This window comes from Pelodiscus sinensis, chromosome 2 (assembly GCF_049634645.1).
Source record: "Pelodiscus sinensis isolate JC-2024 chromosome 2, ASM4963464v1, whole genome shotgun sequence".
In the NCBI taxonomy this organism is placed as follows: domain Eukaryota; kingdom Metazoa; phylum Chordata; order Testudines; family Trionychidae; genus Pelodiscus; species Pelodiscus sinensis.
In genome coordinates, this window is record NC_134712.1 from 74,402,220 (window position 1) to 74,546,398 (window position 144,179).

The 144,179-nt window shown below is 39.9% G+C and overlaps 1 long non-coding RNA gene across 1 annotated transcript; it reads left to right on the top strand.

Moving 5' to 3' along the window:
* Window positions 1–6,688: 6,688 nt before the first annotated feature.
* LOC142826729 (uncharacterized) lies at window positions 6,689–70,104 on the top strand. The gene is made up of 3 exons (XR_012900943.1): window positions 6,689–6,806; window positions 27,971–28,042; window positions 69,750–70,104. It is a non-coding gene; the product is annotated as an uncharacterized LOC142826729 (long non-coding RNA).
* Window positions 70,105–144,179: the final 74,075 nt, after the last annotated feature.

The following is a 144,179-nucleotide window of genomic DNA, read 5'->3' on the forward strand; positions in this document are numbered from 1 at the left end:
GAAGATTCTAAAACCTTCTTGGGCAATTTATTCCAGTGTTAACAACCCTGACAATTAGGAAGTTTTTTCTAATGTCCAACCTAAACCACTCTCGCTGCAATTTAAGACCATTGCTCTTGTCATTAGAAGTTAAGGAGAATAATTTTTCTCCCTTTTCCCCGTAATACCCTTGAGGGTACGTCTACACTAGCCCCCTAGATCGATCTACGGAGGCTAATGAGGGTAACCGGAATTGCAAATCAAGCCTGGGATTTAAATATCCCATGCTTGATTTGCATGTTCCCGGCCGATCGCCATTTTAGAAATTGACTAGCCCGAAGTAACTGCCCGCGTCTACACGTAGCAGTGAAACCGGCTTCCGATTTAAAGCCCCTAATTCAAATTAGATGGTAAACCTCATTGCAAGAGGAATACCACCTTATTCGATTTAGGGCTTTAAATCGGAAGCCCATTTCACTGCCGCGTGTAGATGCGGGCAGTTACTTCGGGCTAGTCAATTTCTAAAATGGCGACTGGCCAGGAATATGCAAATCAAGTGCTGGATATTTAAATCCCGGGCTTGATTTGCAATTCCGGTCACCCTCATTAGCCTCCCTAGATTGATCTAGGGGGCTAGTGTAGACGTACCCTTAGTGTCTACACCTGATTTTCTAACAGTACCGGCTTACTTTTCAAGAATTCTAGTTTATTTAATGTAGCTTTGATAACTTTCCATAAGGAATGGCCCGATCTACCATTTCATTATTCCCCTAATGTGTCCTTAGTTGGTGGGTTTTAGATCAATCTGCCATCTGCTTAACCCTAATTGGCTCAGGGTTACATATGGATTTTTCAGCAAACTGAAAATTCCAAAACAAAAAACAAAACCAAAAAACAAATGTGAAAAACTGTTGGAGGTCACACAGCATTTTTTAAAAATTTTCAAATAAGTAAAAAAAAAAAAAAGTGTTGTGAAAACAATTTGTATAGAGGGGTGCTTACAGCCATTGAACCAAGCTGAAAACACTGTATATAATAGAAACCACTTCAGCACTCCTGGTTCCAGCACCAATGGGGACACAATAAATGAAACATTTAGTTACAATTTCAGGCACTTCAGTGTTTTTTACATTTTTAACTAATCGTAAGGGAAACTACAAATCTAAATAATCTTGAATTTAAAAAAAATGTAAATTTGATGTTATGTGTGGATTTTTGTAGGGCTTTTGTGTTGATTTGTTTTATTTTTAACCAAAAAAATTAGTTAATTTAACACAAATTCACAATATTTCAATATTTCTATCTGTATTTACCACCATACCCCCCCAAAAAAGTTATGGTTAAAAAAAAAACACTGAACGGGATCAATGGTGGCACTTTTGGGGGAGATTACCATATTTTTATGAGCTGATCTAAAAGCCATCTGTGTGACTTTTGAATTAGGGCCTTATTTCACTCACACAATTATATTCCCAGATATCTGAATATGAAATACTACTTTTCTCTAAATACAGTTGCTGATGTTCTAATATACACCCATCAGACAATATCAATAATCATGATCAAGTATTTACATAATATTTCACGGCACTAGCATGGGGTATGCATCACCTACACATTTTTGGAATTTAGTTTTCAACAGTGGTTGAGCAATTAAAAATATGTAATTAGGAATTCACTATTTTGTTAATTTGTTAGCACAACTAAAAATAAATTGTACAGAACACTGGAATTTATTAAGTAATTGTGGTTTGTACAGGACACAAACTCATAACTCCATCTGAATTTCACTTCAGTGGGATTTGGACATTTGTCTCCTTTTAAGCTTCTATAAAACGTCCACCTATTTATTTATCATACTGTGTGGTGGGGTTTTATTCATTCAGTACTGTTTCCATGATTGGGGAGAAGGGGAATCAGGCAAAATGATACACATTTTTACTAGGTTCAGCTAGCTTTAGAATGTTGGGGAATATAGCAAAGAAGAACTTGCATGATCTTATCAATTTAAAGTGCATATCTTTTCCCACAAAAGAAAAAAAAAGATTACGCTGTGACCACTGCCAAAGAATGGAAAAGCCATGACGTAGGAGAAGAATGATTATCACATATATGATAGTGGAGCAGAAAGATTATCAGGCACGAATAAGTGGTGGAACTTTAGGATTGACAAATATCCCAACTGACTGCATCAGAAACTCCTGTGTCAAATACAACCCTGGGGAAAAATCACTGGTGCATATCAAGGTTACAATAGCAGTGAATTTGGCCCTCTCTCATAAGATCATTTCCATTGACCTTAAAGCACCTAATCAGCTGGCAACCACAACTGTACTCCCCTTTGATTAAGAAACTTCCAGTTCAAATTTTCCCCTGTATCTTAATTCCGTTGTGATAACCCGATGTTGAGTTTATGTCTACTCAGCTGTTGCAGAAGCGACAATGATCATTTAAAGTCATGTTTGGCTATGGAAACTTTGAGGTTGGCCAATAGTACAGCCATGGGAAGGAACTGAATAAAACGGAATGTTTTGATTCTTAAATCACATATGCAATGACATAATTAAAAAAGGGACTATTATGTTATTATTATGTTAACAGAAAGGAGGATAATTCCATAGATCAACGGCCTTTAAAAAAAAACCATTGACAGTAAGAATGGCTCCTTTTGAGCATTTCCATCTGGTCCTTCTACTCCTTTTCCAATTATTATAGTTCTCTTCTATTTAATGATTAAATCCCCTTTTCTTTACCTAAGGAAGAAAGTCCTGTGTTTGCTCATTCAATCATGGTCTCATACCATTCTCTATATTCCTTTTAAATACACCTGTGTGAAATTGATGAACATTTTAAAACTGAGTTTTGTGCCTATTTCACTTACTTATTTAATGTAATGTTGAGCTCATTACATTGTGCGTTGCTGAATTATTTTAGGCTTCAGATTATTTTGCTTATGAAACATAAATCAGCTTTGAAAACCCCATTCCCTAAATTGAAAATTTATGATTCTGCAATTTGGCACATTTTGAATATCACCTGGCAGGAATTTTCACAGGTGGAAAAAAGACAGGGAGTTATACAGCTCCATAGTCTGTCACACACATATAAATATCATGGAGTGGTTCCCTGTGTATACCTTAAAGTGTTTAACTACAGGCCATGTTTGCCCAAGTTCTCCTTTGCCACTACCATTTTATTTATAGTGAGTCACTAGCTTTCCATTTGCTTTGGGGGAGGAGTACAATTGTAGCAGTAGACAGTCCTGACTGCTTCCACCTTCCTTCAGGCTCCCTACTCTTCCTTTCAGTTTGCCTATTTGGGCCTACCTGTTGTGGTTACTTCCACCCAATTAGCACCTCCAAGGTCTTCCTACCTAGTTAATTGGGCTTTACACTAGCTGAGCTCTGATGGAAAGATAGGAAGTTGGAAAATGGGTTGGGATTTGAGTGACGGGGTGCCTAGTTAGCACTTGAGTCAGCATACCCTGTTATGGTGTAACACACACTACAGAGGATAAAGATGAAAGCAGCCAGAGATATGATTCTACCTAAACAAATGTTGCAGAAATCTTTATAATTTCCTGTATTCCTGACACCCAACCACCTATTGTCTCACCAATACAGCGAGCCAAGCAGAGGTCTTGAGGGGTATGTCTTCCCAGCCACCTCCTAGCCCATGTAGTGCAGTCAAGCCAGCTGCTCACTAAAAATCATGTGGATGTGGCAGCATGGGAGGTGGGGTGGCTTATGCTAGCCATTCAAATACAAATCTGCCTGACCCGCTGGGGCCAACTTGGATGGCTAGGTTGTGCCATCCTCTGTGACATACTGAATTGTTTAGCATGCTAGCTCCAGCAGAGCCAGCACACAGTCTACCCAGGGAGGAAGACACGTTCCCAGCATGTTCAAGGTGCCAGTTGGTGTTACAGTTCCCAGAGCTTGCTGGTGGTGAGGTTATTGTTTTTGCTTATTAAAATTATGGGTTGGCAGCCGATAAGGTACCCTGTTTTTTGCCCACATCCTATAGTGTGAAAAAATAATTAGCTGTGCCCTGTATCTTCAATGATAACACAATTGTAAAATGCACACCCCTCCCCTCATGGCTGTGATGTTTATAAAATCCAGAATCACTCAGCTAGTTTGTAGTGACCACTGTGGCTCATGCTTAGCAGTATCACTTCATCATTTTTGTGTTGTACCTATCTGTGTGGTCTATCCATCTGTTATTGCATGTAAAATGCTTACATTGTAAAGCTCTTTGGAGCAGGGACCCTCTCTTTGTTACATGTTTTTATCACAAATTGCACAATGGAGCCCCGGTCTCTTGACACTACTGCAATATGGGTAAATAACATTCACATCACAGCATTAAAACAGTCACACGACACAATAGAATAATGGGGGGTCCTCATGGAGGCCAGGTATTGGTTGCTTATCTGAAGGATCAGCAGACTTCTGTCTCCCCCAGAGTCTCCCCACTTCTTCTTTGTGTTGCCTTTTTGTGCAAACCTCTCTCTGGTGTCTTTGATTAATGAACATTCTCCCCACCTGTTTTGAGGGGCTTCCAGGCAAAGCCACTACCACCCTTTCCATCAAAATACTAATGTATAGTACTGACTCTTTCCTTTTCTCCTAGACTTTTCTTCCCTCCTGGTGGCTAACAGCTGCAGTTTCACTGGTGATTACCAACTTCATGAAGCTTTAGCTGCCACCTATATTGATTGGAGGAATGGTCCTACTCATTTCCCTTGGATTGCTTATGTAAGCAAAATTATGCATGTGCAGCCATCTCCTACCTGGGTATCTCTTAACTTTTCTTTACCTGGTGTATTATTTTCCTTCCACAATACTAACATTATTTATTTCACCTCAAAAACATTTGGTGTCTCACTCATTCACTTTTAGGGTTTTTGAAACTCCTAGGAAATTGAGTCTCTCCCCTTCTCTAACTTGAGTCTCTAACTTTTCATTCTCTTTGCAAATTTTATTTTCGAGATATTTGTCTTTGTTTTCAGCCCGTTATTACATTGAACACTGTAAGAAATCACAGCTTTGCCAAAGAAAGGACTTCAAAAGCACATCAGAATATGAACCATAAACTATAAACAAAGAGTCATGTTTCTCAGGGCACAGTGTACTATCTCTTTGTTACTCCCAGCAAGAGGAAGATGTCAACTACCTAACACCATCAGGCTTCCGGCCACTCAAAAACTCTCCTCTGATCTGTTCCAGCCCCAACTTTGCCTTTCAGGTTAACAGGTGCATCGCATTTGCTAAGTCCCTTGTGAGAGCCAACCTGGCTGCTCATAGAAATGATCCTCTGCATCAAAAGTGCAGTATACATCAATTTACCATATGGTTACTTTAAACCACCTCTCCTGTAAACCATACATCGCTTGTGAGCACTTAAAATAATCCTTCCTTTTTTTTACTGTAAGAAAAATTATCATTTTAATTAGAAGGGAGAAAAAATGATGGGAGCTGGTTAAAAACACAGCAAAATCATTGAACACATACCTAGGTCTTTTTTTAACCAATAAGTACCATTCCTCTCTAACAGAATTGACTTTTTCTCCCTCTCTGAACTTCTCTCCCCCAAAGTTCAGTCCATTGTAGGGCTTGCTGGTGTCACAAGAACAACAATCCGAATGTTCATGAAAACCTCCCTCTTGCTTAAGGGGTTTCCTGAGTGTCTGGATCTAGACTTACACTGAAACAGTTGTTTGTTTTTATTCATACCTGGGGTGGGCTCCTGCCCATTATAATGTTCCTTCCCCATAGCCAGAGGCTTGTTTGCAATTGCCTTGGCTGGTTTTCTCTTGAATATGCGGGGACATGGCAAAGATTGACAATAGAACCCTGCATAACCTTGCCACCTGATTAGGGAGAGTAACAATTCCCTCTTGCTTGAACAAATCATCATCAAGATGCATTATCTCCTTGTGACTAATGTCTGCGCCAAGTCCATAAGACGTACTTTCAATATAAATAAATCATTCCTTAACTGTTATCCACATACATCTCACAGTGATTATGAATCTTGACAAGATGTTAGAGATTTCTGTAGGAATCCCTTGTGCTACCTTTTGTGGATGAATATCCTATAAGATGTGTATTTGGTGTAGGGGGTTTGTCAGGCCTGAGGTGTGAGTTGTTTGCAGAGAACAGGGGGCCCTTTAGCAAAGAGCCTCCACCCACATGGACATATAGACTTTTCATTTCAATTTTATAATACCCTCTTTGTCGAGAGATTCAAGTGTGACACATTTTGAGGGAAGAAGATGGTGACCTTCTTCTCTATACATCTGATTTACCCTCTTTTCCTCCCGAAGATTAAAAATAATGCAGCATACTTCTCCCATTCATGTATACCTATCACATTTAAACTTTGAAATACTCTGCTACCACTAGGATTTGCAAATGAAACGGAATAATGGAAACTCCTCTATTTTTGTCAGGTTCCATTATTTTAAATCCATTAATGGATTAGAAAAGCACTGAGACAGTCTGCAATATACATCTTATCCAGCTGTGTGTGCACAATCATATTGTCAGTCAGAATTTTACCACATGTAATATCAAGATTAATTGTGGACAAGAGCTTTTTTACCAGTGATAATTTCTTTTGTAACAGCTATTGTTAACACATTTCTATTATTGTATTATGATGTCAAATAACTACAGCATGTCACAAACTGGTTTTCAAAGGGCTGACAAATTGCTATCTTGTGGACAATATCAGAAACTATGTGGCCTGAAGAGATTGCTTTTGTAGAAGCACTGGAATAGATGACTTCAGTACAGTCTGCTCTACTTTCTGTTGATTATGTGAGTAATGAGGATATTGTGGATGAAGTGAACTGTGAATGGCAGGACTGACGTTTAACCAGTGTTTTGATACCATGCCTATCACACAGAGCATATAAAACAAAACATGCAATAGTAGCTTGTGAGTTTTTCAAGGGATTTAGAAATCCAAATTGAGAAATTAGCTCCAGACAAGCACAGCAAAAGTTTATGAAATAAGAGTTGGGATGAAAACATCTCATAAATTATTCTGGAGGGTAAAATACCATTATTTTAATGTCATTTTCTCGACCTGAATAATTTAAGGCTTTACTGAAATAAAAATAGAGGCAAGTCTGTTATGGTTGCCTTAATTCTAAGGAGTTTAGAAATCATAACATAAATGTGATATAATTCCACATTTTGAGCCTACTCTCCTTCCTGTTTACAAGGAATCATTAGTCAAATTCTGACCTATTCTCCTGTTCCAACAGAAAGAGTAGAAGTTATGAAGTCCTGCTGGAAAGATCATTTATAGAACCACAATGCTTCATAGTTTCCTTTTTTCAGTTGAGCTTAAGCTTGGTCAAGCCTATTCAAACATCTTGGGCTACCTTTTGCAACCCCTTTCTCCTCTCCAAGCAATGCAAAACAACTCTGAGCTGTTGGGACAAGTTACTGGGGCTTCCCTATGCACAAAGAGTAGATACATTCAACAGAAAAGAGGGCTAGTCAACTTTGGAAGCCCCAGGAGTCACAATGATACACACAGCACATGCCAAGGGCCACAACTTAAGTGTTGAGAAGCAAATAGCTTCTTTCACACTGACGGGCATGAATACAAAGATTAAGACAAGACTACACACCACACAGGCCCTATATAAGTCAGTTCTGCTGATATTAATAAAATGCAATATTTACCCGATTTCCACCCATATGACAGCACTTTTAATGAGCAATGACAGTCCAGGAAATTAACTTCTAAAATGCATATCAACAGAAGACCATTATATTGGCTACTTTTTTGTTTCAGCTCCCACCCACGGGTCACATGTTGAGTCCTGCATAAACCCAAACTGCACCGCAGGTCGCTAACAAACAGGCCGCAGCCTGCATGCAGCACACAGTCTGCGTGTTGAGTAGCTCTGACCTAAAAGAACTAAAATCACAAGTGTAAAAATCAAGCCCAGTGCATATGTGTGCAGGGGTGCGTGGGAGGGCTTTAACTCAACCATTGAACATTACTGCAGAAGGAGAACTGTCATATATACTTCTATTATCATTGTCAGAGTACACCAAATCTTAAACTTTGAGTAGTGTGTCATATGTACCATGTTTTAAGTGCAATTACTTTAGCAACTAGGCCTTTGTCCTGATGGTCTAATAACCACTCAGACAGTGATTCTTTACTGGGTCTGCCAGGAAAGGAAAAGTTGACAAATACCCTGTAAACTTGATCCAGGAACTGATCTGAGGCTAGCCATGCAGCTTTTTACACTAGGCTCCTGGGCCCTGGTAGAGCTCTATTCCAGGACGCTTGGGGGATCTCTATTTTCTAGGGCAGAGCATGGCAGGGCCTTGAAGCCTCCAGCTGGGGGGGGGGGGGGTCACTGGGCCAAGTCCACTCCATCATACTTCTATTGTTACTTTAGCTTTGTTATAGCAACAGCTCAGCTAGCTTGCTGAGGTGTATCTACACATGCTGCACTCATACTTCTAACTGAAATGTAGATATAACAAACATAGTCTCCAGTTCTCAAAGAGACTGTAATGAGTACATACATGCCGTATTTCTCTTCGACCAAGAAATATTCTTCTTTTCCAATTTTTGCTACTAGAGCTGATCATAACTCATCAGAAATTGTCAAAGAGAATTACCCAAGATCTTTCACTTATAATGGCCACTGTGGTGATGAGCTCACATAATTCATTGGCTTCCAAACAAAATTCAGGAAGGCAAACTCATACCTGAACATGTACCTACCAAAAAGTGTTTTGTGAATTTTAGGCATCTGCACCTGCAAACCAATTGTACTGTCACATTTCTACTTACATAATAGCAAAGAGGTTCACAAATAAGGCCCTGATTTCTAAAGAGTTGTCTTCTGCCCAAAATGTATTTATTAAATTTGTGACCTACACTGTGTGTTCTTGCACACACTCGAGAGTACCCGCTATGTGTTTAAAGTGATTGAGCACACACAAAGTTTACTGGAACAGGCCTCACTCGACAAATGAAACTCTCTAAGTACTAGACCTCTGAAGAAGATAGAAAATCCAAAGAATTTTGGCATTTTGAAATTTGGCTTTGTTTCAAAAACAGAATGAAACCTAAGCAGTTTGCAATTGTCCAAAAAGGAACATTCAGTAACTTTTCCCCAGATTTATAATAATGTTTCATTTTTATTTTTACTTCTCAATATTGTATAATATATTCAAAATACAAAATGGAAAAAATCATTTCAAAATAACAAAAAATTTTTTGAAGCATTTCATTTCAAATTTGCCAAAATGAGATGCACTGACATTGTCAGAACTCTTTTGCAATTTTCTCTCCTAAATTAAATTTTGGCAATACCTTCACCATTTCAACAAAACTACATTCTGTGATGGAAGATGATTCAGCTGAAATTTTTGACCATCTCTTCTACACCTTTGTTTCAATCTGCATCAAAGTGGCCCTGTTTATATTCCAGCCAGTAGAAAAGATGGCCCAATGAGCTGTATTGTAACTAACCTCAGCTGTGGGAAAGCTAGATTCAATTCCTATTCTATAACAAAAAACAAGTAATTAAGATTTTGGTCTATCTGGGCCTTGGTTTCCAATTTGTAAAATACAAATGACAGTCATGTTCTTCTTCCCAGGGTATAAATTCTTCAAAGATTGTGAGGAGCCCAGCTATTACAATTATAGAGGCTAGGGAAGTGCTTAAGATAGCTAGAGAGGGCTATATTTCTTTTGGTTTAAAAATCCACATACATAACAACAACAACAACAAAAGGTGGTTTGAATTAAAAATATTTTTTTTCAATTTCTTGCAAAAAACAACACCAAAAAGATATTTGAGTCAAAATAAGCATTTCAAACATGATTTTGAAACAATCTTTTAAAGTTAAACATTGATTCAAAACACAGTTTCAATAGATCTTACTATGAAAAAAATAACTTTAACATTTCCCCCTCAAAATCAGTTTTTTCATTCAAAACTATTCATTGAATGCAAACCAATTTCAAATTTTTGGTTCCCTAAAAGTTCATTTTGAGTGAACTTATTATATGCCAAAAAAGTTTCATTCAACTCTAATAAAAATCCTTCCTTGAGCTTTGAAGAGTATTAATGATTCAACTTTGTTTCCTTTTAATGAATTATCAGTTATAATAAAGATTTTTCAGGTCAAAGTATGGTTCTAGTTCCACCTATGAGATACTATTGTCTTTGGATCTAGCCTAAGATGATACATGTGCAGTGTTTTTCCCTACATTAAGTTTGTCAGGAACATGGTAAACAAATATTTTGTTAATGCATCCAAAGGAGAACATAGCTGTCTGTTATGTTGCCTCTGCAAAGCTAGCAAAAATAATGAGGGTTAGCCATGAAAATAAAGAGATATGACTGAACACAGGGAACAACGTTTGTTTCGTAAGAAGGTGGCAAGATGTATGAGGTCATATCTTGGATCAGTTTCTGTTGGTGAAAGTGACAAGTGTTTGATTCTCCACAAACTTGTCTTTATCCTGTGCCCCCAGTGATGTTAATTGTTTACTTCACTTTGAATGGTTGCAAATCAGAATGAAACCCTACATTTTTGAAATTGTCCTCAAAGGAAAATTCAGAAATGTTTTCTCCAGCTTGATCAAAATGGTTCATTTTTCTGTTTACTTTTTAATATTGTATAATATGTTCAAAAACAAAATAAAATAGAAAAAATTTAATTTCATGATGAAAAAAATGGAAACTTTTCATTCCAAATTTGAATGAACTCAGAACTCTTTTTGCAATTTTCTCTCCTAAATGAAATTTTGGCAATATCTTCACTATTTCAACAAAACTACATTTGCTGATTGGTTTCTAGCAACATGGTTAATTCCTTATGCTTTACCACCTGTTCCTTCTTCTACTTAGCTATGACACTAAATATCTTTTCCAGTACACCGTGGAGCTTGAATCCTTGTCTCTTTCACTAACAGAGGTTGGTACAATATAAATATTACCTCACCCACCCCATGTCTCTCATAACCAACAGGGCTACAATACTGCAAAAGAAGATGGTGTTTACATACCAGAGCTACATTTAAGCATGGAAATATGTATTTAAAGTGCTTTGTGATCTTGTGCTTCACTTTTAGTTCATGGCCTGTTCTCTGTAGACTTGTACTGAATCCTTGTGGCACCGTCACTTCACTTTAGAACCACACCACAATGGCGCCAGCATAATGTCCCCATGGATTTGCATTGAAAGTATTTTGCTATCACAGCCTCATATTGTAATGGCTTCATAATGGAGTCCCCTTAGAGTTATACTGAAATCATTTTGCCATCATTATCTCACTTCGTAAATGGCATCATAATGGAGTCTCCATTAAAGACTTGCATTAAAATCTTATTGAAATTATTACTACGATGTTAACTTCCCACCCAAGTGATGGGGAGGTAGCTTGGAAAATTACTGTGCATATTCACTTACTTTGGGAAGTGACCCTTAGTACTGCTAATATAATATATTTTGTTCATTCGTTGTACTCTTTCCACTCTAATTATAATGTTTACTGATCTCTAGTGTGTTTTAAACAGTATGTGCTTGTAGCCACTATTTTTGTTTGTTTGTATACTTTACTTTTTTTTAATGGAACACATACACAACATTTCTAGGACCTTCTAAATACAAAATGCCATTCTCAATTTTAAAAGCACAGGATTTCTATATTTGAATTTGCTTGGCAGAAAGCAAAGCTCTATGAAAGAAATCACAACATTTCTACTATACGTGTGAAAACTAGTTGAATCCATTCTGTAGAAAAAATAAAATACCATTTCATGTGAAACGATTAATGTAAATGGTTTCTTACCCATTTTATCGAAAAACACAGAGAGACCACCACCAAAACCCCAGCTTAGAACCTCAGTGTTAAGGGGTGCTTGACATTTAGATTCTGGTATGAATTTTGAAGTTCTATTCCATCTCTAAGTTAAGCATTTAAGATAGCAATGTCTTCAGATAAGGAAATATAATAGAATCTTATCCAGGAATCTTGAGACACATAGGCTGTGTCCAGACTCCATGCCTCCGTCGACGGAGGCATGTAGATTAGCCAGATCGGAAGAGGGAAATGAAGCCGCGATTAAAATAATCGCGGCTTCATTTAAATTTAAATGGCTGCCCCGATCTGCCGATCAGCTGTTTGTCGGCAGATCGGGAGAGTCTGGACACGATGCCCCGACAAAGAAGCCTTTCTTCATCGACACAGGTAAACCTGGTTTCACGAGGCTTACCTGTGTCGATGAAGAAAGGCTTCTTTGTCGGGGCATCGCGTCCAGACTCTCCCGATCTGCCGACAAACAGCTGATCGGCAGATCGGGGCAGCCATTTAAATTTAAATGAAGCCGCGATTATTTTAATCGCGGCTTCATTTCCCTCTTCCGATCTGGCTAATCTACATGCCTCCGTCGACGGAGGCATGGAGTCTGGACACAGCCTAAGGTACAGATCCTGCAACATCACATATTTGCTTGCAGTTGAATTTAGGCAGAAGTCACATGCTTAAACATATGTTCAAATGGTTAAAGGAACTGGGACCAAAGTATCCCTTTTCACAGTACATTATATACCCATTTGTGATGGTTCCACCGGGTACCACCTGGAACTTGACTATCAGCGACTCCCCTGACTCACCAGCCTGGGCTCCCTCTCACATTGTACTAATTAGACAAGCTAAAAATCCCTCCAGCTTTCACTCTCACCAGCATGCACATTCAGCTGCAGTCACATGCAGGCTGTCTAATTAACCCCTGGACAGGAAGGCTACATTAGGGTAATTCCTCAGGCATACACCCCCTTTGGAGTATAGGCCCTCAAATCATTCTATGTTGTGTTACACATGTACAGCCTAAATTCATAAAATTCACCCCATCCCTCAATGTGGACAGGAATATGCATCAAACTTTGACCCTCAGCTAAGATCCCATTCACTTCATTCCAACTTATTGGGTTAGGTAAAGCAAAAACAAGTTATTAACTACAAAAGATAGATTTTAAGTGATTATAAGTGATAGCAAATAGATCAAATTAGATTACCTTCCAAATAAACAAAAGCCACAAATTAAGTTTAATATACTAAATAGATTGGATGTGAATAGCAGATTCTCACCCTAAGTGAGGATACAAGCAGGCTGCTGATTCTTATGGGGAAAGTTGCACTTGGTTTACATTTTGGAATCCCCAGGTATTTCTTTTAAAGGCTAGAATTCCCTTTAGCATGGGTCTAGACTTCCCCAAGTTCAGTGTTTGTACCTTAGGTGTTTTGAGGAATCTTCTTGGGTGGGTTATAAGGAACCCAAGATGAAGTCACTCCTTACCTTATATACCCTTTGTTTCAAAGCTTGGTTCCCAGATCAGTCAGTGGAAAAATACTGACAACCCAAGATGGAGTCCAGCATCATGTGAACTGGTCACATGTCCTTGTAGAATCATAATAGCCATCACTCACAGGGTGTTTGAAGTATTTACAGGAAGACTCACCATATGGGAGATAAGCTTCTCATAAAGCCTATTTTTTCCCTGATGGAGCATTGCCCTAAAAGTTCCATTCTCCAACCACTATCTAGACTGAAAGCACCATAACTAGTGAGCATTACCCAGGTATAACTATATTTGAAATACAGGTATAGTCAACATTGATAACTTCAGATACAAAAATGATACACTCATATGAAAAGGATAATCTCATTTAACAATTCATAACTTTTCCAGTGGCACCTGACTTATCTTTCATATAAAGCATCATAAATGCTAAAATCATGTTGTAATAGTATCACTATGAAGAATGTAGGGTACAATATCCACATCATTTTCTATAGCTTCACTGCTGTTAGTCGTAGTGTAAGAGCTAGCATAAACTGTGGTAGATTCACAATTGCCAAGCATGAGGTTTCACTTTGTCATGACTCAGGCTAAATCTTATATACGCCAGGTATGGATATTACTTTCCATTCAAAATAAATTTAAAGATGCCATTTTAACCAAGTGACTGAAAGTATAGCAGTGGCAATCAAAACTCAGGCACATGGAAATGGTGAAAGGACAGTGAATCATGTGGCCCAAGGGATGTCAAATGCAGGTGTTACAGTTTTGATTACAGGAACTTGTGTATATGCCAGAGAGATACAAGACTAAAGGGAGGCAAGACACATTGGGAGTGATTGAGGACTTGCCTAGATGGTCATTTAGTGTGCAGCAAGTGAGGGTCTGAACATTTTTGTATAGTTCCTGTACATTCTACCCTGCTGCACATTAACTCTGGCTATGTGAACCCTGCTGCTTCACACTTAAAGTTCCATAGCGCAAAACTGTATGTCAAAATGCATCACAGTGCATTGAAGCTGGGTCCATGTGACCAATTTGTGTGTGGTAGTTCCCATCCAGTGCACTATAGATTTACTCCTGATTTGCCATGCAGCAACTGTCCTGTTAGAGAAGCTCTAAGGGCCAGCCTAGATAAACATGGTGTATGATCCTAGGAACAGATGACGAGGGGCCTCCAGAGTCTGGTGCCACCTAAAGAGGCTTGAGTTTGTAAAGAAAGTCTCCTTTTGTTTCTGGTTGCTCCTATATTTGGACAAGCAAGAGTTTGTATATTCTTCATGCATCAGACAAAATATCAGAGTACATTGTTAGTTTCTACCCCCGGCTGGAACAACTGCCGGCCTCCAAACTTTGCCTAGTTGCTCACACCAAAAAGGGTAACAATAGTTTGACAACAGTCATGTAGCTGTCCCAGTGCTGGAAAATGGGAATGATACTTTGAAGCATAGCTAAATCTGAGCAGTATTGTTGTATTTGTCAGGATGTACATTCTTGTATAAACAGAAATTAAAGGATGTCCCAGAGGATATGGTATTAGACCTGTTTGGGAGGATTAGTTGCTGCAAATTACTCCAGGGATAAATACTGCATTTAAATTATTTTGTGTCTTAGTAGCAGGAAGGAAAATGTTAGAAGTTTTCATGTCACTGGCTGCAAATTCATGGAATAACCTTACGACTACCAGGTGTAACAGGAGGGAGTCTCAATAATAATCAAAGTTGTTACAGAGGAGGGCAACTTGCCAGATATAAAGGTTTAAGTACCTGAATGTTCAAGTTTTGGTAACACTTTATTGTAGGTGGAAATTAATTAGTGCTAAATTGCAACAGAACTCCTAAAGGATTACATATTACAACCCACTGAATGCCAAGAGAATTCATAGTGATTAATGGTATTAAACTAAATACCAAAGCAAGGAAGAGACATTTTTATTGCCTGTCATAAAGGTTTTCACAGTTTCTTTCAACCTGGTATAAACTGTATTTTTAAAGTCTTTTATTTTAAAAAGGGCTGTTCTTCAGTGGTCTTAGGATGCAGATTTTATGGACTCTTTCTGAATCAGTCCCTCTGTCAGCCAACGGTCAGGGCAGTGTGTGTGTGTATGTTTCCGAGAAAAGGTTTAACGTCCGTGCCTTTACTGGTAGGACCGGGGTCCCATCGCAGAGGGTGGCCAGCAGGCCAACAGACGCCCCGTTATATAGGAAGAGCTTATTACATCTTAGATTTCAGCTGCTAGAATTTCATAATTCCTTCGCAGCGGGCAGCCTTGGAGAAAGACTGAAAGATGCCCCAGTGGATCCTGTCACCTGGGAGTGACACAGATCCAAACGCCCAAGCTCTTCCTATAACTGTCCCTTTAGACCGGCTGAAGTTCTTTTAAATTGTGCTTGGTTCTGTTACAGCAACTGAAGGAGTCAGGTTAAAGCTTAAACAGTTACAGGTTTATTGAGGAAGCTTATAAATCATATGGTTGCAATGGCTATTGCTCTATTTCTTAACTATTAGCAAAATATAGGTCTTAAAAATGGTTACAAAGAAGATAAAGATAGAAAAATAGAAATAATGGTACCAAGTAACAGCTTACTCTTTCTATGTGTACACTTAAGACAGAGGACCACATCCAGGTACCATTTTTACCCCCTTCTGTGCCTCTCGACTCCAGCATGTCAGACCAGGGCCGGTCCCTCAATTCCTAGGAAAGACGAAAATACGAGGTGGGCGTCCCCATAGAACCTCGGGAGGTCAATCACCTAACCCGACCAGCAGGTAGAGGGTAGAATGACACTCAAAGTGAGTGTGTGCTGGGCCCATCTTATATACCCATGGGGTCACGTATTTCTCTTTCTTATCTGTAATGCCAATTGATTCTGGTCTGTCTGCTGTGAGACCAGTTCTTACAAGGAAGTTGTGAACTTAATTTACACTTGTAAGAGAGAATTGAGATGATTAAATTTTGAAGTACTGGACATTGTTTTCTCAGTGGGAAATTCCTCTCAGGGACTGTGTGTGTGTTCGAATCAACATAGGTGCCAGCCGGTGGCAGTCTCACATATCCTGATCTCTCCTCATATCTATGTTTCAGCTTCTCAGGATCAGATGAGCCAGCATAGACTATGCTGATTTTATTGCTCCTTCTCTGCCCTGTGCTTCAGAGAGGCAAATAAGATGGATGATATGGGGTTAGTCTGTCTGGCCACACCCTCCTCATTCAAAAGCAGCACATCTCAGGCCCAGACAGGAGAGCTCCTTATCCTTTCAGCTACTGTAAAAGTGTTTCCTGAAAAAAAGCAAGAATTACTAACACAGTTTGTTCTATGTCAGAAAGTGAGTAGGGCCTGACCTGTAGTGGGAAGTGACTGTTCTTCAATATGATAGGGCAGGAGAGCAAATCTAACTTTGTCATATATCCAGACCTTGAGATTTGGCCAAAATGGCTTACCAAAAAACTGGCAATTTGGGAAATGGTGCTGGATTCTGCAACTAAATTACTTTGTCAGTTTTTTGTTGGCTCTGCTGATACCAGTAACTCTTCAAACTGAAGAAATAGAGATATCACTTAGGCTTCCATTGTTAAGATTGTGCTGAGATTTACACTTAGAATAGGATTAAATATTATTCACCTTAACAATGTAATTGAATCTTTGAATTTCACATGTAACAACAGTCCCTTGGCTTCATTCAGCTACCAAACCCCACTCACAGTTTAGACCACTGAATAGCAGGAGTCTTTGCAAAGCTATCCCCAATCCCAATGAAGATGCTTGCTTTGATGCCCTGTGGTCACTGCCTCCTACCCAGCACAGTGATTTAACTTTATTAGGTGCAAACCAAGATGCCACTCAGCTCTGCTGCTGCCTACTACATCATTTTCTCACATCAACGTCCTCATAATACGGTAACCAAGAGTAAAAACATAGTACTCTTGAGCATTCCCAAGTGCTGGCAAACAAGCTTTGTTACCACACGGTAGGAACTCTTTTCCTCTCTCTGAGCCTGTTTGAAAGCCATCTACCCCACCCCATCCTAATTCATGTATTGTTATGTGTGACTCCCCAACTCTAACTAAAGAAAGTGTGGGTAGATACCCTATGCAAATGAAACTCTCGATAGCAGCGCTTTTTATCAAAAGATGGAGTACAAAGCTCTTTCTCAAGATTCGAGCCATATGGCTTACAGAAAGGAATAGCTGAGCCTCCAGACCTGCAGCAGAACCAGTTGGCAGCCCAGTTGCCTCATTCCATGGGTCTTCTCGCTCTTCTTCTGTAACCCTATGTCAAAGAAAGTATTAGCTTTTTGGATTGTTTTTAATGATCAAAGTTAAATTTACTTTAATATTCTGTCTTTAGATACACTAAAGATAACTATACATGTAAACAACAGTTAATAAAAACAAATGTTTAAATATATATAAAATAGGGAAACCTAGTTGAACAGTGGGGATGGGACATTATTATAAGCAGAAAGGCTATGCACAGCTATGCTTAAGGGCAATGAAGTCATTGGAGAATTTTACTAATCAACTCTTGTTCTTAGGACCCTTCAAAAATATTTGTTGAGCTTTTATTTATGCCCCCTCCACTGAAGGAGTCCCATAACTGTTTCAGGGAAAAGAAAAGGCTTGCTGCTAAAGCCATTTCAGTTGTAGAGATGTGAACTCTGCTCTGGCATCAGCTTCTTCTTGTTGTTCATCCGGGGGGCGGATTCCCAACATGATGAATTTAAGCAAATCTTTCTCATTAAAACTCTTTCTGCAGAGGTTTAAAACCTCCAAGGAATGCTTTTGGGTAGGGTGAATGTGCAAGGAGTGTGGATAGCCCTCTTATGTCCAGTCTCCAGGAATAGAGGTAGAAGCTTTGATCACTTCTGAGTCCGGGATGGAAATCAGAGCTGTATGAATAACCAATTTTTCAGTTAAGTGGCTGAAAAAAAACCAATTTTTCAATTAGGTGGCTGAAAATAAAAATGTTCATTATTTGATTTTGTTTGTGAGGTTTTTTTTTAACTTTTTATATTTTTTAAATACAATTGAAGTAAAAATTGAAACAGTTGTTTTAAATCAAAATGGCAAATCTAAATATTTCAACTTAGTTGTGTGGGAATAGTTGTGTGGGAATAGTTGTGTGTGAAAATTGATATCCAGCATTAGTGAAAATGCATATTTCAATTTCTAGTTTCTATTTTTTCCCTATAGGACTTAGTGGCTTTTTCTGTTCATTCTAAGGTTGAAGGTGTGTTCCTGGTCTCACATTAGAAAAATTCACTCTTAGGGTATGTCTACACATTAAAGTTATTTTAGGATACCAGAGGTATCCCGGAATAGTTACCCTGCGTCTTTACAAGCCACCCGTTATTTTGAAATATTTTTTGAAATAATGGGCATGTTATTTTGGCATCCCAGTAACCCTCATTTACCGAGGGGTAAGGGATGTCTCAAAATAGCACTTTATTTCAAAATTTGGTGTTGTGTAGACAGCACTGAATTTTGAAATAGCCTATTTCAAAATCAACTCAAAATAAACCTCGTAATTTGTGTAGCCCAAATTGCATATTTTATTTCGAGTTTAGAGTGCAGTGTAGACATAGTCTCAGAGTGCAGCTACACTGCACCATTATTTCAAGACAACTAGCATTATTTCAAAATAACAATGCGAGCACCTACACAACCATTTCGTTATTTTGAAATAATTTTGAAATAGCAGACGACTTATTCTGAAATCTATAAACCTCATTCTATGAGGAATAACGCCTATGCCAAAATAGCTATTTTGAAATAAGGCGTGTGTAGATGCTCCCCTACTGCTATTTTGAAATTGTTCCTCACCAGGGCCATTCTAAGTTATTCCTCCCCAGTGCCTCCTGGGGTTCTAAATGGAGATAGCATGTCTACATTGGGGAAGCCTGCCTTGGACTAATTTTGAGGCTTCCCTGCAATAGACATGCTATTTCGACATAAGCTATTTTGGAATAACTATTCCAGAATAATTTATTTTGAAATAAGTATCAGTGTAAACATACCCTTAGGGTGTATCTTCAATGGCACCCAGAGCTCGATATAAGCTATGCAATTTGAGCTTGTGACGGGGCAGCGCCCGAGCCCCGCACGGACCGAGCACCATCCCTGGCATGCTGGGGAGAAGCGGCGGCTCTGCGCCAGCTTCTGCCCTGCGCGGCTTGTTCTGCCGCGGGCAGGTCCGAGCGCAAGCCCAAACAAGCGGCGCACAGCCATGCTGCTGCAGCCCTGGCTGGGCAGGAAGGACAAGGCTCCGACGTGGCCCTGCAGCTCCGGACAGCACAGGCACCCGGCGGGACAGCACCACCCGGCCGAGGAAGCAGCCCTGCCCTGCTGCTGGAGACGTCATCGCAGTGGGATGCTCAAAGGGAGCGCCGCCGCCGGAACAGGGGGAGAGGAGCCACTAGACAGAGGGTGGACAGACGGAGGCACCTCGGGCCCTGGCTGCGGAGACTCTCTAGACCAAACCGTCACGGCGACGTGACGAGGGAGGTAGGAAGCGACCCAGGACAGGGTGCTGGAATCCGAGGGGTTGGTGTGTTTAGGGGACTCTCTCCCCCACCAACCAGGGCTGGGGGCAGAATCCCCCAGACCTTAGGGCCCTGGGTCGGGGCTCGGAGTGAGGGCTGGCCCGAGCCTCCCCTCCCCTCCCCCGCCGGCTCAGACGCCTATAAGTCAACCCTAGCTTATTTTGAAATGTGGTGCTGTTTACATAGCATTTATTTCAAAATACATCACTATTCTGAAAGGTCCCTTACTCCTCATGGATTGAGGTTTTACAGGGAAGTTGGAATATCAAGCCTGTTATATTTTAAAATAATGCGCGTGCTCAAAAGACGCAGAATAGTATCCCGCTGTAGTATAGATGTAACCTTACATGGCACTACTAGTTTTCTACTCTTATTGTAAAAGTGAAGGTATAAGCTTTTTGGCTCACTGAAATAATATTTTTATATTTCCTTCATGTTCAATGCTTCAACTAAATTGCTACCATTTTTTTCTTTTTTATAAAGGACAATGGTCTTGTGATTCTGTAGAATTATATCAACCTGCTTGTGAATAAAGACTATATAAACTATAGAACATATCTATGGTTATGAAGAAATGACTTAAGTAATCCACAGTACTGTTAAAAGTTCCTTCTCCCATACCCAGCTTTTCAGAATAAGAAGTAATCCTTTTCACTGTTTAAATTGGAGGTTATGAAATTCTCTCCTGGTTAAGTAATTTTCCTTCCTTCAGAGTTTCTGCCAATCTTATTTTTTTAATGAAAGAGGATGGAAGAAATGGTCCCATTTCCTTTTCTTTTCTCCCTCATGCTGATAGCTGCTTTTCACTTCCCCCAATTTTTTTAACAGCAACAAGGTAGCTTAGAAATGAACAGAGTAAACTGGGTTAAAAATAGCTGCAAAAAAAAAAAAAAAAAAAAAAAAAAAACCCAGAGATTTTGATGGATTCACACTGTAATACATTTTTTTTCAAAATGTCAAAAATACTGAAATGCTGACAAAATATTAGAAGGTAGCCGTGTTAGTCATGCATCTGACGAAGTGGGTCTTTGCCCACGAAAGCTTATGCTCCTTCACTTCAGTTAGTCTATAAGGTGACAAAATATTGTGATCCCCAAAACTGGGGGACATTGCTGCAGTAGAGATAAAAGCTTTTACAATTTTCATTTGCAATTTTACTCACCTTTTTACTCCTTCTGAATAAAAAAGTTTAATTTTGTCAAAAATTGCATCACACACTTGAAGCTCAGAACATTTCAACTAGCTCTGAAGTTAAGTGATTATTGTGTGCTCAAAACTGTAGAGTATGCAGTATCTTTAAAAAATGAGGATTAGTGATTGAATAATAGGAAGAGTTTGTTCCCCTTTCTGCTCCAGGGTTCATCTCTTCTTTATGTTCTTTACAGGGATGTTGCACTTTGAAGAGACTGTGTAAGAGCTCCCCTACTGTGTGTTTCCTGGATATAAGGCAGAAATAAAATTGCTGAATTCATAGCTGATACTCTCCTGTGTTATATAGCCCATCAGCTAAGAAAAAGATAAATAAAATTATTAAACTTACTTGTTACTTTTCTAAACTAATTAACATTTAGCTTCTTTTCCTCATAGGTAGATATACTGATGATTAATTATAATCTTTTGATTAATTCAATGTATGATTTATTCACTCAATTATGTTTACTAATACTCAGTGAAGTTTCACAGCTAGTCCTGGGCTGAGGTCAAGGATCAGTTATTCTTGATGCGGACAATTTTCCCAGCCTTTACACATTCAGAATGTATCATACTGTGTGTTTATTTCTAGAGCCGAGAGGGCTTCTTTGCCAAAAATTGGTTTACCCTTGTTTATTCTCCACTGATATCGTTTCAGAAGTTATCTGGGTTTTCATGCTTCACTGAACAGTGATATCTTTAAAAAGGTAAATATAACAAGGTGATATTGGAGAACTCCTCCATTTTTAATGAAATGTGATATGCTTTTATCATATTTGCCCTTTATCATCATTGGATACATTATTTTCCCTTGTTATCAGAGCCAAAAAGTGCACTGTAGGATAAGGTCTCTGGACCTTCAATTTTTTTTTGCTTTATAGCCTTAGGCTGGTCAAAACTATCATTAGCTCATCAACCATACATATTTTCAATATTTTAACTGGTAGGACCAGCAGTGAATTTTCCCAGACGGTAGAAAAAGGTTTTAATTCAGCTAAACATAGTGACAGCTGCTATTACTGCCTCCAGCTACAATGGCTGTAGCCCTGAGAAAGTTTTTTTGCATGTTAAATATGCAACGTAAGTGCCAAGTTATCTTCAGTATTTAACAAGGTTCTGTTTTTTCCTGTTTATTTTAATGCAATATAACTCCCTATACAAAGCAATTTATGCAAAGTGGTGCTATGAATGGGTATCTAGCCAAACTCATGAACTTCCATCATGCAACTGTGACTACCTAATTAAGAGCCAATGGTCAACATTTCCATAATGATGTAGCCAGATGAAATGTTTTTCAGGGTGCCTTTGGGAATTTGCCTCGTTTGTCTCTCATTAATGTCTATTATGATAAAACAAGGTGAACATTCTTAACTGGATCTTGTAAGAAGATATTTCTTTATAATAGTTGGACCATGAAGATTTGTTCCTATTTTCATTAATACAAACTAATCTTTAAAACATTTCTTTTTCTCTATAAAAGCCATGATTACAGATCTATTGCAATCTCAAAATCAGTTAACATCATTATACACTGGGAATGGCAAAATGCATTCCTCAAAGCTGTTTCTGCATTATGTAACATTTTTATATTACGTACTTTGGAAACTGAAATACAAAAAATGTATGCCTTCTTAAATTATAGTTTTTCAATAAAGTGAGCTATTTTGGATATTGTATCTAACAAAGGTTATCAAAACCAATGCTCAAAGATCTGGTTCTGAATTAATATGTTAAAATTGAAAGATCTGTGCCAGTGAGATAACATAATGATTTAGTGAACAGAACAAATGACCGTGACCATATCCAATATGAAATCTTTTCCAGATCTACTACCCTTCATTAATTGTAATGAACTGAATCATATGAAGCTGTGATGTAGACCATTAAGTGATTTTATCGAGTTCCTCCAAGTCAATGTAGCACTAAACATTTTATAACATAACACACTTAAAAGCATGTGCCTTAAATAATATGTAACAAAATTATTTAGAATACTCTTCTGTATATCTACTAGAGCTCAATTCTTCTCCCACTCCACATACAGACACACGGGGGCTCTGATACTGCAAATTATAGCAAACAAGTAGACTGGAGTGTTTGCATGGAACCACTGATGTCAGTGGTACACAATATAAGCACCACACTGTTTCTGTGTGCTATCTTGAGAACTACTGGAAATACATAAAATATGAATAACAAAGTTGTGTATTCTATATCATTGGTCCATGAAGATAACAAGATTAGGCTGAAGGGCAGAATTCTGTATATAAGTCAATGGAGTTATATCAGCAAAGAATTTGGCTCTATATTTAAAATCATAGAATCATAGAGCTGGAAGAGAACTTAGAAGTCCATCAAGTCCAGCCCCCTGCTCTAGGCAGGACCAATCCCAATTAAATCAACCCAGCCAGGGCTTTGTCAAGCTGAGACTTAAACACCTTTAGGGATGGAGACTCCACTACTTCCCTAGATAACCTATTACGGTGCTTCACCACCCTCCTAATGAAATAGTTTTTCCTAATATCCAACCTGGACCTCTCCCACCGCAACTTGAGACCATTGTTCCTTGTTCTGCCATCCATCACTACTGTGAACAGCCTTTCTCCAGCATCTTTGGAACCTCCCTTCAGGAAGGTGAAGGCTGCTATCAAATCCCCCCCTCACTTTTCTCTTTTACAGACTAAATAGACCCAACTCCCTCAGTCTCTCCTCGTAGGTCATATGCTCCAGCGCCCTAATCATTTTGGTTGCCCTCTGCTGGACCCACTCCAGTGCATCCACATCCTTCCTGTAATTGGGGGCCCAGAACTGGACACAGTACTCCAGATGTGGCCTCACCAGAGCCGAGTAAAGAGGAATAATCACTTCTCTGGATCGACCAGCAATGCTCCTCTTATTGCAACTTATTGGTCATGTACAAGATTGACATAGAAGCAAAAAAATCTCACTGAAGTAAACTGAAAGTAAGAGAAATAAAGTTTGGATCTTTGTATCTAAATTACTTATCTAGACTTAAAATCAAAACATTTACATAGCTCACTAATATTAGCATTTCCCAGTTTGACAGCTGAGCTCATTAATCACAGAAAATTCAGAGATTAGAAAGGTGAAATATGCACACCATGTAAATGTTTCAAGAATTATTTAAGAAGTTTCAGCTTTCATCTGCTATTTTTTCCTAACCAAATAACTATGTATGAGGTAAAAGATCATTATTTAGTAATGATGAATATTGATGGTCTACTGTTTAGAGTGGGAAAACAGAAAATGGACATTAACTCTAACAAGATATATACATATCTATAGTGACAATTTCTATTCTTGGTTATATGGTAGGCAACAGAGCAAAGTTTAGTTTCTTTCCAAATATATGTTGTATATATGTACACATCTGCCATCTTGACTGAGAAACTGAGCTAAGAGTATAAGCTAGAAGAGCTAGAAGCTAGTTCCAGAGCTAGAAGTATTAGCTTCTACAGTCTGAACTGAAGAGCCACATCTCTGTAGACAGGAGCTGTAAGAATTAACATTGTCTGAAAAGCAACTATGTGTGCATATATGTGTGAGAAATCCTGTAACATGCACTCACTCTGGGATTACGTATACATACATACATACACACTTACCGCTGTACATTCATACAATTACTGATCTCTATGTGCTCTACTGATCTCTGTGTGGATTAAATGACTTCTTTTTACCTCTGAAGCTGATGGGAAAACAGTATTGTTGTATGTGTTTGCACATGAAGCTATATGTCTGCAGTAATATACCTCTACATTTTATTGCAGCTCTTGCCAAGGTTGCCTCTCTCATTGGCTGCATCCCAAATACAATGTTTACTAATCGTCCAAGGAGGAAAAGTATTTCCATAGCAACAAATGAACAATACTAGAGAGATTAATCCTTTTTACATTATCTGTGTACAGTCTGCTGTAAAGCAACATTTTGTAGTTCGATAATTGCAAGTCTAGAGTGATTATATATTATGTGAAGATTAGCATAAACACTTAAGATGAAGAATGCTTATTCAAAATGGGGCTAGCACTGCAGAATAGGAGGCACTATATAGCAAATATTCCCATGACTGAAGGGCTATGGCAAAAGCTAACTGATTTTGACAATAGTCAATTAATTTGGCAGAAGCAATCTGATATGGATGACTCCGTGGAAGATCTTCTATGACATGAGTCACATGACCAGTTTTGTTTCACATATATTTAATGGCATTTGGTTTCTCAATGAAAAATCTCCATGGATGGCCTCCAGACACAATAAAATAGTCATTACCTGCCAGATGGAGACTGCTTCCTAGACAATCTGCAGTAGGACTAGCCATTGATACTTGTCAACCATGAACATTATCTGAGGTGCTAGCATGCTACTACTGTATACATTGTGTCTTCAGGTGCCCAATGGAATGGTTTCCAAGGCTAAGAGTTGGCAATATGAGCTATGGAACTAACTTTTGATGACTGACCCACCCACCCAAAAAAGGTAAAATTAGAGAAGTTGCACTTGATCGTGGAAGGAGATGCCAACATCCTTTTGAAAGCAACATTTTTTACCATGCTTCTTAAATGATCCAGTTGGTTCTCTACTAAATTGCAGCTAAATTTCACAATCCTACCGGACTTTGAATGGGCTTGAAATGCATGTAGCCTACTAATGGGGCAAAAGTGGAAATCAGGATTTTAAATATATCTTTGATTTGTGCATCTCTGTATATTTACTATTATGGCAAGCAATCAGGGGAAACTCATCTGCTAATACAAAAAAATCACTCTGGTCATATATATCTGAAGTAGAACACAGAAACAATTTCAGATGAATGCATTGTGATAGGTTTATGACAGGCAGATTAATAGCCCAGGATGTCATTAGATGTATTTTGGGAAAGAGAGGAAGAAAAATGAATAAATATATTATTTAGAAGGCAAACAAAACAGATTAGTGTGCATTCAGTATTTACTAGCTTGGCAAAGTGACAGAGCCCAGTATCAGCAATAGTCCTCCAGATACCCAGCGTTCTAAGAATTGCTGCTGTGGTTTTGAAAGTGGAACTCATCCCATTTACACTGATGTAAATCCAGAGTAACTCTGCAAAAATCATAAGCACAGCTCCAGACTTACGTGTTGCAACTGCAAGCAAATCAAGTCCATAATTTTTATTTTTATTTTAATAATGGTTGTCTATTAAATATAAGGTGGCAGGATAGAATACAGCAGAAGAGCACATTGTTCAAATGCAGCTGCTAAGTAATCAGAGCATTATTGTCTGAATCATACTTGCAGATTTCATATCTATGTAGAGTGTAAATGTGATATGTGCAACAATTCAAAGTGCTTGCAATACATATCCACTCTCCTCTTCCAAATTTAACCCGCATGCTCTATACTGCAGCATTTGACTTTAGAAATTGATGGATCTTCCCTACTGCTTCTCTTTCCTTCCTTGGGGCTGTTTGACACCTCAGTGTCTCTTGACATATGCTGAGTGCAGACCAATTGGAGCATAGGCATGTAAAGGTTATAAAAATGGGAGTTAAAGACACCCTGCTGGACTTGGCAGCTGATCTGCATGGGACCAAGAGATGTCTCTGCAGACATGGGCTAGGTCCAAAAACCTGTGCTGCTTTGGATACAGTCTACAGATTTCTGTTTCATCAGCATCTAAGAACCAGATAGCTATTAACACTAGGGTTGGAATGCTGTTAGCTGTGGAGATCCCCAGACAATTAGTTGGCAAACAGGGTACAGAAGTGTTTGAAAGGACTGAAATGCTGCTATTCTTCTCATACTCTGAAGAGTCCAGTGACACATAATATCTATTGTGATCACGCTATAAAAACTGAGAAATCATGTCTGAACAAAAATGAGAGGGAAATGTGTTTATATGTTTGTGCTAAGTTTGCATTTAATTGTGATGTTGGAACTTTATATTGGAGTATATGTAACAGCAACAAAGTGGGGAAGTCTATATAAAGAACACCAGTAGATTTACTGCCTAACAGCTTTGTTTTCAAGTTATTCATAGTAGTCTCATGCTTTATACTATTTAAAGTGTTTTCTGAATACAATTTTTAAACTTGGAGACTGTATGGTACTTTCTTTGAAGCTGACAGAACTATTAGGGCATGACTACACAGCAGGGCTAAAGCTGAAATAAGCTATGCAATTTGAGCTATGTCAATTGTGTAGCTTAAGTTGAAATAGCTTATTTCGGCTTTTAGTACTGTCTACACAGCAGGAAGTCCAAGAAAGAGCATTCTTCCTTCGACTTCCCTTACTCCTCATAAAATGAGGATTACAGGAGTTTGAAGTAAGAAGTCATTATGTTGAAATAATGGCTTGCTGTGTAGACGCGAACTATGCTATTTCAGAATAACTGCTGTGTAGATGTAACCTTAATATCTATATACCAGGGGTTTATGCACATGTTTAAGGTTTCACTATAGATTCCAAAACAAGGAGGCAACATTCTGACTATGTAGTCTGACTTTCTGTAGAACACAGGCCATAAACATTCACAAATTATTCCTAGAACATATTTTAGAAAAACATTTAACTTTGATTTTAAAATTGCCAGCGATGGAAATCCACTGAGTAAATCCTTAGGTAAACTGTTCCAGTGATTCATTTCTCTTACCATTGAACAATTACACTCTATCTCCAATCTGGATGTGTTTAGCTTCACCTTCCAGCCACTGGAAAATGTTAAGGGCCCATTATATTACATATCTATTGTGTCCATGATTGCAGACTGTAATTAAGTCACTCCTGAACTGTCTCATTGTTAACCTAAGTAGTGTAAGCACTTTGAACCTATCATTATATCTAATACTTTATAATTCTTCTGGCTCTTAGCTGAACCCTCTCCAATTTATCAACAGGCTTCTTGAGTCATGGGTCCCAGAACTGGACACAACATTCCATCGGCAGACACAAAAATGCCTTATATAGAGGTAAAATAACCTTTTCTATTCCTGCTCAAGATTCCCCTGTTTATGCATCCCAGGATTGCATTGTTAAAAATTGGCTTATCTTGGCTTATCAGTTAAAGCAAGAGCCATCCTATCAGCCACAGCAAGATCCAAGAATGAGCCAAGGTCAGTGCCAGAGAGACAGTAGCCAAATGCAGGAGACAGATGGTCAACTGGAGTCATACTCCAAAGATAGAACAGAGGATCAGTACAGGGAGACAGGATCCACAGGGGAAGCAGGGCTGGAGCAGAGCAGGAGCATGGACTAGAACCAACCTGGAGCAGGAACTGGGACAAGGGCAAACACAGCTGCAGGCATGGTGCACACTGAGCAGAGAGATAGTGGCCTTCATGACCAATCAGTAGCTTGTTTGGCTTGTTGGGTTGCCAGGAGACTCACTCTGCTGCAGGCCCTGATCCCTGACATACACATAAGCTCTTTTGGCCCGTATTCTATGTAATGCTTTAAGTTTTGAAAAGGCACATAACTCTGGCCTGTGTTTCAGAAAAGAGTTGAACTGAAGTACAGGAAGAAGATAAGTGTAAAAAAGTTATATGTAGTGTATCAGCTTCCCCCTTCACCTTTAACAGGTTGGTTCACCTGTAGTCCCCTTGGGTTTGTCACCAGGTATACTGGTCATGCCACTGAGCCCACCTGCCTGCCCTTTGGGATGCACCACTGCCCTGTCCTGCTTGGCAGTAGCTCTGGTTTCTTCTCCCTTTCCCCCCACCCACCAAAGGCACAGAGTTGAGGTAACAGAGCAATCCAGATGTTGAACCAGCTCAGTCCTGGGAGGGCTGAGCTATAGGTCATAGACAGCACAAAGTTTGCTCTCTTTATCAATGAAAAAGAGGTATGCACAGTGGTTGCTCCTATCTGGTAACAATTATTTACACTGGACTTAATAATAAACAAAAGTGTTTTATTAAATATACAAAGTAGAATTTAAGTGATTGCAAGTGAAAACAGCCAGCTCAAAGTAAGATATTAAGTCAAAATAAACTAAACAGGCCAATTAAGCCTATTACACTAAGGCTATGGCTATACTATGACGAGGCATAAGGATCTTGCGCAAAAAGGGCATTTTGCGCAAAATGGCCACGGCCACACTGCTTGTTTTTCTGCAAAAACACCTTGCGCAAAAATGAACCAAAAGAGATTATGCAAATAAGTGCAAGAAAATGCTAATCCATGCTTCATTTGCATTTCCTCTTTTGGCAAAACTCATAGGCTGTGTCTACACTGCACCCATTTTCCGGAAAAGGGATGTAGATGAGACAAGTCGGAATTGCAAATGAAGTGGGGATTTAAATTTTCCCCGCTTCATTTGTATAAACATGGCTGCCACTTTTTTCCGGCTCGGGGCTTTGCCAGAAAAAAGCACCAGTCTAGACGGGGATCTTTCGGAAAATAAAGCCTTTTCCAAAAAGGCCCTTATTCCTGATTATAAAGAGGAATAAGGGACCTTTCAGAAAAGGCTTTATTTTCTGAAAGATCCCCGTCTAGACTGGCGCTTTTTTCCGGCAAAGCCCCTAGCCGGAAAAAAGCGGCAGCCATGTTTATACAAATGAAGCGGGGAAATTTAAATCCCCACTTCATTTGCAATTCCGACTTGTCTCATCTGCATACCTTTTCTGGAAAAGGGGTGCAGTGTAGACATGGCATAGTGTAGACTAAGCCTAAGAGAAATTGTTTCAAAACGTGTTCCTCACCCCTTGTCTTTGGTTGAGATAAAATCTTTCAAAATCAGAGCTCTTCCTTCTCTCTAGCCTGGGTCTACAGCTTTTTTGGAGTTCTTTAAAGTTTTTGTTTTCAGATTTTTTCTTGGGTTTCCTCCTTAAATGGGGAGGCAATTTCAAAAGCTAGATGAAGACAAAAGCCTGACTACTTTCCATTCTTTAAAAAGACTTTCCTTAGAGCAGAAATACTTTGTTTAGTCTCCCCACCCCCATGCATGGAATAATACCAGCTTCGAGATGGAGTCCAGTTCCAGGTGGCATGGTCACATGTTTTGACAACCACAGTTTGGGATTACAGGAAAAATAAAACCATTAACAGATCATTAACTTGAGTACCAGACCATTAAGTTTCCAGAGTATCAGTAATGGCCCACGTTAACACATTTAGAATTATAAACAGATCTACACTTCATATTTCTAACTTTGCATACAAGAATGATACATGCACAGAAATAGACTATTCACATTTAGCAGATGGTAACTTTAAAAATGATATGTTATATGATGCATTTTGTCTAAAGTGTCTTCAAGTTATGCATATTCATAAGCTAATTTTCATAAAGCAAAGGGAGCATGGCAAACTCATTACTCAAGCTCAACAAATTCTAGTAAAGGATCCTTACAATGGATCCCAGCAAATTGTTAAATACATGGCCAACTTCCATGGAACATGGTTCTACAGGGTAACTTAAGCCTCATTCTCCCATGCATAACTACTTCATGTGCACTTTGTTAATGTTTGCTCATTTGCACTGAAGACAAGCTAATAACCATTGAGTTCAGAATTCACTGCAGCCATTTCACAGAACTGATGAAGAATCATATGTAAATTAGTAAGACTCTGGAAAAAAAGACTCACGGGCCTTGTTCTCATTAGGAAAAAAAATGGATTTTTTTTACCCTGTTATCTAACTTGTGATAATTAATATGTGATAAATCTTTATATTGAGAAGGCAGCTATATTTTTCACATATTAGTTGGTTGAGGTAAACCTTAGTGTTTGACTGCTAACACGTGAAAACAATAAATTTCCTTGTTCATACTGGGATTTTGCTACATGTAAGTTACCATTTGTTAGCTAACACATTGTACAAAAAATAATGTGGCACCTTATAGCAATCACAGCCCCTTGTTGGGATGAAGGACAGGTTTAAAGGGACCTGAAGCCACCATTATACACTTTTGAGGTTGGATTTCTCCCTTCTCATCTTTTAGACAGTCATGAGGGCTTGTCTAATTTACAGCAGGCTTCTTGGCCACCCTGTGAGGAAAACCAATGCCTAGAATCCCACCCAGGCTCTGGGGGAGATGAGGTTGAGGGGAAGGAGGTAAAAGTGAAGGGGTGGGTAATAATTTTTGAAGGGGGGCCACTTCACAAATTTCTGAAGTGGCCCCAGGCTGCCCCAGAAAGGGAGGCCTCAGAAAGAAGGGGCAGGGCCAGGACATGTCCCATGCTCCCCATCCCACAGACCCTGATTGGCTTGGAGGTGGGGGCTCACGTGAAGTCTTTGTACCCCAACCCCCACCCTGTCAGGGACACACCGCTGGCAGTTCCCTCTGGTGCTGCATGCCTCTGGTGGGGGTAGGAGGCTTCACATGCCCCCATCCCCAGGTCTCAATTGGCCTGGGGGTGAGGGAGCAGCAGGGCAGTCAAGGGCCGGATCAACTAGCTTGGCAGACCAGATCCATCCTGCAGAGGCCCTCTTACCCACCCCTGGACTAGGGGCGAGCTGCCCCTGCTCACTGCGCTGCCTCAGAGTTGGGCTGGCTCCTCCCAGCAGGAATGTCTTGACTCCACTCCTTGGCAGGAGCTCAAGCACTGGAATGAAGGGTCTGATGGACCAGATGTGGCCCAGAGGCCTAGTGTGTCCCCCAAGTACTAGACACTGTAGCAACACTTAGTTAAAGACTTCCTTTGTCCTTCAGAGCTTACTGTTTAAACCAGGGCCATATCTAGGGAATGCAGGGCCAAGGACAACCCATCCTCCTCAGGCCAGGCCCTGTCCCTGCCCTCTTTTCACCCATGCTCTGCTTCTTCTGCCTTCATTGCATCCCTTCCTCCAAGCCCTCTCTCTCAAGAGATGCAGCCCAGGAGATTAATAGGGGGCCTGGCACTGGCAGCACAGTCAAGCCTCCTTAAACTCACAGCAGCAATAGGAAGCAAAGTGACACGGCTGGTAGATGGTGGAGTGGAACAGATTGGGGCTTGGTTGTTCTGCTTCCCACAGCTCCCACTGCTGCAGGTAAGTGCGAGGGTAGGTCTGACCCTTCTGCTGGTAGCAGGCATGACAGTAATCCCCCAGGCCTCCCTTGGCTCCATGGGCCTCCAAAAAGTGAAGGACCCAGGGTGGCTGTCCTGAACCCTCCAATGGATGGGACAGCTCTGGTCTAAACAGACAAAAGGGTGGGAGAAAGAAAATGGGGTTAATAAATCCTTTCTTCTTGAAGTGACATCTCTGATCATCCTTTCTCTTTCTTCCTATTCTTGGTTTCTTCATTTTGCAGATGGGGAATAGAGGCACAGACAGATTATTTGACTTGTCCTCTTGGAAATCCATGACAGAAACTAACCCAGATCACCCAACCTCAGTCCAGTGCAGTAAGCACAAGACAGTCTTTCTGGTCACACAGCAATTTAGAATAGACCATCCCTGCCGTTTTACTAGTTTAATGCTAGCCCTGGATTTTCCAGTAGAATGACTAGGGCAATTTGCTTGAGCCTTTGAATGGTGAGAATAGTATAAAAAGGAAGGAGACAGAATTCAAGGATCTGGGTCATAGTATATAACATAGCCAAGCCTCATCATTTTATACAGATCCCAACCAAATCCCTGAAAGGATAAGAAATGTTCATAGGAAACATGAAATATTTTCCCATATCTATTCATGTATGCTTATAGTTGAGTGGAATCAGAAGTTTCCTGAGTTTATTACACGTTTTCATTAGTGTCATCTCTTCTAGCCAAAGTGCAGAGTGCTCTGTATTCACACCACCCACACACCCAGTTAATTCAACAGTTTATATGGAGTTACACCTTGGAAGCAAGAGAACAAATCTTTGCCAAATTCAACAACTTGCATCAAGTCTCTTGAGTGTATAGATGAGTGAATACTAGAATGAAATATTCCTGAAACCCTAGTTCCAACAGAGATGACATTATTTTAAATAAGCCCTCTCCCCACCTCCAGTAAAAAGCCAAACACTCATTTAGAAACATTATGGGTCAGACATTGATTATATCATGCAAACAAGGCAGTGTACTATAGAATGCCTCTAGGAGAAATAAAAGCTTCAGAGGGTTAGTCAAGTTAGTCTGTACAGGATAAACTTAAATAAAGACAACAAATAGCCTGGTAGCACTTTATAGACTAACAAAACATGTAGATGGTATCATGAGCTTTCACGTCTTCAGATGACCAGAGTGTTGGATATCCAGAACCAAAATTAAATAGGGGAGAAGGTTGGGGGGGGGCGGGGCAACAAAAAGAGGCAGTGGGCATATAAATATCAAAGGGAAAACCAAGCTAGTATGTAACAGGCAAAAATGATAGACTATAATTATCTAAAGACTGGATAGTTAAAAGAAGCAGATGAGGACTATTTCTTGTCATTTAGAGAGGAAGAGTACTAACACCAGAATCCACATAGATAAAAAACCATTGGCACCTTCATTGTTTGTTTGGTTGTTAATGTCCCAGCCATCCAGTATCGGAATTCAAACCACTGGCATGAGAATTAAACTTGTGACTGAACTGTAGTTCCAACCCTTCCCTGTTTATCTGGCTTGTGGAATTGGTCTGTAACAAAACTACAACTTGAAGATCTCTTAATGAGTGACCAGGCAGATTAAAGTGTTCACCAACAGGTTTCTGTATGTGCTATTGTTATTCAGGCTGATGTGACAAGCCAGTCAAATGGACTGGTGCTTACTTATGCAGATTTCCCCTAGAAAAATATGATAATTGCCATACCCAACAGATTGTACTTGTTTTGCATGGCTTTATATATGCTTGGTAGGGTTTTAGTTGCCTACACCTATTTTTCATATAACTGCTAACCTTGTGGGGAATTTGTTCACCCTGAATCATTAGTCTTGAGTGCTTCACATCACTATACTTGACTGTATTAGTTGGATACCATCTTTAATCCAAAATGGTACATGGGAGCCTTAAAAGGATACCACTTGCATTACATAGGTAAATAAGAACTTTCAGTGAGATATCTGAAACATCAAGATATTTCCTTTAGAAAATTCAGAGAAACACACGGAAAAGTTGCAGACACCAACATAAGGAGAGTATCTAACCTATTTTATTTTAAATAAATACATCATGTTTTTAAGTGTTGCTATAATTCTACTGATTTGTGCACTATGTTTGTTCTACTGAGTGTCCATTTTCCTCTTAATCTACTTGTGCAAGCCTATGTAAATATAATAATTCCATTCTGGGCTTTCAAACATTTGCAGAGTGGCAATTGAGTCAATATGTGCACCAAAGTATAGCTACCTCTAGGGGGAAACATGTTTGTCATTATGCTGCAGAAAAATAACCTGATGGGTTGTAATTTATTGGGACATGTTTTCTTTTTATTCGTCTGGGAATCTGAAAATGTCCTGGTATTGTAATATTTGATTTTTGTATAATTGCAACATCTGTTTTTCTTCTTAAATTGCTGATCTGACATATTTATGTAAGGTGCTCTGTATTCACACTCCTGTCCCTGTCTCCTGCCAGTTCAACAGCTTACAACTTATAAGGAAGAGAACAAATCTTTCTCAATTCAGCAACTTGCATCAAGGTTCTTGTATTGTCAGGCTTTACTCCATTTTAATGCAATTTTCCATCTCATATATTTTGCAATCAGATCTCTCTAAAACAATTTTGCACTCACGCCTTTTCTACACTGGAATGGAAGGTCAACCTAAGATATGAAACTTCAGCTACATTAATTGCATAGCTGGAGTCAACATATCTTATCATTGTCCACACAGCAAGAGGTCAATGGGAACAAACACTCCCATTAGCTTCTCTTACTCCTTGTGAGGAGCAGGAGTTCCAGCACTGATGGGGGCACCCTCTGAATTCAATTTAGTGCATCTTCACTAGACACCCTAAATCAAACCCTAGAAGGTCAACCAGGGTAGCATTGATCTTCCCCATATTGTAGATGTGCCCTCATTGTTTTCCCCACAGTGATGTAAGATGGACATCCTGTATGTGAGGCCTGAGGTTTCTCTGCAGGAATTATACATCTAACTGCTTCTGTAATGAATGTGGAAGGGCCCCTTCACTCAGCTAATGAACCCCTTCTTTTTTAATATAGTGAGATAACAAAGGCAGAGACCAAGCCGGCCTTTTCAGTTAGGTGGAAGAAACTCCTTCAAGAAAAATCAAAGAGCTACCACTATGGATCCACCTGTAATGAAACTATTTCTTAAACTTACTTCATCATAGTATCATGGTCTGACCTGAAGCTATCAGTCCCATAAAATAATACAATAAGCAACCCTGAAACTGAAAATATCTGCCATTTTACTGCACGCACATCTCTAATGAAAACACAAAAAGGATCTAAAAGCACCCATTTCTTTGTCATTCTCCAAATGAATTGTTGCTTCCCAGTCTATTAAAGCTCTAGTAAAAGCCCTGCTGAATTAACAATGCTTCGTGATGTTTTTTCCCTGAATCTAAATATTTTTATTGTTACTCTTTAACAGATTCACTGTTGTTTTTTTTATAGCTAGACTGAATTTGAAATGAAAATAGATTTCATTATTTATTCATAGGATTTGATTCACCCTGATTGTTACATTATTTCTAGTGCTGACAGTTCTTGGTGAATAGTGTGTGAAGGCTAGAGGGCATTTATTTGACCATGAAATCCCATAAATAATAGACTAGTGTTGTTTTGTCTTGAAAGTGGAGATTTTGCAGCTTTTTAAAATGGATAAATTAAAATAACAAAGGAATTAAATGAGAGTTGGAGTTTTACTCTTGCTCTGTGAACCTTATCACCTGCCATGCATTATAGCCACCTGTAGTGTGTAAATATTAAATCTTAAAGCAATTATTTGATGCTATTTTTCAAGAGCTAGGGAATAACAAAGGAAGTGTAACTTTCAGCTTCATCACTTAAAAAAGTGTCATTTGGCCAAAAGCTTCTGAAGTATGAATGCAAAAATATATAAGTAAATACATTTAAAAGTTTGAGAATATGTGAGTGAAGACGTTGACCTTTTTTGTTAGGGCAAAAGTAATAGTCACTTTCTGTCAGACTCCATCTATAGGTCTAGGTCTATCTACCTATCTGTCTATCTGTCTGTGTTTTAGAGTATGTTTGTGTGTGTCTGTCTGCAAGTGCCATTTCTCCATTGGACTTCTCCATTTTAGAGCCACCAAATTTGTAATGCAGCTTCCTCTTTTTCCAACCTAAAGCAAGGTCAGGGTTTGGTCATGCCAGGAGAAACAGAAGCCCCAGAAAAAAAAGGGGCTGCTGTTTGGTGAGACACAATACTGGGCTGGGGGAGAGAAAAGGGCCCCTGGAGGCAAGGCAGGGCTGGGGAAAGAGAAAAGGGCCCCTGGTGGCTGGGGGTATGGGGAGAAAGAAAAGGCCTCCAGGCAGCTGGGGAAGGGGGTTGGGAGGGCTGGGGGAAAAGGGCCCATGATGACTGGGGAGGGGAGCTGTGGAGGTTGAGGGGTGATAAAAAGGCCACTGGCAGCCAGGGGGATGGGGTAAAGAGAAAGGTCAGTGCCAGATGGGACCTCCCATCCTAAGCACCTCTTCACCCCACAACCCACTCTCTGTCACACATCCCACCTCCTGCACTACCCCACTCCACATCCCCAAAGCCATGCCCTCAGTCCCGTACTCCCAACATCACCAGCCCCTTGTGCTGATGGATCCATGCAATATCTGCTAGTTATGATTAAATTATATTTGTAAACCACATTGTTATGATTCAAGTGGACAGAAAGACAGTGCGAGTAAAACTTAGGAAATAAATTAAATGAATCTTAGACACACCAGATAAATGTTATGGTGTGGATCATTATCTAGAGCTATAGCTATAGCTAGCTTCAGGATCACCCTTCTGGACGAAGAGCAGGGTCAATGATCAGTGACTTTAAGGATGAAAGTCAGTTAGAAATTCAAACTATATCTTAAAAAAATGGCAAGATATTAGCTGGTAGGGCATCCTTTGGTACTATGACACATACACATATAGTTTTTATTTCATTCATAATATATATGGACAATAATTTAATTTAAGTCATTCAAGATAGGTCTAGCATATGTAGTTGTAACATTTGATATTCTCAAAAAGCAGATATACTGAATCTAAAACATTTAGAATGATCATTTTATGAAAAAAATAAAAATTTCAATTTTTGTTCTAATTTTGAATGAAACCTAATTTTGAAATGTCAGAAAATTGCATGGAACAGATATTTTGATATCTGATCAGCTATAGTTCTATTAGTACAAGCTGTTTTATACATCCAGTGGAATCTGACAGAACTGAGCCCCAGGAATATATAGCAAAAGAATCACTGATGGCATGTCTACACTGCAGGGCAAAAGTCAAATTAAGATACACAACTTCAGCAACGTCAATTGTGTGGCTTAAGTCGAAATAGCTTAATTCAGCTTTTGGCACGGTCTACAGAGCAGGAAGTTGAAGGAAGAACACTCTTCCTTCAACTTCCCTTACTCCTCATAAAATGTGGGTTACTGGAATTGGAGTAAGAAGTCCTCCAGCTCACCATTATTTTGAAAAAAGGGCTTGCTGTGTAGATGCGAAATAACATCAGTTATTCTGAAATAACGCTGCTGTGTAGATGTACCCTGAGAGATTCATAGGAGAGCCAGTCACCGGGTTATCTATTCCAATAACCTACCTGCAGCAGAAACTTCTAGTAGTCAATACTGTAAGTAATGACAGTAATTTAATTTACACAATGCGCTATCAACTTACATAATGTTATAGAGGAAAGAATTCTTTCATATCCCTCCGAAATATGGTTTATTTACCTTTGCCATCATCATAGTTGATTAGCTACATGTTAATGGACATCAAATCTTTTTTTTTTTTAGTGTTTGTTAAAGATACTTGACTGACAATACTAGAGTATGAAAATAATTGACTGATTTTTCATAGCTATGCAAACTTACAAACATCATCCACCCACTGTGCCTCACATTTAGCTGGCAGGGACTACCTGTAGGAAATATTAGCGATATAGAGTATCTTAGGCTTATTCAGTCTATGGCTTCTCTCTAGAGTCTGCCAATCAGAAAAAAAAATAGTGCTGGTTGTAACAATGATGTTTTTCCATTATAGGTTGGGATAAAGTTATCAACTCATTTCATACACAAGAGGCCAATGAACATCCACTAGATGTTAATATGTTCACTGGATTCCCACTAGGGCCTGGTCTACACTAGAAAATTAGATCAGCATAACTATGTCATTCAGAGGGTATGAAAAATCTACTCCTCTGAGCAGCATAGTTAAAGTCACCTACATTGCCATGTAGAAAGTGCTACTTGATAGAAAAATTCTTTCATTGACTTAGCTACCATCTCTCAGACAGATGGATTACCTACACCGATAGGAAAATCCCCCTCCCCCCGCCACGCTCTTGCACAGAAAGGCATGTGTGGATGGACAACAGTGGTTTCTTGTGGAAGAAACCTCTATCAGAAAAAGCACAGGTGCTCTGATGGCCATTCTCTGAATGGCAATCAGAATGGCAATCAGAGCTTTCTTGTGCAAGAGCGTCCATGGAAGTGTGGATGCTCTCTTCAACAAGATCTCTTCCCACCAAAAGTTCTTACGCAAGAAGCCTGCAGTGTAGACATAGCCTTGATGCGGTTCGCTGTCCCATGTAAAGGCACTTAATCCACCTACAGCAAGAGGTAAGAACGAGGGAGCTCTACAGCATGAGCTGAGATCACAGTTAACTTTTTAGCTCAAGTAGTAGAGGCCCTACACCAGGCATGTCCAAAGTCCGGCCCGCGGGCCAATTACGGCCCGTGTTCTGGTTTAATACGGCCCCACAGGTAATTTGGCAATATCTATCTTTTATGGCCCCCAACGAATCCATATGTATTGAGATGAATACACTGTAAAATCTCAGTTCATGTCAGTTGGTCTAAATCAGTTATAAATATATTTGGACACAACATGTATACTTGGTGTTATGTTCCTGTTCATATTTTTTGAACTTAAAAGTTGACAGACAACCTTTATTACCAATAATATGTAATGTACTTTACAATGTTCCTGACATATTTCAGCTTCCTGGATTTTTTTTTCATCTGGTCTTCAGATATGAAAGGCAGAGTGATTTTACACCTGTTTAGATTTGTCATCCATGTGACGAAATGAAAAGTATGCCGTTTGCAATAAACTTTGCATAAAATAGTTAATTTGCATTTCATTTTAATGGTTCAAAGAATGTCAGGCAAAATGGTTGGCCCTCACGCATGTTCACTTCATCAAATCTGGCCCTCTTTGAAAAAAGTTTGGACACCCCTGCCCTACACTAAGCTCCAAAGGTTCCAGGTTCAAATTCTCCCCATGGCGGTTACACTGGCATATGATCTACCAGCATTACAGTCATTATATTTGTTTATCTGATCAAATGCAACACAAAAAAGCTATACGACACTAACTTATACAACAGCAGCAATTCATGTTTAATTTCTATCACTACCAACCTTAACACTGTTAAGAAGGCTATTAAATTAACAAATTCCTGTGACAGTGTTTCATTTTTCATTATAAAAGGAAGGCAAGCAACAAAGTCTGCAGAATTTTCATCAGCTAATGCCTTGTAGTGAATCCATTAGAAAACCATTGGTATCTAATTGTCTAATCACAGCAAAACCCTAAGAATGACATAGCTCTAATGGGATTAAAGTAGATTGTAGTGCACTATCTCCACTCTCTGATCCAGTCTTCAGATAGCAATGACCTTGTAGGTCATCTTAGTTAATTTAACTAGACTCCAAAGAAAAGAAGAAAAATCTACTTTGATTAAATGGGCAAGAGAACATGCATTAGTTTATTTACACTTTTGAAAGATAAAGGTGAAAGTTTGTGTAGTTGAATAAATATACCATTAACTACAAGCCATGTAACTCATTAAGTCTCTTTAACACAGAGCTGCTACCAGAATTGAAGCTGGTTGTACATACATAATGGACATATTGTTGACAATTAACAGGACAGAAAATGGACACGTTGTTGACAATCACCTACCTCATTCCAAAGTTATGTAGCCACTGTTATTTATTCCAGAACAATTTGGTCCCACCACTCTATGGTCAGAATGTGAACCCCAAAGCAACAATCAACCTAATGGATTTCATCATCTGATGCTATGTGAATTGGCTACTCCACAGAGTACAGGTGTTCAGTAACTCAATAAACTGCTGAACCTTCTCTTTCTAGATACTGATGGACCATTCGCCATTTCCTTGCTGCAGCCACCAACGATGCTTTGTGTGGCATGGGCAGGTGCAAGAGCATCTAATTAGACCCTGCATACTCAGTTCCATTCAAAAGGAACAGATTGGGGATGGTGGAAAAGCCTTTTGCTTTCCTGAAGATTGGAAACATCTGACAGCCTGAGGAGCCCAGAGGCTAAAAAGGTTGAGAGGGAGCCAGAAGACAGGAAGAAAGTTGAAAAGAAGTCGTGGAGGAAGTTGGAAGCCTGCTACCTAGGCTGTGTCCAGACTCGAGGGTTTTTTCGAAAAAAGTAGCCTTTTTTCAAAAAAACTTCTCCTGCGTCTAGACAACAGCTGCGTTCTTTCAAAATTAAATTGAAAGAACGCAGCTTTTCTTTCGATGGTGGAAAACCTAATTTCATGAGGAAGAACGCCTTTTTTCGAAAGTGCTCTTTCGAAAAAAGGCGTTCTTGAATGCAAACAGGGCTTTTTCAAAAGAGAGCGTCCAGACTGCCTGGGTGCTCTCTTTCGAAAAAGCGGCTTGCTTTTTCGAAAGTACTGCTTGCAGTCTAGATGCTCTTTTTCGAAAGAGGCTTGCAGTCTAGACGTAGCCCTAGTGATTGATTCTGTCTGGGAGTGGAGAAAAACCTTATAAAGATTGTATCTATCAAGATGGACACTGGTTGTGGGGAAAGTGGAAAGGAACAAAGGACTTGGATATTACACTATGCTGACCCCTTCTAATCAAGTAGGCCCCAAGAAGAGAGGTTAGCATTGCTTCTGGTTACAACTTGGTAAAAATGGATTTGTTCTGAATATTTTCCTCAGTCTTAACAATTACTTCCAAGACCTAAAAAGAGAGTCACCATTAAATATAAAACTGCATTGGTGCATATTACTATCCTGAGAGTGGAGTCTTTAATTTACTGTACCAGCATCACTAGAGTTGGCTGAGGGGAGAAGGGATATATAGTACAGAAACACGTCGTATAGAAATGAAGAAATGAAAGGCAGGCAGTGGGACACAAAATGGGAGATACACAAAGTATTATTTATGACAGTCTGTCTCAAATTGAGTATCTCACTCTTACTATTGATAGGCCACTATGAAAGGATGTCCACAATACTGATTCCCTCATGTTAGGGCTGTTGCCCACTCTGGCACTCTAAGGCTGTGTCTAGACTACATGCCTCTGTCGTCAGAGGCATGTAGATTAGACACATAGGCAAAGTCAAATGAAGCCGCGATTTAAATGATCGCGGCTTCATTTAAATTTACATGGCTGACGCGCTGAGCCGACAAACAGCTGATCAGCTGTTTGTCCGCTCAGCGTGCTAGTCTGGATGCTCCCTGCCGACATCAAAGCTCTTTGTCGGCAGCCCCGTTATTCCTCGTGGAATGAGGTTTACCGGGGCTGCCGACAAAGGGCTTTGATGTCGGCAGGGGAGCGTCCAGACTAGCGCACTGAGCGGACAAACAGCTGATCAGCTGTTTGTCGGCTCAGCGCAGCAGCGATGTAAATTTAAATGAAGCTGCGATCATTTAAATCGCGGCTTCATTTGACTTTGCCTATGTGTCTAATCTACATGCCTCTGACGACAGAGGCATGTAGTCTAGACACAGCCTAAGTGTAGAAAATGGGAGCCCACAAGAGACCTTAAATACCTTACTTCTATAGGCTCTGCTTACAAAAACTCCCCAGAGTCACAGATTCACTGATTTTTGGGGGGCTTGATAACAAAAAGAAAAAAAATTCAGTCTCTGGTAGCTGACCTCTTAGTTTGAGGCATGCATACACACACACACACACACACACACACACACACACACACACACACACACACACACACACACACACACACACACACACACACACACACACACACACACAGAGAGAGAGAGAGACCTCCTCTTTCTTTTCAGGACACAAGACTCAAATCATCACCTTAAAAAAGGTGATTTTATTAACAATACAAAAAGATAGACTTGATAAAGCATATTTAGTTGCAAGGTGTTACAGAGCAATTGAGTGAAACAAAAAAAACCCACAGAGAACATCTCTAAGGCTCTGTCTACGCTGTTTGTTTTTGGTAGAAAAGGAAATACAAATGAAGCGCTCAATTTCAATTCTCATGCTCTCATTTGCATATTCTCTTCCAATCCTTTTTGCGGAAGAGGTTTTTGCGAAAAACCCTCGCAGTGTAGGTGGGGCCATTATTTGGAAAAAAAAAACCTTTTGTACAAGATCCTTTAAGCCTCATTTTTTGAGGAATAAGGGATCGTGCACAAAAGGGTTTTTTTCTGAAAAATGGCCCTGGCTACACTGTAGGTTTTTTCTCAATAACATCTTCTGCAGAAAGGATCAGAAGAGAATATGCAAATAAGAGCACGAGCTTTGCAAATGAGTGCTTCATTTGCATTTCCTCTTCCGCAAAAAAACAAATAGGCTGTGTCTAGACTGGCCAATTTTTCCAGAAAATCAGCCGCTTTTCTGGAAAAACTTGCCAGCTGTCTACAGTGGCCGCTTGAATTTCCGCAAAAGCACTGACTTTCTACTGTAAGAAATCAGTGCTTCTTGCGGAAATACTATTCTGCTCCCGTTCAGGCAAAAGTCCCTTTTGCGCAAAGCTTTTGCGCAAAAGGGCCAGTGAAGACAGCTCAGATTTGTTTTCCACAAAAAAGCCCCGATCGCGAAAATGGCGATCGGGGATCTTTTGCGGAAAAGCGCGTCTAGATTGGCAAGGACGCTTTTCCGCAAAAAGTGCTTTTGCAGAAAAGCGTCCGTGGCAATCTAGACACTCTGTTCCAAAAATGCTTTTAACGGAAACCTTTTCCATTAAAAGCATTTCCGGAAAAAAATGCCAATCTAGACACAGCCATAGTGTAGACAGAGCCTTAGATAGTGAATGGGGAGGGAACTCAGAGGTTCACATAGAGAAGTGTAACCAAACAACCAAAAGAAAGAAAAATACCCTGATCGTGATTAAATATACATTTTTCCTCTGCTCACAGTCCATGCTGATCCATACTTCAAGGCCCAGTTCACTCCCATGTCTAATATTTCTTATAGGCATGATAATTCTGATTACTGCATCTGCTCCCTCCAGCCCTTTACTTAGAATCCCACAAAGGAAGATTTCAGCACTGTATCCCACTGGTTCTTCTGGCCCCTTGCCAACACCCTTGCTAGCTATCTGAGTTTAATCCATTAGTGAGTGAGTGCTGGCCAGCACAACACCTCATCTATACACAGTGGGAGTTATTCTGATTTCGTAGAAGTTTAATTGATTACAATGGACGTAAGAGAGACAAGATGGATGAGTGTGAGTGTGAACATAAGCGTGAACAAAATTTAACCAAAGTCAAATGCTCCTACCTGCTTCAGTGTGTTGGGAAGCTGATGGGGAAAAAGAGGTGCTGATTGGCCACCATGTCCCAATATGAAGGATTTAACCTGGAGTAGAGGCCGTGTGGAGCATCTTTTGTCCCTATTCCAGGATGTCTCCCCCTACTCACCCCTTAGTAGTAATGGAAATATAGCCAACAGGTGTAGGTGTGGCTGACCTCCCATTTGGGGGCTAGGAAATAATGTTTTGCCGTGGGCCAATTGGCAGAGAACCAGGGAGATTTTTTTGTCTTCCCTGAAGCAACTTAAAACCACAGTAGATTAAATACAAATCTGCTTGGTACCTAACTGAGGTATTTGGGTTGTGTTGCTAATTTGGGCTAAAAGGATAATATGAACTATTCCCCGAGAAAAAAGGCCTGGTATTAGGTGATGGTCCTTGGGTTCATAGGAAAGGCAAAGATCTTTTTGCCTCCATGGGTCAAGGTCAGACCTTGTGCACCACACCTTTCACAACGTCTATACCCCTCTCTACTCCTAGGCAGGTTGATAGGACTCAGAGAAAACTGACTCCTGAAGGTAGATAGAAGAGTGATTATTCTAAGGCATGTATTATTTGTTTTCAGTTTAAAACAATTTTTACCAATACATTCTTTGGTTTTTAAAAAAGTATTATTTAGGGTTAGAGGGTTTTGGTTTTTTCAATTTTACCCTTCTTTTGCATCATTCAAATATATAAAAACCTAACTGCTTTTATTGGGAAAATACAATTCCTTGAATGAGCTCTCTATATATTACGATATAGATTAGTCTCTGTGTATGTGCAAAGCTGCCTGTTGAAGTCAAGCTAGGGATTAGTCTACAAGATACACACAATAAATAAACAGGCACACATGCAACTTCTGAAATGCATGTGCATCTAAACATACTGATGAATCTCACACCTACCAGATACATATTTCAAGCTGTTAGCAGATAACAGTTTAAAGATTTGATATGCTAAAATGAGAAGAATTGAAAATCTCCATCAGAATACATTTGAGAACACAAGTAAGATTTCAAGTTAAAAACAAAAAAAGGAGAAAAGGATGAAGTTGAGTGTGTACATTGCAAGTGTTCACAAGTTTCAGAGAGATAGCCATATTAATCTGTTGCAGCAAAAAAAAAAACCCACAACTCCCTCCCCACTCGCCACCCTCCCGCCCCCTGCCTCACACACAAGAAGTCCTGTGGCACCTTAAAGACGAATACATTTATTTGAGCATAAGCTTCTGCTAGCTGAAATTCACTTTGTCAGGAGCATGACTGCAAATACTGATGACCCAATTATTAAATGTAAATATTCATAGGCTAATGGTTCCAAGTCTACAACAGTAAGCTGTTTATTCAAATAAAAAGTTTTATTTGGGGATTAGAGATATTTTGTTTTCTTAATCTCAGAGGTGGCATAGTATTTTGCGTTCTGGTTTAGTTCTGCAGCAAACCACACTGATGAATCAAATTCAAAATATTAATCCACTAAATGCTTCCCCACCATCTTTCCATCCTCCAAAATAAACCCCAATATTTACCCAGAAAAATTAATAGTTTTTGCATTATTTTTCTGTTGCTGTGGTAATAAATATTAATAAATTCTCAGGAAAAATAAAATAAAAACAGAAAATGAAGCACCTTTGTTATGTAGTAAGGAGGCCAATGAAACCATTTCAATGCTGATATAGAATAATATGGTTGGTGGGAAGATAACACCTTTCCTCTGTGCTAAAGTTAAATAACATTTTCAGCTTGCTACTTAATTCCATGCATGTTTGCCCTCATTTTTGTCACTGTATCTGTATCAATAGGGTTAGGCCAATTTGTATCTCTTGTGGATCTGGTTCTGTATTTTTTACCTTGGCTTTCATTTACTTCAACAACATGGTGATAGTTGGAAATATTCTCCACTTTGAAATACAAAAGATATCAACAATAGATACATCTGTGAATTTTTAGTCATCAGGCTCTTGGGTTTGGAAATCTGAACAAAAGAGTCTATATAGTACTTCAGGGTAATTCATTGTACCAGCTTTGAAAGTCCAAGTACTGTCAATAGTGATATTATTGACTATATTCATGCTGTACTTCCATTCTGTCATCTCTATTCATTAATGGCCTCATTATTTCTTTTCTGTTTTTTAATGCACAAAAGCAATATTCTTAAGTATACTTATGCAATAATATGTTGACTTTCCTGCCAATGGATGCTGGGAACATTGTCAGTAATCCGTGTTCTTTTATTAAGCAAACAATAACAAGAATGATATGTAAGGGATTTTATCATTGTTAGGTTGCAGTTTCTGGTGAGCTGGAAAATGATAGCGATAAATTCTTGTAAAGAAATTGGCTGCCTCCCAAACCCAAAGAACCTTCACTCCCTCCTCCTCAACCACCCACAGTCTGATAATGCATGACTTTCCAAAGAGATTGCTTTGCACAAAAGTAAAGATATACCTAGAATTTACCCAGGTGAACACAGAAATCTAGTACATGTTCATTTTGTCCCAAAGGAATTAACCAACTAGGCTGTATCCTTTCTGTTCAGAGTGCTTGTATGGATCTCTTTACCAAGCACAAGGAAGTGTTATACAAGTCAGTAAAGATTTCAAAAGATAAAACAAGACAACAAGCTTCTGCTACTTCCCCAGTGACAGTGAAACACAGAAAGAGCATTAGTAATCATCCTGCTGAAAATAGTATAGATGGCATAAAATCTAAACAAAATCCCTTAACAGCAGGCTAATATCTGGACACACTACCTTGGGAATGGAGAGCCATATGGTATCATAGAATGAGAAGACTCATGAAAACACTTGGATTAGCATAAAGCATTGTAAAGAGGCCTAATACTAACTTTTTCCATTTTTATTTCAATTTGTAAAACTTGCATCTTTCTATTTTTCTAAGTTCATATACACTGAAATCAGTAACAATACTTACCAGTTCTTTATGATCACTACCTTTCAGACAATTATTCATAAAAATATTAACATGGGGGAGCTGCACTTTCACCATCTCTCGCTTGTTCTCATCCCTTTGTTCTCAAAACCATGGTGAAATATGCCTTTGCAGCATGTTCTGAACTCAAAAATATTTAAGCACCATTTTCCTGAGGGAAGAACTAAGTTTCTGAGTCACTGACTCCTCACCTTATTATTACTATCATATTCCCTGGGGGGATGCTATACCACTGCGCATGTACAGAATTCATGTATCCCGTAGATTTGCTTCCCAGCAGCAAATTAACTTTCTGACAGGGAAGCAAAGGGATGGTACACAGTCACACATGCTCTTCCCTAGCAGTGCAAGTATATCATTCTGGGCACTTGAAGCAGCCAGCAGAGAGAATAACCATGGGGCTGACAACACACAAGCCAGTGGTTTATACCGTGCACTGGCATCAATTGCTCGTTCCAGCTGAGCTGAAGGCAGGGAAGGATGAGATTTCCTGATCTCAGGCAAGGGTTGGGTCAGATCCTCCCCCAGAAACCACCCCCATTGGCAGTAAGCTCAGTATCCTCCTCTGCTTCCTGACCCCATTGCTCCTCTGTCACAGAGGGAGAGGGCACAGTCTGGAAATTGCTCCCCCATCCACCCAACACCTGTTCATTCGCACCCCCCAGACTCAGGCCCCAACGAAGCCTCACCTTGTACACTTAGAACTCCTCACCCAAACCCCAGCCCACAGAACCTCAAACCCTCCATCTGGAGTCATCTCTACCCTCAGATACTCTGCCTCCAGAACCCCACTCCTGCAGCAGACCACTCCACACTGAGCCACTTGTACTCAACCCCAACCAGCCCCACCCTGATGAGTCTTCCACACCCAGAACCCACTCCTCTGAGCCACTCACACCCAAATTGTTCCACACAGAACCCGCTCACCACATGCCTGCCCCTCCCAAACACACCCGTGAATCTGTTCGAGCCTGCCCGCCCCATAACTGGCACATGTGAATTAGAGGGGCAGTGCCCTGGGATGTTTCTGGGGCAAGCCCAACTCTTTGCTGTGTCACAGTTGGGTGCAGTCTCACTGCCAAGTCTGTGTCTCTAGGGTGAAGGGAGGGAAAGTGGCAAGATTGATCTCCCACCCTATGCAGCCAGTGGCATGTGCTCCCCACTCCCATGTTTATTTATTGACATAAAGCTGAAGCCTCCACATATATTTATTGACAAATAAAATGTGCAGGATTTTGAAGAACTGTAGTATATTGTGTACAGAATTTTAATTTTTGGCACAGAATATTTAATTTTCACAGAATGCCCTCAGGACTACTCTCAGTGTTACCATAGCATAGCACCTTGTGGTCCCATTCCGTCTCAAGGCCTTCTCGTGTAATATTGACCAAAGAAGGGGAGGGGCATCATAGGCAGAGATAGCGGGGGAAATCCTTGCTCAAGGATACTGGCAGAGACAAGAGTAGAAGCCAATTCATCTAGCTCCTCTTTACCTACTAGGCCTTATTTAAAGCATCTGTCATTATAAGTTAGTTGATGTCACTTCCTATGTAACCAGCTGAAGGAAGAAACAGTCTCTCAGGTAGCCATGTTGCATTTTGTTAAAGGTTTCATAGACTAAGTCAATGCATTGCAAGGCAGCCTGACACAAACAAAAACCTGAAAAGGGCTGTACTATGCTTCCTGAAAATGCACCACCAAGCATGGGAACTATCATATTTTGCACTAGCTAAAGTTTCCAGATCATGTTCTGGTATAACCTCAAGTAGAACAATACCAAATGTCATGTTGACAAAGTCATAAATAGCTTTAAGGAGCACTTCATATTATGGGAACAGGTTTTGTTTATTAAAAAAAATCTAAATACATATTTTGTCTAGTTTGATTATTCAAAATGTCTTTTTGTCTTTCTACTGTATTTTTATAAAATGAACTGGCCAGATACAGACAATAATCTATGCTGTCTTCTGTCTTAAATTCTTTGATAAGGCTCCCAGATACAGCTGGTTCACCAAGGACACAAGTTTCTGCAGCATAAACTCTTTCCACCTACAGCTTGCATTAAGCTAATATTACCTCCAACATGGATGACAGTGGCTGTCCACTGCCCAGAGCTTGTGTCAGGGTAACTTGGGCATGTTTTATTTCATCCTCCACCCCAGTTTCAACAAAGCCACTAGCAAGGGAAATTTGTCTCTAATCAAAGGGCCACAAGATATATGTGCCATAGACATGTAAAGAGAAAGCCCTGGAAAACCCTAAGGAGCAGAAGGAGAGATAATTTATCTATCCTCACACCCTGTTGATCAACTCTAGAGCAAAGTATACAATATGATCAGAAGGGAATACTAAAATTAGCTCTTAATGTTCCAGGTAAAAAGAGTTTACAAGGGATTAAAATGATTAATATATGTTTATTTAAATGATTCATCAAAAAGCATAGATTCTTATTGAGTCCAATGTTTCTATAGGTTGCTTTATAGCCATTTAGAAAACCTTTCTCTGATGACCATATAACAATCTATAAAACATACTACTCATGGCTGTATCATACATCTATCAATTAGCTATGGTACCCTAATGCAAAGTGTGGCTTTCTTTGTTATAGCTACGTAATGGAATAGAGAATGGGATTTAGTATTAGTAAGCTAGTGTTGATATTTTCAGAGTAAAATAAACAACTCATTGACATTGTATTTGTAATGTAATAAAAGAAGCTTCTATAAAACATCATCAGTTTATTTTTTTAAAATATTTGAACTATTTTTCTGCATTGAAACATTTAAAAATGTTTCCAGTGTTTCACGAAAGGAAAAAGATCTAAACGCAAAAACATGCAACTAGCTGAAAGATCATTTCTGTGGAAATAGTTTAAACAACAGTACATGGAGGTTTGGGTTTTTTTTCAATAAAATAATTATTTTCATACTGTACTAACCAGTTTATATCCTGTGGAAGAGAAAAGCAATGAAAACTAAAAATTCCTAAGCCTGTTGTCAGCTCCTTCAGTACTGCCTTGTTAGTGTTGATGCTTTCACTCTTTCTTGCTTCTGGATGCTTCTAAGGACTATCTCTTTCTATCCATGGGATTGAGTTAACAGCACTGAGACAGTCTAACCTATGACACTGGTTGGTGAGAAATGGAGCCAAAGTCAAAGCAGAGTGCAAGTTCCAGCACCTTTCAGTTGAATTGTAAATAGACTTCAATTAGAGGTAGACTCGGATTAAAAAAAATAAAGTTGTGCTGCTCTATAAGCTCAGAGAGGCTTTGTGGTGGTAATGGCATCAAAACTGTGTCTTGGGTAGTCTGACCTAATCGTTTGACCAGGCATTGGGAGTCAAGCCAGGGGTAAGAGTCAGAGAGTAGGGACAGGACTAGATTAAACTTTTGTGGGCTCAAGTACCTGGATTGTGGCCCCTCCCCCTGCTCCACTCCACAGCTTTGCCCTGAATCGCTTCTTCTAATTAGCCTCTTCCCCCTAAGGCTTTGACTGCCACTTGCATGGGAGTGTGAGGGCAGAGAGGAGTGAGCCAGGGCAGGCAAGGGTGAGAAAGAGAGGAGTGAACAGAGAGCAAACTGGAGAAGAGGTGGAGATGATCAATCAGTGGGCAAGGCCTCAGGAGGAAGAGTCCAAGAGCGGGCAGGGTCTTGGGGTAAAGCACATGTGGAGTGGGGGGCTGGTGCCTCAGTCGGGCCACTGGGGCTTCTGAGTGTGAGCCCAAAGTCATGGTGCCAGTGGTGGTACTGTAAACCAGGTATGGACTAGGGCAAGGAACAGGAACAAGGCAAGGAAGACAAGAACCACGAGCATATCAGGAAAATAGGAGCTAGGACAAATGAAGAAGGCAGGGTTCCCAAGTCAGATGAGAAGGCAGGCACTAATGTAGTAGCCAGCCAGGAATTCACCCAACTGCTTAGATAACTTTCTGTGCATTTTTCTGTTTTAAATAGCAAAATTCCCAACCCAGTCAGGAACTCAGGAATTCCTCCAATTAGGCTCCTTCACCAGTCACTGGCAGAAATGTGAGGTACTATTGTGGGTTTATGACGTGAGGATCCTCATAGTTAGCTTATAGCTATGAAGCTCAATGAAAGGTTGGGGTTTTATTTCAAAAAGCAGATGTAGTCATTCATCCTAAAAAGACACAGAACATTCTCCCCAAAACAGGAGACTAGGTAGGAAAGCATGTAAGGCTGATAAGGAAAGCTTGAAAGAAAGGAAGTTCTTGGTGACACACATAATATGATGTGTGAATGTAATGAATAGGAGGAGCGCTGATCAGCACCTGGTGACTAAGTGGTTAAATCCAGGTAGCTAGCCAGGGTGTTGGCCAGGGGACAGGAAGAACCAATTGAAATAGAGTGTTGGAATTTCAATTGTATAAGGTACCTTCCAGCACTCTGTTTTGATTGGTTCTCCCTGCCTCCTGGCCAAACCCCCTGCTACCTACCTGAGTTTAACACCTTAGTCACCAGGTGCTGGCCAGCACTCCTATCCATTACAGTGAATATAAAAGTTATTTCCTCTTTCAATATTCTTAGGGTACGTCTAGACTACATGCCTCTGTCGCCAGAGGCACGTAGATTAGGCTACCCGACATAGTATAATGAAGCGGCGATTTAAATAATCGCCGCTTCATTTAAATTTACATGGCTGCCGCGCTGAGCCGACAAACAGCTATCAGCTGTTTGTTGGCTCAGCGCGATAGTCTGGACGCGCGGGTGTCGACATCAAAGGTATTTGTCGACCACCCAGGTAAACTTCCTGGGATGAGGTTTACCTGGGTGGTTGACAAATACCTTTGATGTCGACACCCGCGCGTCCAGACTATCGCGCTGAGCCGACAAACAGCTGATCAGCTGTTTGTCGGCTCAGCGCAGCAGCCATGTAAATTTAAATGAAGCGGCGATTATTTAAATCGCCGCTTCATTATACTATGTCGGGTAGCCTAATCTACGTGCCTCTGGCGACGGAGGCATGTAGTCTAGACGTACCCAGACAGTGTTCAGGCACACTATTGAGTTTTCATGTATCTAATATGAGATTCAGAGCACACTTAAAGGAATCTATCTGGCTTTAAAAGTATTACCTATTCCACTCCCTGGACTTCAAATGGGGAATAATGGTTGAACTAAAAATAACTTAAGACTGGAATGAACTTTTACGTGGATCCACCCATGTTGTTTGTGATGCAAGGGCCTGGGATTCCTCTATCCCAGAGAATACTCAGAAATATTATCTCAGTGTTTGATTCTCCTCTCCCTTCTGTAGAGGTGGAGGGAGCAAATGGGACAGGATAAGGAATGGGAAAGAAAGATAAGTCTCATAGAAATTGTGCTAACATTGGTCATCTTTCTTCTCCTGCTTTTTGTGCATTATTTCTCTAGTCCTTTTCAATTATTTTGTTTTCAACCAACTCACTTTTGGCTGCTTTCAGCACAAGGATTGATGTTCACACTGGAAAGAATATTCAACACTAAAAAATAGTCCAGTTATACAGGTTCTGCTACCAAAGACTATGCAAGCAGACTCTGGCTGTATATGTAGAGCCCTGTATAGATACAAATTTTGTATCTGTTTCCAATCTGTGATTCACACACATGGTACGTGAATATAAAGCAGATATCCACTGATTTGTGGGGCTCTATGAAAATGGGTAGCACTGGTCTCAATAGCAGTAAGTCTAGAGAATGGAAAGGTTGAAGACAGTAAAACTATTTTCTTTAGCTTGGTTAACACCAATTTTCAATGAGAAAGATCCTCAGCTGCTGTTAAATGTTTATACTTCCATTGTATACCCTTGACAGAAGAACAGTAATCCTCTTTCTGGGAATAGTAATAGATATGTAGCCGTGTTAGTCTGGTGTAGCTGAAACAAAAAACAGGACTATGTAGCACTTTAAAGACTAACGAGATGGTTTATTAGGTGATGAGCTTTCGTGGGCCAGACCCACTTCCTCAGATCAAATTGTGGAAGAAAATTGGCACGACCATATATACCAAAGGATACAAACGAAAAAAGGAACACATATGAAAAGGACAAATCAAATTTCAGAACAGAAGGGAGATGGGGGGGGGGGGGGAGATAAATGTCTGTGAGCTAATGATATTAGAGGTGGTAATTGGGGAAGCTATCTTTGTAATGGGTAAGGTAATTAACGTCCTTGTTAAGACCTAGGTGTAAAGTGTCAAATTTAAGCATGAATGACAGTTCAGAGGATTCTCTTTCAAGTCTGGTGTTAAAAGGTCTTTGAAGCGGGAAGCAGGTAATCAGGTCATTGAGACAATGCCCTTTCTGGTTGAAATGGAAGAAACTGTTTTTTCTTTGTGATCCTGTCTAATATCTGTTTTGTGGGCATTGATTCCTTTTCTGGGAAGGTCGTCAATAGACATCAATAGAGCCTTGATAGTCATAATCTGAGGATCTGCCCCATGCATTTTTATTCTTTCTCATTTATATAATCTACTTATATATGATGGAAATACTAACAACAGCAAACAATTTTTCTTCATGATGTGGAGTTTCAATTTCAGAAAGCAAAATTTAATATTTTCCATTGTAAAACCTGCACACGTCTGCATAGCTATGATAAGAAATAAGTCTTCACAAGACACTTTTCAAGATCCATGGGTCCTACCTATGTCTGTTGCACCATATGGTGTACTTTAACCAGAGCACTAAATGCCCCCAATAACAACTGTATTGGTAAAAAAGTCAATCACAATGCTATTGACTGAACTCACATGGAAAAATTACTTTAAAAAACCCATGCTATAATTTGTGGGAAACAACTTTCCACAAAACATGCATTCCATAGCTTACTTCTCCGTCCCCATACTCATAGGCAACTTGCACAACACCTTAAAAGTAAAGACTAGGAGCTTAAATTTGTTAGACACTAAAAATTATAGATTTATAAAGACAATAAATGTATTATCACAACAGTCTCTGACCCACTAACTTTCTTTATTTTTGGCCTAACACTGCAGAGGTGGCATTTGGCCACTTGACCTTGAATGATCTTTTACAATATTTGTTAATTACTTATGCTAAACAGTCTGTTCCACTTTGTATTTAGCAGTGGCACTCTGAACTGTTCCCCTATCCAAAGAAGAGCTCTATATAAACTTTGTTCTTTCTCCAGGAGAAGTCAGTCTGATAAATGATGTTACCTCCCCTATCGTGTCTCTGTTATAGTCCTCGAATAAGTATAGGTGCTGGAACTAGAGGAGTGGGAGAGAGAGGGCAAGGTTTCTGGAATACCCCCCAACACTCACTTGAAGTAGTTTCCATTATATACAGAGTTTGCAGTTGTATTCAAGAGCTCTCAGCACTCCCACTATAAAAATTGTTCCAGCACCCCTGTTAGAAATCTGCATTTTGGAATCTACTGTAGGGTCTATATTGTGGAAGTGTCTCTCTCAAGAACTTACTGTTGCTAATTTGGGTGTCAAGGATGATCTTCTCAAGACAATAATCTCTCTGCTGACATTTTCAAGCCCCCCTGAACTCTTTCCTTAGACTTCATTTTTTGCTTTTTTTCCTTTTAAGAAACCATTTTTCCTTTGTCATACTTCTTCCTCCTAATGGTCTCTGACATAGATGATGGAGTTCTATTTCAGAACTTCTCTCTATTGTGTTTGTTCTAGTAACATTCAGTCACAGTCTTTTCACATGTCACCAAATTTATGCTGAGCACTTTGAACAGAGAAAATATCAGCCCTTTTAACTCTGGGCCTGCAAATTCTGGAACCAAGGCCTTACCAGTATCTGCACCAGTATTTCAACTTATATTTAGTGTTGATGTTGAAAAGCAGCAAAGTATCACCTCATAGCTAGGATTATATATTTGTAGCCATTCTAGTAGCTGTCCAAACTTATGTGTCAGTTTAAAAAAAAATTAAAAGGAGTTATAATACCAGTATATGCTGCCATGCCCAAGATGGCACATGGACTATTTCTTTCTGCTTCATTTTACTTGTATAATCACCATATTAGTTACCAATGTTTTATTCTAAAATTTATAAATCACTTCAGAAAACCTAGAGTAGTAATGGCACTATATAAAATCATATTCCAGGCTATTTTACGTTAGCCAGGTGTTGCTCCATTGATATTCAAGAGCTTCTGTGGCACCCAGCCTTTAGACTTCCAAGGAGTTTAAAAATTTATTTTCACACATTGTCCCATCAGCAGCAACAAAAATCCACAAAGAAAATGCAGTCTTCAGATTTATGTCAGTCAGTCAAAAGTGGGAAAAGTGAAATGGCCAGAAGGAGAAAGCAGAAAATAAAGCTATTTACTAGAGAACATGGAGATGCCCATAGCAATGTGAAGGATAACAGTTCCAGAAGAGTAGGAGCCGGGCAACTTGAGCAGGATCAGAAAACCAAAGCGACTTACACAGCCCTCTGTTCTTAACAGGGTATTTCTGTGATAATATATAGGAGAAAACTGCTGAAGTGTAAAATATAACCTCTGCACCAGCAGCTATTCTTCACATCTAGCATCTTGCGAGTTCACAGGCTTTATCCTGATCACGGTATTTTTCTCGGTCGATTTTTTTCTTTGGATTCAGTTCATTTATTTTATTATTTCTCATAAGCTTTTGTCTTTAACTCTACGGTGTCACTACATGAAGTCAGAGAGCAGCAATTTTCAAACCCAACTGCAATCTTTTCACTCTTGAGGATTCCAAAATTCTACTAATGGCAGCAGAATCATTTCTGAGGGAATATTTTGAACTGTTTAATGAGAGCAAAAGATGGGCTGCTGTTCATTAAATTTCAGATTCTTCATTTGCAAGTAAAGAACACAAATCACTTAAAGAAGAAAGGATGGGAAAAGTGGAAGACACTTACATTCACAAAATTACTTCTAAATGACTATGCAAATTATTTAAAAAGGAAGAATCTCTTTTCCTCCCAAACACACCCAAATGAATCACTGAAGAATAAATGTTAAACCCTGACAATTTTCAATTCTCTGAGTATTTGTTAGACATACCACAAATTGAGGTACTTTCAAGTAAAGCCCTATTTATCAGAATACATACTATTTCCCTAATTATTAATGCAAATACCATACTTTAAAATGCCATAGACCAGAATTCTATATATAAAAACCAATACTGCAGAATTAGGCAAAGGTATAGCCAGTACCTTCAAGTGGAAAAACTACAGGCAATAGAGAAAAGTTAGGAAAGGAAACAGATAACAACACGTTCTAACAGAAGTAAGCTTTCCGCACTTAAAAACAGATTAAAATCTCCTACTTTTTATACAATAATATTCCCTTTCTGGAACTGTGGGAGCATTCAAGTTGATAAAATTTGGGAGGGTATTCCTTACTACAGATTATTGAGTTGTATTTGATGCTCATACATCACTGCACACCCAGTTTAGAAACATACATGGCATGCACAGGAGGATGCAATAGAAATGTACCTGGTTTCCAGCTGAATTTCATTTAAATGGATTTGGTTTCTGCAGAATGTTTCGGTTTTGATGAAGCTGTGAATTTCAATGGAAAATATGCTGCGGTCGGGTTTTTTTTCACAAAGCATCTCTAATCCCAGCAGATGTTGACTAGATGTGATTTGACCATAAAAGGCCTTTTTTCCCTGAAATATTCCTCCCCCAACATTTTCCACTTCCACTTACAGATATTTTTTCTTATTACATTTTTTAGAGAAATGGAATGAAATTTCTGTTCATCACCTTCACCTTCTCATTCCATGAGCTACTGCACTACAGAACTCTCAAGGGATTGTTTGTCTTTGTTTTGCTCAAGGCTGAAAACATGGAATGTGTTTTCTGAATAACTTCAAGGGCAAGTTCAGTAGAAGGTGGGGAGTTGAGAGGCATCTTTTACCAAATTTGATCAACTCGCCTCCCCAGATAAGTAATGTATTTCACTCAGTTCCAGAGAGCAAAGGGGAATCATTTTTCTCTAACTCTTCTAAATTAAGCTGTATATTTTCTTTCTCTACCTCGGTGATAAGCATGAACCATAAAAGGCTCAAAAGTTCTACTCATTCTCCACCGTGAACTGTGTGGATGTTTTCCAATGCCTATATAAACTACACATACTTTGAGGCCTTCTCCTTGTCCCCAGGCTCCTCTGGTCTTTGAGAACTGAGAGGCTTGGCACAGTGAGTATGACAACAGCTCTGCAAAGATATTTATGCCATTCCATGTAAATCTCTGAAATGCGGCCCAGCCTAACAAGAACATCTTCAGTGTAAGAAATTGGAGAGGAGTATTATCCTGCCTCATTGAGAAACTTGAATGTAAGGAATTCATGTACTAAAAGCACAAATACACAGTGGAGGCTGGAACTAGAACATTTTCCCTTCAGTTCATACCCGCTCTAGCTATAGGATAGCTCCATTATTATGCTGCAGAAAGCAGGTTTCTTATCATCTTTTGCAAGTCAGCCACTAAAGGGCAATATCTCATATTCTAATATAGCAAATCAGTACAGTTGGAGTATTATGGACCTAGGAGAGATGTTGTCCATGTGAAAAGGAGTTCCACAAGGAAACTGCTTCACCACACTCCCCTAGCATGCTCAGCGATATTATGGCTAACATTGGTATGATGCCTCCCGGTGCTACCACTGCAACCACTTCTCTCTCTCCAGAATCTTAATGACCCCAACATGTTACAATATGGCCCGGTTGCATATGTCAGTTGCAGATGTGAATGCTGAGTTTTCCCTCAATGCCCTTACAACTGTTGGAATCCTGTTGGGGTTTTAAGAAGAAGTCATATGTATGAAAGCATATAAACAGCCTATTGAAAGAGTCTCTGCCTGGGACAGTTATAGTATATACCTTATGGATAAAATAGTGGATGTTCATGTGTGACTTGAGCCTGGATATTTCTCAAGAATTCCCACCAAGATATTAAAAACAAAAATGCATGCAAATAAGGCAATGGAGAAAAATGCATACCTGCTTGTATCCAGTTTATTTAATACATAAAACCATTTGATGCTCATTTTAGCTTTCATTCAAAAAACAATTTTCATAACAATAAAAGCAGGAGTCTTCCTCACCATACCTTGTATACAATCTTGATATTCATGGGAGACCACATCCTGCCTTTCCATAGACTTTACATTTCTGAATAAACAGAATTATTTAAAATACCTACACCATGTATGCTGCTGGGTTTAAGGAACGATTTTGTACTGCGTGTTTGTAATATATCAGGGAAGAGAATCTTTTCATATTTATTCGGCCTAATACTTAAAATACATTAAAACTCCTGCTGACTGCATACTTGCTGAAACACACTGCATGAGCACCAAGAGAAATAAATTTATAGAGTAAAAGCTTCTGCACTATTTGATATTCAACATCTTTCTCCTCACATAGGCCCCTTGAAAATGCACGTTAACACAGTATATTTTTAGGGTATTACCATAGTAGTGGTTCTAACAGACTGTGAACTTAGTTTTTATAGGTCAAGGATCACTTTTCTACTATAATCTAGATGGCCCTAAAAGCTTTTACTATAGTGGGTGTAGGATAGATTTAATTTTTTATTTCAATTTTGGGCTATCCACAAGTCCCTGTTGTAAAGAGCAGCTTAATGTATAATTAGAAAAACCAGAAATTCAGTGCAAAAGTGAACCTCCAAGGTCCACTAACTGAAATAATCAACAACCATGCACTAGTTTTCAGAAGAAAAAAATGCTTAGCCGTTGCTAAGTTACCGTGAATACCCATTAAATTACACATGAAACCTACATTAATTCCAAATACAGTCATTATGAGTGGCGGCATTACAAAGAATACCAAATGGATTCAAAATAATGGAAACCTAAATTCAAGAGCTGCCATCAATTTCTCCTACATGTTGCCTCTGCTTTTGTGGGTATTTTTTAAAATAGTTTAGCTGCCAGGTGGCATGAAATATTAAGTAACCTTATTGGTAGCAGCACTGTACAAACCATTTCACTGCATCTAAAGTGAAAGGAGAAGCAAGAAATGCAGAGTAAGAATTCACGGGAAAAAAGGGAGAAGAGCGGCTGGTTGGTGCTGATATGTGCGACTGAATTCTAAAATATAATAGCTATTTTTGTGCATTTAAATATGTCAAAACTTGATGCTCTTTTTTGCTACTGCCACTCTTGGAATTATGTTTATTTGTGCTGAACCAAAGTTGCTCATGAACGTTGTTCATCCTACACCAAATGCAAAAGACTGATCATTGCCCATACCATAGTTCTGAAACCCACATGTTTTGGGGCTTTGTGAGATTTTGGGATTTGTGGGATGTACATTTTTTGCAGGAGGTAGAAGGATAAAAATGAAAAAAAAAAAAAACCAAGGGTGAGAACTGGTAGCAGAACAGGATAGTCCCACATAGGGCTCTAAACTACACCATAGCATTCTGCTGTCATGGCTATGTCAGTCCACAGTATGATGAGTGTGATATCTGAGTGACATAGCTTTGCTGGCAAAAACCTTTAGTGCAGGCAAAGTTATAAAGTTTTCCCTGTATAGCTTACTCCATTCAGAGAACTAATTCAAGATATATGAGCAAAAGAATATCTATATTGACAAACCAAGGCTTAAGCAGGGAACAGAATACTGAGGGCAGGGGAATTAGTAAGAGAACACTGATTGAATTCATGTTGAGAAAGAGACAAGATGAATAAGAGAAATGGGGTGAGGTGGATAGAAAGAGGATCTATAAAATGCAGCAGACAAGAGGTAAGAGTGACAACTCATGCAGGAGATGAACAGGTTAAAGAGGAAGAAGGAAACAGCTGTGGGGAAGGGAATATAGGAATCCCTTTTTGAATCAGACTGGAGGTCCTAAATCTTGTCTGATAATGGCCAGTCCCGGATGCTTCACAGGAAGTGACCCTGCAATAGGCAACCATAAAATAATCTGCTGTCAAAGATATTTTCTTCCAGAAACCTAATGCTCTGAACTATAAGGGCTATCCTCTTCCACAAATTCTTGCTTATTATAACTATGGGCGGTGTTTGAAAACCACATAGCCCATTTTATTGTTCTTAGATTTATACAAATGTTAAAACAACACAGCTCTCCATACATGCTAGGCAGCTTTAACATAACTCAAAATACATTTTCTATAACACCTTTAAAGTACAGCAGTATATTATATTATATTTCAATATAATCCACCACTAATCAAGGCAGCATTAAGTTCCAGTTCCAGTTTCCTGCCACTGTTATCCACATCTCCTTCTAGAGTCTTTCTTCTCTCCCACCCCTATTGTCACATATCTGAGAGAAAAATAAGAATGTAGTGACTTCATAGCATACCCTGAGCATCATCAGATTCAGGTAATTAGGAATCAAGAGGAAGTGAGGGAAAATGAATTTCAAAACCTTGGGGATCAGAACAACCTTCTAACAGTTCTCATACAAGTATAAAAGAAGCATAGTTGGGTGTCATCTGTACTACATTCATGGTCCACGAATTAGTGACATTTTAACTTTATTCCAGCTGATTTCAATACATGGTACAGAAGAGGGGTCAAAGCAGCCCTGCAGCATATTCACTGTACATACGTGCCTTTCTCCTTGTTTGAGCCATGCAAACTCTGATAAATAACATGGGAGAACTGGTCATATTTTGTGTTCTACTGAATTAGACCCAAAGAAATCTGGCCTCCACGCCACAGTTCTGGTGGATATATCCAAACAAAGGCTCTAATAGAAACCAAGGGTTATTTCTTACTGTCTCATAGAAAATAACCCATATATCAAATTATGGGGAAGTCTGTATGACTATAATCTGCGTATGAAATCTAAGAGCACCAGGAGATCCTTTCATTCTAACCATAGCAGGCAAGACATTTAGAACAAGGGAAAATAAGGCTTCAGGCAGCTATAACAACACTTGACAACTCAACATATGCCCAATTTAAGCCAAATTGCCAGATTAAAATAAATGTTTTGTAATATCAACTCTTCTATTCTCTATCATTTCCCTTCAGCAGGTGAGAGCCATGCAAGAAAGTATTCTTTCTTGTACAGACCAAGTAATTGACATTTCTCTGGCTGGAATTTCCCATCAGACTCCTGATCTTTGTGTATTTGTTTGTATTCCTCAGACTCACTATTGTGATTAACTTATATCTACTATTGCCTTAGCAGAACCAAGGACTAATGCAGTACTGGATAATCGGCAGACGTGTCCAAGCTCTCTAGACAAGTGCATTTATTGAGTTAATTTCCTTATTCCCCTTCCATAACACTCACTATTCCAGTTTTGTGATGTTGGGTATTTCAGAAAGCACAAAATAAGTAACCACCAACCCCTGTGGGTTGTAAGAGATGCACATGGCATCAATGAAATAACTGAATTTCAGAGAATTCCTATTATAAACCCTGTCGGCTTTTTCTCCTTAGGACACTGGCTCATGCAGCTTCACTCTGTTGATTGTAGTGATACTGTTGGGGTGATGCCAAAGAACAAGGAAAAGGCTGCCCAATAAAATATCATCCTTTCTCTATCATTCTTGCTGTCACAAATATCTGGGACGAATGCCTCGGCTTTGTCTTGCAGAATAAATAACAGCAACTTGGTTCTTTATAAGGGCAAATTTTCAATTACCCTTCCTGGGAGTCATTAGAGATGGATTCCAAACTCCCCAAGCCAAGGAATAGCCTGAAGAGGGAAGATCTAGGCAAGGAATACAGTAAAATGCTGAAATGTTGTGCAAATAAACAAGGCTTTGCTGTTTTATTACCTGAGAGTCAGTCTGAGAGGGAGCTCTCAGAGGAGAGCAGTGTGAGAATGCTGGCTGAAAGTGTACTCTGCATTCCTGAACTTAAACCAAATTTCAGCTCGGGCAGACACTGTGAATACTTCAAACTCTGAGTCAAATAGGGGAAGCTTTAACTCAGTTTATCAGTGTGAGCAAATTAGTACCCCCTCACATGTAGTCTCTTTGTTAACTCCTTGACTAATTAGCCTGATTGTTGTTCACGATTAAAACTATTTCTGTGTCAAAAGTGAGGATTTAATAGCTGTAATTTGACCACAGCATCCAATACTGTGGCTTTGTTCCCAAGGCCAATTGACTGTCCTCAGATCCCGCAAAATCAGGCCCAATTACTCATACAACAGGCTGTCCCACAGGGCTCCAATTAAGAATAAAACATAAAATCATCATCCCCTATTATGTTCTCAATTTCCTAGTTGTAAGACAATGAAACAGTCATGTTGGTATGGAGGGTGAGCAAACTATGGCTCTGAAGGCTTGTTAAGTTCCTTTCACATGCTTTTGTTGCACTGCCCTGACCACAGTCAACAATAAAAGACTTGGGAGCTACAGAAAGGGATTTTCTGTATGTTTGCTCTCCTCCTCTCTGGCTTTTAGTGCTAAGAGAAGCAGGTTAGCACGTGAGGGAGGAGCTCTGTAAAGGAGAAAACAACTATGAAATAGGAAGAGAAAGGCCTGAAGAAAATGAGAACACGAGAATAAGAGAGTGAGTAGAAGAACTCATGGTAAAAAGGGGGACAGACACAGAGAGAAAGAGAGTGATAAAATGGAGGATAATGAGGATATGTCTACACAGCAGTTATTTTGGAATTCCAAAATATTCGAAATAATGGGTTTCTCGTTTTGACTTCCTCGTACAAGAATTAAGGAAGTCAGTAGAATAGTGATTTATTTCAAAATAAGTGCTGTGTAGGCAGCACCAAATTTCAAAATAATCTATTTCAAAATAAGCTATGTAATTTGCGTAGCTCAAATTGCATAGATTATTTTGAGGTACGCGTTACTGTGTAGACATACCCTGAGAGAGCAGAAACAAGAGCAAGAGAATAAAAGAGAGGCAAAGTTAGGCTTTGTCTATGCTATGGTTTTGTCAACGGAGGAGGTGTACACACTGAATTGCTCCTCCTGCCTATGTATCTCCTCTGCTATGGCAACATAATAAAATTAACTCGAGCAGCATGGAGCATTTTGTGACATAGTTAGTGCGACACAGTATCAGTTCAGACACCTCGCTTGGTTATATCACTCTAACTGGCCTCCAGGAGGTGTTCCATAATGCCCATCATGGCTCCTCTGGTCAGCACTTTGAACTCTGCAGCCCTAAAGGTATGCAGGTATGTGCCCCTACCCTATTTAAAGGCCCTGGGATTTTTTAAATTTCTTTTCCTGTTTAGTGATGTGCTGCAGTCAACAGAAGATGAAGTACATAGGAAAACAAGAACATGGAAGGAGACAGTTAATAACTGGATACCCAGGAAAGGACACAAGGTCAGGAGTGAATAATAAAGTTCCTGGAGGACCAGACAGAGATATTGAAGTCTCTTATTAGCCTGGAAGCAGAGCAAATTTGTGCCTGACTCCCCTTCCAGCCACTAAAGAACTAAGGTCCATGCCCTACACAAACGCCCCCATCACATTCATTGTGTGTTCCCTGTCATTCACGGTATCCATGAGCTGCACAGAAAACAGCCATAAGTAGTCTGCAAGCACTGAGGAGGAGTGTGACAGAGGAACCATTGTCACAACCTCTGGCCTACATTTCTACAAGCTAAACATTTTTAATGGGGTAGTGAGAACCAGTGATAATCACATTAGTTTTCCTAGTGGCACTATGATTTAAACAGCCTGGTGTGATCCGCCATTCCACATAGACACTACAATTACTTCACAGGCTCTGGATGACCCATGTTTTTCAGAACGAAAAAAAACCCAGCTGAAATATAACATATATATCTCTGAAAAATGTGTATTTATTCAATGTTGTAAAAGTAGGAGGGTAATTTTGAACATCCTCTCTTCCTTATTCTTATTGATCTCCAGAACTTTTTTTTTCATGCAACTGCTTTATTTATCCCGAATTTTCCTTTTTTTAGAAAATTGTATCACTGTATAATTGTATCACTGTATCTCTTTGAAAGTAATTTTAATATGATCCCTTAGGGTGTGTCTACACTGCACCATTTTCTTCCGGAATAACAGCCATTATTTCAGAAAAACAATACTAGCATCTGCACAAGTATGTTATTTTAAAAGAAAATTGAAATAACAGAAGGCTTTTTCTGACAATGGTAAACCTCATTCCACAAGGAATAACATCTCTTCCGAAAAAGCTCTTTTGTAAGAAGGTGTGTGTGGACGCGCCACTGCTGCTATGTAGAAATAGCTCCTCACCAGAGCCAGTCTACGTTATTCCTCCCCTGTGCCTCCTGGGGCTCTAAATCATAATAGCACATCCACATTAGGGGAGCCTGTCTCAGACTAATTTTGAGGCATCCCTGTACTGTGGACACTCTATTTCGAAATAAGCTTTTCTGGACAATATCTTCCAGAATAGCTTTTTCCAAAAGAAGCTTGCAATGTAGAAGTTCCCTTAGTGAACTGACCAGCTTTGATAAAAACTAGAAGCAGGCACTGACTGCCAGAGAACAGTTTATTTAATGAATGTAGCCCCTATTCTGTTTCTGAATTACCTGGGACTGATGACTATAAGTTTGTTCATTATTAGAAATTGCTTATTGAATGTTTTGTGCAAAAACTCATCACTGTAATTATTGCCATGAGTATATGACAGAGTCAATATAAGGAACAGTCATCACAGGCCTCTATCTTTTGCTCCAGCTCCTGAAATCACTAATTTTCTTCCCGCTAGAACCAGACCAGATGGCTGATGGACAGCTAAGGGCTGAGTCCTTATGACATCACCACTAGGGGCACCCTGGCCATGAGTTACCAATGGTGCTGTCAAGCTGTTGGAATGGGTGCCAACCTCAGAGCAGTCTGTTACAAAGAAGAGAACAAACCTATGACTAGGTGTGTGTTCTAGAATTAGATTTTACTTACCAAGTTTGAATTCTCCAGGCACTGTAGCAATCTAAGCATGGAGTTACAGACAGTCCCCTTAGGGATACCCAGGCAAACCTGCCTTTGTGATAGATGGTTCCTAATACCAAAAATCACAAAAATATTCAGAAAAAAATATGTTCTGGTAGCACTTTATAGACTATCAAAGCATGTAGATGGTATCATGAGCTTTCATGGGCACAACCCACTTCTTCAGATGACCAGAGTTATGAGTTTGGGATGTGTACATCCGAAATAAATAGGAGAGGGGAAGGGGAGGGGGAGGGAAGAAAAAGGGAGAGAGGTGGGAGACAGAGTATCAGTAAGTATCTGGAGATTGGATAGTTAAACTGAAGCAGATAAAAATCAAAGTCAATAGATGGACTCCCATGTCAGGAAGGATACAACACAGAGAGCTGTTTGCACCTTCAGTGATTGGTAAATTGGTAGTGTCCCAACCAACTTTCATCATGATTGAGTCCATTAGCATGTGAATTGAATTTGCGGATGAACTGTAATTCCAATGCTTCCCTGGGGATCTGGCTTGTAGAACAGGTTTGTGCACATCCAGTAATCTGATCTATGCCATCAAATGCCAGCAGTGCCCCACTGCTGTATATATTGGACAAACTGGACAGTCTCTGTGGGAAAGAATCAATGGACACAAATCAGATATACACAAAGGAAACATACAGAAACCTATTCAACCTTCCAAATCACACTTGGAAAGATCTCCAAGTAGCTGTCTTGTCACAAGCCAGATCCTCAGAAGCTAATAATATTCAGATTACTCCCAGTCCCAAATGACCAAGTACATACTCCTGGTCAATTTGTAGCTTCGATCTCACACCATAGACAACACTTGTAGCCAATCTTGTAATTAACTAAAGATGTATTAACAAGGACAGGGTAATAAGATTTAAGCAGGTAAACATGCACACAAATGAGTTACAGTCATATGTTTCAAAAAGTAATAGAAGCCGCTGGTAGTGTGCAGGCTTTGTTTGTCCTTTAGAGCTAACCCTAATTGGGGTTGCCTGGCTTATGGTGAGGAACACTGATGTCTCCAAATTCCAAGCAGCAGAGGGATACAGATTTTTCATGTCAGGGATTTTTATTCCTTTCCCCCAGAGTTCAAACTGTGATGAGACAAGGATCTGGGTATGTCCCCTCTTCATGGGTGTGAGGGGAGCAATCTACAGAATCTTTTCTGCACTATTTTTCCACAGTGGTTTGTCTAGTGTCTAAAAGCCTTTTGTGTCGGGCAGGAAATGACACCTCTTGAGATAAAAAGAGTATCTCACACTTGGCAATGCTTCTATCATGACTGAAGGGTTGTCCAGTTTCATCTGGTCTATCAGTCTCACCTGGTCTGCCAGTCTCACAGATATCAAAGTGAATTTCTCCCAGTTTTGAGGTCTTTTTGTCTAGCCCTATGTGATGAATCTTCTGGATTTCATGGAAACAGCACAATTGGGTATTTTAGCTAAGTGCTACAAGGAACCAATTACCGGATACCAAAGCTTCATTCTATACAAATTGAAGAGTCTGAACAAATGAAAGATTCTTCTGGCAATTTTGTAAAATGAAAATTCCCTGTTCTGTTATTTACATTATTTTACATTGTTATATTTGTTTACAGGCGCCATCAAAGTAAATACATAATATACTGACGTACTGGACCAGTCATCTCCTCCACTTGTGTCAGAGTAGACTCATATCAAACAGCAATGGGGTTTTGGAGGGAAACTCCAGGGATAGCAGCAGAGTGGTGTGGCATGCTCCCCTTTCCTTTTGCTGTTCTTTGCATTAGAACGGGAGCTGTTTTTATGGCATTTGGATTCAGGCATCACACAAAACACAACCAGAGCCTATTCCCTCTTGCTAGGGTACATTCCAAACTCTCACCCCCAGATGTCACATGGGGAACCCTCCTGCTGCCTTTGGAAAGATAGGAATTCACCCAGAAATTACTCCGGCATCATTATTAGCACAAACACTCAGATATGTCAGTAACACCTGGATCAGCTGCCGGCCAAACCAGTGTCCAAACATTCCCAACCTCTGTGTCTCTGTGGTGTAAACTCAGAATGGCAAATCTAACTCTGCTATATTTGACATACAGTTGATAGGACCATGGACAGTCAAGCCTAATGGTGTAAGCAAGAGTTCAGCCTATCAATTAAGGCTGGCTCCAAGCAGGCAGAGTCCAAGAAACAAGCTGAGAGTCAGTACCAGAAAGGCAGAAGCTGAATGCCAATTGTAAGACAGTCAGAGTTAGAAGTTTGGAGCCAGAGAGGAGCAGGGGTTACAGCAAAACCGCACAGGAGCAGAAGACAGGAACCAGAACACAGGCTGGAATAAGCAGGAGAAGGAGCTGGAACAAGGACAAGCACAGCTGCAGGCAAAGTACACATTGGGCAGCATCTGATCTGTAGTGGGGGCCAGTCAAGAAGCAGAGCTGCTAAACCAAGGGCTATGCACACCCTATCAGTTCCAAGAAAGTGTAGCGAAATTAGACCTAGCTTCTCTGGTCCTTGACATTATCATAATCATGGTACAGCCAGAGTTGATCTCTCTCTCTCTCTCTCTCTCTCGATTTTTCCCCCACCTGCATCGACACACAGCTTCAGGCTACCCAACCATGTGGGACAGAACAGAACCATACATAGTCTGCACTGCTCCATTCAGTCTTTCTGTCCCTGATGAGGGGCCTCCTTCCTTTTTGGGCTCTGGCTGATTCTTATATGCAGCTCAGTGAAGGTTTACCTAGGCTACTTGTTCACACTGCTTTCTAGACCTGTTCCCTCAACCAGAACTGGCTTTTAGCCTGTTGTGTTTCTGCGGCCACAGCCACAGAAGCCACTTTTTCTATGCTATTGATGCCTTGGCCATCCTTTTTTCTTAACAAGATAGCTTGCCACAGGAGAACAGGATTGCCACAGGATTCCCTGCCACTTCCCTCTCCTGTCAAATATAGGAGGGAAGGATGGGAAAGCGAAGGGTGAAAGAGGCCAGTTCCTCCTATTTGCTTATCTTTGTCCAATCAGAGCCCTGGGAACAGTGCTAGCTTTCACACCATTGCTTTTCTCCCCCAGAACAGGACCTTCTACCTATAGCCTGCAGCCTGTCTGATCTGTCCTCTGCTTTTCCAAAAGAACCTTTGGGTTCTGAAGTCCCATGACACATTTTACACAGTAACAGCAGCAGCTGCAAACGTTCCTTCTCCCACATCCCGTAGGAGTAATCTGAAGGCAACTGTGCACATTAATACAGATAGGGCCTACATGCTAAATTCCTGCTCATTTCTATGGGCCCCTAGGATTTCACCCATGGTGTTTCCTGGCCCTTAAGATGAGTTATACCCCTGGTGGGGATAGTATGTATAGTACTTTTCACATTTTCTATATTTTCCTCTGTTTAGCATCCTGCCATAACAAAAACCTTTCAGCAAGGAAGAATAACATAATTAAATCCCTATGGTGAGCCTTGCATTTCAAAGAGAGGAGTATCTCAGTAAGCATTATCACTAACATTACACATTAAACTTGCATTAATGATAGACACCAGGGTGCAGATCTAAAATTACAGATTGAATGGATATGATGTTTGGACTATCATTCAGATAAATTGATAACACGCTGATATTTTGTGATCTAGCAAGAGATGTGAGAAAAATCATTTACGCTATTAATTCATTATTCATAATGCTAAGTTAATTATGAGTTTATTAAAGATCATTTATTCATGGCAATACATTTACATGGAACTTTACTTCCTGCGACGAAAAACTTACTCAAATATTTATTTTATCATCATTTAATACATCAGTAGATGTAAATTGTGCTTTACACAGTAGTTCAGTAACGGTTCCATTCCAATTGTATTGAGAAAATCTACACCTCAAGCTGTGACAGAGTAATTGTTGTAGGAAAAATAATGGACCACTTCCTGTGGCAATTCCTTTATATGTACAGCTCATCTATTTTTTAAACAAATATTGATATTGAAATTTAATCATAATAATGAGAACTTGCCTAATGCTTTGCATTCTTAAAGAACTTAAACATTTAACTAAGGAGTGCTTAGAAAGTATCAGTAGAAGCATGTGACATTTCCCAATTGACTTCAGCCCAAAAAATTCCCATACAAAATTATATTTACTACAATTATTTAGAGAGGAGTGACACTTTCCCCAGCCTAAAAGGAATCTTTGAACTAAGTCAAATTCAACAGATAAGCAAATATTCTTAGTATATTTGTTTTCTTCATTAGGGTAAAACCCCTATTCTGGGCAATATTACTCCTAGAACAGTTGGTTCTATCTGTAAATACATCATCATAGAATCATGGAAAAGTAGAATCAGAAGGGACTTTGATGGGTCATCTTGTCCAATCTACTGCACTGAGACAGAGTCAAGCTGTATCTAGAATAGGGGTAGGAAATAAAACGGCAGCAAATCCCCAGGGTTACCTGCCACCACTATATCTACCTTCGCCTCCACAGGTAGGAGTGATTGCTGCTCTCATAAGTCATGGATCAACGTTCCCCACTAATGGGAGAGGCAGCAAGTGGCGTGGACGGGGACACTGTTTCCCATAGTTCCTACTGGCTGGTAACAGTGATCTGTGACCAATGGAAGTTTCAATTGCCCATACATGAGGAAGCGCAGGTAAATACAGTGCCAGGGGCTAACCCTGGGAACTGAATCCAGACCACAGGCTGGTGTTTGCCTATCCCTGATCTAGACCATCTCTAACAGGTATTTGTCTAACCCAGCTGTTCTCAATTGTGGGTTGGGACTTCAAAGTGGATCACAACTCCATTTTAATGGGTCACTAGGGCTGGTGTCAGACTTGCTGGGTGCCATAGCTGAAGCTGAAGTCTGGAGCTCCTCACCTGGGACTGAAACCTTTGGGCTTCAGCTTTGGTCCATCCCCGTCCAGGGCGATAGGGCTTGGGAGGGCTCAGGCTTCAGACTCCTTCCTAGTCTGAATAATTTTTGTTGTCAGAATGAGGTTGCAGTGCAGTGAAGCTTGAGAATTCCTGGACCTGTTCTTACAAACCTCCAGTGATGGAGATTCCACAAACTCCCTAGGTAATGTGTTTTATTGTTTAACTACCCTGACAGTTAAGACATTTTTCCTAATATCTAGCCTAAATCTCCCTTGCTGCAATTTAAGCACATTACTGCTTGTCCTATCCTCAGTGGCGACAGAGAACAGTTTATCACTTTCCTTTCTATAACAACTTTTTATGTATTTGGAGACTGTTATCATGTCTAACTTCAGCCTTCTCTTTTCCAGATTAAACAAACCATCTTCCCTCTTGGGTTTTCCAGACCTTCAATCATTTGTGCTGCTCTCCTGTGAACATTCTCCAGTTTCTTCATGTCTTCCCCAAAGTGTGGTGTCCAGAATTTCACAGAATATTCCATCTGAGGTCTTATCAGTGCTGAGTAGAGAGGAAAAATTACTTCTCAAGTTTTGCTTATAACACTCCTGCTAATACATCCTAGAATGATGTTCGCTTTGACTATGAAACAACTTTAAAAAAGAAAGAAATCCAATTTCAGTGGAGGAAAAAAGCCACTTTGGAAAAGAATGATTCCATGGTACTTGTCTTTCATACTGTCCTGAAATCATAGTGATATTTAACTGATTTCTGAAGCTAATCATCAACAAAAATAATAACTTTTATTGTAAACAAAATATCAGTGCTGCTGTAATCTAAACTGCCTGTAGTCTTGTCAATCTTTGCAGCTATTTCTTATCTATATGTGTAATAGTCTGTGAGGCCATGTCTACACCAGGAAATTATTTCAAATTTACTAAATTCGACTTACAGACTCTGAAATTAACAAATTCGAATTTCTGTCTCCTTGCTACAGGGAAGAATTGAAATTGATCTGAGGCAGGCTCCGTTAATGTTGACATGTTAGACTCAGTGTCCCAGGAAGCACTCTGGGGAACTGCAGGAGGCCTCCTAGAGGCCAATTAATTTGAATTAGTGGCACCAGAGCATCCATACTAATGTTATTTCAGACTTACAAATTCAAAATTAACATTATTCCTCATGAAAAGCAGGAGTACAGATTTTAAATTCTGTGGCCTCTTATTTCAGAATAACAAGCTTGGTAGTATAGATGTACCACTTATAAGTTTGAATTTGGGGATGCTATTTTGAAGTAATGTCCTACACTAGATCAGGCCTGAGAGTGAACAGGAAATGTGACATTGCCTAGTGTCCCAAAGAATAAAGAAGAGACAGATTGTAGGAGAACTTCTTTATTTAAATAATATTGTTCCTTATGTATAATGAATTTCTTGTGGATGTTTTCTTAGAATAACCCTTCTCTGCTATTATGTTCTGATTTGTGTTGTACATAGTTTAAACGTTCAGTTTTTTGGTCCAGGATACTCAAGTAAAGACAATACGAAGTGATACCTTGACAAGACTAGATTCTTTAAGGCCCAGAAGCAATTATTTGCCTGCTTTTTGCAGTGGTTGGTGATGTTTCTCTGTTGAAATCAAATCTGTGTTCTGTAAATAAATTGTTAATAAACACTCCTGCTTATTGGCATCAGCCAGAGGAAGAGATAAAATCCCCAGCCAATTACTTCCCTGTTCTAGGGATCAGGTAGTTAGCTGATTTGTAGTCAGATACACAGTCTTTCTATCCTAGGGGGTTTCTCTGGGGAATGTTTCCTGAACTGCATACATATCACCCTATCAGAAGAAAAAACACCTCAGCAAGCTGCAAGCTTCTAGCTCACACAAAGTCAAAGGGAAAGGCTCAAGGTGCAAAACTTTCATGCTAGCTTTCCTAAGAGTCATAGAATTTGCTACTAAAACCAGTTTGTCATAAAAGGACAGCTCATGCAAGTGGCACAAAGGGAAAACAAGTCTCTGATGGCTTTCCCATCCAATCGAAACAACGTGTTTGATTTCACCATTTGTATTGACAATAGTTGACATGACATTTTATAGATGGGGCTTCCATCTGAGGCATCAATATGCAAAGATTATGGATTAGAAGAAAGTTTATATTGTCTGTAGGATGGCACTGCTTATGAGCAGACATGAGAACATGATAAAGTTACTTTGTAACAACTGAAGCTCAGCTTGCTATATATCTTTAAAGACAGCTTTGTAAGAAAGCCAAAGTTTCTGAGAGATTCTTGCCATCTATGCAAGCTCCCTTGGAAAATCATGTACAAACACATTTTCTTTCTAGAGTACTGAGTGGATTATACATTATGAATCATTTATTAGGTGAATTTTGCCTTTTTTTTTTTTGTCTCCAGGATATCTGCAAACAGTTCACAATTTTCTCACATTTATTTTTTTATTGCAAATTATTTAACAGGTCTTTGTGTGTGCACACACACACGCGCGTATGTGTGTCCGTGTGTATGTGAGTGTCTGTGTGTGAATATATTCCTTTGTAGATCACAATTTGGAATCTGAAATTACAGCTCTTTTGGCTTAGTTGTGACTGATTAAATTAGTCATATGGCATTGTTTTGTCTTATATTATATTATATTATATTATATTATATTATATTATATTATATTATATTATATTATATTATATTATATTATATTATATTATATTATATTATATTATATTATATTATATTAGCATGCAGCTTATTTGGGTAAGGTTTACTCCCACTGAAGTCCACAAGAAAACCTCATTGAAATCCAGGGCTGCAGGATTAGACTCATAATCAATGTCAGAGATTAACAATGTCATCTTAGTCCATTTTTTCTGATGCTACTGCTTTATTATTAAATGATAATCATTCATTTTAGTTCATTGGTGTCCAATGCCAGAAGACAAATACAAAAGATATCTTTAAAACAATATATTCTGAAATGGCCCCATGCTCATCTTGCTGAACTTGTTTGTGGCATTTGATATAATTGGTCACGAAGTACTCCTCTGCAACTCTCCAAGAAATTCTTCCATAGGGAACTTGGTTCCCTATCAAAAATCAAATTAAGAGATATTAAACACAAAGCCAAATTCTGGCCTTCTATCATTATTACATGAATTTAACTCCTTTTATTTCAGTGGCTTTATTCCTGGCATAAGTCAGGTGAGAATTTCACCTATTTCATCTATGGCAGCTTATATTGTACACATGCACTCACAAAAAGAATGTTTTATTCTTTTCCTCCAGGAAAAGACATGGGAGGGGAAGCAAATTCTGTATCACTGAAAGATGATTTATCTAGGATCCTCAGAGAGAGTGAACTAAAAATGGCCTTTACACACTAATCATTCATACATTCAAACTAGCAAAAAGTACATTTTAAAGCCAACCTGAAACAAAGGAAAAGAGCTTCTGCTGAAATATAGAGTGGATTAGTTGTCGACATGAAAGCAACAGGAGCAATGAGTTGATTTCCAGCCAGGGATTTAGAATTTAAGCTCACAATTTGATTGTAGTGGTTTCCAGATCTCATTTGCACCTTCACGAGAAAGGAGGAGGGATGACAGAGAAATAGGATTGTGGTGTTCTTCATAGTGATAACAAGCATAGGTTGCCCCAAGGAGGAAGGAAAGGAAATTAAAACTGTAGCACGCAGCTAGAGCTGGTGTACAGTGCTGACTGAGAATCAGGCACTGACAGGCAACAACTCCAGGGGAGCTGTCAGTGGTTCCACTCTAAGCTTTTCTAGCAGGTGTCATCTTAAGATAGTGGCACCAAGGAAGCTGGAGACAGGTTGGAAAGAAACTGCAAGCACTGCCTAACAGAAAATAAAAATATATATGAATATGTGCAATAGCATTGTAGTATGTGCTATACTCTATTTAATAATGAATCATATAAAGTCTCCATTAAATAAGGAAACAAATCATGGTACCTTTTCAAATCTTTTTTATCCATGCTGGAGAATGTGGCATTGTACCAAACAGTTGCTTGTTTGTATAAATCTTTTGTGTGCACATACACACATTTCTTTCAACCCAGCCCTTTTACATAAACAGTCAGTCTTAAATGGAAGACAAATTGGTGCAGTGCCTTTGCAGCTGTAGCCATGTTTAGTATGTAAGGTTTCAAGTGACAGGTTCATTCTATTTTTAGTCTTTACTCCTCATTTTCTAATTTTCTCCCATTGCAATATAATTTTATTGTGTAGGTTTTATACTTCTCATTCCTCCATTACCTTGCCCTTCAGACATTATTTCGATTTGTGTTCTGCCTGACTGGATCCACAGCCTCAGACGCCTTCTTGTCAGACAGTCAGTAGAGACTATAGTTTTATTGCCCATAACAAATAAAAGTTATCTTCCCCCTTTAAAGCTTATCTTTGACTCTGAGCATCTTCAAGTTCAACAGCACACTGTTTATGAAAGGCTATCATACCAATGAGCAGATGAGACAATTAGATTGTAACCATTTGTTTAAAGGATTTAGGGTCTCCTTACAGAGTCTGTGAGACATTATTAGTATTTTAGTGCTTTGTCTTGCTGTGGAAGGACAGATATGACAGGGGATATTGTTTTTAGTTTTCTCCAAGGCAAGATCTGGTAGGAGAATCCATTAAAAATGGTTTCTGGAACCTATGGTCTACCTGTGTTACGCAGTATTCAAAACCACAGATTGCTCGAGAAAGTGTTCATTAAAGGAAACTAGTGAATTTGTTCTGGCAAACAACTTTGCATTCTAGACTATATGTTTTGACTCTACCCTGAGAAGCTGTATCTCTAACAGCATATACTCACAGATCTTCCTTTCACCTAAAAATTCCTTTGCTGATAACCCCAATATATTGTAAATTATTTATGGCTATCTTTTCTCCATGTTGTATAAATTAAAAATTGAATAAAGGAAATCTCCCAGCTTGGGGAAGAGGGAGAAGGAGTTGAGAGGGCATGCCACCAAAAAAAAATGTTTTTTCAAAGAACAAAAAGCAAAGTATCTGAATCTTTATTACATGCAGCTAAATGTTGGCTGTATCTCCTAGAGTCCAAAGAAGCTTTAAGTCTCAGAAATGCAGGTCAAGAACAAAGGCTTTAAAGTCATCACTGATCTCCCCAGTCTGCTACTGAACAATTTCTCTAACTATAGATAGAAAAATTGTTCTGATAGCCAGCTGCCTACTGACACATTGCAGGGAATTCACTTCTCTTCTTCTGCCCCATTTAAGGTTGTTTCCAAAGAAAACAACAGCATTCTGTGGGATGCACATTCTTCTTTGGCTCATAGGCTTCTACAAGACAAATTGAACATTTGAGGCCTTCAAGCTGTTGGGAGACTTAAAGAAGCCATCCTTATAAGATGCCATGTCAATTAATATTATTTTCCCCTTTCATTCATTAGAACATCACAAACTCCAGAGTTCAAAGCTTGTTCAAGTCTTTCAGCTTGAAATTTGAAGAACTTTACAAAGCTAAGGTATTTTCATCCTCAAAGAATGACATTTGAAAAACTCTTTTAAAGACTAATAGTACATTTAGATGTTTTCTTATATTTCTAGGCCAAGTAATGTATCACATTTTTTTGTTATTGATGAATGCAAGTGCCAATGCTTTTCGTCCCTCCCACTAAAAAAGAATTGTAAAGAAAAATGTAACTGTAATATAAGCAAAAACTTGAAGTGATTGAAACTATGACATTGGGAAAAATAAATCTGTATTTTCCAATTAAATTACATTAGAAAGTGTTCTTTGCTGCTACTTCTAATTACTACAAGTAAAATTATTCATCTATGTCAAATAGCTGAGTTACTACACAGTAGTGTTATATCTCGCTAATTAGGGTACTGCAAATAAGGAAGACAGGCAATTAGGGTATTGCAAATAGTATGATGACTGCAAAAATACCTGTTTCAGGATGTATTAATACAGCTTATGTGAGATGAAATCTTCTAGTCTTATATCCACAGTTGGATGTCACCCATTAAATTAAAGAGGGGAAAGCTGCTAATTCTTGAAAGAAAATCATTAGAAAGAGAAGGACAACATAAGAAATAAATAAGAAAATTAGAAAAGAGAGAATGAGGGTATGTCTACACTACAAAGTTAATTCGAACTAACAGACGTTAGTGCGAATTAACTTTGATAGGAACTACACATATAAACCGCTAGTTTGAACTTAATTCGAACTAGGTAAACCTCATTCTACGAAGACTAATGCCTAGTTCGAATTAAGCAGTTCGAATTAAGGGCTGTGTGGCCACTTAATTCGAACTAGTGGGAGGCTAGCCCTCCCCAACTTTCCCTGGTGGCCACTCTGGGCACCACCAGGAAAACTCGTCTGCCCCCTTCCCGGCCCGGAGCCCTTAAAGGGGCACGGGCTGGCTACGGTGCCTGTGCCAGGTGCAAGCCTGCCAGCACCCAGCCAGCAGACTCTGCACCTGGCACGGCTCGAGCCAGACACCCGCTGCCACCAAGCCCTCCGCCTCTTCCCGGGACCAGGCTGCCAGCTCCCGGGAGCCTGCACAGGTCTGCAAGAGGCGGGCGCCTGCCTGGTCTAGTGCGGACATCGTGGATCTCATCCACAACCTCCGCACTAGGCACAGGAAAGTGGCCGTCTAGGGCAGGATAGCTGCCAGCCTGGCCACCCAGGAGCAGGTGTGCATGAAAATCAGGGTTGTTCAGTGAGACCCCCAACCCTGAGCCCTGAGCTTAGAATGGCCGTACTGGGTCAGACCAAAGGTCCATCTAGCCCAATAGCCTGTCTGCCAACAGTGGCCAACACTAGGGACAATGACCAAGCCATTTGTCTCGTGCCTTCCATCTCCAGCCTTCCACAAACAGAGGCCAGGGACATCATTTCTACCCCCTGGCTAATACCACTCCATGGACCCAACCTCCATTACTTTATCTCACTTCTCTTTAAACTCTGTTATAGTTCTAGCCTTTATAGCCTCCTGCAGCAAGGAGTTCCACAGGTTGACTATTTGCTTTGTGAAGAAGAACTTTCTGTTATTAGTTTGAAGCCTGCTACCTATTCATTTCATTTGGTGTCCTCTAGTCCTTCTATTATGGGAACTAATGAAGAACTTTTCTTTATGCACCCTCTCCACACCACTCCTGCTTTTATAGACCTATATCCTATCCCCCCTCAGTCTCCTCTATTCTAAGCAGAGAAGTCACAGTCTCCTTAGCCTCTCTTCATATGGGACCTGTTCCAAACCCCTGATCATTTTAGTTGCCCTCCCCTCTGCCACCTTCTCTCTTCCCCTCTCCCACAATCTACAACCCATCTTCGAAAATGATCCCTCACTCTCAGAGGTCTTGGGAGAAAAGCCCATTGTCGCTTACAGACAACCCGCCAACCTGAAACGAATTCTTTCCGATAGCCATGCCACACAACCACATCCTAAGCATCCACGAACACAGCCTTACAACCAACCACGGTGTCAACTCTGCCCACATATGTATATAAGCAAATTTATCACTGGAGCCAATAACATAAGCTACCAAATTAAAAGATCATTTGACTGCACATCCAGTAATTTGATCTATGCCATCAAATGCCAGCAATACCTCACTGCTTTGTATATTGGACAAACTGGACAGTCCCTACAGGAAAGAATCAATGGACACAAATCAGGTATACATAAAGGGAACATACAGAAACCTGTTGGGGAACACTTTAATCTTCCTAATCACTGTTTAAAAGATCTTCAAGTGTCTGTCTTGTCACAAACCAATTCTACTAGCCAAATACACAGAGGGGCGTTGGAATTACAATTTACCTGCAAGTTCAATTCCCATGCTAATGGCCTCAATCATGATGAGGGATGGTTGGGACACTATCAACCTAACATTCAATGAAGATGCAAACAGCTCTTTGTGTAGATTCCTGTGTTAGGAAGGGTACTAACTATTGACTTTGATTCTTATCTGCTTCGTTTTAACTACCCAATCTTCAGGTGCTCACTGATTCCCAGTTCTGCCTTCCTGTTTTTCCTTTTGATATTTCCAGACCCTCTTCTCCTTGTTTCCCACCCCCCTCTTTTTTTTCCTCCCCTCCCTCCTCCCCCCTTCTCTCCTATTTATTTTGGGTCTGCACATCCTAAACTCAAAACTCTGGTCATCTGAAGCAGTGGGCTGTGCCCACCAAAGCTCATTATACCAGCTACATGTTTTCTTAGTCTATAAAGTGCTACCAGACCTCATTGCAGGAGGAGTAATGGTAGTTCAAATTAGGAGCTTTAATTCGAACTACCTAGCCTGTGCCACGTGTAGCCACGGGCAGGTAGTTCAAACTACGGGGTATTTAAAAATGGCGGCGCCCGGGAACATGCAAATAAAGCCCGGGATATTTAAATCCCGGCCTTCATTTGCAAGTTCGAATGATTGCATTAGCCACCCTCATTGGAACTAGGATGGCAGTGTAGACATACCCTATCTTTCCAAAGTTGTCATTTAGATTATCATACAAACAGAAATGCTATCTCAAAAGGGCAGAATAGGCACTTTGACAATGTGACTCACTGTATTTCTTTTATTTACTCTATGCAGAACAGGCAAAGAAAGTAACTAGAAAGTAATATAGGTACGAAATTTGCAAAAACTAGCATAAAGAAGGCACTCAAATTAAAATATGGGTATTAACAGAAAAATGACCTTGTAGAAATAGATGTTTCCTGTGAAGTCATGTGTGGAGAGCGGAAATTCCACTTCCCAAAGGATTATGATATTCCAGAATTTATTTTTGTTCTGTTGGGAATATAACCTGAAAATTTCAAAATTCTCAATCAGCAATTTTGAAATATTTAAAAACCATTTTATTTCAAATTCACTGAAATGCTTCATTTTGGTTTTAACATCTTAACATTTATATATTTAATTATATTATATAAAGAGAGATGTTACTGTATTATATATAATAGCTTACAATTTAAGAAAAAATTGAAATAGAAGTAATTTTAGAAAGAAAAATCAAACATTTTTCTTGAAAATATTTTTTTGGGGAAAATTTTCAAGTATGCTCTTTGAGAATTTTGAAATTTTCAGCTTTTGTTTCTAATTAAACATAAACAAATATAAAAATTTTGTAAAATAATTTCATTTAATCAAAAATTAATCTTTTTTCTTGAAAATTCAATTTTGGTGAAATCAAAACAATTTCATAAAGTATTGAGATTAAAAGGATATGTATTTTCTAATGAAACTATGTTTCTTTATTTATTTTTTCTGACCAGCCCTAATGATACCTGCTGAATTATCTGGAAAAAAACACCAATAAATTTGTACCACTGCAGACTTTCTGAGACAATAGAAGTTTAGAAGAGCCAGATGGATTCTCTTCAACTTTGTGAATCATCAAGAAGGGTGGGTGAGTCTTTAGGCATTCAATTTTTTGAGATACCTTTGAAAATTCTAGCCTAAGTTTTATCTGCAGACTATAAACTAGACATTTAATGAAGTCTGATCTTCCATGATCTGCCTTCAGAATAATTTTGGATCAGGCACTAATACTTTGATGATGGAAGAAACAGAACTACAGTTCAAAATACCAAATGGGACTTGCAGCACTAGCAGCCAAAATAAAAACAAAAGGAAACAAAACAGCGTTTAGACCTTGTCACTGAGTAAATGGGATAGGGACATCACCGATGAAGAATAAATATTAAACCCATGAAGTCACCTTCATAGACTCACATTTCAGAACAAAATGTACACGAAAAGGAAAACAATTTATATGAAAACCAAAGTAGTTCCTTCTGTTGTTCAGAAGAAGGAAAAAGGCAACACTGTAGGCATGAAATTAAAATTAAAGATCAGTTCAGTCAAGAATGAATGTTATTAAACATCTAGGCTGTGTCTAGACTGGCAAGTTTTTCTGTAAAAGCAGCTGCTTTTGCGGAAAAACTTGCCAGCTGTCTACACTGGCCGCTTGAATTTCCACAAGAACACTGACTTCCTACTGTCTGAAATCAGTGCTTCTTGTGAAAATACTATGCTACTCCCGTTCGGGCAAAAGTCCTTTTGCGTAAAAGGGCCAGTGTAGACAGCTCAGATTTGTTTTGCGCAAAAAAGCCCCAATCGCGAAAATGGCGATTGGGGCTTTTTTGCGGAAAAGCGCGTCTAGATTGGCACGGACGATTTTCCGCAAAAGCACTTTTTGCGGAAAAGCGTCCGTGCCAATCTAGACGCGCTTTTTCGAAAATGCTTTTAATGGAAAACTTTTCCGTTACAAGTATTTGCGGAAAATCATGCCAGTCTAGGCGTAGCCCTATTGTTTCATCTACAGTTTCAACCACCATCATCTTTAAATCATTAGAATTTATTACTTACAATCAGAAGAAAAGGAAGATATAAAGTTAATAGCCAGAGTTAGATTTATTTGGAACCAGAGCTGGGGTCTAAAACTTTTCTTTTCTTTTACGATTATGTTTATGAGCTGGGTGGTAGAAGAAAAAAAAATGTTTCCCATTTTCTGTGTTTAGAGTCCTGGAAAAACTGTCAACAGGCTGATATCAGTTTGAAAGTGAGAGGGAATAAAGAAAATCTATGACATTCTCAAACTCTAAAGTGTATCATCTTTTATACATTCCCAAACCATCATCAGCAGATTAAATTTCCTGAAAGAGAAGAATTCTGAACCAAAGACATGTGATCACTCTACCACAGACCCACATATTCTAGTTACTCTATCTATACTACTAAACTGGCAGGTTTTGACAGTGGTTTAAGAAAAACTGTATATTAAAAGCTATTATTTCCTTTTTTCATCACTTCTAGTTTATCAGTATACAGGCAGTCCCCAGATTACGTACAAGATAGGGACTGTAGGTTTGTTCTTAAGTTGAATTTGTATGTAAGTCAGAACTGGTACATATTGTAGGGGAAACTCTGGCCAAACATTTTTCCAGAGCTCAGTTTTATTCTCCCACACCTCACTTCCCTCAGTCCTTTATTCTCAAGCTGAGGTGTCTGCTGAGAAAAGCCGCTCCGCATCTCCCTGGTCTGCTGGGGGGAAGCCTCACCCCGTTTGTAAGTAGGGATCCAATGTAAGTCAGATCCATGTAACCCGGGGACTGCCTGTATTGATATTTCAGAAAATAAAATACTGCTGTCATAGCCCAAGATAGATCTTTCTGATATGTAACTAAACTGGATTCAAAACCCAAGTCTACAGCAGGTCGAATGATCTCTCTAGGAGATAGGAAACTGCTGCTTGTTAACTGATATATGGCTGGTTTAGTGTTCAGGTTTTGGCTTTTCACCAGTTTGAAAAAAGTTTTTTTTTAAGCACTCTGCACCGGTTTCATTTGATCTGTTTTGACCATAGGCAAGAGGCATTTATTTATTTTTTGGCCGCAAGGTCAGCTGTGTGCTCAGTAAAAAAAACCTCCTTGTCTGTAACAAATTGAGGCTGGAGCTGAAGGTTAAAGGATAAACCCTGCTTGCTGTGATATGCTTTCACAGGTTGAACCTTATCCAAACTCACCATGGGGGAGAATTTGGAAAAAGAACAAGAGCTAATGGACATCCATATTTGGAGACATAGGCACAAAACCTGGCAGGAAAACACCGCAGCTGATCTGTGAACTCAAATTATTAAATTTCTTTGCTGTTTACTGTACTCCCCTTTTCTGTAGTTTGAAAACAAACATAAAAAAAGATGTCAATCTCAGAATATCTGATGGGTAAATTCAGTTTGAAGAAATAGATTAGAGCCATCTTCTTAGCAAAAGTTTCGTGAAGTTGCCCAAGTTCTTTCAACCAATACATTTCCTAAGAAAGCTTTCAGAGAGGCCAGAGCAAGATTACAAAGCCTCCTCCATAACATTGCCCTGTGTTTACAGATAGTCCTGCAGGAATTGCAAAGAAGAAACGTACAGAGCTTGGTGCCTTTGTGTCGCAGAGTTTCTGTATAAGTGGGTTTGCACCTTCTAAATTACTTGCAAGCTTTTCCTTTGAGACAATGTTTGTGTGAACTCTGAACCAAAAGCCCTTTGTGTAGCCCAACTTTGCAATTCTTGCTTTTGAGTCAGGACTGAAGGAAGAATACAGCATTCTCAGGAGGAAAATCTTCTTTGCATTTCACCTGAGATCTGACCATGTTGGAGAAATGGGTTGGATACCTCAAATCAACTGAAAACTCAAAGCAAAACCCAGCTTTCTTCTAGTTCTATGCTGAAATGACAAGAACTCTAAGTTTCATCATGCATCTAGAAAATGTCTACACTAGAGCCAAAAAGTAGTTTCCAATTGGAGTTGAATTACTTATGTAACTCAATGAGCACTACCATGATAAAAAGTGAAAGGTGGCTACAGTAGTCCAGTCAATGGCCCATGTTTGTCTCTAGGTTAAAAAATGATCTCTTAAGTTCTTAACTCAGGTCTGCAAGTCTGTGCTTCTTAACATGGGTTAAAATATTAGTGAAAACACAGCAACTTAGCTTTTAACTCATATTAGTAGCTCAGGTTAAAGCCCAAAGAGGAGGCTGAGTTTCAATGCAGCACTATTACAGTATAAATAAATAAATTAAATTAAAGATAGTAAATACAATAATTTTGCTAGCTTCTGTTTGGTACAAGTTATGAATTTACAACTGTCTTTGCTATTTGCAGTTGTTCAATAAATAGCTTTTACTTTAGTTTATGGTTTGTTCACAAGCCTATCACTGAAACTCTTCATTATTCATGCTCTATGATTTGTCATCTAAATTACTTCGATTCCATTCCCTGAGTAGATTATTTATAAAGACCTTTATAAACAAAATGAGCCATCTTCTCTGTCATCAGATTAATTGTGAACATTTGTAATTATTCAAATCTATCATTGGTATAAAAAGCAGTTTTTCAAAATGCCAGTGAAATGCACGGCGGGTGTCGGCATGTTCATTTCCACTAGAATTAGTGACACTTTTCAAATAAGTGAATAAAAGGTGTTGCAAATAATATGAAGTGGAATAGAATATTTGGAACTCCTTTTTAGCCATGTTTGTATAACTGATATCAATAGAAAACTTCAAAATGGTTCACTTGAAATCAGATCTAGTTCATTCACAGGTTACACAACAGGGGCTGGATAATTCAATAGGTATATGATGGCCCTGACTGTGTGATCTAATCTGCATGGATAGGCCCTTTCACTGAAAGCAGTGGGGTTTTGGCACATGCAGTGGCCTGCCCACATGGAACAGCTTGTGGGACTGGGACACTAGGTTAATTGTGGGGTTTATAATACAAATTTTATCAAACTCTAGCACTGAGGTGTGTAAAAGTTTTGCAGTCAGGGGAATTACAAGTTTGGGACAAGGTGCAGGTACATAGTCTGTCAGGCTTTGTCTACACAGCTGTGTTATTTTGGGATAAGCAACATTATTCCAAAATAACAAAGAGCATGTCTACACAGTAAGCCTTTATTCCAAAGTAATGGCAAGCTGGAGGACTTCTTACTCTGACTCCTGTAACCCTCATTTCACACGGAGTAAGGGAAGTAAAAGAAAGAGTGTTCTTTCTTCCACTTCCTGCTGTGTAGACAGCGCCAAAACCCAAGTTAAGCTATTTCGACTTAAGCTATGCAATTGAGGTAGCTGATGTTGTGTAATTTAATTCAACTTTTGCCCTGATGTGTAGATGTGCCCTCAAACACATATTTCCTTGTTCGGAAAAAATGGAGGGGGAATGAACTGTTGCTATTGAAAAAATAAGGTATTAGCTTTTTCAATGTGAAAGGTAGTCTAGAAATGAAAAGATAGGGAGACGGACAGAAAAGATCATCAAGATTCCTTTAAAGGGGCATGAAATTCAAATGAGAGGGGGAAAAACCCCTTATATAACACCCACATTTCCATGTTACACGTTTTCTTTCAGTGTTGTTTAACCTGAGGACTGCTCACCTTACAAACAGCAGAAAGTAATCAAAGAAAGTCTCTTGTGCTGGGTGAAACAAAATACAGGACTATGTAGCACTTTAAAGACTAACAAGATGGTTTATTAGATGATGAGCTTTCATGGGCCAGACCCACTTCCTCAGATCAAATAATGGAAGCCAAGCCCTTCGATACAACCGCATCTGCTCTAATCCCACAGACAGAGACCAGAAACTTCAGGATCTCTACCAAACATTTATAAACCTCAACTACCCACCTTGAGAAATAAAAAAGCAAATTGAAAGAGCCAAACCAATACCTAGAAACCATCTACTACAAGACAGACCCAAGAAAACCAACAATAGAACACCACTTGTCATCACCTACAGCTCCCAACTTAAACCTGTCCAACACATTATCAATAGATTACAGCCTATACTGGAACAGGACACTAAACTACAAGAAGCTCTGGGAGACAGACCCATAGTCTCCTATAGACAACCACCTAACCTCAAGATGATTCTTACCAACAACCACAGGACATACCACACTAATACCAACCCTGGTACTTTCCCTTGCAACAAACCCCGTTGCCAGCTTTGTCCACATATTCACTCTGCTGACACCATTATTGGGCCTAACCAAGGGTATGTCTACACTACCCTCCTAGTTCGAACTAGGAGGGTAATGTATGCATACCGCACTTGCTAATGAAGCCCGGGATTTGAATTTCCCGGGCTTCATTAGCATAAGCGGGGAGCCGCCATTTTTAAATCCCCGCTGCTTCGAACCCCGTGTAGCGCGGCTACACGGGGCTCGAACTAGGTAGTTCGGACTAGGGTGCCTAATCCGAACTACCGTTTCACGAGGAGTAACGGTAGTTCGGAATAGGACCCTAGTCCGAACTACCTAGTTCGAGCCCCGTGTAGCCGCGCTACACGGGGTTCGAAGCAGCGGGGATTTAAAAATGGCGGCTCCCCGCTTATGCTAATGAAGCCCGGGAAATTCAAATCCCGGGCTTCATTAGCAAGTGCGGTATGCATACATTACCCCGCTAGTTCGAACTAGCGGGGTAGTGTAGACATACCCCAAGTGAGTTATAAGATCAAGAACACATATTCCTGCGCATCCAGAAATATAATCTATGCTATCATGTGCCGAAAGTGTCCGTCTGCTATGTACATTGGACAAACATCTCAGACACTCGCCAAAGAATCAATGCCCACAAAACAGACATTAGACAGGATCACAAAGAAAAAACAGTTGCTTGTCATTTCAACCAGAAAGGACACTGTCTGAATGATCTGCTAACCTGCATCCTACTTCAGAAGACATTCAAATCTGCACTTGAAAGGGAATCCTCTGAACTGGCATTCATGCTAAAATTCGACACTCTCCGCAGAGGAATTAACAAAGACTCCAACTATCTTACACATTACAAAGATAGCTTCCCCAATTATCACCTCTAATACTATTAACCCACAGACATTTCCCCTTCCCCACCTCTAATATCATTAACTCTCTGGCATTCACCTTCCTTCCTCCCCCCCCCCCCACATCCCTCTTCTGTTCTGTAATGTGATTTGTCCTTTTCATGTGTGTTCGTTTTTTTAAAATTGTATTCTTTGGTATATATGGTTGTGACTATTTTCTTCCATTATTTGATCTGAGGAAGTGGGTCTGGCCCATGAAAGCTCATCATCTAATAAACCATCTTGTTAGTCTTTAAAGTGCTACATAGTCCTGTATTTTGTTTCAGCTACACCAGACTAACATGGCTACATTTCTATCACTATTCTTGTGCTGGGGACAGCAATGCCCCTGAAACAATGAGAAGAAGTTGCAGAGCTATTGCATCCCCCCCAGACTTGCATTTTACAGAAGCATTTACTGTGGTGGCACCATCTGGGTCCTCCAGCTTAACTGCATAATTCAGTAGAGAAAGAAAGAAAGAAAGAAAGAAAGAAAGAAAGAAAGAAAGAAAGAAAGAAAGAAAGAAAGAAAGAAAGAAAGAAAGAAAGAAAGAAAGAGATACTTGGTTGGGATCCCATTGCTGGCATTCAAATACCATCAAAATCATCCAGAGTCAATTCCTTTTTGAGTTTTACTAAAAAATAAACATACAAAATCAATTCTTTTCTGAAAAAAAAAAAAGAGAACAAGCCATGAGGGGAGGGAATACAATCAATCCCTCTTTGCCAGGTGTTTTATAGAAATCACCTTGGGTGCAGGAGAAGGATGAGCAACCACAGTTTTATACCTCCTTCTTTATTTAGGAAGAGCTGCTTAGATGAAGCTCAAAGTGGGCTAATAAAGCAGCCCAGGATTTTATTGCATTGATAGAGCCCCTGCCAGGCACTTCAAAAGTGTTGCTTTTGCTCCTGTTTGGGTGGTTGCTGTGTGAGTGCAGTGATGACTGGCACTATGCCCACACTCTGCCTGGATGCAGAAAAGAAAGGAGAATGCCAGGAGCATGGGGGAGTTCACGAGAAGAAAGAGAGAGGTTACCTTACTCAGTGTCAAATGTCAGGAAGGATTAAAAAAGAAAAGAGGCAGAGTCTTTCAGTAGACAAGAGGATGAGACAAGAACAGCCCTTTCCTGCACTCCCAGAAATCAGAGAGAGAGTGGAAAGAGTGGGTATGGTAAGCAGTTTTTGCTGGGAATAAGGGGCAAGCAATGCTGATTGGGGGGGGATCACCTTTTCTCCCCTACGTCACTCCTGGGTGCTAGGAAGATGCACGGAATGTGCAAAAATCTGTCTTCATTATGGGCTGCGCACTCAATTTTCCATGCTTCTTCAGCTGTGACAATGCCTGCAGTATTGAGATTCCATCTCAGAAAGGCTTTGAAAAGTACTGCTGAGCTTGGCACTTTCCCCTCTCTTTTCTTCCTCCTGTTTCTATTTAAGCATCGGTTGCAGATGCTCAGTCACACTCTGTCATGTGCGGTAATGTGTATTTTCAAAGAAAGAAGAGTGGGAAAAGAGGTGAAGGGAAGAAGGAAAAAGAGTAGAAAGGACAGAATGAAATGTGGGGAAAGGAGAGAAGGCACTTGCTTTTCCCCTGCACTCGGTCAGGGTTCCCTGATTCTCAGCCACCTGTGCCTGTTGTAATCAGAAGTAGAGTTGGCTTTATGTATGCTGCTCGTATAAGTAGTATATACACCAGTAGGGAATTGGTCAGTTCAGCCCCTCCCCACCACATCACCATCCTGTTGCTGACATCCTGTTTTCCTGCTTCTTCTTATACAGGGAAGTTCTACCACAGAGAGTAAAACATCAGAGCCACCCACCAATTTTGCCCTGGTGGAGAGTCCCCCTGTGTAGGAGGAATATTCTAGTTCAAAGATCCAGCTATTTTAAGGTCACCTTGTGCTGCAGAAGAGCAGGATGTCAGAATCTGGCCCAAGACCTTTCATATCTATTACAAAAGTAAATAAATAAGTAAATCAATAAATTGTAACAGCTGCCCCTGCACCACAGAGGCACTTTCACGCTTTCCCTGTAGTTATTTTTAAACATTAAGGCAGATTGTGCCCAGCAAGTGGCTGAAGGGAAAAAGTGCAAGGAAACTTTCTCCACACTTATTTGCATGTGCAGGGACTGAGAACAACTGCAATCCTTGCTCTGAGGACTCACGAGGTCTACGTGAGTCTAACTTCAAAAGTACCACTAGCCAGAGTAGCCTCCCTGAGGGATGACAACAGGATTGTGACTCCTCCGCTCTGTGGCTAGGCCAGCAAAGCTAGCCACCTACATTGTAATCACGATACTATCTATAAAACAATGGCATGGAGGCTGTACTCTACAAAGCACCAAGTGGCACAATGTCTGCCAGTGCCCCTGCAGGAACATGGGACTGCCACATCACTCCCCACTTCCCCTCTCCCCCCCCACCACCTCCAGCAGGCCTGGCTCTTCAAGTCACAACAGAGCCCTTAAGTGAGAATCCTTACTGCTCTTACTTTTTACAAATATTTTGTTTACTGGAACAGTGGAACGATCCAAAAAGGTTGGTACCCAGAGTGAAAAATGATCTGGCAAGTACACAAATTCTGTACTGCTAAACCTATTATATGAAACTCTGCCACCAAATTCTCATTACATTGCTGTAGATGTGACCCTCCCAAGTGCACCCTTATTCCAGAAACCCAGATATGGATGATACAACAGGAATATCCAAGCATTTTGCTTCTTTGAACTTTTTTGTCCCCAGGAACTATGATAACCACTAACGGAAGTAGTTTAAGAGTTACAAATTTAAGAAATGCTAACTACCCCCAGAGGAATTTTGATTAAAATCTCTTATTGTGGTCAGGAAACTAAGAGCAAAAGAACAGAGTAAATTTTTTTACAACAAACAATTAAAGAGATTGCAGTAGAGTTGCATTCCTTTCTGGTTAATATAAATCAAAATGGGGAAAAGTGCAACAGAGGCCAAAGTGGTCAAGTAACAATGCAAAGGTTAGCATATGAGTAATAAGCAGGAGGCTTTTAAAACTGATCCAAAACAACAAAACAGAAGCAAATTAAAAACATAATTAGAGGAGAAAACAAGCTCTGAAAGTCAAATTGATGAGGTTATTTCAGCCGTAGCCATTCAGAAAATTTGCATTGAATAGAAGGTCACTGTAATTGGTTATGGAAATTTTATTTTCTCCAATTCTCTTTCATTTGATATTGTCAAAAGAATAGCAGACTTTAAAACCCTCAACAGAAATACCAGGCTCCTTTGCTCAGGTGATAAAACTCTGCACTTAGATTTAATCTAATGACTGCAGAAGTCATGTTGCCAGGTGGGGTCACTTAGACCAGCTCTGATATGAAGAAGAAGGTAGGGGAATAGCCTTTTTTGGCCAGAAAAAACCTGACAAGCTAGGAGAGAAATCATTACAAATCTAACCTGAGTTTTTGTTTTATGATTCTTAATAAAGCCCCAGGAAGGGGATGAGTTTGACAGTAACTCAGGTTCTCTGTGCTTTGTTGAGAGATGATATGAAATATACCAACCAATAGTGTCAGAAAGATATTAGTTAATCTCTCAGGTTAAGATAATAAAATGAGCATGCAAGGGATCTGATAATTGTGAGGCTACCTGGCCAACTTTCAGCTGCCAGTTGGCTGACTCTTTCTTCCTTGCAACCTTCCAAAAAGGCTGATGGCTATCCTCTTTGTTCTGTGCTAATGGGCCTACTGACTCCCTGTCCTCTATGCAATGCCACAGCAGATATTGGCAACCCCCACCTTCCTCTTTCTTACAAATCTGTCTCCATTTTTCCTCTGTTATCAGAAATCTAAATTCAACAATGTATTCTTAAGAAAAGGGATATCTCCCTTTTCTGGGATCTGGCAGACAGTGTATCCAAATTTTAAATACTCTAGTGTTAGGAGCTGATATGAAGAACTGAAGTTGTACTGGTGCTGAAAAATTCAGGATCTACACTAAGTATTTCTAAGACCCGTAGTCTAGACATAGCCTTTATCATAGTGATATTTGGCCTGCTGTCTCTGCTATTTTTCTTAGCAGTTAACTCATTATTTATGTGAATACAGAGCTATAAAGTACACTTGTAACATCTATGACTGTGTGCTTTAAAGTTCATTAAACATTCCCAAGTGTGAACATTAATAGAATACATGAGGGGCTAGAGTTCAGACAAGAAACAGAAAAGATGGTTTTGAGTCTCATTAGAGGATAGCAAAAGATGGTGTTTGTAGGAAGGAATTATCTGTAGAGGTCTGTTGAAGGTTTGGATGAAAGACAGGTTTCTTGGAGCTCATAGAGAAAGAGGATGGATTTGTAGCAATATTGGTTGTTGAGGAGATTAAAGAAGACAATCAAAGACTCTGGGCTTGATCCAAACCTCAAAAAAGAAAAAATCTGAATATGGTTCAAGGATTGCCAAAGGTTTGGAATGAATTTTATGTTCTGAATTAATTTACCCATTTTTAAATTTTGGTGCCATCAGAAAGCTCTTGTTATATGCAAAAAAAAGGGAGTTGTTCCTTCATTAAATAAATATACTTAATTAGGTCTCTTTTATAATACTAAATTGAGTTTTAGTTTTGTTTTCTCACAATCTGGGATAACTAGGATGAATCCAGACTTTTAGAATATTATGAGAAAACAATTAACAAAACCCCAAATTTATTCTTAACATAAAAAGAGGATTGCAGATGACCTGCAAAAGGGTTTTCAGAATTATTTAAAAGTGCTACATGCACAAAAGTGGAACAAAATATTCACAATGGCAAAGAATTCAAACAAAGTCCACAATTTAAATGCAGAAAAGTATAACACACGAGGAGTTCAGAAGAGAAGAATTTCATTCAGAGCAGTTGCCAAGTCAGGCCATCAAAGCAAATAGCACAAATGAGTTTCAGAGATAGCTAGGCGTGTTTGAGCAGAGAGGGAATCAAAGGATAGAGTGACTAAGTAAGAAAATGAGAGTGAGATAAACTTAAAGGGAAAAGACTTATTGGGTCAGATTTCCTTTCTCACTATATCAGTGTTTTGTACCCATAATTTCTATTTATTTTTTATTTTTATTTTTTTTTGTAAAAAGGCGTCTTGAAAAACAGTTGGACAAAAGAACACAAAGACTGAAATTAAAATGCACTGTCAATATTTGATTTGGGGTTTTCACATTAACTAGAGAGGCTCTAGATTTTGTTACTGTCATTTTATCAGACAGAGGCTTTAAGAACAAACCAAGAGAAAGAGAGCTTCTTTTCTGGGGGTAAGCATCTCTTGCATATGATCCAAAAAACTTTTTTTAGGGAAAAAATAAGTTTGAGGGAAGAAAGCTTCATACATAATTATGTAAAAGAGGTAAACAAAGCACTGGTATCAAGGCAATGCAAACCATACACGGAAGTATCTGTTTGAAAGCAGTTCTGTAGAATCCAGTGATACACCTGGATAAAAACTAAAGCACAGGTTGCAAAATGTTAGATACATTACATCAATATATAATTTTTAATATGCAGCCCAATGGAAACTAATTTGCATGTTATAATTACCTTCCCAACTGTCTTTTCAGAGATAAAAACACAGCCATTAACCAAACTTTAATGTATCACAGTTACTTTACTAAATAAATTTGCTTTATGATATTGCTTAACAATCTTTGTGAGAAAGTGGCAAAAAATGCTTCATTAAACACAAAGAACTGGGAACATTTCAGGTTTTAAAATATCACTGTTAAAGAATATTTTACAGCAAAATCCAATTTAATGATTAGCTTTCAAAAATTAAGTGCAGGTTTGTTTAATAGTTTCTGACTTCATGCTTTTTTGTATTGCTTAAATTAGTATAAATAATAATGTTTAGCATTTATCTCCAAAGTGCTTTGCAACCAACTTATTAATTAAACTTCAGAACAACTTGGTGTAAGGTAGCTCAGTAAGTTGTTGCTGTTATAAGAATTGCCAGTTTTCAGATGGAAAAATAATAGAATCATAGAATACTAGGACTGGAAGGGACTTCGAGAGGTCATCCAGTCCAGTCCCCAGCCTTCATGGCAGGACCAAATACTGTCTAGACCATCCCTGGTCGACATTTATCTAATCTACTATTAAATATCTCCAGAGATGGGGATTCCACAACCTCCCTGGGCAATTTATTCCAGTGTTTGAACACCCTGACAGTTAGGAACTTTTTCCTAATGTCCAACCTAAACCTCCCTTGCTGCAGTTTAAGCTCATTGCTTCTTGTTCTATCCTCAGAGGCCAATATGAACAAGTTTTCTCCCTCCTCCTTATGACACCCTTTTAGATACCTGAAAACGGCTATCGTCCCCCCTCAATCTTCTCTTTTCCAAACTAAACAAACCCAATTATTTCAGCCTTCCCACATAGGTCATGTTCTCTAGACCTTTAATCATTCTTGTTGCTCTTTTCTGGACCCTCTCCAATTTCTCCACATCTTCCTTGAAATGCGGTGCCCAGAACTCGACACAATACTCCAACAGAGGCCTAATCAGCGCAGAGTAGAGCGGAAGAAAGACTTCTCATGTCTTGCTCACAACATACCTGTTAATGCATCCTAGCATCATGTTTGCTTTTTTTGCCACAGCATCATGCTGCTGACTCATATTCAGCTTGTGGTCCACTATATCCCCTAGATTCCTTTCTGCCATACTCCTTCCTAGACAGTCGCTTCCCATTCTGTATGTGTGAAACTGATTTTTCCTTTCTAAGTGGAGAACTTTGCATTTGTCTTTATTAAACTTCATCCTGTTTACCTCAGACCATTTCTCCAATTTGTCCAGATCATTTTGAATTATGATCCTATCCCTCAGAGCAGTCGCCACCCCTCCCAGCTTGGTATCATCTGCAAACTTACTAAGCGTACTTTCTCTGCCAATATCTAAATCATTGATGAAGATATTGAAGAGAGCCGGTCCCAAAGCAGACCCCTGTGGAACCCCACTTGTTATACCTTTCCAGCAGGATTGTGAACCATTAATAACTACTCTTTGAGTACGGTTATCCAGCCAGTTATTCACCCACCTTATAGTAGACCCATCTAAGTTGTATTTGCCTAGTTTATTGATAAGAATATCATGTGAGACTGTATCAAATGGAGGTTAGAAAATTGTGACTTTCTCAAGATACAGAAGGAATCACCACTAGAGCTTGGATTAGACCATGGTCCCACCTTCTGTATTCAAACCACTCGATCATTGATAATTTTTGACCTTACACACTCTGGAGATACAGGACAAAGAGATAAAAGAGGACACACAAGAGTGATAGGTTCGCCGGGCTTTGAAATGATATGAGGTTAACATCTGCAGCATAACTAGTGTTTTCTATTTCTCAAATTCATGTTTTGGTATTTATAATAAAAATCATGCTCATGTAAATAACTCAGAGTGATATGGACAATGCTACTATATTTCTCAGGAGAAGAAATAAATTTGATTCTAAAATGACATACAGCTATGCTAATGTGAGATGGGTACATTGTCACATCTAGTTTGTATTACTGTAATGCATTGTATATGGCGATACCCTAAAGATTCCAGAAATCCACCTGCTGAGCAATTTTTTCACATGTGGAACATAGTTAGCCAGTTCTCTGCTGTGTTCCAATTCATTTCTATCTGGAATTTAGGACAATGGTTTGGGTTTGTAAAAGCCCTCTCTCTTGGGCTAGCTCTACACTACAAAGAAAAGATGGAAAAAGATATGCAATTTGCGTATCTTTTTTTGCTTTTCTTTTGAAAGAGGCTTTTCTGAAATTTGGTGCATTTACACAGTGTCAAATGTTGGGAAAAAAACCTTCTCTTTTGAGCCATCCCTTCTTCCTGTGAAACGAGGTTTACAGGGATAGCAAAAGAACGCATCTACTTTCCTTGGACGCGGTATAGCTTTTTCGGGTTACCTCTGGTAACCTGGAAAAGAGCTGCAGTCTAGAAGTAGCCTTAGAGATGCCTCTATTCCTGGTGCTGCAACCAGTCTTGTGAGATCAGCTGGAGTGCTCAAGTTGATAGTCCCTAGATTTCTTTCCTGAGGGCAGAGAAATCTTTATGGGGGACCTTCATCCATGGAGTTCTCTTTCATTCTTGGTCACTTAAGCTTTTGGACCCTCAGCATATGTTGCCTGGTCCATTTGGGCTTTTTAAAAGGCAGCTTTGAGGCAACTTTAGGATTGGGATATTTTATTATTGTTAATTACTCTGCAATGAACTGATGTCAATGGAGACGGTCTGTGTTATTTTCATGGTTTGTACATACTGCACCTGTGCAGAGAACGTTCATTCCATTTTGTGGATGATTTTGATATTTCGAATTCATTCAGATTTGGAATGAGCTGGCCAGAATCACACAGGTCTCCAGTGAAACCTGCCTATTTTTTATCAGGTTGTCTAAATCAAAACCTCTCCAAGGAACATTTAAGTTTCAATAACTCTGCATTTTCTGATGGAAAAATATACAGTCAGATTACAGCATGGGTGTATATAATAATGCAATAATTATTGCAATAGTGCAATTACTCTGTATTCTCTGATAGGAAAAAATATACAGCCAGATTATAGCATGGCTGTATTTTATACATTTTTAAAAAAAGTAAACTTTGCAATAGCAGTTGATCTGAGATCAGAAAAGTGGTTTATGATCTGCATAGTGAAGGACAGGGATAAGACAGTCGCATACATTTATTTTCACTTATGATCTGGAGACTTGAAACTGAGCCTTTAAATGTTCTCTGATATATGAGTCCTGTGTTGTATAAGCCCCACGATGCTTTCTGATCTTGTCGAAATACAGTTTGTTTAAAATACTTGAAGTGCATATGTGGGTATTAAAAAGTACAGTGTAAATCCCTGCTCCCACATTTCAGCTGCAGAGAAGCACTAAGAAAAACCAAAGAGGTAGCTTTAAAGCAAAGTAAATATATTTTTGTCAGTGACTAGATCCTTTTTCATTGATTTTAAAAAAAATAAGCTCTTTAGTTTAAATCCAAAATGAAACTGTGCCTGAATATATTAGAATTGGCTTACTGTGCCTTTTGTGATGCGCTCACCTAGTTTTCTGTGATATTTTTCACACTGAGGTGGGCTTGTCTGCACATTGGAACATAGCGATCACCTTTACTCTTTGTGTCATCTTGCTATAATACAATATTCTTCTTTCCAGTGTCTGGTCCCAATGATGTAATTCAAGGAAATGTTTTGACATGAGTTGCTAACGGCAATGCTTAGAGACATGCAAACACATCTGTTCTGCTAAATGGTGTTATGGGGCCCTATGTTGTTATAGCTTCAGCCTAATATGAGCTAGTAAAGCCATATTTGATTCCTAATACTGATGAGAGAAATAGCTGTAAGAATATATTATATATGTTTCAGAATAAAGGGCCCACTCACTTTATTGCTCTTCCTAGCTCAGATTATTTTCTGCTGTTCATAAGTCTCTAAATGTATTTTGAATCCCTGTGGGTGTGATTTTATTTGACAATGAATTCAAAGCTCAGAGAAGCTGATTCAATTAAACAAAGATCTGAAATTGTCAGTAAAGAAAGAAGTTGAATAGCCACTTTTTATATAATTAATTGTACATCTAAAGCACACAAAGAACCAGCCTGCAGTAGGAGAGCATTCTTTTGCCTAATATAACTGCTTTGGTGACAAGAAATTATTCCTTCATGGTTTCATGAGATTCGGAATAGTCAATAAAAAGTAGAGAAAGGAAAATATACTTAACTCCCCCAGATGTCTTTTGGTACCACTAAGCCCCTATCGTCGTACATATTGTAGAAATGTGCATCTGTCTGTCTGTCTATCTGTGAGTCCATTTGTTCAAGAACTCCTCCTATATGCTAAGAGCTAGGACCACCAAATTTGATATGCAGCTTCCTCTTATAATAACTTAAAGCAAGGTTAGGGGTTGGTTGTGCCAGGACGATGGGATGTGCCTGGAATTTGATTGTTGCTCATAAAATGGAAAGGGAAGACTCTGGTAGTAGGGAGTGTTACACTGTAGAATGACCACTGGGGGCAGCAAGAGACAAGAGATGGGGACTGGGATAGTTATCACCCCGTTAGGCCAGCAGGGGCAGGAGTGAAGAAAGCTACTACTATATATTTCAAAGAGTTTGTTTGTTTCAGTGTCTGTCTGTCCCCCAGTCAGGGGACATACTCCCCTATCTCTGGCTGTGTCCACTGCAGCTGTCATGGAGAGAAACTTCCATCCTGGCCCCAAATTGCTGCAGTGAAAGAGGGCTGGGGCTGTCCTTTCTCTCTAAGACAGCCTGCATATTGACTCTGTCATCCCCAACCCCACCCCAGGACAATAATTTAAATGAAGAAAAGAAAAACTTGTTTGAGTTAAAGACCTGTGCAACTCTGGGTAAATCTTCTAGTAGTGAATAAGTATGTTCAGGGCTGGTCCTAACCAATTGGTGGCCCCAGCCGACCACCAGGGAAAATTTTTCAAGCAAAACAAAACAAACACGAAAGCCAGGTAAAATTTGTCCAGAAAAAAAAAGGGCTGAAATGCAGTCGCGGCCTCTTTAATTGCCACATGTCCCAGTTGGGCTTCCATTGGGCTCTGTCAGCAGCCTCTTCAAAATGGCGGCCCCAGGCGACCGCCCAGCTTGCCTGCCCCTAAGACCGGCTCTGAGTGTGTTACCTGATCCACCTGGATTCATAGAACTTGCTGAAATCACCTGTAAACTCATAGCTTGAGGTTGTACCAGAGAGGATTACCCCAACCCTCTCTCACTGCTGCAGCTTGGGACCAGGTGAGATGCGCCTGGCTATGGCAGCTATAGTGGATACAGATGGGGGTGGAGGGTATGTCTCCCAAAGACAGACACACAAACAGACAGACTCTTTGAAATATAGAGTAGATAGCTGTCCCTTTCTCCTTATCCCTTGTTGGCCTAACATTTTCCTCAAGAAAGAAGCTGGGAGGTGTACAGGAACACCAATACAATTCACAGAGAGTTTGCAGAAAACTCCAGTGCTACTTATATTACATATCAATATTTCTAATCTCAGGATTTCTACAATGCTCAGGAATGGATGACCTTTCAGAATTGTCCTCCTCAGAAAATAATAGAGCAACGGCAGAGGAATGCCAAATATTAATTAGGTCATTCATCCTGAACACAACCCCAAGGGACATTATGGTCATGGGTATAGAGCTGATGAAGAATCCCTCTCCCACAATAATTTTGGAAAATGTAATTGCACATGAGATGGTTGTCACTTCTGAACCAATTGAGCTTGTGTGAAATGGGAATGAGGAAGTGCCAGACGTACACTTTCTCATTTATCCCAGGGGCACTAGCTTGATGGAATGTCACAGGACAGGAGCTGTGTACTATTATCCTAAAGAGGGTGTATCAATGGGGAGTCAAGGGCTCTCTGACAATTTGCTTCCTGAGGCTTTGAGAATGTTCTTGATAAACTCCCACAAGTCCAAAAAATATAGTGAGATATTTATCTCACAAGAAATTGTACAAGAGTCAATGTGCAATATATTCCTAACAGGAAAAGGTCTTATCCTTGGAATTCTTGACAGAACCATGTGAAATGATTCAGTACTTCCATTTTAAGACCTACTGGAGCCAAACACTCTGCGATGGGGGATGGAGTTACCATTAAGTGGCCAGAGATGACAACACTAATGGTTCTGGAACAGTTCTTGCATGGACCGTGGAGCAATTCCACGTATAATTTTTTCAATACCAGCCTTTTGGCATTTTACCTAATTACATTTACATGGGGTTGGGACACCAGTCTGTGTCCTGGTTTATTGAGAGGTGATGCTCAAATTAGTGGTGCAAAAATGGGACATTCAAGTATATGTTGGTAGGGTGCTAAGGAGAGCATGTGCTCCAGAGCAAGAGAATGCGTGGCAGTGCTGGAGACACTATCCCATTACACGGGTGGTAATGTTAGCCCACTACTTAGCTCCCCCCATCACCTATGTATAGTATGGCCCAATCACAAACCATGCTAAGGTTGCAATGTATGTTGATCACTTTAAAGATTGTTGTAAATATGACTTTGTTTTTCTTTAGCAGCTGCTGTGATTGAGTTTTCTGTATTTATTTATTTTTGTTGTCTCTTATTTCTTGTCTGCATTATTCTGATGCTGCTGCACCCTTGTTCTCTTTATGCTCATGATGTTCCAATTTACATTGTAGTTGACATATGTTTATTTCCATTTGCTGTCTGGTATTCACTCCTGTTTTCTGCTCATTTGCATTGCTTGTCCTTGCTTTCTTCATGTACTGCACTATTTTAGTGAATTTCTCATTCTGTGCTAATTTTGGAGTTTTTAAATAAATATGTTCCAAAATCTATAATAGATTTCAATATCAGGATATTTTTCTGTTATAGTCAACCTAAATTTTCCTTTGCTCTTTGTTATCCTTTTCTTCCTACTCATGTATTTTGGACAGTAGGAAAAAAGTTCTTCTCCTTGCTGAGTGTTTACACCCTTCAGATTCTTGTAGAAGGTTATTGTATCCCCCTTAGTTGTCATTTGGCTGAGCTATTTAGTTCCTGTAATATTTTCTCATAAGTCAGCCTCTGCAGTCCTTTAATCATTTTTATTGCTCGGCTTTCAGTTCTCTCTGAGCTGTGCGCAGTATTCTAGGTGCTGCCTAACCTGCAGTAAAAGAGGATTTTCACCTCTCTGATCCCTGATATTATGCAAGTTGATTGCATTGGCTGTTTTTGTCACCATATCACATTGTAACTTCATATCTAGTTTTCCAACCCTTTATCAGCCCAAGGCTATATTTTAATGTTACATCTTTCTAAACATTTCCCTCCCATTATATATTTGTCTATAGAATTATTTTCCCCCTGAAGTATTAGTTTGCGCTTTTTTAGGATGAATTTCCTGTCTGTCCCCTTTTGTATTGTTTCTCGGGTCTTATTGCTACTTGCAACGCCTTCTGATTTAGCATCATCTGCAAATTTTAATTAAAGTGCTGCTTACTCTTTTTCAATTCAGTGTTAAAGAATAAATATATTAAGCTGAATCACATCAAAAAGTAAATGTAATTTAATGCTAATATGTAAGTGTGAACATCAGGAAAATGGCTAAATAGAAGGAATGTCTTTTAGCTCAGAATAGTGAAACAAGATTTTTGCCAGTAAAGAAATTTGGGAATTTCTGCAGAAAGGTTATAAAAGTCTTCTACCGCTATAGGCACAGTTGTCAAGAAAACTAACAGGATACTGGGATAAATTACAGGAGATACAGACATTATAAATCAGAAGTGTTACAATAGTGACATATGATGTCTTCTGCTTTATCTCACAGCTATGTGAGTAGAAGTAACAAGCAGCATCAGTGTGAAATGTCTAGTTTTAGATTCTCCACTGTTTCACTGGAGGTTTTGGATTCTTGAGTGCTGCTATGGGTTACAGGATAGCACAAAGGATGAGGCAAAATTAGAAGGCAGTTCTGAAGATAATTTGCATATCTGTAATGGTACTGTTGCTGACGGATGTTGATTAGTATGGTAGCTAGTATGTATCTCAACCTCAACACAGTAGAAGCAGAGCTTCTCATTTCCCTCCGTTTTCTCCTGACCATTCCACTGTTGTCCTTGTCAGACAAACACACAACCTTGATGCCCTAGTATCTCATCAACCCTGTATATCCACATAGCTACAAAGCCCTTTCAGTTCTCTCACCACCACCTTTCTAAAAAAAGCTTTTTTAAATTTTCCCCTACTTTTCTTAGAACACAGCTAGGGTCATCAAAATCTGTGATGCATGACAATAATAATGAACTACAGGAAAAGGAGCTTTCTTACTGTAATGAACAAATAACATTGTGAATAAAGAAACATCTTATTGTCCCTAACCCTGCTTAATTTTTATACTTGTTCTTATAAAAAGGTGTCACAACATGGTCTCATTAATATACCTCCAATATCAATAGCAGTATAAATATTGACTTTTTGGAATCAGAATAAGGGTAAGTTAATATCATGACAGTGCAAATCTAAAGGCAAGCTGCACTGGGGAAAACTGGAGCCATGTTTATACTATCAGGTTCCCTGCTATCCCCCACAAAGTCTCACTGATACTAAAATCCTTCCCCTTTTTTAATTATAGATATTTTGGGTTAGAGCTTCAGCTGGTGTAAACTGGCAAAACAACATTGGCTTCAAAGAAGTATCTAGCCTACTTTGAAGAAAAAGTTACTTTGTAGAATAGCTAAACGATGTTGACCAACAAACATGGCACATCACTAAGATGTAATCCCTGTCATTCACACCTGTTTTGCAGTTTACATCCAAGAGCAACATCTGAGATGCTGGCATCTACTGTCTCCAAGACAGGAAAAATGCCTCTTAATACAGCAATTTTCCAATGGCCGCTGTCTGATTTTGATTTCTTTGAAATGCAGAGCTACCACAAAGTTCATGAAATCAGTCAAGTCTATTTTAAAAGAGATTTTCTTAGGTGGCTGGTGGAGGGATAAACGACACTACCATAGTTCCCTCCACATACTCTGTAGCACTGAAACAAATACATTTTTTTAATAAAATGAAAGCCATTCTAAAGAATTCCCTTGAGGAGATAACAGCCAAGAAGGCAGCTATTACTTGTACTCACAATTGCATCAATCTTTGATCTTTATTGTTACAGTATTATTCCTATTCTTGTGCTATAAAAATGTTCCTTGTGGAGTTTCCTTAAATAATAAATGTGCATACCCTAAAACTGCTTGGAAAGGAACAGAGTTGCAGATCACTGCTGCGAATGAAACCTAAGAAGTCCCTTTATTTAATTTTAATATAGAAATGACTATGAGATTGCTATCTTGACAGAGTATCAAAAATAAGTTTCCCCATTTTTTCTACAACACTCTTTATCATGCATGGGGTATTTTAATGTTCTTTCATGCTCTTATTACAATTTTTATCATGAGAATTAGGTACTGCATTAGAATTTTAATCCATAAATATATATTATGAAATATCAAAGCATTCTGTACTTTTCAAACTTTCCACTAGATTGTATTTTATCTTTTGGTATAATAGCCATTATATTACATTCAGCTTACTGGGTGCTGTAAATTGGAGTAAAACTGGAAAGTACAGGGCTCCCTCCCAGCTTGAGTATAGAAAGCTGTGGATAAAAATATTCACAAAATTTAAAAATGAAGAAATATTACTGCAGCAGGAGTAGTGACTCATATCGATGACCACTATGAGTACAGAAGACACAGAATTGTTTAAAATCATACTGGCACGTTCTCTAGAAGATGCTAAATTCAGTATAAGACTTTGTTCCATATCCATAGCACTGAATAGTAAGAAGAAAAAACCCAGTCAAATTGACACTCAAAATATAACACACAGCAAATATTTCCTTAAATGTGTTGCTAATATAAATTTACTACAGATTATTTGAAAAGAGAGAGGGTTTTTAAAAGTATTCTTCAATTGGCAAATTTTTCTGCTAGTTTAAATTTTCTAATATGTTTAAGTTGAACAATTAAATTAGACTGGTGAGTTTTAAATTTGTTCTTATTCTTATGCTCAAGTGTGCTACTGCTTTGTCTCTAGTACTGCATGGGAATGTTTGAATCCAGAAAATTGCCAAAGGGTTGAAAGGCAATTTTTTTTTAAAAAAAATGAAGCATTTAAATTCAAATGTGGTTTAGTGCATTCATTTGTATTGTTGTTATTTAACATTCTAAGCAGTGGTGCCTAGAGGCCAACTAGATAGGTGCCCTATTTTGTGAGGTGCTGTATAAATATATGATAAATGACAGACTCTGCTGTGAGGAGCTTATAGTTTTAACAGACTAGCCATAATGGAAACAAGAGGCAAATAAACAAAAAAAGGGTGAGGAGTAGAAGAGATGGGATAACAGTAATAGTGGAATGTGTGCAATTATAATGGGTAGGATGCTGTAATCCCTATTCACCGCCTGCCTGGATGCTGTTTTCGGAATGCAATAGAGAAGAGGTGAGTTTAGAGGTATTTTGAAGGAGGATAAGTTGTTGCTTTTATGAATTGTGAATGGGAGATTTTCCCCATGCTGAGGCATGGCTCCATCTTCACCATTATCCTCTCTTTCTCCTTTCCAGTGCCTGTGGAAGTGGCTGGGCATAAAGGGGAGAACCAAGTAATGCATCATTCAGAATTTGTATTCTTTTAGCACTCCTTTTATTGGGAGCATGCAATCAGTGGAAATTACATCTGAAGCATTAGGACATGCACTGGAACAATATTTTTTAAATTACCTAAAAACGGGGTAGAAAGGGGGGAGGAGAGAGAGAACCTTTTGCCTATCCATTCCTTTTCTTCACACCACCTGTTCATGGAGTCATCTTCCTCTCCTATGACTCCCATTCTTCATCTCCCTGGGGAAAAGCTGAAATGAATTATTCAGGGAGACTGTGCTTTTAACTGAAATTCCTTAAAAATCCTTCCATGATGTTAATTCACCTAAGAAAGTATCTGCTTCCCATGTGAGATTACCAGGAGATCTAGCTGAGCATGTTGTCCTGTACGTTCCCAGCCATCCATTTTCCACAGATGGGCAAGGGGTAGTCTGAGGACCACAATACCTGCATCAGCATGATGCTGTTGCTACAGAAGGGAGGTTTTCATTCTAAGAATTAAAAGTAGTGACAGCCCACAACCACAGGGGTAATGTTGGGCACTAAGTGATATTCCAAAGTCCATAAAGACACTGTACACCTGTGTGAAATTCTAAATGCTTTAATAAAGAGAAGAAGCCATTTCTTACAAACTCCAGAGGTCTGTCAAAGGGTTGAAAGGCAATGTTGTAATAGCCTGCCTACATTATTTTAAATATAGGTGGGGCATGTCCTTCGTCTCTTCCCAGCACTTACTAACTCTTTCACTGCACTAAAGTGAATAGATCCCTTTCTTCAAGCTAGAGTCTGTTTTTAGTTTTTGTTCATAACAGCATCTCTTTTAGCAGTTCACTTTGATCTGTGTAGCTCAGACTCATTATCCAGTCATTAAAGTAAATAAACCTGAATTCCTCCCATATTCAGAGCACAAAACTGCAGGATGTTGCTGTAATATTAAGCATAATGGTACTGAATTATTGCTGTAATATTTCAGTAATGTGCTACTGAGCTGTCAAGGTCAGGATAACCTGCATAAGTGAGATGTAAAAAGAGAATGCATTAGATCTGAAAATTTCAGCTGTTAATGCTGTAAAGAATCGTTTTATTAAAAGAACAAAACTGCACTGCAAAGTAGAAGCGAGAGATCCTGGAAAAAACTTAGTTGGATTCAGAGGGAAAATATATAAGCCTTTTTCCAACTTTACATGACTGGTTTTATAAAAGTTCACACAAAGCATATATGACAAAATTATGAAACGGAACACTCTCGCTAGACAGATTTAGGATTGAGTATGACCAAATATTTTAAATGTAATTCCCTATATTTAGCCCAGATTTTTAGTCACTAGTCTCATATTTTTGGAGTATAAATGAAGGGTTCCATTTTGCACCTGCATTTAAGGAGCTTAGATTTGGGGGTGCAATCAGGAACGTAGGTTTCTCAGCTACCTGAACAGCTGCTAAAAAACTGAACCTGTACTTATTTGGGACTGTAGAAATGGAAATCCAGTTAAAGCCCAGAAAATCTGGCCTTTAAATACATTGCCTGCTGGATAGATCATAAAAGTGTCTCAACCACGTGCCCCTCTCTAATCTTCTAATTATGCACTTGGTTAAATGTGTCTGGAACTATGAGTAAAAATACTTAAATATGTCAATATGAAATACCAGTTAAAGAGTATACAACCCGGACAGTCACCTGATTTCTTTTGTTAATTTGCTGCACTCTTCTCTTTTTTTTTTTTTCCTTATCTACACTTAGCTTCATAAAATTCCAGCAAATCATCATTGTTAATATATTCCCTAAGAAATTGCTGTGCAATTGTTTATGTTTGGGTGTTTGTTTTAGAATTAAATCAACCTTCCCTAGTGAGTAAGCCCCTTTGAAAGGTTGCAGGCTTAGTGCTACTCACGTGAGAGGTTTGCTTATCCATTCCCACTACCTTCCACTGGAATAGGAATGGAGAGTAATGCTAAACAGACATGGCAGATAAAATTTAAAACATTATGGCTGCATCTAGACTGGCATGATTTTGCGCAAATACTTTTAACGGAAAAACTTTTCCGTTAAAAGTATTTGCGAAAGAAAGCATCTAGAGTGGCATGTGCTTTTGTGCAAAAGATTTGCTTTTGCTCAAAAGCATCTGTGCCACTGTAGACGCTCTCTTGTGCAAGAAAGCTCCAATGGCTCCAATGGCCAAGAATACTTGTGCAAGAGGGTTTATCCCTGAGCAGGAGCATCTGAGTATTTGCGCAAGAACCACTGATTTTGTACATTACAAAGTCAGTGTTCTTGTGCAAATACTCGCGGCCAGTGTAGACAGGCAGCAAGATTTTGCACAAAAGCATGCCAGTCTAGATGCAGCCTATGAGAAGCTGTAATCTGAGGCAGATTTTATCTACCTTTGTGAGTCGTAGGAAAGGTCTATCTGTCTCTTTTACACTTTAGCAACACATGTATAGCCTGTCATGCTAATGAAGTATTATTGAATTCAATAGACAACATGAAGTTTGAAAGGGAGAGTAAGGATGAAACAGACAGGACTTACAATAACTTCATACCTAGCAGATGGGAAATGTGGCAGTTTCAAGCAGGAGGAATCAACGCAGTTTGCAGAAAAAAGATAGACAACATTCATATTCAGAACAAGTTCATTATGATATTCTGAACACATGTTTTGGGGTGTATTAGGGCAAGCCTGTTATTGTATTAGAGGAAACAGAAAGCAAATATTCAGTACCCCAACACATCATGGAGAAAGCAGGAAAAACAACTCCCAGATCATCTATTTCATTTTTGTCTATGCCTGAGAACTACAGTAAAGTAAAATAAGTAGCACAAGATAAATGGTTTGAGTAAGAACTAGATTTTCCAACAGAATCAGAACCGCACTCATAGATATGGGAAAATGACAGTATGGCTAAATCAAGGAATATAGGTGGCTAGAGGCAAAAAGTTAATTGCACTACAAAACTTACATTTAGGTGGGAAACCAGCTTATTATGGAGGTAATCCATGGGTAAATTTACTTGGAGGTAAATTGTGCAAGTGATGGGGTGAATGGGAAATTTGCCTAATTCTGTAAAAATGAGTTTGAGTGCACAATTTAAGCCCAGTTGTGAAATAATATATGGTAATAATTTAATACTTCTTTGTGTAATTTTTTCCATGGCTTGGATTTTTATTCTTTTCTCTTTTCTCTCTGATTCCAAGCATAGACTTTTTTCCAGTCTCCAGAGGTTTGAAAAGCTGGATCTCCTCTGACAAAAATAGCAAGCTGCTTTTTCAGGTGGGCTTTCTTTATTTTATTTAATGCATTTTTCAAGACATTAATACAGCAGATTAATACAAAAGCAAAAGTTGTAATCTTTTCTATTTAGGTAATGTAACTTATGAGTTGAAATAAAGAACAAAGTCCAACTAATGCTGAGTGGAAATTAATAGATTGCTGTACCAAAACCCCATAATAATTCTATTACATTTATTTGTGGTAGCATTAAAATGTCAGCATTTTGAATTTTAATCAAATGATACCTATCAACATGTCTTAATTTTAAAATATTCAGAATTATTTTCAAATTAAACACTATGAGCTTGATTCTCTATTAGCTTGTGCTGAATAGAAGGTAAGATTGGAAGAATTACATGGGCACAGAAATTCGTACTTCAGAAACTGAAAACAGTTTGGCATGGTTAACATTAATTTCCCTAGTCAGGGCTCTCCTTTCTGTACAGAAGTCTTGCAAACCATGATTTGGTCTGAAACCCATGTGGTTGGGTCACAAGCAGATTTTAATGATATAGTCAAAAACCTCACAACCCATATGAAGCAGTCATGCATAGTTGTACTAGAGCATCCCAGGAATAGAATTGTGATGTTATGAATAATAATTTATTCCATGATACCGCTTTATGGATGTAATGTACCCCAGGCCAATAGGAGTCATAAATTACTAGTAACATTTTCTCTCTCCCACTAGCTATAGTGGTTAGGGAGTAGGAGCCAAGTCAAGATAACAAGTAAAATAAAAAAAAATCAGTAAAAGGACCCCCAAAATGCCAATATGATCAAATCAAGTAAAAAAGATGATTAGAAGCAAAATGGCATCCTTTAATAATTGAAAGTCAAATCCTACTGAGGAAAAGAAAAACAAATAAATTCCGACTCAAGTGCAAAAGTATAATTAAGCAGGATAAAAATGGCCTTTGAAGAGCAATTAGCACTTGACAAAATCTAACTGGAATAAAATGTTTAAGTACATCAGAAGCAAGAATCCAGTCAATCAGTGGCACCAATGGACTACTGAGGTGCTCAGGGAGCACTCAAGAAAAACAAGACCATTTCAGAGAACCTAAATTAATTGTTTGCATCAGTCTTCACTGCAGAAGATGTGAGAACTGAGCCATTCTTTTTAGATGACAATTCTGAGGAACTGTCCCAGACTGAGATGCTGATAAAGGAGGTTTTGGAATAAATCAATACATTAAGCAGTAGAAAGTCACCAGTACAAGATGGTATACACTTAAGAGTTCTAAAGGCACTCAAATAGGAAATTGCAGAACTATTACCTATTAATTAAATTGGCCTCTTTACCGGACAAGGTGGTAAAGCTGATAAGTCTAACTTCATTAGTGGGCAAATTGGTTGAGACTACGATAAAGAATAGAATTATCAGAAACATATATTCATATGATTTTTTAGGGAAGAATCAACTTGGCTTCGGTAAAGGGAAATCATACCTTTCCAATCTATTAGAATTCTGTGAGAGGATCAATAAACATGTGGAAAAAGGGTCTTCCAGTACATATAATGTTCTCGGATTTTCAGAAGTCCCTCACCAAGGGCTTTTAAGCAAAGTAAGCAGTCATGGATAAGAGGGAATTTTCTCTCATAGATCAGTAACTGATTAAAAAAAGGAAGGAAAAAAGTAACAATGAATGGTCAATCTCCAGAATTGAGAGAGGTAAATAGCAGGTTCCTCAAAGGATATGAATGGAGAATACAGTAGTGCTGTTCAGCATCTTTTAAAATTATCTGGAAAAAATAAGGTTAGGACTGAAGTTGCAAAGTTTGTAGATCACAAAAACTTACTCAAGATAGTTAAATACAGTGCAGACTGCAGAGTTACAACAGATTTTACAAAACTGGTTGAGTGGGAAAAATGACAGATAAAATTCAGTGTTGATAAATGAAAAGTAATGCACATTAGTACACCTAATCCCAACTACCTATTCAAAATTGTGGGATCTAAATTAGCTTTTACCAACCAAGAAAGTGATTTGGAAGTAATTGTGGATTGTTCTCTGAAAAGATCTTCTCAATGAGCATTGATGGCCAAAAAACAGAATAGTAGGAACGATTAAGAAAGGGATAGAAAATAAGATAAATATCATAATGCTACTATGTAAATTAATGGTACATCTACAATTCTGAGTGTTGTGTGCAATTCTGGTTGCCCCATCTCAGAAATGATCTTTTAGAATTAGAAAACACCCAAGGAAAGGCAATAAAAATTATTAGGAGTTTAGTAAAGCTTCTATGTAAGGAGAGATTAAAAAGACTGGGGCTGTCTAACTTATACAGGAGAATACTAAGTGGGAATAAGACCAAAGTCTATAAAATCTTGAATGGAATGGAGCAAGTGAATAAGGAAGTGCTATTTACCTCTTCACATAACACAAGATCCAGGAGTTACCCAATGAAAGTAATAGGTTTCAAACAAATAAAAGGAAGTACTTATTACACAATGGTACTTATTACATGGCTGTGTTGTGAAGAGTAAAAACACAGGTTTAAAACAGATTGGGTAAGTTCTTGGAGGATAGGTCCGTCAATGACTGTTAGTCACGTTGGATGGGTATGCAGCCAAATGTTCTGTGTATTCCTAAATCTCTGAATGCCAAAAGCTGGGACTGATTGAGAGATCCATTCCTTGTCATTAAGTGACTTGTTCTGTTAATTCCCTCTGACGTATCTGGCAGGCTGTAGTCTGGGCTAAATGGAACATTGGTCTTCTGTTCTTACATTTGTTACCTTCACCCACCTTCTCTGGGGAAGGAATAAAACAGTACATAACCCATTTTTACTCCTGCCTGCTTGGACCCCAGTTTCAGGCAGTACTGGTGGGGATTTAAAGAGGAGACATAGTCCAACTTCTTTTGCATGTGCATGCCTGTCACATTATTGGATTTTAACGTGAACAGACAGATCACTGTTGTACCCACAGGAGGTATTTGCCCCAAATCTTGTACCAAGTGGGCCATGTGAGGTGTCAAATGGAAGCTTATCCTCTACTGATTCTATGTATGCTACTCATGTACTCGTATGATTTTTCTATGTGAAGTTATTAATATGGGATCTGTTCTTGTATTTTAAATGTTCTCTGTCTGAGAGGGAGCAATGGGCCTGGGCTGCCTATTGTGAAGAAGGATTGTTCAGTGAATAGCTGTGCTGATTAGCACTTCTCCATGGACAATGGCCCTCAGAGTGGCCAAGATATACCTAAGAAATTCATCTGGAAGCCTGCAGACTAGCAAGTGTATAATGGCTACTTGCATGTGAAACAGAGATAGGTCACTTGATCATGTGATCATCTCCAGTTTGGGAGACACCAGGAATATAAAAATCCCATGAGGCTGTCTCCATTTTGTCTTCAATCTTGCTTCTGATTCCAGATGCATCCTTGCTAGGGACAGAGAGCCGGGAAGGATTGCTGACCCGTCCTAATACAAGATGTACACCAGAGACTTTTAAGCTAGCAGTTTGTAAAATCTCTGGTAAGAGCCGGCATCAAGAACTTGGTGATTGATGTATGTAATGTATTCTCCTTAACAATCTTACTCTCAACCTTTTTTTTCTTTCATTAATAAACTTCTAGATTTTAGATTCTAAAGGATTGGCTCAGCATGCTCTTGTGGGTAAGATCTAAAGTGTAAATTGACCAGAGACCGTGGCTGTTTTTTAGGACCAAGAGGATCTGTTTGGAGTTGGTGAGATAGGGTTTTATAACCTCTCCCCTGTGTGTAAGGCCTGGGACTTATTGTGGCACAGGGAGAACTGGGGTGTCTGAGGGGTTTTGCTTGTGAGGCTTTCCTGTTGGCCAGGCTGGCAGGTGGTTTGTGGCCTATCTTGGAAAGGTCTCCAGTCAAGGGCTGTAGATAGCCCTGGTTTTGAGCAATTCGCCATAAGCTGACGCCCAGAGCTGGCCTGGTTCATCATAATGCTGTTCTAATCATAATCTCTAAAACATGATCCACTATCTTGCCTTCTAATGCTTGTCCCACTTCCCCAGTGTTTAGTCATCTATTGTGTGTCATCATATGCTAAGCACGTAAGCCCTTTGGGATCATTTATTCATTTAATGTGTATACAGCAACTAGCACAATGGGAGGCCTGGCTCCTGACAGGGACACTGCCACAACAGAAATCAGGGGTATCCAACGCGCGGCCCAGGGGACAGTCTCAGCCAAAGCAGTTTCACAAACCGGTCCAGGACTCCCTGTGGGCTGGAAGGGAAATTGTCTGTTATAGGGAGCCTAAGCCCCACCCTTTCTCACCATCATCCCGCCTTCTTCTCCAATGGCACCCCCTGCCCAGAGCATGTGGCTTTGGGGACCATGGGCGGGGGGGGAGGAGTTGGTGCTACGTGGTGGCAGAGTTGTGCCCTCTTGCACACTCCGCGGTGTCAGAAGTATGCTCTGCTTCCCCATGGCTCCTTGGAAGGGGTGTAACCACTGCCACCACACAGAACCAGGCTCTCCTCAGTGATCCTCAAAGCTGCATGCTCAGGTGACAGGGAGCCATGCTGGAAGAACATGGAGCAGTGGCAGGAAGGGGCTGGGTTTGGGGTCCAGTAATGGATAAGCTCCCCCAACCCACCAAAGTCCTGGGCTAGACTGCACAATTGATCCAGCTAGGACTGGCCCATGGGCTAGGAGCTTGAGATCCCTGATATAAATAATTATTTAATTTGATAACGGAATTGATCATTAGCCTAGTTTCAGCATCTATTTGCTTGATTTATGGGATTATAGCCATAAGCAGCTGATTTATATGTGATACATTTTGAAAGCATACCTAGTACTTGAGCACAGAGCCACTCAAGTGCCCCTAGGAGCCTCTGATTTAATATCCAAACAAGATGAGAGACTGAAGTAGATTTCTGGGGGGCAAATGACAGAAATAAAATGAAATTTACAAGCGTGTGGAACTTTTCAGATAGAATTTAAATAAATCCAGTGATCTGTTTTTATTATGGAGATAAATAATTGAATCAGACGGGATTTCCAAATTCTGCTCTTCTCATTATTTTTCTAATACAGTTTTTTTATTAATGACAAATTGGTGACAGTCTTATTATGGCTCTGTTTATACATTGGTTTTTAAGTATTAATACATAAATAATGGATTTTTTAATAAACATTTACTAATTATGGTTGTAATGGCATCTAACAGGTTACTTATTACCATATCTTATACAATTTATGGCATCATTTATGGATTTGTTTCTCACTGTCTATGGCATATACTACTCATGTCTTTAACTTGCTTACAATATGTATTCATCATTATAAACACTTTATAAAGTGTGACAGATTGAAATTTGTCATTGCCTAATTCTACACATTTTTTCAAGCAAATTAAAGAGAGAACTCAAAAAGCAAAATCTTCTTGACCTCACTGTAGGCCTCCTTCATACACATAATTGAACACCAAATGCGCTTGTTCTGCCCTCAGGAAAGCCCAGTGGTGAACTGAAATGACATGAAATGAGTCTTTCCTCCCAGAACCCAGACAGTTGTTACAGACAACTACTCCTCCATCTCTATGTCCGTCATCTGCTCATTGTTGTTCACTGCATTGTTCAGTCCCTTTCTGAAACTTTTAGAAGAGCAGAGAAGACACAGCGAGTGGAAGTGGCAAGGCAGTATGCAGATGGAACCAATTCTGCATCCCTTTCATGCTTCTGTGGTATCCGCCTTCCACCATCTCACATAGGTAACGGGGGAAGGGGGGAGAATGCCATAATGCCCCCAGGGCTTGTCAGCTGGCACTAATAGATACAGCAGTCTTTAAATACTCATTATTACACTGGCAACTGGTCTAGCAGCTGCTGGCCCAAGCATCATCTGTCCAAAAAAGTGGCTTAATGCTAGCATATTTTCCTGGAACAGAAGTTTAGCCCACTAGTCTGTAGATTCCTGGGTTGTTCTTATTTCCCTTTTTATAGACTGGCACTATATTTGCCCTTTTGCAATCTTCTGAAATCTCTCCTGACTTCCATGACTTTTCAAAGATGATAGTTAAAGGCTCAGATACCTCCTCAATCAGCTCCGTGAGTGTTCGAGCAGGCATTTCATCAGGCCCTGGTGACTTGAAAACATCTAACTTTTCTAAGTCATTTTTAACTTTTTTTTTAACTTCTTGAACCTACCTTCTGAAATATGAAAAAGTCTCCAATACATTCCAAGAACTTGTTGGATAATCTGTGCTCTGCTGTTATTTTCCCAGCAGATGGCTAGACCATTACAATCAAGTCCTGTGCTTTGGATGATTTTCTTAGCTTTTTTAAAAAAAGTCTCATCCACCTCTTCTTTCTGGTTAGGTGGTCTGTCATAGACCCCTACCATGGCATTACCAATTTTAACTTACCAAGAGACTTTCAAGAAGTCCATCTCTATATCCATCTCAACTTTAATCCAAGTGTATACATTTTTAATATATAAGGCAACACCCCCTTCTTTTTTTCTCTGTCTATACTTCTTGAGCAAACTGTAATCTTCTATATCAATATTTCAGTCAGGTGTATTAACCCACCAAGACTTTCTGGTCCCAGCTATGTCATAGTTGTATTTATTTATTAGCATTTCGAGTTTTTCCTGCTTATTCCCCATACTACTTGCATTTGTAGACAGACTACAGACAACAAAGGGTACGTCTAGACTACCGCGTTTTGTCGACGGAAGTTTTGTCGACAGATACTGTCGACAAAACTTCCGTCAACAATTTGCGTCCAGACACATGGAGTTCTGTCGACAAAGCAAGCCACTTTGTCGACAGAACTCCGTAGTCTGGATGCAGTGTTACAGGCAATAACACCTTCTGTCGACAGAGTTCTGTCGACAGAAAGTGTTATGCCTCGTAAAATGAGGTATACCAGCGTTGACAAAACCGCGGAGTTCTGTCGACGTTATGTCGACAGAACTCCGCGGTAGTGTAGACGCTGGTATTGTTTTGTCGACAAAAGTCCACTTTTGTTGACAAAACTAGGTAGTCTAGACACACCCAAAGATATAGATTTGATTTTGGCCTGCAGTTCTTCCTTGTTTCTTCTTTAGCCCTGCTATTACAGCCCATACTCCCCCCAATTTTTGACCCATCTCCCAGGTTTCCATGTTTTTCCACTTACACATGGACTTTGGTCACCTGCCCCCATCGAAACTTGTTTAAAGCCTTCCTCATGAAGTTAGCCCATCTGTATCCAAATACTCTCATCCTCTTGCTTGATAGGTGGAGCCCATCCCTGCTTAGCAGTCCTTCTTCCTGGATCAAGGAAGCCAAAGCCCTCATGGTGACACCACCTTCACAGCCAGGCATTCACCTCCAGGATGCACCTGTCTCTGCGTGGGCCCCTTCCTTTGACCAGAAACATAGAAAAGAAAGCCACCTGCACCCCAGACTCCTTCACTCATACTCCCAGACACCTGCAGACATTATTTATCTGCTCAAGGTCACACCTTTCTGTATCCTTAGTGCCCACATGGATGGGTAACATGGGGAAGTAGTCAGAGGGCAAGATGATAGACGACAATCCACCTATAGCATCTCTTGGATATAGATCCCTGGCAGGCAGCATACCTCCTGGCAGAGTTCTCCTATCCCTGTAGGAGGAATCGTGTTGGCCTATCCAGATTCTGCATTTTTGTGGGCACTGAACCATCTGGGCCCTGAACCACCTACCCCAACTCTCCTATGCATAGGAGGGACCTGGGGGATTACAGGTAGCCATCATGGGGCAGCAGCAGGGTGTCACCCACCTCTGCACTCACCATGCAGGGGGTGGGAGCCTGAAAGACCTGGAGCCTGTTCTGCCCCATCCATCTGGCCCACTACATTCAGCTTCCCCATGGTGGCAGGAAGCAGAGAGCCCTGGCCCAGCACACAGGACTGAACTAAAACAAAATGTGTTGAAAGGTAAGATTTATTAGCAACTTAGAGCCTCACAAGTGGCGGGAGGAAGGAGTTTGGAGGAGCACCAAGAATTCAGTCAATGTGCACTTGGTTTGAATGCTGACTGAGGTTACATCACCTGCGTAACAGCTCTTTCAATAGAGAGCCTGTGTATCAACAAAGAGAGGGTGCATGAAGAAAGGGAATGCATATTATTCCCTAAGTTATACATATTATTCTCAGTATCCTTTTATCCTGGTCTCTGATTATTGTGTGTGGCCACATTAAACACATGGAGTCTGATTGTCTTCTCACTGACCTCACTAAATCAAGAGGAAGTCTACTGATGGTACTGTAGTTGCATTGGTGTAAAGCTAGGGAAACTGGAGGTCAAATCAGACATGTCTGTTGGGTGATTGATGATGGCTGTAACACAGAGGGAGATGGTATGATGAAATCCTCCATGATGAAGTCATAGAAGTGTTACTATGAACTAGAGAATTATGAAGATACTTAAATTAAAACCTTTCATTTCCAGACCACTTGATGTCTCAAGACAGGCTTGACTCTCTGCAAGAATAACTAGACTATTATAATATTAGAGATTAAAGTCAGATTCAAAATTAATAGTCCTTTGCAAAGCAGAATCCTTCACTAGAATCCTTCTGTGGTATCCGCCTTCCACCATCTCATATAGGTAACGGGGGGGGGGGGGGGCGAGAATGCCATAATGCCCCCAGGTTTTGTCAGCTGGCACTAATAGATACAGCAGTCTTTACATACTCATTATTACACTGGCAACTGGTCTAGCAGCTGCTGGCCCAAGCATCATGTGTCCAAAAAAGTGGCTTAATGCTAGCATATTTTGCCTTCATTTGTGTTCATTCTTTCCCTAACGTAGGCGAGGTAAATCTATACCCATTATTCATTTAAAAAAAAAAGATGGCTCTAACAAAGATAGTGCTAATGTCTGGCAGCTTTGAGTTGCCAGCCAGCTGTGCAGTTTCTGCTTCATTGTGTAAGCTACAGACATAAATATATTCTTGATGGAGGAAATGATGGGTCTATCAAAAGACCTACAAAGAAGCTTTTTGGTTTGGAATTTGGCTTCCACTATTATTTTATAATAATGGGTTACATTTGAAGAGCTTTCAGGGCAGTTTTAGCCTAGAAAAAAAAATCAATGTGTGTGATAGAAATTAATATATTTTACAAAAATAATCAAACAATTTAACAATGAAGGCTTAAACATTTACATAACATCATATTTCATCAGAAACGCCATTACAGGCAGTTATGGTTGGATGCTGTGTGTCATATTTTTGTAAGAGAGAAATGCCTGGGATGATGAAATTAACTCCAGCTTATAGGAAGCTGACATTTGAACAAGGAAGAAATTGCAATGTGTTTGATTGTCTGAGGTAAACACATTAACGGGTGAATGTATAAATTGCAAAAATAACTTAGCAGCCAAAAGTGAGAACGAATGAACAAGCAAACGATCTAATTTCTGTTGGAACACATCACCCATGTGATTTTTCAGGGTCCCAGAGAAACAAAGGAACAGATGAAGTGGGAGGAGCACTTGTGATATCAGCTGGGGGAAAAAAATCAATAACAAACATAATCCAAGTGCTAGCAAACATAAAAGCTTCCTGATATTGTATGAAAAGCTGGGACATCTAAAATAGTGAAAGTCAGGACCATTATTAAGGACGGAGCTACTATATGCTTTATGTATTCTCTCCTATTAGGGTACGTCTAGACTACATGCCTCCGTCGATGGAGGCATGTAGATTAGCCAGATCGGCAGAGGGAAATGAAGCCGCGATTAAAATAATCGCGGCTTCATTTAAATTTAAATGGCTGCCCCGCTCTGCCGATCAGCTGTTTCACGAGGCATACCTGTGCCGATCAAGAAAGGCTTCTTTGTCGGCGCGTCGCGTCCAGACTGCCCTGATCTGCCGACAAACAGCTTATCGGCAGAGCGGGGCAGGCATTTAAATTTAAATGAAGCCGCGATTATTTTAATCGCGGCTCCATTTCCCTCTGCCGATCTGGCTAATGTACATGCCTCCGTCGACGGAGGCATGTAGTCTAGACGTACCCTTAGTGTTTGCTTTTGCCAAAATTTGTGTATCTGTGGTTCTTGGGGTAAATATATGGCAAATGTCAGTTCTACTTTTTGAGGTCATGGCCTAGTGGGAGATCCTTTCAGGGAGAAGACTGAAATGAGACTCTGTTTTGATAATGGAAAAAAATCCTTACTATTAGTTGAGCAAAACCATAATCAGGGACCACAGTGCTTTGTGATGTGGAGGAAATACAAAGCCCAGAGAACTACTTAGGGTGCAAAGTACCTTACGAGCCGGGTGTCAGCTCACCAAAGGCTGTTGCATCAAGCAATATAGATTCATGCAATGTAATTAATTGGATTTCATGGTCTACTAAGAACAGCATGCAACCAGTGTTTTAGATCATGATAAACCTACCCACTGGGATAAAGGCCCCATGTTCCTTCCAGCAAGCACAGCATGAGATCTGGCTGTTAGTGAATCACTGAGAAAATAACAGAAAGGTCACAAATAGATATTTTTTTTAAAAGGGTTTAAACTGAAAGTGTGTTTCAGTGGAGTCCACCTACACTGTAATTATATATGTAATATTGTGACAAAACTCCTCCTTAACCTTAATAGGTCCTATGCTTTCAGATGGATTACTTACATCAAAGGCTCACAACAGTTCACAATATAGACACCAGCTTGCTGAGCTACTCTCATCATTGGCTAGCATAGGGAAAAGAGAGGACCAGGTGGGAAGTGCCTATTTGTGGCTGCTGTCCCTCCAGTGGGCAGAGATGAGGAAGAGTGCATATCCCATGGCTTGCGGACAGAAACACACACACACACACAAACAAACAATCTCTCTGAAATATTTAGTAGCTAGCTGTCCCTTTCTCCACCTCTGCTGGCACAATAGGGTTAGAGTTGTCCCAGTCCCCGTCTCTGGCTCCATGACCCCCTGTGGTCATTCTGCAGTAGAACTCCCTATTTCCAGATCCCTCCCTTTCCACTTTTTGAGAAACAATCAAATTCCAGGCACATCTATTATCCTGGCACAACCCAGCTCTGACTTTGCTTTAAGTTATGATATGAGAAAGCTGCATACCATATTTGGTGGTCCTAGCTCTTACTGTTTAGGAGTTCTTGAACAAACAGACAGACAGATGCACATTCCTAAAATATATAGATATCGTAGGGTATGTCTACACTACCCTCCTAGTTCGAACTAGAAGGGTAATCTAGGCATACTGCACTTGCAAATGAAGCCTGGGATTTGAATTTCCTGGGCTTCATTTGCATAAGCGGGGAGACGCCATTTTTAAAACCCCGCTGGTTCGAACTCCGTGCAGCACGGCTACACGGGGCACGAACTAGGTAGTTCGAACTAGGCTTCCTAGTTCGGACTACCTAGTTCGTGCCCTGGGTAGCTGCGCTGCACGGGGTTCGAACCAGCGGGGTTTTAAAAATGGCGTCTCCCCGCTTATGCAAATGAAGCCCAGGAAATTCAAATCCCGGGCTTCATTTGCAAGTGTGGTATGCCTACATTACCCCGCTAGTTCGAACTAGCGGGGTAGTGTAGACATACCCATATAGATATATTAAAATAAAATATTTCCATGTCACTCAGTCCTTGTTGGGCCAACTGTACTGCCAGCTGACATTTAAGTTACCCTGCTCTAGGGAGAAAACACAGTCTTCATCCTGTATTGGAACTCTGTCCACCGGCGACCATTTTCACATGCTTTTGCTTCTCATGTGAAAAGAAAGCAACAGATACAGTGGCTGCCTTTAAAAGACAGCATTTGCCACATGGTTACCACACAGTGGTGTCTGTGATTACCACAGTTTTTCTGTTAATGGCTCAGGCGATGTCTGCAGAATTTGTGTGGCAATGCTTACAAAAGTATTGATCAAGTTATGGCTTTTTCATTTGTGTGAAAGTCTCATAAATGTCAGTATGCACCAGGCCTGGGGAAGAGACATTCTACCAGAATGGTGGACCAGGGGGAACATAGTTGTGATTGTACCTTTTGGCATCTCTTTCCCTGCAGGTGGAGTTTGCCATTATTTAGTCTAGCCCCTCCCTCACCACTTTAGAGAGGCTCGGACCATCACTGACATTGTCTCCCCATCTGCATGATTAACTTTCTGTATTTTAAGAGGCTCTCCTACTGTCTACAGGTTTATGCATAATCTCAGGGAACATCTACCTCTGAAACATGGTAACACAAACCCTATGCATATTTTTTAATTAAATCTATTTTGTATCTGTCTCAAAGATTGTACTCAGTACCTTTCTAGCAGCAGACCTTAATTGGTATGTCTATCACAGACATGATACAAAATAAACTGGATTCAGGTTTGTACTGCAAAGGGCACTCCCTTTTCCTTTTCAGTGATAACGATGAAATTTTGATATTAACCTATCATAAAAATAATAATTGGTCCAATGGTTAGAGACTGATCTTGGATTCAGTTTGTCTGGGTTTTACTCTCTGCTCTCACTGATCTTTTGTGTATTACCTTGGCTAAGTCGCTTTTCTCTTTGCCATTCTTTCTGCTGGCATATTTTGTATGATGTGTCTATTTTGAATGTAAGCTCTTCAGAGCTGGTGCATTCTCTTCCTATTTGTTGGTTGTGTGTAGTATTATGGGGGTCTGGATCTCAGATGGACTTTGGGACACTGCCATAATACAAATAATAATAATGCTAAGACACCTGTTACCAAGTAGCATTTTACACCTCATCTCTTTTTCTTAATATGCAAACAAGTTTTGACTTTTGGGGAAGCATACCATGTTGTTAGTATTGGGATCATGCACAGTATCATAGAAAGAAAACTCTTTGGCTCAGACTTTTGTTGGAGTCAATTCTTGAGGTGCAGTTACTCCCTGAAAAGAAGGTGTGTATATGTGTGTGTGTATATATACACACAGGGCTCAACAAATACACTCGCACACTCGCCTGTGGCGAGTAGATTTTACCAGCTGGCAAGTGTAGGGGCGGACTGACCCGCTGGGCAATTGTGACAGGCTGGCTGAAGCCCACACTACGGGCAGAGTGGCCCCATCCGATCCGCCAGCTGGCGGAGGAGCAGAGCACTGCTGGGAAGGGGGAAGTGTGGCGATTCTTGCCAATGAGCTGCCTGTGTGCAGCTCCGGTGCGAGGAGGCAGGGCAGGATGCCAGGACGCCAGGGCGCTGGCATGATGTGGCCTCGCTGATTTTAAAGGGCTGCGGCAACTCGGCTCTGGCTGCGTATCCCCGGGAGTTGGCTGCGGCGTGCTGCGCAGCCAGGCTCAGTCCTGCTAGCTCCAGTTCTGCCACGGCCCCAGCCATCCTTTGTCTCCATGCCACCCATTCCACATGCTGCCCCTGCTCCCCTGCACCCCAGATCCCCTGCTCTCCCTCTTCCCTGCAACACCCTTACACCCCGCATCCTGCTCCTCCCGATACCTGCCCCCCCAGCTCTGTGCTGCCCATACTCTGCACTGCCTCTAGACCCTCATCCCTCTGCCCATCCTGTTCCTGACGTCCCATTCCCCGTGCCTCCACCGCACCCTGCACCCTGCGTCCCTCTGGCTCTGTGCCTCCCGTTCCCTGTGCCATCCCTGTACCCCTCCCCCCACTGTTCCCTGCACCCCTCTGGCTCTGTGCTGTCCCTGCACCCTGTTTCCTCTGTGGGTCAGGAATGAAGGGTGCTTGTCCATAGGGAGGGGCTGGACAGGGCCGGGAAAAGGCTGCTGTGACCCAGCAGCCAGTGAAAGGGGGAGTTCACTTGAAGCGCCTTTGCCTTTATGGAAAAAAAGAATGAAAATGCGATTTGCTATTTATAGGGCTAAAATGCCAGGACAAAAATGAAAACAAAACAAAAAAAACCCACATTGCACAATGCTAACATGTAAAAAGACAACAAAAAGGGGCGAGGGGGCGGCCAAAAATGTTTTCCTTGGGGCAGCAAAAAACGTAGAGCTGGCCCTGGGAGAGGAGAAGGGGCTGGGCTGGGCTGGGCTGTGGGGAGGGGAGGGGAGGGCAAGGGGAGGGGAAAAATACGGGGAAGGGGCTTGTGCTGAGGGGAAGGGAGGGAAGGAGGTCAGGAGAAGAAGAAGAAGAAGAAAGGGGAAGGCAGCAAGGGACAGGGGGCCAAGTGCAGACAATGAGGGAAAGGGCAGGAGGGGAGGTGTCAGTGGAAGGGGGAACAGGGTGATACTGGGAGAGGAGAGGGTAAGGGCACTGGGGGCTGGAGGGGGAGGTGCTGGGAGAAGGCTTGAAAGCAGGGATGGGCATGAGGAAGGCAGAGATGGAGCAAGGCATCTGTGAGGGCACAGGGGCATGAGAGGAATGGGCGCAGAGGGTGCTGAGGGGGTGGGTATCAGGGAAAAAGAGGGCAAAGGGCGCAGGGGCAGCGAGGGAAGGGGAAGGCACCAGTAGGGTGCAGGTGTCAAGCGATTCTGGGGGTGAAGCAGAAGGGCGGACACCTGCAGGGGAGGGACCAGCACCAGAGGAGAGAGGCAGGGCTGGTGAGTAGAGGGAGGTTTTAGGAGAGGGGATGAGGAGGGGCAGTTCACATGATTAGAGTGTGGCTACTGGAGGAGTGGGCACAGGAGGGAGAGAAGGGCTGGTGGAGGGGGGCAGGTGTCAGGAAGGCTGAGGGCAGTAAGAAGGGCAGGAGTCAGGACAGCAGAGGAGGGTGAGGGGTTGGGGGGCAGCAGGCACCAGGGGAGCTGATAGAGCAAGGAGAGGAGACATGGCAGCAGAGAGAAAAGGTAGAGGTTTATAAGATATTTATTAATAACTTATTAGTAATTACTGTTCTTATTCTTATTAGGAATTTATGCCATTAAAAAACACTTTCTGCGGGGAAGGATGGCGAGTCCCTTTTTTGTCTGGCGCGTAGGGTTTTCCATAATTTGTTGACCCCTGTATATTTTATATATATATATATATATATATATATATATATATATATATATATATATATATATACAGGGCTCGACAAATTATACAATCTATTCGCTCGTGGAGAGTAGGTTGTAACCCGGAAGAGAGCTTGGTTTGGGCGATCTGTGCATGCGCAGAACAATCTGCGCATGCACAGATCACAGGACAGCGCGGCTGGCGAGCGGGGCTTGCTGCAGTTCGGCGAGCTCTGTGTGTGTGTGTATATATATATATATATATATATATATATTGAGTTAAGGTTCCTAGAAAATGGGATTGCCCTGCATGCTATTTGACCAGCTCTGTTCCAGGATTAGTATATGTGTAAATGAAACATGTTATACTTAGCATACACTCAAACTCTGTGTCATTGATTTCTCCTCCAGTAGACTTCCTAGCCCCACAACATCTGCTACCACTAAGCCTAGGAGTGGCACAGGTGTCAGAAAACAGGATAATGATAATAATTAATAAAATTGAGCAATCTTGTAATTAATCATTGCAGAATATGGTGCTCACAGTAGACTGACCTGTATTATTTTACTGTTGTTGAGAGGGTTCCAGTTAGCACCTGCTATGTGGTAGCTCCTGTACAAACATATTATTCCAAAGAGCTTACATTGTAGTTCACTGATTTCAACGTAGCCACTTCTAACCATTAAGGCTGGAATTCCTAAATGTAGAGAGTGGCAGATTACTTTTCTTTCAGCTTATGCCTGATGCCTGCAGAATGTTAGAGACATATAAGACTAGACCATGTAAGGTGAGTTTTCTTTTCCTTAGTGTAAACTGGCAATGTGTCAAGCCATGTAAGCAAATTCCCCATCACAATTTGGGGTCAGAGCTCAACATCCTGTACATGGACTTTATACATCTCTTGCACAATGCTGATTTGATTAAACTAATAATATTACGAGAGAGAAGATAATTAAACAATCATAGTATTCTCAAAATGTAGGCCTGGAATGGTAAAACGCCTTTTACAGTTCTTAGGGCAGATATTCATACTGTTTCAAATAAACTAATTCCTGAGCAAGCAAATGTAAATTAGTGAAATGTTATTTGAACATGCATTTAGTTTGTGTGTGTCTGTGTGTGTCTGGAGTTTTTAAGAAGAAAATTCACCCATATTTATATTACAATGATCAGAAAAGAATTCACTTTAAAGAAAAGGCCTATGATGTGACAGAGGAGTGCTTGAACTAAAGATACAAAAAAAAAAGGCATCTGGTGTGCAGTAGTGACTGCTTGTCCTGCTCACGGGTGTCATTTGTTTCTGGGTGCTCCCCTGATTTGTGTTGTATTTACCTCGTATGTGGATGGCAAGCTCTTCGGGGCAGGATTTTTAAAAAATTTGTTCCCTGTTTGTTCAGTGCCCAGAGCAATGGGGCCCTGCCTGGTAGATGAATCTACAATGCAAAGGATGAGGAATAATAATAAAACAGGTTAACATCAACTCACTTTTGTATAAGGATGATATAATGAAGAGAAAAACAAATACAAAGCACAGCTTCAGGGACAAAGAAATAACATACTCATGAGGCCAAATTGTGTGTCTCTGTCCTCATAAAATATAGGCGCAAAGGAGTTGATAAATTGAATGAAGGACAAGCTTTTTTACATGGTATTGTGTAAATTATCTAGCGTACATTAGGCCTACTGGACGGCAGGTGAACTGGCCCCTTTTTCTCATTAAGGAAATCCCAAATTAGAGCCTGCCCTCTATGCAGACATGATAGTGAGAGCGAATGACACAGAGTTGGCATATACTCCAGCAGGAGATTCCTTATGATGGGGATCCCCAACTGTCTCAGGATTTCATACCCGCTTACCCCCCACATACACCTTTATAACTGGGATTATACAGAAGGAATTGAGCCTGGACTAAGGAACTGGTCCTGATTTCTTTCTTTTTTTTTTTAAGTTTGCCCATCTCTAATCACACAATTTTGTTTCAGCAACATATGACCTAGAAAAATACCAAAGCGTAATACTGTACATATATTTCAAACTGGTGTGGAGAATACTTGCTGCATATGGTACTTACTCTATATGGCAATTTGCACTGTGGAGTTAAATTTTCTGAATGAATATTACATGGAAAAATATTTTAAAATTAACCTCCATAATAGTTTGGCTATAGATGTTGAAAGATTCATGAATCAAAAAAATTGAATTCTTTAGAAGATCAGAACATCAAATATAATATGTCTGAGTTATAAAATGACAAGAAAATTGATGTCATTTTTAAGATGGATTTAATAGTGCTTAACCTAGGAATCTGTAAACTTTAACACTAAACACATGCTTAATTGAACTTTGAACATTTTTTTAAACAGCAGCAGTATATGTTTCATGTATTTTTGACAATGTCTGTCTCTAAATGGATTCTATTTATTATAGATACATTTTTATCTTTCCCATATAATCCTCAGACTCTTCCAATTGTTTAAGGAATGGATATAAGCTATAGTTTTGTTATGATCACTATGCTGGCAAACAAAGATTCTAGTGATTATGATGTTTCAGTAAACTGGCAGAAAGAAGAAACATATTAAAAGATTATTTGTCATATCATATTCTTTTACTTTTTAAAAACATATCTTGGTTAAACTCAGCTCCTCTCTTATATTATATTTTATTTTTTCTACGCATAAAACATTGCTAAACACATCTGACTTATTACAACCCATGTTGACTTGCAAGCATCTCCATATTCTAGTCATTACTAGCCTGTCTATTTTGAACTATACTAAAATGACTATTTGTATTATGGTAACACCTAAGGACCTCACCCAGATTGGGGCTCCATTGTGGAAGGCACTACACAAACACAGAGGCTACATCTACATTGGCATGATTTTGAGCAAGAACTCTTTTGTGGAAGAGTTCTTGTGCAAAAACTCTCCAGAAGAGAGCATCTACACTGGCATGTGCCTTTGCGCAAGAGAGATGTGCTTTTGCGCAAGAGCATCCGTGCCAGTGTAGATGCTCTCTTGCACAAAAAAGCTCTGATGGCCATTTTAACCATAGGGCTTTCTTGCGCAAGAAATTCATGTTGCCTGTCTACACTGGCCTCTTGCGCAAGAACAGTTGCGCAAGAGGGCTTATTCCTGAGTGGGAGCATCATAGTTCTTGCGCAAGAAGCACTTATTTCACACATTAGAAGGTCAGTGTTCTTGCGCAAGAACTCCCCGCCAGTGTAGACAGGCAGCGTGTTTTTGCGCGAAAGCGGCCACTTTGGCACAAGATCATACCAATGTAGACACAGCCAGAGACAGATACTGATCTGAAGGGTTTCAAACCCTGGACAAGATAGAGAACAGATGGGAAGGGAAAGAGGGGTACAGAGAGGTGAAGTGACATGCCCTAAGTCACACAGCAGGTAAGTAATAGGAACCAGATCTCCTGACACCAGACTCATGCACTGCACAATAGATCTTGCTGCTTCTTGTAAAGACCAAGAAAGATTATGGATTCTGTTTGTGTGGACAGTAATGCTAGATAAAAAGTACTTTATTGGGAAAGATTGTGGAATGTAGTACAGGCCTTCCATTGAGGAAGGTGCAAAGTCACAAAATGCCACTGGGAGGTCCAAGAGGGCATGGATTGTGTCTCTAGAAGGATAGTGAAGTGTGCTCTCCTCCTTCCTAAGGACCTGGGTCTGTGGTTCTCCAGGATCTGTGACTCAAAAGATACAATTTATAATTCTTCAGCCTATTTAACAAAATGAATTAGGCCATGGAAAATTGGCTTTGTTCTTTGTTTCTCTTGTCCACAAGCCTTTGAATCTTTTTTCTCTAAATAACGATATGACTAGTAACAGTGTAAACACAATCATGTTTAGTCATAATGGCTAGCTAGGGATGTTAAATGGTTAACCAGTGAGCATTCTGGTAAGCATGGGACATACCCATATGCTCCATGGTTAAACTGTTTTAAGATCCCTAATGGCTACATTTTTCTATGGCTGGCCTTTCCCCAGCTAATTAATAGGACCTATAGCAATGAAACACAGAATCACAGAAAAGTGCTGGTTTTGTAGAATAGCTCTCATATGATACCAAGAGAGAGACAGTAAAATTGCTTCCTCATTTTTAAGAGTGTAACTTTAAGGGACAATGTTTCTGAGCTCATCACATTCACCAATCAAAGATGACACAAATAACTGAATAGCTCATCCAGTTTATCAGGAAAACAGGCAAGGAAGCCCTGCTGTAGGCTGTCTGCTGGCTCAATTGCTTCTGGCAACTCCTGCTACACCCAGAACCAAACAGAAGTGTTCACCTTGCCAATGGAGGTTTAAGTCAGGCTTTCCTTAAGGTTCCATGCACCCAAGGGACAAACTGATTACTCTGTATGGGTATGTCTACACTACCCCGCTAGTTCGAACTAGCGGGGTAATGTAGGCATACCGCACTTGCAAATGAAGCCCGGGATTTGAATTTCCCGGGCTTCATTTGCATAAGCGGGGCTCCGCCATTTTTAAATCCCCACTCGTTCGAACCCCATGCCGCGCGGCTACATGCGGCATGAACTAGGTAGTTCGAACTAGGCTTCCTAGTTCGAACTACCGTTACTCCTCATTCTACGAGGAGTAACGGTAGTTCGAACTAGGAAGCCTAGTTCGAACTACCTAGTTCATGCCGCGTGTAGCCGCGCGGCATGGGGTTCGAACGAGTGGGGATTTAAAAATGGCAGAGCCCTGCTTATGCAAATGAAGCCCGGGAAATTCAAATCCCGGGCTTCATTTGCAAGTGCGGTATGTCTACATTACCCTCCTAGTTCGAACTAGGAGGGTAGTGTAGACATACCCTATGTGAAGTCAGCTGGGCAAAGTTACAGTTACTGTAAGGCTACTGACGCTTAGTTCATACATATATGTGTGCACAGTCACTCTACAGCAAGAGCTATAGGTTGGGAATGGGAAATTTAGCACGTTGGGTTAAAAAAAATAAGATGGATTTAAGTGATATTGCACATCTGTCCATATATACACGAGTTAAAGCTCTGAATTCCAAAACAGACAAAGATGAACAAAAAGCCAAAACATCCCAAAGCTACTCAGACACTAGGGAAATAAGGCTAGGATTTGAGATATGGGGCAAAATCCTGAACCTATGGAAGTCAAGAACAAAACTCATATTGACTTCAATAGGGCCAGAAATCCATGTACTATGTACTATAAATTGCTACATTTTTGTCTGTTGTTCTTGCCCTGCTTCAGTGATAATGTAGATGCATTATATCCACAAAATTAGATGTACAGTCAGACTCTCTGCAGATGCATGTTGTAACAGCACCATTGACTTCAATGCCTCTGAAGTGCAGGAGCATTTGGACAGTGTGTATTACATAACCATGTGGCTTTGCGCAGCATGCATAAATAAATAATTTATTTTAGCAGTTCACCTCAAGCATTGTTGGTCTGATTCCACTCTTAGGGTATGTCTACACTACCCCGCTAGTTCGAACTAGCGGGGTAATGTAGGCATACCGCACTTGCAAATGAAGCCCAGGATTTGAATTTCCCGGGCTTCATTTGCATAAGCGGGGAGCCGCCATTTTTAAAACCCCGCTGGTTCGAACCCCGTGCAGCGCGGCTACACGGGGCTCGAACTAGGTAGTTCGGACTAGGATTCCTATTCCGAACTACCGGTACACCTCTATCCACTACCTAGTTCGAGCCCCATGTAGCCGCGCTGCAGGGGGTTCGAACCAGCGGGGTTTTAAAAATGGCGTCTCCCCGCTTATGCAAATGAATCCCGGGAAATTCAAATCCCGGGCTTCATTTGCAAGTGCGGTATGCCTACATTACCCTCCTAGTTCGAACTAGGAGGGTAGTGTAGACATACCCTAACTTCCATTGATTTTGAATGGAATTGCTCCTGTTTCTCCCTTTATAGATAAAAGGACTATCAAACTTGTGGGATATCAGCAGCCATCTTAATTCTGAGTATTCTACAGAAGAATAACACAAAATGGGAGGGGTTGCAAGTGCTTTGGAGGATAGTATCATAATTAAAAATGATCTGAATAAACTAGAGAAATGATCTGAGGTGAAAAGGATGAAATTCAATAGGGACATATGCAAAGTATTCCACTTAGGGAGGAACAATCAGTTTCATACATACAAAATGGGAAATGACTATCTAGGAAGAAGTACTGCAGAAAGGGATCTAGGGTTCATAGTGGACCACAAGCTAAATATGAGACCACATTGTTGCAAAAGAAGAAGACATCGTTCTGGGATGCATTCGTAGAAGTGTTATGAGCAAAACATGAGAAGTCATTATTCCACTCTATGCTGTGCTGATTAGGCCTCAGCTGGAATATTCTGTCCAGTTCTGGGCACCCCATTTCAGGAAAAATTAGGAGAAATTAGAGAAGGTCCAGAGATGAGTAACAAGAATGATTAATGGTCTAGAAAGCATGAACTATGAGGGAATACTAAATTAACTGGGAGTGTTTAGTTTGGAAAACAGAAAACTGAGAGAGGACATGATTACTTCTTCCAAGCATCTAAAAAGATATTAAAAGGAGGAGAGAGAAGAATGATTCACTTTAACTTCTAATGATAGAGGCATTGGTCTTAAATTGCAGCAGGGGAGGTTTATGTTGGACATTTGGAAAAACTTCCTAACTGTCAGGGTGGTTAAGCAATAGAATAAATTGCCTAGGGAGGTTGTGAAATCTCCATCATTGGAGCAATTTAAGATTAGGTTAGACAGACATTTGTCAGGGATGATCTAGACGGTGTTGGTCCTGCCATAATGACAGAGAACTGGACTTGATTACCTCTTGCAGTCCTTTCCAGTTATAGTAATCTATGATTCTATGAAAAGTGGTTTGGGTTTTGCTTGTTTGTTTTCTCACCTGCAACTTGTGGCATTCTTGTTAATATGAGAGTGTGTTTATATTCCAAATGTAACAAAGAGTTTCATTCTGGTTATTATAAAGAGACAAGAAGAGGATTTCAGATATGGATTTGGCTTTGGATTCCAAAGCTCTCCACGAACCAAAGATACTTAAGTAATTTATGTAGGATCTTGGTTTGTGCCCACCTCTAATTACTCATGGTTTTAGTCAATATACATGGAAGAACTTCAGTGAGAAAAATAAAATTCTGACTCCCAGGGATTTCTTCACTCTCTGGAAGTGACAATTCAAAGTACTTAAAAGCTTTTGCCAGTGAAAGTAGATGGTTTCATTAGAAGTGCCCCCTTTTTAAATGTAATTTCTCACTTCCAAAAAGTGACTGCACCTTTTTATTTTGATATTTCTTACATCAGATATATAGAATTCTAATTCTCTATATTAGTTTTCAGGAATCCTCTATTGAATGGTAGTTTGGACAGTCTCATGGCATCATTCACTATCCAGCAGCTTGTATATTTGATATGATCATTCTCCTCTGCTCTATGTGTCACTCTATCTGAAAAAGAGTAACTACCAGTACTCTTCTTCAGGATTTCTTATATCCCTATAGAATACTATAAGCAATTGATTTTTGAGTGTGACTGTAGGGTGGTTGTGATTATAAAATGATATACAGATTGTTTTATCTCTCTGAGAGTCATCCTTTCCTTCATCTAGCATCCCTGAATGTAACATGGCTGCCTCAGGGGATAGAGAATTCCTACAGAATTGAATATGTACTGTTCATTCAAGTCCACTTCAGCATTAAGAGATCTGATACTGAACTACACACGACTCCTTGTCTGTCTGAGAGTGCAAATACATAGCCATCACATCAACTATATAGTACTGCATTAACATTTCAAATGTTGGTAGAATGTAGAATACTGATGGAAAATTGCTTGAGAACCTTTTTTTCTTTTATCACTTTATTATGCATTATGCACTTGAAAATATATGGGATGTACTTATCATATTTACAATCATGATTTTGTTAATCCATACTTTTCTTGACATATGGAGCTAGACCCTCAACTGGTCATCCAGAAATCAGTGCATCTACACAGACTTCTCTGAGTCTATGCCAATTTGCATCAATAGATGATCTAACCAGATATGTTCCTGTGCACCAGTGAACACATACATATAAAATATTGTTCTTCATACAGATTTCCAAATTGCATAGATTGAATTTTAAATAGTGTATTTCAGTTTTATTATTTTATTTTTTATTATTTCCCCAACTGAAAAATGTTACTTGAAGGAGAGTGAAAACATGGATGAAGTATTATTTGTTAGTCCAGTGTCTTTTGGTGAAAGAGACAAGCATTCGAGCACTACAGAGTTAGTGGTTAAAAGATAGAAAACAAAGTATAGGAATAAATGTGCAGTATTCATGGAGATAAATAAGTAGTGTTTTTCCTCAAAGATCTGCACTGGAACCAGTATTATTCATACATGATTTGGGAAAAGTGGTAAACAGTGAGGTGTCAAAGGTTGCAAATGACACAATTTACTTGATGTAAGTAAACCCAAAGATGACTGGGTAAAGTTACAGAGGATCTCAGAAAACGGTGTGAAGGAAAGAAAAAGGCAGATGACATTAAATGTTGATAAGTGCAAAGTACAGGTTGAACCTTCCAAATCTGGGACTATCTGGTCTGGCAACTTCAGTGGTCTGGCATGGATGTTGCTGGACGAAAGAGCCAGAGGAGCGAGAGCCAGTCGAGAGAAGACGGGGTTTGCAGAGCCCAGTTGGGACAGCAGCAGCTAGGAAAGGGAGCCCTGCAGTCAGTGGGGTCAGGCAAGTGGAGAGCCTCTGGCAGTGGGGCTGGTCACAGCTGGGGGACCCCCCAACCCAGCAGCAGCGGGGCTGGAATGACCAGGCAGCCTTGACTGGAAATTCCCTGGCAGCAATGGGGCCAGGTAGTGGCTCAGGAGCTCCGGATGGGGAACCCCAGCAGCTGGTCAAGATGGCATCCCAGCAGGAGAACCCCAGCATCAGTGGGGCCAGATGGCATCGGGGGAGCCTCTGCACCAGCCGGGGAACCCTGGTGTCAGTGGGGTCAGCCAGGTGGGGAACCCCTGGAGCAATGGTGCTGGCACTGGCTGGGTAGCCTGGGGCTGGAAGACTCCGAGGAACTGCTGAAGGTAGCAAGGCTGGCGGAGGTCAGGCGGCTCTAGCTGGGGAACCCCAGAGCAGTCAGCGAGCAGCAGGGCAGGGAGACTCAGCCTTGGGAGCCCCAGGGAGAGAAGCCGGCAGCGGGGCAACCAGCAGGGAGCACTGACCTCAGGTTTGAAGGGTGCCGGAGCAGGGAAGTCCAACATAATCTTAACTATCCATACAAAATGATGGGGTCATCAGATACTGTCCCTTTCTTTTCCTACAGGTATATATAGGACTTTAGGAGAGAAAGTGAGATGGTATGGGCTGCGGTGTTTCCAATAGGAATATGACACTCGACAGGATGTGTCTGATCCAAACAGCATGACAACCATTGAAAAGCCTTCCTTTTACTTCAATTGATACTGGAACAGGTGCCTTTGTTTGTTTGTTTGATCGGATATAGTAGGTGTGACTGACTAATTTCCATGTTGGGATTAGGAGCTGGATGATGGTGAAATGTTTAAGGCATAACCAACAGAAGACTGAAATATGGCTGACAGAAGACAATTGGAAGAAACAGAGAGAAACTGTATTAGTTGCACTTTTTAAAAAGGGTGATCTGCCTATTCATCCTGAGGCTTGATATCAGAGTTTTATTAGATCTTCAGCTGCTTCTGGCTGTCCACTCCCAGAAGCAGCAGTGGTCAACAGAGCCAGTTAAATCAATGATGGGCTAACAGTTTGTAATCTTCTTTTCCCCAAAGTCATCCTTGTCCCAGTGATTTATACTTTTTGCCATTTCTGCAATTCACTGCACATAGGGCATCTCTTAAAATCAGTTATTTGTCTCCAAGTGCTATTTAAAATATGAGAGAGAGAGAGAATCATACAAAAAACTAATTGTGAATATCCTTACAAAAAAATTAAAGATTCACTTTGTCATGCCCACTTGAGTTCAAATATGTGCAAACCTCTGGGTGACAGGGTTTTTATGGTAGTTATATGTAATACGGTGTGCTGTATATGGGCTGGGGGACTGCATCCACAGAGACAATTAAATGAGCCAGACAAGGATCTGGCTGTCATGTATACAAATAGGACAACACGTACATTCACACACATTTAATTGCTGTGAATGTGACAAGAAGAAACTTAACATAAGGTCTCTAAACAGCCAATAGATTCGGCTTGTAACTTTTTTTCTCTACCAAGGAGGAAACTAGCTATTTTTAAATCTCAGGTCCACATACAATGCTTATTCCTATGCCAAAGAAAAAAAAGTAAAAAATGGTGGAAAATTAACCGAAACTCCTCACGCCTATTTATTTCCTGTCAGTTGTTACTCTCTAAACTGCTCCATTTCCCAGCTATCCATCTCTCTGAGAAAAATCAAACCCTCAGTAATTTTTTCATTTCCTATTTCTTAAGCTTAGGTCATTTAGGCTAGGTCTACTCGAGTGCTTTTTTTCGGAAAAAGCGACGCAAATTGAGCTTCATAATTTGCGTAGCTTTTCCCGATTGCTTTTCGAGATGGGGCCAAATGGCAGAAAAGCCTCCTCTTTCAGAGAAGCACTCATTCCTCATAGAATGAGATATACAGGACTCCCCCAAAAACTGTGTTTGCTCTTCCACAAAAAAAAGCAGAAGAGTTAATGCGTCCCCTGGATGCGGCTGAGTTTTTCCAGGATACCCGGAAAACCCCTGCGGTGTAGATGTACCCACAGTCGGGAAACTAACAGTACAACTTATTCTATTCCTTTATTATAATTCATTATTGAGATTGGAGTGGTGCCTAGAGGCCTCCACTGAGGTCAAGGCCGTATTGCGTAAGGCTCTTAAAAATATAAAATGAGAGCCTCTGCCTCACAACTTAAATAGGAAAAAGGTGGCAGAAAACAAGAAGGGACATCCAGGTAAAGGGCAGGGGCAGATTGGGAATAAAACCCAGGTATTATATAGCATTGTTCACTGCTCTATTCACTAGACAATGCAGCCTTCTTTAGGTGACTGGTTACAAATATAAATAGAGGTGAGGGAAGCGGAGGAGAGGGAAATAATTATGAACATGTTTGAGAAATGTCAGTGATGTTTTTCAAAATTTCAGCAGTAATTCTCTCAGATTTGTGAATAACAAATATTTATAGGATCAGTTGTGAGTAATTTACCATATGCCCAGCATTGAGATACCTCACCCACAAGACACAGTCCCATCCACAATTCTCCCTGGCTCTGACCTATTTATATGGTGCAATCCACTTCCCCTTTACCATAGCTGGCCAAATTGCCTCAGCCAGGGCAGGGCAGGCAGGGGGTAGATAACTCATGCCAAACTGAATCTATACTTGTCAAACTATGAGCTGTAGAGTGTTCATTCCTCTATAGTTTTAATCTATAAAGCTCTTACAGTCTTCCATAAGTTAAACACTTCCTCTGTCCTAATGCATTACTTATCAGATGAAATCTTTAAGTCCTCTAGCTTTGCACATGGGTCAGAGACGGAGGCAGATGACTTCAGTAAGAGCACTTTGGAACTTGCTCACTCAGAATCTGAATTTGCTGACCTTCAGGTCACGTTACAAGTTTATTTATTCTCCCAGCGAAGAAGGCTAATGGAATGGAATGTGAGTTGGAAAGTCTTAGTCTGAAGTTGGCTTCAGATAAGGTTTTGTATAGAGTGGGTATTCAGGGATCCAACCTTTACATTATGGATTTTTATTATTAATATATCTGTAAATGTACCCAGTGCTCCAGAGTGAATAAATATTTAAATACATCAAAATAAATAAGTAAATTATAATAATTTATTAGGGATAAAATCAATTTCTGTTAGCCTTCCATTTATTTTTAATGAAGCATTTAGAAGTGAAACCATTTAAAAGGTGACTGTGCTTTCTGTGAACTAAACAGCACATTTGAAAAATGAGCACTGAACAAACATAGTAATTTTCATAATATTCATTTATTCAACTTGAACTCCTAATTCGAGTGATGAATGAGGAGTTTTGTAGTATTAAAAATCATTATGTGAAGTAATAACTGTGATACACACTAATATTTTTCTGCTCAATTCCCAGATCTGCAACAACCAGTCCATAAACCTATAAGACTCCTAAATTTAGAAGACAGAATTTAAATCACTGTAATTGAGGAAACATATATTTGAAAGCTGTGATTTAACCCTTTTACCACTGAAGGTAATACAATTACATTCTTTACTGAAACTTTGTGATTTCTGGAGCAGAGCTCTTTGTTACCTTTGCAATGTAGTTATCTTAGTGGTCCACTAGCAAACTATTCATTCTTCATTAATCAGCACAATTTTTAATTGTTTGACCAGAAGTATCCATAGAGTCAGGTTTACACAAATAAGAGCCCATGATCACGTATTACAAAAAACTACTGAGTTACGAAGGCCACTCACTGAAGATTTTGCCTTTAGGGTACGTCTACACAGCAACATTATTTTGAAATAACTAGTCTTATTTTGAAATAACTTAGTACATGTCTAAACATCAGGCAGCTTTTTTGAAATAATGTCAAAATACTGTCAAGCTGGAAGACTTCTGACTCTGACTCCTGTAACCCTCATTGTACAAGGAGTAAGGAAAATCAGAGGAAGAGTGCTCTATTTCAAAATAAGTGCTGTGTAGACACTCCCAATTTTGAAATAAGTTATTTCAAAATAAGTTACACAATTGATGTAGCTCAATTTGCATATCTTATTTAGAATTAAGCCCTGCTGTGTAGATGTACACTTAGAGTCTCACCGAATTCCATTCTACTATTGGATATCCATGTAATGTTAGATGTAAATACGGCTTCCAGCTATGACTCAGCTTTTCTATACAGAGAAAAATGGAAGAGAAAGAACAAAGAACAGGAAAGAAGAGTAGTAAAAATGAGATGGTAAAGATAGGAAAGAAATAGTAATCTCACGCCCGCTAATGCAGGGGTGTGTGTGTGTGTATAGAGAGAGAGAGAGAGAGATGTGATTTATGAACTTTAATGAGTTAAGATATTTCAATGACAAGTACAGTATAAGTAAAGAAGTACACAGAATTACTACAGTAAAATGGTTATCACTATTCATCAGAGCATAATAATGAGGTCTTATATTATTAAATTGCTATATTGATATGATTATATTAACTATACAACATAATATATAATAGAATTAATTACATTAATATTATTATATTAAATGATAGTGCAGTTTACAATTTTTGTATGTAATAAAAACTAATCTTGAGTTTCACAAATTTAATTAAATGAAAATTTATTTTAAGAAACTAGGGGATCAGATTTGAAAAACAATCCTGAATCGCAAGATGTTTCTCTTAAAATGGTCAGCAGTGAAACTATATTTACATTTCTGTTGGCAACATTAGGATTCAGCGTCAGCATCCAGTGAGTTGGATAGGGTTCACACTTCTCACAAGGCTATTGTTGTAGGGTGTCTGGGAATTCAAGGTGTTAACCTTGGACTAATTAATTTTTGGAAACCCATCTTCTCAGTCACACAGATTGCAAAACCATTTTTTCTAGCTCATTGAAAGCTTAAATTCTGCAGAAACTGATGTGGCTAATAGAAAAATGCTGGCATAGCCAACTCTACTAATGGCGACCAGTGAACAAAATTGATTTTGTGGTTCATTATCCTTCCCTTTTATTGTTTTCAAACTCACCTGGTGATTTGCAGTACATCTGCCTGTTTAAATTAATGAGGCTTTACTGTATATTATTGTTTTGTCTCCTATAGATATTTGAATGGTGCTGTTTCTCTAAATAACTGATCACATAATCAGAAAATTCTATTTTGAATACATTCATATTAGTTGTTTATAATTTATAGTCTTCTAGCTTATGAATTAAACAAAAACCGATGGTGGAAACTGAGCTATGCACATCTGAAAAAAACCTAATTTATGGCTTCTCCCTGTTGTCCTCGTGAGTGTAGCTCATGTTGAAGTTGTGAATTTTGCATGCAGAAGCACTGAGGACAGTGTAGTCTGAAAAACCATATACTAACCATATGACGGTATCTCACAGCTGAGGTACCAATTTGACATCTGAAGCTGGAGGTGGTTCAAAGAAATAAAATCATTCCAAGAAAAAAAGCATTTGAGCATTGATGTTTGAAATTTGCTCCCATGGTTGCAATGCCAATTTCTTTCATGAATTGCACTTTGGACAATTCTTTTTAAAAGATCAAAATTCACTCTAGCAGAATAAAGAAGCAAGAAAAACAAGTAAATTAGACTTTTCCATTTGATGGGTCAGGTTTCTATATGCCAGACTTCTAAATATTATTTTTGTTTAGTTAGTATGTGTATACAATATCCCAGATATTGGGCTACGGGTTGCAGAGCACAGCTAAGGAAAGAGGAGGCACATTGGAAAAAATAATCCTAACTATACATACAATATCATGGGGACTAATTTAGATACAACTACTCAAAACATCCACTCAGTGTGTAGCGGCAGTCAAAAAAGCAAATAGAATGTTAGGAATCATTTAAAAAGGGATAGAGAATAAGATAGAGAACACCTTAATGCCTCTATATAAAACCATGGTACGCCCATATCTTGAATACTACAAGATATGGTTGCCTCATCTAAAAAAAGATATATTGGCATTGGAAAAAGTTCAGAAAAGGGCAACAAAAATGATTGGAGGTTTGGAATGGGTCCCATACTAAGTGAGATTAAAAAGACTTGGACTTTTCAGCTTAGAAAAGAGGAGAGTAAGGGGGGATAAGATAGAGGTCTATAAAATCATGACTGGTGTGGAAAAAGAGAATAAGGAAAAATTATTTACTTCTTCCCACAATATAAGAACGAGGGGTCACCAAATGAAATTAATAGGAAGCAGGTTTAAAACAAACACAAGGAAGTTTTTCTTCACTCAGCACACAACCTGTGGAATTCCTTGCCAAAGGATGTTGTGAAGACTAGGACTTTAACAGAGTGCAAAAAAGAGCTAGATAGATTCATGGAGGTTAGGTCCATCACTGGCTATTAGCCAGGATGGGTAGGAATGGTGTCCCTGTCCTCTGTCTGTAAATGGGTGACAGGAGAGAGATCATGTGAGGATTACCTGTTGTGTTTCCTCCTTTTGAGGCAGTTGATATTAGCCACTTTTGGCAGACAGAATACTGGGCTAGATGGACCTTTGGTCTGACCCAATATAGCTGTTCTTATGAGGTGGCTTCATGTCTTACAGAGGATCCCAAAGATTGTTAGATTACACTAATCTCCTGGCTCTACCATACACACATTATCTCCAGTTCTTATGAATTTTGTTGATGGATTTAAGGATCAGGATCAAGGCCAGCTCAAAATTGACATCAATTTTTTTTAATGGGGGAGAGTTTGAAATTAATATATTTGCAGGAGGTGTCTGCTGTCCTCAAAAAAAAAAAAAAAAAAAAAAAAGTATTTTTATCGAAAACTGAAATGTCCTTTGAAAGCTTTTTGGTTTCAAACCAACATCTGAAAAGTGTTTAGTTTTCAGGGCTTTTGTTGTTGTTTGTTTTGTTTTTTATTAAAAGAACAAACATTTACATTAACATTTTTATATCAGTGATCCTTCATCCCTATTTTTCTTTTCTCTTTCAAGCTGAGACACACAATGAAACACAATCAGTAAGGGCTGACCTATGCAAATTGCATATCTTATTTTAATGCTATTTCGAAATAGCTTATTTCGAAATTTGGCACTGTCTGCACAGCATTTATTTCAAAATAAATCACTATTCTGAAATGTCATATCCTATATCCTGTCTGTCTGTCAAACCTTGTGGAATAAGGTTTACAGGGACATTGGAATAGCGAGCCCTTTATGTTTCGAAATAATGGACGTGTTCAAAATATGTGGAATAGCTATTTCAGGATACCTTCGCTATCCTGAAATAGTGCTGTAGTGTAGATGGAGCATAAGTGATATCCATATAGATTGTGTATCCAGATCTTTGATATGAAAGAAGCCCTTTTACCTGGTAGACCAAAGGTCCCGGCTGTGTAAATATACATTTACAATTATCAGTTTTCCATTCTATTATGTCTAGATATTTTCCTTGTGTCCTTTTAATGCTTGACTCAGCTTTAGAGCAATGTAGCTTTCCTTAATCTTCCCCCTCAAAAAATTTTCAGACACAAATTCTTACACCTAGCCTTTTAAAGTTCTGAACACCTGAAATTACCACATAAGTTTGGTTAATAGATTCTAAGGCCAGAAGGGACCATTGTGATCTTCCAGTCTCACCTCCTGTGTAACAAAGTCCAACTTTTCCAAACTAATTCTTTCCAAACTAATTCCTAGAGCAGATCTTTCAAGCAAACATTTTCAGTAATGAAGAATCTACCATGATCTGGGTAACTTGTTCCAGTGGTTAATTTCTCTCACTGTTATAAATTTACAGCTTATTTCCAACTGAATTTATTTAGCTTCAGCTTCCAACCATTGGTTTATGTTATTTCTGTCCCTGCTAAACCAAAGAGTCCTTTATTAAATATTTATTCCCCAACTGGATGGTTACAGACTGTACGTAAGTCACTACTTGACTTTCTCTTTATTAAACTATATGCACTGAATTATTTAAACCAGTATAAGGCATATTTTTGAATATTTTACTCATTCTCAGGATTCCTCTCTGAATCCTCTCCAATTTATCAAGAAGAATGGATTTGAACAGATTCCCCACTTTTCGGGTAAGTGCCCTAGCCAGGGGCGCACACATTTTAGATGTCAGTCCCCTTGAGACTCTTGGCCCCAGCTCTCACTTGCTTTCAAGGAGCCTGGAACAGCTAACTAAAGCTGATCAGGGATATTTGACAAAAGTTTTTCACTGGAAAATGCCAATTTGTTTGAAATGAAACTATTAGTGGACAAGTGTCAGTTTCAACAAAATGTTCTGAGCTCCAGGGTGTAATATCCAGTCAGAGAGAGAGAAAGAGTCCCAACTTGGAAATAGCTCAGTGATTAGCACAGTCACCTGAAATGTAGGAAAGCCAGGTTCAAAGACACTGCTCTGAATCAGGCTGAGCATGGACATATGAAATATTTATTGAGCCAGAGAGAAAATCAGGCAAAGCAGGAACATGAGTTTCCCCTATCACAGATGAGCTCTGTACTTACTGTGCTGTTAGCAATTCCAAGGTGGATCTTTTTCACACACAGAGACACATACATTTCTGATATGGAACCAAACCAAATTCTGAAACCTCCAAATTTTTCACTAACTGGTATTCTTGTTTTCTAGCTAGTCATGCACCTAACTCCTTTCGGCTCTTTTGAAAATCCCATCCATAGTCTGAAATAATTCCTTTGGTGCATTCATCTATACAGGATATACTATGAGAAATATCCTCTCTCATGTTACTAAGTGTATATAATGCTATAGAGCTATAATCATTACTGTTTGCTCAACTAAGGCTCTGTTTTAGTACAAGGCACTTATACAGTGAGTCAAGATATATAAAATAAGCAGCTAGAAATTAAAAGTCTGAGATTTTTTCTTTTTTTGCTTTCAGACAGAATAAAAACTTTAAAAATATTTTGAAAGCTTGTAGAATGAAGTCTGGGGCTAGCTTAGCTGTCTGATTCATCCACCCACGACTTCTTTTAACATTTTTTCCATCAGCAAATAGTAGGTTCCTCATTAACACTAAAATGATAGAGCAGCACACCTGGTACAATCACTAAACAATGAGGAAGTCATGCAAAAGATCTTATTCATTATTTATTTCATTAAAATGCACGAGAGACAAGGTGGGTGAAAGCATGTCTCTTTCACCAACAGAAGTTGGTCCACATTATCTTTTTCATATCCTGGGACCAACACAGCTACAACTACACTGCAAAAAAAATCAAATTCAAGTAATTGTTTAGATTATATAAGCAACAGTTATTTTCACTGAGTCCCTGTTTACCAAGATAGGACCACGTGAACTCTTTTTCAAATTGACAAAAGTTACAAATATGAAGAAATGTAAATATAATAAAACATGCACTCACAGCAGAAAACTGAAGATGTAATAAATAGAGCAAGTGTCTACGGGGTCAGGTCCTGCAATAAAATACTCAGTAAAATTGATATTTTTCTGCAGTGCAAATCTTTTATAAACACACGCACAATGTGTGTAGTGGCAGAAGCAGGAAACCAAATATTCAGTCAAATTAAGTCAGTTATGTAGTTCAGATATTTTATTAAACAACTTGTATTCTGCCTTTGGGAATCTACTCTTCTTTCTTTCTGCAAACAAGTTCCATTAACATTAATAGAAGTTATGTGCATAATAAGAAGCAAATTAAGTCCTAATTATCAGTTCTTCAAATTGCCTTTTTAAAATAAAAGATGTCTGCAAGGGATGCTGAAAATACAAATGCCTAACAAATAGTAATATAAGTAATTATTTGGATTTTCATTATGTTTAGAAGGGGGGGATGGAAATTTTAGAATATATCCAAGGATTTTTTTTATTTTATCATCAGATAGGTAAACAGGGATGTAATAGAGTTATAGTGTACGGTTAGATAGGAAGGTGTGTCAGAGGTGAAGCACAACAAGAGAAGAGAGGAGAGAACTGGTATATTTTCATTTCTATATATTATGGCTATCTGTATGCTTTATGGAGTGGTGTCAGAAAGATAATGTGCAAGAATGGGCAGAGGACAGCAGTAACTGCTTCTATAACTACCCACTGTTTGAGCACTGATGTCTACCAACCAATAAAAATAAACTGGATTCAGGTTTGCACTGCAAAGGACACTCCCTTTTCCTTTGCAGTGATAATGATGACATTTGGATATTGACCTATCATAAAAATAAAAATTGGTCCAATGGTTAGAGACTGATCTTGGATTCAGTTTGTCTGAGTGTTACTTCTGCTCTCACTGACCTGTTCTGTATTACTTTGGTTAAGTTGCTTTTCTCTCTGACTTTCTTTCTGCCTTTAAAAGGCAGCATTTGCCACATGATTACTTCACAGTAGTGTCTGTGATTACCACAGCTTTCCTGTTAATGGCACAGGAGATGTCTGCAGAATTTGGGTGGCAATGCTTACGAAAGTATTGATCAAGTTATGGCTTTTTCATTTGTGTGAAAGTCTCAGAAATGTCAGTATGCACCAGGCCTGGGGAGGAGAAATCCCACCAGAATGGTGGTCCGGGGGAGCATAGTTGTGATTGTACCTTTGGCATCTCTTTCCCTGCAGGTGGAGTTTGCCATTACTTAGTCCAGCCCCTCCCTCACCACTTTAGAGGGGCTCAGGCCATCACTGACATTGTCTCCCCTATCTTCATCACTGAACCCGGCCAACCCTTCATTGCATGCCAGGCTTCAATTATTAGCTTCCTGGAGCAATTGGAGAAGGATCCAGAGACAAATTCCTGCTCAGAGCCCTGAGCAACAATTCTGCAAAATCAGCACACTCCATATCCACAAGCAATCCTTGCTCTAGTGTTAGCTCAGAAGTACTAGCTGTACCATGTAATTCAGTACTAGGGAATGGATTTATCAACAGAGGACTGTTACAGGGAAGTAACAGTAAAGGAGGAAACACCATGCTGATATGTGGCTCAGTACAAAGCCTCCAGGGAATGCCTCTTCAGACTAAACCACTGGGGGGAAAATGCTTTTAGGGAATGCATCTCTAGACCAAACCCTTGCTATGTAAAATTCCATAACTCTGTGAGCTCCTGAAAAAGAGGCTTTGATAACTGCAAGCAAAACTCCAAAGAATATATAGGTGAACTAAGGCCTGCTATGCTCCATCCCAAATAAGCCTAACAAGATCCCTTCTAAATTTGACTCAGCTGCTGTCTCTCGGATCCTGATGGTTGCTTTGCTATTGCTGCTCCAACCAAAATCCCTCAGAAAAAAATCTTAGCACTGCAATGAGATGCAAAGGCAGATAGTTCCTGGATATTTACACTTTTCATCCTCTTTAAAAAAATATAAAAGTTAACTTGTTATTTATATGACAATGTTCTAAGAAGGGCTTGAGAATATGAACCTTTCACAACAGTCATTGGAAAAACTTTAAGGTGCTGCAAGACTATTCGTTGTTTTCTAAAACTAACAAACCATGTAGATGGTATCATGAGCTTTCATGGACACAACCCACTTCTTCAGATGAATGGTCCAGTTGCTAAATAAATTGGGGTATGTCTACACTACAACGTTAATTCGAACTAACTTAGTTTGAATTAGTTAATTCGAACTAAGCTAATTTGAACTCACAGATCCAGACTAAAAAACTAGTTTGAATTAGCGTTTTGCTAATTCGAACTAGCATGTCCACATTAAGTGGACCCTGAACCAGGCTTAAGGATGGCCGGAAGCAGTGCCAGCAGGGCATCAGAGGAGGACTTAGACCGTGGAGATGCTGTCTCAAGCTAGCCGAGGGCTGTGCTTAAAGGGTCCCGACCCCCACCCCAGACAGACAGTTCTCAGGGGTGCCCCGCTTGCAAAGCAGTCCTGGCTTGGAGTGCCCGGAGTACCCACACTGGGCACATCAAAGCATTCGGCCATCAGACCGGCTGCACTTGCCACAGGCTGCCATCTGGGGAGAGGGGGCAATTGGGGGGCTGCAGGAGAGCTTCCACCCCCAGAAGCCTGCAGAGCCAGCCCAGTCCTCCCCATCGGGGGCTCGTGCCCCATTCCTCCCTCACCTCCTTCCACTTACCCCTCCCTAGCCCCTCTTCTTGATGTACAAAATAAAAATAACGTGTCTTCCAAAATGGAATCTGTCTTTATTGAACAAAACTGGGGGATACTGGGAAAAGGAGGTGGGAGAGGGAAAGAGAGAGGCTGGGAGAGGGGAGGGCAACTAAAATGATCAGGGGTTGGGAACAGGTCCCATATGAAGAGAGGCTAAAGAGACTGGGACTTTTCAGTTTAGAAAAGAGGAGACGGAGGGGGGACAGGATAGAGGTCTCTAAAAGCAGGAGTTGGGTGGAGAGGGTGCATACAGAAAAGTTCTTCATTAGTTCCCATAATAGAAGGACTAGAGGACACCAAAGGAAAGGAATGGGTAGCAGGCTTCAAACTAGTAACAGAAAGTTGTTCTTCACAAAGCAAAGAGTCAACCTGTGGAACTCCTTGCTGTAGGAGGCTGTGAAGGCTAGAACTAGAACAGAGTTTAAAGGGAAGTGAGATAAAGTGATGGAGGTTGGGTCCATGGAGTGCTATTAGCCAGGGGGTAGGAGTGGTGTCCCTGCCCAAGGTTTGTGGAAGGCTGGAGAGGGATGGCACGAGACAAATGGCTTGGTTACTGTCTTCGGTCCATCCCCTCCAGGGTCCCTTGGGTTGGCCGCTGTTGGCAGACAGGCTACTGGGCTAGATGGACCTTTGGTCTGACCCAGTAGGGCCATTGTAAGCTCAGGGCTCAGGGTCGGGGGTCTCACTGGACCCCCTTGATTCTCTTGCACACCTGCGGACCAGGGACACCCGGAGCAAAACCGCAAAGGCGTGGGAACCCTGCCGCCTCCGCGGCTTTGCTCCAGGTGTCCCTGGTCTGCTGGGGGGGGGGGGGTGCAGCTAGTGCGCCCCCCCCCCCCCCCAGCAGACCAGGCTTTTGTTGTGGACGCCTGGGGTAGAGCAGCTGGGGTGCTGCCGGGTTGGTCCTGGGGAGACCTACCGGGCAGCACCCCAGCTGTTCTGTCCCAGGCTCCAGATTCAGCCTCTGTTGAAACTGATCAGTGGCTGATTCCAGGAAGCTGGGGGCAGAGCAACTCTGCCTCGGGCTTCCTGTAGCCAGCCCCTGGTCAGTTTCAGCAGCAGCGGGTGAATCTGGAGCCAGTTCCGAGTTATGTAGAAATTCAACTTAAGAACAAACCTATAGTCCCTATCTTGTACGTAACCCGGGGACTGCCTGTATACAGCAGTGGAGCATTGTTGGTACATGATGGCATATATTACGTTAGTGGATGAGCAGGAGAATGAACCAGTGATGGTATGGCTGATCTGGTTAGGACCTGTGATGGTGTTGCTGGTGTATATATGTGGGCAGAGTTGGCACTGAGGTTTGTTGCATGGATTGGTTCCTGAGTTAGAGTTATTATGGTGCAGTGTATAGTCTAACTACGGTGTATAGTCTACTATCAGCAGCTAAAACCTCTCCAACACATCATTAGTGATCTACAACTCATCCTGGACAATGATCCCTCGCTTTCTCAGGCCTTGGGAGGCAGGCCAGTCCTTGCCCACAGACAACCCGCCAACCTGAATCATATTCTCACCAGCAACTATATACCGCATATATATATATATATATATAGGCTAGACAATGCTAACAGCAAATAGTGTTCAAGTAATATAAGTATGGATGGCAAATAAGTGGTAATGAATAGTAGGAATTAACAGTTGAAATTGCTTTGATGGGTTTCATAGGTCAAGCGATATACATTCGGTTCTCTGCTCCAGTAGGTGACCATAACCAGTGTTCCCTATTGTCTGAACACTTTTGCAGCCACTCAGGAGAGATTCCAATGTTGCCCAGATGATTGGAGGAGCACCAACAGATAGGTTTGCGTTTCTTCTGGTGGTGCACATTAGCACATGCTTCAGTGCACATAAAATTTATTCTAAACATAGATGGAAAGAAATACTTGCATGGATGAAAAAGATTAGGGGAAATCTGTTGTATATGCAAATTTCATATTTGAAATTTACTTTCTGTGACTATTCTCAACTAGTAAATTACAGTATACTCCTCTCTCTCTCTCTCTCTCTCTCACTCAGAGGCTATGTCTACACTGGCGGGTTCTTGCGCCAGAAATATGCAAATGAGGCTAAGCATGGAATATTGCTGAACCTCATTTGCATATCTAATGAGCCGCCATTTTTTAGGAAGAGGCTCTAGCACCAGAAGGAGACCAAGAAAAACCCTCTTGCGAAATGCTGTTATTTCTGAAAATAATCAGCGTAGCAACATTGCACAAGAGGGTTTTTCTTGTGCAAGAAGGGGCAGTGTAGATGCTCCTTCTGGCGCAAAAGCCTCTTCCGCAAAATGGTGGCTCATTAGATATGCAAATGAGGCTCAGCGATATAGCACACAGCCTCATTTGCATATTTCTGGCTCAAGAACCCGCCAGTGTAGACATAGCCAGAGAGTGGGGAGGTACAAGCTGTACCCTCTGGATTTTGTTTCTGCTTCCCTTGCAAATCAGTCAGGGACACATCAGGTTGATGCATTCATCAGTGCTCTTTATTTATACCTGTTTTCCACCACCACCTTAGTGTCTTTGTACAGGTTTTTCACTGCCAAATTTTGCCAGCAGCAAACAGCTAGGCCAAGTCTTGCTTCTCTGTGCCTGGCCTTTTTCTTCTTCCCTCTGACTGCCTTCCTCCCAGCCTTTATAGACTTTAGCTAATTAGACTTGCAGCTGTTTCTCTTTGCCACACAGGCACTGGGTTCTTCAAATAGCCTCATTTCATACCCCAGGACTGAGGTTGGAGTCGCAGGGGCTGACTCAGCCCTCTTCACTCAGCACCTTGTCTCTCTCTCTCTCTCTCTCTCTCTCTCTCACACACACACACACACACACACACACACACACACACACACACACACACACAATTTGCTAGTGAAAGTTTGCTGAAATAGTTATATAAACTGAACACCACATAGACATGGACACAGTGAATTTTTTTTTCAACAAATACAGGCAGTCCCCGAGTTACGCGGATCCGACTTATGTCGGATCTGCAGTTACGAACGGGGCCGTCTCCCTGGTCTCCAGAAGACCAGGGAGAGGAAGCAAAGCGGCGGAGCACGCGGGCAGCGGACAGCCCAGACGCAGGCCAGGGAGAAGGGGAGCAAAGCAGAGCAAAGCCACGGAGCCCGAGGGCAGCAGAACAGCCACGGCGCGTCTGGGCTGTCTCGCTGCCCCCGTGCTCCGCGGCTTTGCTCCGGACGCCTGTGGTACAGCAGCTGGGGCTACTGGATCAACCCGGCAGTACCCCAGCTGCTCTGCGCCAGGCGTCCTGATTCAGCCACTGCTGGTCAGTTTCAGCAGCAGCTGAATCAGTACGCCTGGGGCAGAGCAGCTTGGGTGCTGCTGGGGTGGTCCAGTAGTGCCGAGGAGCGGTGGCGCTACTGGACCAACCCAGCAGCACCCAAGCTGCTCTGCACCAGGTGTCCTGATTCAGCCGCTGCTGAAACTGACCAACGGCTGACTACAGGAAGCCCCTGCCCTGGGCTTCCTGGAATCAGCCGCTGATCAGTTTCAGCAGCAGCTGACTTGGGGATGCCTGGGGTTCTTAAGTTGACTCTGTATGTAAGTCAGAACTGGCATCCAGATTCAGCTGCTGTTGAAACTGATCAGTTTCAGCAGTGGCTGAATCTGGACGCCAGTTCCGACTTACATACAGATTCAACTTAAGAACAAACCTACAGTCCCTATCTTGTACGTAACCCGGGGACTGCTTGTATTGGCAAGCAGTTCAAGAGTTTGTTCAGCTTAGCTCTACCAGTATTTAGTGACCAAGATTAGGCTAGTGTTAGGGTTTCTTTAGAGCTCTGCAATGTTTTAGTCAGAAAAAACTCAGATTTCATGTTCTTGATGACCTACTGCAGCCATATTTTTCATGTATGGGAAGAAATCTTTCACAGTCAACATTTTTTGCTCTGTGCTCAAATTTCATATCATCTGAGTGTTTGAATGCAATTGTATTTATCAATGAGTGAAACTATAAAGATGAAAACTAGCAATGAAATTTGCAATTTATTAACTATGTATTTGTCTAGGCAAACACGTCCTAGAGAAATGGTTAATTTACAAGAGAATTCTGAAGACAGCAGAAACAATAAATGCATTTGAGTTTTAATGGCATATACTCATCAAAACTCATGTCTTTGCCTCATATAAAACATTTATGTAAAATTATATTTGTAAACTGTACAGGCTGTTAGCATCTCGTTCTGTTACTGATTCTGAACAATAATCATTAAATCAGCCACCCAGCAACTCCTGACATTCTTAAAACAACAAAACCCATTATTACAATGTTTAGTTTATTTATTAGGTGCATACCAATTTATGATAGCAGCACAGTGGCGTGGCATTGTTTCTGAGAAGAAGCAAGTAGAAATATAGATAGATAGATTAGATAGAGTGTGAGTGGTGTGTCT